Source organism: Meriones unguiculatus, chromosome 12, assembly GCF_030254825.1.
Source record: "Meriones unguiculatus strain TT.TT164.6M chromosome 12, Bangor_MerUng_6.1, whole genome shotgun sequence".
Lineage (NCBI taxonomy): Eukaryota > Metazoa > Chordata > Mammalia > Rodentia > Muridae > Meriones > Meriones unguiculatus.
This window is the reverse complement of record NC_083360.1, coordinates 83089161-83222459: the sequence shown is the minus strand read 5'-3', so window position 1 is coordinate 83222459 and position 133299 is coordinate 83089161. Positions and strand designations below refer to the sequence as shown.

Here is a 133299-nt window from a genome sequence, read left to right as displayed (position 1 = left end):
GTGGTTGATGGGGGAGGCCCTAGCCCACTTTGGGTGGTACCAACCCTAGGCTGGTGGTCCTGCAAACTGAGCAAGCCATGAGTGAGTTGGTAATCAACACTCCTCGGCAGCTCCTGCCTCCAGATTCTCTGAGTTTCTGTCCTGACTTCTTCAAATGATGGGCTATGATGTGGAAGTGTAAGCCAAATGAAACTTTCCTCTCCAAGTTGCGTTTGGTCATTGTGCTTCATCACAGTGCTAGGAACCCTAACTAAGACAGAACACAATGGGTTTTGTTCAAAAAGGACATACCATTGGGTGGGGAGGGTGGTAGCATCTTGGATGAGTTGTGGGAGAGACAATGACTATGATTAAAGTGCATTGTATGGAATTCTCAAAGACTCAATAAAACATTATTTTTCCTTTAGTTTGGAGAATTTCATACCATATAAATGAAATATGATTATATCTACTGCCCCATTTCTCTCTCCAATTCTTCTCATGCTCCTCCCAACATATTCCATGGAAATTTGTGCCCTTAAACAAGAGAGTAATGGATCCTTGGAAGCTGGAGTTATGGGTGGTGTGAGCTGACATGTGGGTGCTGAGAACTGAACCTAGGTTCTCTGAAAGAGCAGCGAGTGCTCTCAACAGTGATATCTCTCCAGCTCCACATTCCTTCTAATGATCCTGTAAGGAGAATTTCAGCAGCGGTTTTGTGCCAGCTGTCCTCCTTGGAGGTAGGGATGCAGTACCCCCTGGAGCTCTTGTACAGAAACTTCCTTCCGCTACTAATGCCAGTTACATTATGTATGCACCACTCAGATGAATTATTGAGATGTTTTCTGATATTCTTATTTTGTTGAGATCAAAGAAAGAGTATTCCCCCATGGCCAGGAGATGGGGGAAGACTTGACTTCTAGGCAAGTAGGAGATCATTACTGATATCAATCACTCCCACGTTTTATCACCCTGAAAAGTAGGTCCTTAAAAGTTAGAAAACCCAAGCAGGGAATTCCTATCTCTTTTTGGGTCTTATTTACTTGGATCAGGACTTCAAGTCATAGCCATAAGCACATGACTGCAATGCATGAAGGCCAGGAGTTCTTAGGATGTAGGCATGGTAGGTCTTTCCCCAAGTCCATAGGCCCACTGATCTCTCAGTCCACTTGTGCTGTTAAAATAAAATACTTAGCCTGGCTGATCAATGAATAGGTAACTTTAATGATCATAGTCATGGGGGCTGGGAGCTCCGAGATCAAGACAGTAGCAGGTGTCTGCTCAGAGCCCAATTCTTGATTTTAGGATGATATTTTCAGCACTGTATGCTCTGCACAGGATGCATGCCGCTGGCTCCTCATAAGATGGAAGACAAAAGGGCAAAAAGGCCTAGCCACACACACCTCCTACCAGATCTTTCATAACGCCCTATGAAAACTTCCACGTAGGATATTCAGCTTCAAGGTGAATTTTGGAAAGGACACAAACATTCAAACCATAACAATTTGGAGTGCTTCTCATGAATCATAGTGTTAAAAGCAAGCTGAGTGCACACGTGTGAGAAAATTCTGTTGAAGTCTGAGAGGTAGCACTGCTTTTCCCCTTGAGGAGATGGTGGAGATGTTTTTTTCTCCAGCACACACGTACATACCCCCTTTCCTCTGGTTATTCCACCTTGAAAGTCAGGCTTATGCTTTATGGGTATGTGCAGGTATGTTCAGGCATCTCTGGATAGCAGAAGCAAGATGGCCTCTGTGCTGCGAATGCGGAAAAGGAGTTTAAGAACATCTGCATTAAAGACCTATCAAATTTATTTTGAAAAACTGGAGCACTCTGTTTGTTCTTCATGCACCGCCAGCAACCATGTCATAAAACCCGTTATTGTTAGATATTTCACTTTAACCTCAACTCCACAATAGTGTTAACTAAAACTCTGCCTTTAGTCCACTGTTGGGATGAAGTGTTAAATAAAAGGTGAGTCATGCCCTTTGAGGTCAGCAGGACAGCAAAACTGATTGTTGAGTGAGTCGCCAGGGCTGAGGAGTCTGGAAGCAGGGGTTATGGAGATACGACCAGCCTTTCTCATAAATTGGAGCTATGGACGCCATTCCAGAAATATAGGTGAGGAGCGGGGACAAAACACTTTGTTCTTACCGTATCTTCCCTTTATCTCCTGGTCTTAGGCGTGTGAGAAGAGTGTATTGCTAAGCATCCTTGCAAGCAGATTGAAGAATGTGTCCAGGTTCTGGGAACAGTATGTGGTAAGAAGAAGTGAGTGTGACTTGTAGGACTGTTAAATTGCCCACCTCCCTTTCTTTCTAGAGCAGTCATGTGACACATCTGGTTACCATGGAAGAGTCCCAGAACCAGAGGTTTGTATTCCTGAGCATCGGCTTCTAAGAGAACTATGATATGCTGATGTTAACTAAGCACCAGCTTGTACTATAAATCCAATGGTTTTTTAAGTGTAAGAATCTGGGATAATTTGTTACTATGGCACAGTCTTTCTTATCCTGAATAATGCAGATATCTTTATTCATTATTGAGCCATGGTAACTTTGAAAACAAAGGCAATGGGAAGGGTTGGGACAGGAGATATGGAATACTGCTCTGACAATAGGTGGGGTTAGTCAACTCTGTGGGTCATGTATTGGAGATCAGATTGTAGGCTAACTGATATGATCTAGGCCTGGGTCTAAGAGAGGCTATTATTTTACACGTATCATGCTATTCTGTTCTTCAATAATCTTACTTAGTTAGAGTTGTTAATCTTAGTACATAGATGAAGACCCCGAGGTACCATGGCACCAGAGCCAGGTTTCAAACTCAGACGTGGTTGCTGAGGTACACCAAAGGCTGGTAGCCATTGCATAGCTAGCTGCTGCCCCTGCAGAAGCTCACAGGCATGCCAGCGTTGTGACATGATGGAGAAATGGTGTCAACCACTTAGAAAATTACTGGCAGCATCTTAGAGATGGATCCCAACACCCAGGGAGAGAGCCTGCTGTGCCCAGGAAAGGTATCAGCACATCAAAGAAGCAGACAAGCATTAAGGACCTTCAAAGAAGGCACATGACCATCAAGACTAGAAACAGATGCCCAGCTGGCAGAACGAGGAACATACAGTGGAGGCCAGGGAATAGACAAGACATTGTAACACTCTAGTGACAAAAGACCAAGTTCAATGTGTACCACACTAGAGGAAGGTCTTTCCGCAAGTGGGATGCCCCTACCATTCCATCTATCTGGTTAATAACTTCTGGACCTGAAAAGATCTTGCCTGTGATAAGGGCTCTAGACCTGCTCAGTGTGTCTGGGCAAGAAGGTAGGATAGACAAGATCCTTGCCCTAGACACGATGAATCAGAACTATACAATCTGTGCTCCAAGGGTATCATGGACAAAGTATAGCTACCATGGATTTGATTTTTGGCCAATCCCGATTCAACTACTTGGCAGCTGTCTTTGGCCAAGAGATTTCATCTGCTCCTCAGCTTTCTGTTCTGCAAAATGGAGTCATATTCTGCTCCCACATGGCTGTAACTGTGAAATTATACAAGGCACAGAAAGAAGCATGCACAGTAGGTGACTCCTAACTGGAACACATCATTTCTTCAGCCTCTCTCTTTATAGAGAGAGACGTGATGTCTCTGCCCAGAGAGAGAAGGCAGGCTTGACAGAGCCAACAAGGTTTGACTCTTAGTCCATACAGGACTGAGGATGGCACAGTCTGTAGAGAGAAGAGATCGGGCAAAGACCTGTGTTTGACAAGCAGGTCTCCTGAGTAGACCTCAAGGGTGCAAGGAAGGCGTCTGCTTTCAGTTGTGGTCTGGCCACTTATCACAGGCATCTTTCCAGTGTTTGTGTCCATTTCCTCCACTCACTATACCAGCATGGTCATCAGCTCAGACCCAAGCTGAGCTGGCAAGAGTCAATGCAACAGCTCATGGGAAGGAGGAGGTATGACCAGGCCTGTGTGAGACATCTCAGTCTGAGTGGAGAGGCCGGAGGAGACAGATTGGCTGGCAATTGAGATGTGTCTTAAAGGGATCTCTGGGAAGGGAGGTATGCTTCTGTCAACGAGATGTGTTTCCCACTGTTTCAGGAGCAGGCAATCCTGCTTCAAATCACAGTGGCCCAATCTGTGTGGACATTAGCCAGGTGGAACTCGGTGCGTAGGTCAGCAATTTATTCAAAGGCATTTTATCACCTACACAAACATTTGTTGACTTGAATAACCTCATTTAATGTAGGCAGGATATGTTCTAAATCCCCATTTTTTAGATGAAAGAACAGCAGGATTTGATTAGGGTGTGATGATTTGGAGGTGTGGCATGTGGGGGAGAAGCAGGAAGCTGGGAGGCCTAGAGGAGTGTGACAAACTTTGGACTTGAACATTCCGTGAGGAACTTGATCACCCAGCTTGCTGAATACCTCACTGCTCTTGGCTCCCATTCACATCCTGTACACGCCCACATCAGAGGTCCCTTGGCCCTCATTTATTCAGCAAGTATTTACTTAATTTTCTCTGTGGGCTAGAGTAGGCCAAGACACACAGAAGGGAACGAAAGAACAATGTCTGTACTCCAAGGAGCCAACATTAGGTCACAGGTGAATCTTTACCTGGGTGCTCGCATCTTCAAGTACTACAAAGGACAACTGGGGACAGAAGATCTCTGCCATACAGGAGGTGGTCAAGAAGGCCAGGCCATTCCTGAATTCCAAACCCATTCATTTATTCAACACATATTTGAGTTAGGTAGGCATCGCTCTATGTACTGGGGACACAGTGACCCATGTCCAGCATCCCATGAGAGTCCTCATTTGGGTCCTTCACAGATGTTTCCAACCCAACAAGGCCATCCTCTAACCCCAAATCTGGCTCCTTGACCCTGCTCCAGGCAGCCCAAAGCTCTTACGCCTTCCTTGTAGGTACTGTGGACCTTCCGGAACCCCATTCTCTGTGCACCATTTGGTAGCGATCAGCCAAGGCACTTTTGCCATGCCCGCTCCTGTATTTGGCACTTACCCACCTAGAGTCAGGACAGACCTTGCCATCGAGGGACTTATAGTTTCAGTTTCACGTCAGAAGATGATTAGGCTTCTAGAACACCTCACTAGCCCAGTGGTTCCCAACATGTGGGCTGCGACCCCTTTGGGGACGGAATGATGTTTTCCCAGAGGCTGCATATCGGATATCCTGCTTATCAGATATTTACATTATGATTCATAACAGTGGCAAAATCACAGATATGAAGTAGCAACAAAAATAATTTTTTGGTTGGCGCCACTACAACATGAGGATATAAAAGGGTCCCAGCACTAGGAAGGTTGAGAACACTAGCCAATCTCTTTAGTGAATCTCCTCGATCGGAAGATGTGTGTTTAGACCCAAGATGGCCCTGCTTCTGCTCTCTCACTCCACACCAAGCAAGCCCTCTGGGGCTGTCCAGATTGATCTTTCCATAGGAAAATCAATTGACACTGTGCACTGAAAAACACTCCCAACCCCACATACAAGGAATGGAGCACAAAGTTTACCCCCATACAAAAGGCTCTTCAGAGTTGGACCCTGGGGCTGGTCCAGCCTTGGCTCCTGATGCCTCTGCAGCTGATTTCTTCGTTCCTGGGCTCACAATGGCTTATCATGTCCCCAGATACCCGCTTGCTTTCCTTTTCTATAACAAAAATGCTGTTCCTGGTGTGCCCACCGCCCACCTGTGCCCTCTCTATTACCTGTAGAGCTTGTCGGCCGCTGTTGCTGCATTGACTGACCACAGGTCCCTCCTCATCACCTCATCATACAGCTGCCCTACAGAAGGGGGTCTGTTTGTGGCCTTGAGACAGCCATCCACCTTTGCTAGTACACCTGAGGTCTGTAAAGCTTGCTTCCTCCACATCCAGGCTATCACTCATCACTGCACGCCATCTGCCACCATCTTCCTTGTCCAGCATGGCTCCTCTTTGCCATGACCAGAGCCTACAGGGCTGTGGGACGAGCTTCCCTGCTACCGCAGGGGGATTGTGGTGACCACACCCATGCTCTTGTACAACGTCTGAAGAACTTTTCACACACAAACTCACGGCGTGCTCGGACGATGGGATGCAGATACTAGCACCGCCTACAGATGAGAAGGAATGTGAAAGTTATGCTGAGGGTTTGCGTGCTTGGGATTATTTCAGGAGCTTTACACAGAGCGCCTGTTCTTAACTGTTGGATTAGGCCACATAGGAACATCGGGATGCCACTCTGCCCACCAACCTGCCTTTGTCCCTTTGTCCCTGTCTACCCCCTTCCTCACAGGCAATGGAGCCTTCAAGAACAAGACCTTCTTGTGTACCCCCTTCCTCTCGGGTGAGACTTTGAGATGCCATCAAACTTTTCTCTTGTTAGGGTGATGTGTCTTCTCAATACCAGTCAGCATCCTTGCCAGCCAAGTCCAGGAGAGGCAATATGGGTTGAGGGCTGCAGAAAGGTGGGTTGCGCCATCCCTTTCAAGTAGCTGGAATGCAACCCCTGAGCTATTCCCGGATCCTTTCCAAATGCTTGGCTTCTAGTCAAGGCAGACCATGGAAATATAATAATGTTTCGGGCAGCTTCAAGGCAGCCATTCGGCTGTGTGCCTGCCTCAAGCACAGGGGGACATTTTAGCATCCAGTCCAATGTCCAAATCTGCCTATTTGGCCACAAATGTGCATCTTTCCTTCATGTGCAAATTGCACTGGGCTCTGGGAATAGCAGTAAATTGGCCTCATTCTGGCTAAAGTCACATATCAGACCTGGAGAGTGGAAGGGTACACCGCCCTTCATACTGTGCTGCAGGCCCAGCCAGCAGCCTGGGCTCTGTGGGTCTGAAGCGTTTCTGATCTGATGATCTCACTCTGTACTCAGTGTCTTGACCATCTGTTAGGGATGCAGATGCCATGCGATGCTGGTTAGCTTGAACAAGGGGTTTGGGAATAGGGCACTGAGCTACGAAAAGTTGAGCTTTTTCTAAAAGTGAGTTAGAAAAGCTATTTCTGGAGGAGCCAGAAAGGTCTCAGAGTGTGGAAATATAAAGTTCATCTGTTATAGGTAAACAGGACGGTGATTTATCCTTTCATTGGTTCTGTGATTAAGCCAGCCTTCTTCTGGTACTGCTGGACAGAGTGGGAGAATGGCTATATCTATCTGTCAGTATGCAAGTACGAGAACAGAAATTTCTTTCAATATTGGACAGAGGAAATTTCATACGCAGAGCTGGTCCTACCCCCAGAGCTACAAGAAAACCAGAGGTCAGTGCAAGCTGAAAGCCCACTTGCCTGGAGATGTCAACACAGGATGGGATGTCATCTGTCTGAGATCTCAGAACACCCAGGGGAAGCCAGAATCACATGGCTCTTAGCACGTGGAACTCCTGAGGCTCCATGGTGAAGAGATACCCTGTTCTCCCTTGTCTCCTCCTTCAGTCTCCTGGCTGTGCCTCCTACTCATCAAGCAGGGACAGGGCTTACCTGATGAAGGGGCCTGGGACCAGCAGCCAGGAGTGACCAGGGGTTCTGCTGGACTGAAGGGAGCAGGGTAGGAATGAAGAACTCTTCTCAGGCTGATTGATTGGAGCACACGTGCAAGTGGCGAAAGCATTGTGATAGAAAATGGCTCTGCACAAGATTAAGGCAAACAAACAAAGCTATACAGTCAGGAAGAAAGAAAGAGCAGCGAGGTCTTTTTGTGAATTGGGAGGGATCAGGACAGAGAGTTTGAGGGGAATCCACATGAACCCAAGGGAGGCCAGGTAGTTTGAATGAAGCCAAAGAAAGCCAAAGGAAGACTGGACCACAGCTTTCTTGGCCTCCCCAGGGGGAGAGAGAACTTCAGTCTGGAAGGAGTTCTCTCTCTGTCTGTCTCTGTCTCTGTCTCTGTCTCTCTTTGTGTGTGTATGAGTGTAGGGGTTTGAATGGTACTCAGAGTTCAGGCATGGAGGAGTTCTGTTACAAGGGGTGAAAGGGGTCTTCAGAGCATGCTGGCTATCGTAGAGGAGTGTGGGGCACCATGATACCATCCTGCCTCTTTTATTAAATGACAACATCAAAATATACATATATATTTTAAATATATATAATATAAAATATTAATATTTTATATATATTAAAATATAAATACTTCTTCCTGAGTATTTACACTTTTACCATTGAATGCAAATACCAGGATCCAAAATAGCCTTCTCCCCCTCCACAGACAGTTGTATTCCCATTCTAAGTTACATTCTATAAGAGAACAAACCTTTGTTTGGAGTTAGACTGTCTTTGGAAACCCTTACAGGAGTCAGGAATCCAGCCAGGTGTATAGTGTGGTCTCTTAAGAGACCGTACTTTGGGGTTGAAACTAAGGTAATAAAATCTGGGCTGTGGCTCAAAGACTCTTGGGTGCACATGAAGACCACCTCTCTAGGTGACAGTCACAAGGGCAGTTCTTGGGAGTTTCTAAATGATCTGCTTAAAAGCTGATCTGCTGACCTAACAATTGAGCACCACGTGATCGACCCTTGCTGGGAAGAACACACCGGCCCTTCATGTCTACACAGCATCTTGCACTTTCCAAAACACCAAAAATCAAAGGACACACAAATTGAGAGGGAAGGAAAGCAGAATAGAAGAGTAATTTATTCTTTTTTTCCCCCTCCAAAAGCCCAGCACTGTCAAGGGAGACAGGGAGTCAATATCTGAGCATATTTCAAGAAGTCAGTATCTGAGGGTATTTTAGAAAACTCACTGTCAGAGGTTAGGAGTTCTAAACCATGCCGTCCAGCAAACTAAAAGATTTCTGAAAGATTATCTGGAGTGATTGCAAAGTAACATTCACCTTTCACCCCTTCAAGTGCTTTCCTATTGTAAGAAAATTAAACATTCCACATTCCATCTGCAACTGACATTTTTGGTAGCCTAATTAGCATCTTCTTTCTCCTACTTACCTGTGGTGGTTTGAATAAAAATGGTCCCGTGGGCTCATTAGTTACCAGGGAGTGGCAGTACCTGGAAGGATTAGAAGGATTAAGAGGTGTGGCCTTGTTGGAGAAAGTGTGCCACTGGGGCTGGGATTTCAGGTTTCAAGTGTCCATTTCAGGCCCACTCTTTCTCTGCTTATGGATCAGGGTGAGGAACTCTCTGCTACTTCTTTAGCACCATGTTTGCCTGCATACGGCCATGATCCCCACCATGATGATAATGGACTAGTCTCTGAAACTCTCAGGCCCCAATAGAATGCTTTTTTTGTAGGAGTTGCATTAGTCATCAATAGAACAATGACTAAGACATTATGCTTTCTTCTATTAAAAAAAGCATCATTGAGAAAAATTTCCTTCTTTCTAAAATGTGTGATTTCACTCTTCTTGGTCTGTGTTTAAGTGAACCTGATCCTCCACCCTCCAACCCATATGGCTTCAGGTTTAAGTCTTGATTGGTTCAGGGTTAAGCAAGTCATCTAAGCCAATCTAGTTGGGGGAATCATGGGATTCAAGGCACCTGGGATGGTTTCTTCTGCTCTCAAAGCAGGTTAGGACTATGTAACATATACTATCGATAGCTTCTGGGGAGTCAAAGTAGGAAGATGCTTACCCTGTGAAAGAAATGGCGGTCCTTGAGTTTTTGAGTGGAAAAACTGCCCCAAGGCTTAATCTCCACCAGGACTTCCCGCCTCTGAGAAACAGGCTTTGTTTACTCGTTGAAGCAAAGCATTCCTCTTCTTGCAAATAAATCCCTTGGTGAAAACAAAAACAGGATTTCAGAATTCATTATTGCTAACACGAGAGAGACACAGTAGAACTTACACTTGCATTTCCTGAGCTTGGCTACATCATAAATGTCTCTCACACGTTGTTTCATTGAGCTTCCTACAGCAATGCAAGGTTTAGTGAGAAAGCCGGGGCTCAGATGGCTTGACTCTTTACGATGCTGGGGAGAGCTGACCCTTCCCACTATCTTTTAGAGCTCTCGTCCTCCTTGGAGCTTCAGCATTTTTGAGTGTGCTACTCTCTTTTAGGTCAGCGCCTGAGAATCAGGTGGTCCTCCCAGGTGAATGTTCTTGAAGAGATGAGCTCACTATCCTGGAGTAACTGTCGAAACCAGTAAAGTAAAAAGGGACCGTTGCCAAGGTCGGGGAGCAAAACAAGGAATATCAGGGGATAAGTGATCTGAAGGGGGAAAATAACAGTAAGGATGTCTGAAAATGTCATAAGGAGTTATACTATTACCTATCAACCTAAAGATACCTACTGAACACCAAGTCTGTGTATAAATATACACATATATAGTTTAAAGAGAATTTTCTCAGCTCTGCTGATAATTCTTCTTCCCAGAGCCAAGATTATCTAACAATATGCCAAGCCCAGACACAAGAAGCCCTCTCATGAGTTGTTGGTCAGGGTTGTGCAAGAGGCTCCCCAAACGCCACAGGCCATTGCTCATGCCCTTGGTTGTGCCTCCAGAGGTGGGAGGTAAGTTTCTATTGATAAAAACGCCATGCACTTCAGACCTAGTGCTGAGAGAGTTCTGAGCCGAAACTGACCTGAAAAGTGTTCTCCCTGAGGACCAGCTTTCATGGCGCCAGAAGCTGCCTTGAAAGCTTCTGCCTTCCAGCTATGTCACCTATGAACCACAAAACCCACCACCAAGGCATGACGACCCTAAGGGTGTAGTAGCGGTACCTAGATGGTAACCAACAGCTCTCTAATTGAACTTAAGACCCACTCAGTAAGACAGAAGTCATACCTGGTACTGGAAACCTAGGGATGGTAAAATCATGGATCTGGAAGGAGAAACCACAACTGCCACTTTACCAAACCAGCATAATTCCTAACCACATTTATAAATATTGGTCCTTATATCCATAGTAAGTGTAGTTTTTATCCTTCACCAAGGAAACGTCTCTTTGCAAATGGAGAATAATTTAAAAAGCACAACCAATCAAAAGGCAGTATGGAACCCAGTCCCCTCCCAAATATATCTACATTATAACACCCATGCCCAAGGCCTCAGAAGTCACTGAGGGCGTCCTCTGCGATACCAGAGGAAGGCCATCCCAGGATCCTGCCTCCAACAGGATCTGAGTGGACCCAGGATTCCAAGCTCAGCATCCTGCTTCATTCACATTGAGTCATCCCTCCTTGTCTTGTCACCCTGCTTCCCTGACAGCCAATTTTTCTTTTCTCTCCTCTGTACCCTTCTAAAGCAAGGAAGAAACGCCCAGCTTTCCTGACATTTGATAGAACCAGGGAAGCTGTTACTACCTCAGAGAAATGTTCACTGCCTGATAATGCATACGAGGAACAGATCATTTACTTACGCTCAAAGCAGATGGACTTTATAAGGAGAAGTACTCTGTAAGGCAGACATGGCTGGGAAGAATAAATCAAATCTTTCTGTGTACTTAGGGGAAAAGGAATTATTCAAATGTAGCCTGCAGCTTTCAGGTCCATTTACGGAGCCTGCAATCCTACAGGCTGACCACCAGGGGGCGTGCTAGGCCCATCTCTACACCAGTTCTATTTTTAGCCACCGATACTTGCCTCAAGGAAGAAACCAAAGGAATAAGACTATAATACTTTTTTTTTAAATCGGACTAACTTATAAATTATTTGTGAGTCCAATAAAAGGCAATTATCAACATTTCCTACTATTTCAAGAGTAATATATTCTATGTTAGAAAAAGATTCAATTTATTCCTTGGCTATGATTTGGATGACAGAGAACTGGAGGCAACTGCAACCAAAAGACTGTCCTCCTGTGTAAATCTGTCTTTAAAACCCAAATCGGATGCTTGGGAGAGTGCTCTCTATAATATGAAAAAAGCATTGTCTTCAGAGGTTCCCTCTCTTCTTCCCGGCCACTTGGACGTGCTGGGTAGAGGTGAGGTGTAACAGGATGCGAGTGGACAAAACCCAGTCTGTGGCATTCTCTAGCCACAGCAGTGCTAGCCTCTGAGGAACACAGAGCTGTGAAGCATGGAGCCTGGGGGAAGACACGTCACAAACGTCCGGGATGCCAGGCGTCAGGTTAGAGGTCCAGAATCAAGGGCAAGATACATAGTTCTACAAGGAAAGCCACACTGTAAGGGCAGCACTGGAAAAACCATTTGAACCTTGCCTTTCTGAGGCGGCAAAACAGAGACTTTGGGCAAATGACCCTGCTGGATCTTCAGGCTCTGGATAGCACCTTTCTCTCAGACTGAGCATAAATACGAAATATGAGATGATCTGTCCTCTCTCCCTCCCTCTCTCCTTCTCTCCTTCCCTCCCTCCCTCCCTCCCTCCCTCCCTCCCTCCCTCTCTCTCTCTCTCTCTCTCTCTCTCTCTCTCTCTCTCTCTCTCTCTCTCTCTCTGTGTAGCCATCATAGGTTACCAACTAATACCAACTTTCTTCCTGGGAAAGATCTTGCCTTTTCCTAAATACAGTTCCAAATATATTAGACCTCTGCATTTTCACAAAAAGGCACAAAGCTAAAATAACAAGTAAATATACAGAAAGGCACAAAGGAAGTAAAGGTAAAACTCAGGCAGTTTCCTGGCTTCATAACCTCTCCGACTGCTCATCAGCCAGACATAAACAGATCCCCTTGTTTTCACAATGTCTAGATAAAGCATAGCATCAATTCGGTTTTAGAGCCTGTAAAATATAACTAACCCAATTCCCATGGATGCATGTGTCTGTACGGAACCCGGAGCTTTGGCCCAGTTCTCTTTGTTATAATGAAGGGTCTCATGGAGATAGCACCAGGAAGGAGAGGCGCACTGGAGGGGGTGGCTGTGCAGATGCTTGGCGAAAGGGCAGGCGGTGATCCTGGGAATGCTAGAATCGTTTCGCACGTAGCTCGACTTCCCATCAAGGAAGCCGCCTTCAGGGATTCCAGTGGTATCGGCTGCAGTGCTTGCTGGACCCGCACCCAGAACCCATGATCAGCACAACCCACCTGCAGCTAATTGTTGGCATCTCTCTGCTTCTGTTTCTGTCAACAATTAGCTTCCTTCGGTGTCTTCAGTCCTCCTCAGAGCTCTGGTTACTCGGCTTCCCACTTTGTCATGGTTTTGTTTGCATTCAGCACCAGGTTATTGAGGGTCTCCACTCTTCTACCCAAGAGTCATTTTTGGAACAGCCAACCCCCCCTTCTGCAACTAATAGCTGGGTTCTCCTTGCGTCCTCCGAGTGCAGGTATGACTAGCTGCCCATCTTTGGGCAGAGCTGACATGCTAATAGCCTTTGGTAAGGTTATCTAGCCTCCACCAGGACGGAAGTGCTACCTGCTACACACGGTGGCTCAGAGGCTGTGGTATGGCGCAGAGGTGAGGGAAGGATCCATGTGGACCATGTGCTTGGACTCCACAGTGGACAAGGAAACACAGTGATACTCTTTTCATAAAGATGGTGGCCTGGCTGAAAGCGTAGGCTGATTCTGTTTGACTGGTGTTGCCTAGACAACTCTCCCTGGCTCATTCCTCTGTAAGAGCTGGTCTGCTCCCGTCATGATAGCAGGACCCAGACAACAGGGGATATACAGCAAGGGCCAAGGAGTGGGAGCTCAAGTTTAGCAAAACTATTCATCCCGAAACACAGCAGAATTGGCACAGAGGTCTGCAAAGCAAACGCTGGGAAAGAGAAGAGTTACCCCCGTGATGCAGCACGGCACAGTACCTGGTTATAAGCCTAACTCAGGACGGCATGAAGTGAGCTGTGGATGGAGTCCTGAAAGGATACGAGCTGAATCCAGCTAGTCTAGAGAGTGAACACCTCTGGGGAGGACTGCGGAGGACTGGGGAGGACATCCCTAGAGAGTTCAGCAAAAGTTCATGATGGCTGAACTAAAGTTCTAATTCTGCCACGTATCCATGTGTGCCCTGGGGCAAATCTCCTGATGACTGAACTTGTTTCTGCAGGTAGGAAACGTGGACGGTAAGATCCACCTTCAGGAGCTGTGGTTGAAATCATGGTTGTGGTTGGCATGACACAGGGTAATGAAGACTATTGTTGGAGATTTTGCTTTCTAATCTTTGTACTAGGATTTGGGCTCCAGCAACTTGAGAGAAGGGCGATCTTTCAAAGCAATCCTGGGAACCCAAGCCGCCCATGACGAGGCAGCCAGGGTGTCTCAGAAAAGACAGGGCTGTATTAGCCAAGCAGAGGCCAGGGCTATGGGCTTCCTGCAGCTCAGTTGGCTATGGGTTGAATAATCTATTGGGAGGCCCAGATTTGAAAATAAATTTTTTAAATAGGCAGCCGTACAAGAACAGATAACGGTTCTCCCCAGGGGCACAGCAGGCTGGAAAGTGTTTTCTTGCGTGAAGGCAGGAGGATGGCTCAGTCCATCATAGCATAAACCTGCCTCTGAAACCCTGGAGGGTGAGGGGAAGTCCAGGCAACCTTGACCTCCAAGTCCAGTCAGGTGGCTCTTACAGCACCCCTCCCGTGCTTGTCGGAAGAGCCTTTGTTCAGGCGATGCTCCTACCTGCGCTGTCCACCAGAAGGCTGCAGAGGCTTTTTTTTTTTTTCCTTCTGGGGGAAGACACTGTTCCCTTTCAGCCTAAGGGGGCATGTCTCTGGCAGGAGGGAGGGAGTCCCTGCTCGGTTTTGCTGCCAGACAGAGGCTGAGGCTGAATTATCTCGCAAGAGCAATTGAAGCCTACCTTGGCTGGAGTCAGTGAGGTTGTAAAATCACTTCCCCGAGGCACTCCAGCACCCAATTTGGAGATGAGTGGGGATTTACATGATTCAACGGAATGTTTCTTTCCTGTGTCAGGGTTCAGTCAGTCGTGAAGGGGGAATGTGTGAGCAAAGCTTAGCAGCTGTGCTGGGAGCCTCATTCTAATCTGGAGGGGCTGTGGCAGGGGAAGCCAAAGGGCTGAATCTTTTGGGGGAGATGGCGCTCCAGGGAGGGATGCAGCTGCTCTGTTAAAATCCTGGGAACTCTCTATGTTGGGGTCAGGAGGATGTGTGAAGAAAACTCCTTAGTCTAAACCCACCATGAGAAAAAAACCTACCCAGTTTACTGAAGACTTGTTAATAGGTTGTGTGCTATGCTGTCACTCTCCTAACAGTTCCTTCCTGGATCTCTACAACGCCTCTAGGAGGTATTGTTTATCTTCCTGTACAGGATGGAGGCTCAGAGAAGAGGTGAATCCAAGGAGGCAGAGTTAGCCAGCTGGCTCAGCCAGTGCCATTCCACTCCCTAGAACGTCTGGGATTTATAGCAGGTGTGTTTATTTCCAAACGTCTATCCCTTGAATCTGAGAAGCACACGAGCCAGTGCGTTTGCTTTGTAGTTAAAATCTCTACAGGACCTCACTGGACACAGGTTCATAGGGTGCTGGGGGCTGGGTAAAGACAGAGTCCATTGCCTACAGGGTCGAGGGCAGAGTAGGAGTTGGTGTTTGTTAACCAGAGTGAATTCAGATCTAGGCCGATCCCCTGGCTAGATGTAGAGTTGATCCTTTCTGAGCCTCAGTTTCTTCCTGTGTTCAAGAGATTGTTGTAAGGCATAGGAAGAGTTGTCAGTTATAAGGGTCTTGACACGTGTCTAGGGAGGGCTGTCACTATAATGACCTTGTCATGCAGTACAGGCTCCGGAAACTTTAAGATGGCCACTCCTTTCATTGTTAATTATGGCGTAGTCAACCGAGCCCCAGCGTTGTGGTTTAAGACAAAGCCCACCATTTATTTTGCTCATAAAGCTTCAGTTTGGTCAGCCTCGGCAGGGGAGCCTCACCCCTGCCTTAGGCAGCACTAGCTGGAGGCTCCTTTTGGGGATCCACTCACAGGGCCAGCAAAAGCTGCCTGTCCGTTCCTTTCCCTATGGGACTATCTGTGGCTCCCACACAATAACCATGGCTGAGGCGGAAGACCGAGTTTCCCCAAAGACAGAAGATAAAGGAAGTTAGTTCCTTAAGCCTTGAGAAGCCTAGATCTAGGGATGGGGCACATCAGGGAAAAATAGCATAAACCTGCTATGTTAGTGATCATGTTTTAAAAGTACCGTGGTGGTACGCCCTCTGACCACAACTCCTTTTCATTTGCTCCATGCGCCCACCACACTCACGGCTTCCCAGGAACCACAGAGCTTCAGCCTGGTGTGGTAGCAGGCTCAGGATCAAGGTGCAGGATCTTGCCACTCATCAGGCCAGGCTGTCAATAAGGCTCCTTGAGTGCAGCATCTGAGACAAAGCTCTTTCTGGATCAGCAGTCTCGTGAACTAGAAAGAGCATTTGCATTCACAGCCAGTGACAGGAGGAGCACGCAGAAGAGGACAGCGCTGGAGTCTGGCTTGTCTGTGAGAGGCTAGGACATATGGTGGGCACGACTTTCTTACAGGAGCCTAGTCCTGAGCATGGGCTGAGTAGGAGTATTGCCCTAGAAAACGGGTCTCGTTCAAACCTTAGCTCTGTCCCTGAGCGGAGGGGACAGTAGCTATGTCACTTAGGACCTCGTTCCCTTCTCCTTAAGACAAAAATAATACTTTTTGTTTTGTAGGACTTGTGATATTTAAATGAAACATTATATTTGAAGCAAAGTGCAGGCTCTGAATGACATCTCTAGCTTATGAATAAATTGAGCAATAATGAGGTTTGTTTTGTGGGGGCGAATACAAGACTCAAAACACGTGAAAGAGATTCGTAAACTGTAAAGTCTGGGGAAAGAATAATGCACGGGTTTGTGTCTTTTGTTACCACTGGCTGTTTCCTGATCATGTCCCAGTACCAGAAAGGCAGCAACCCTCTGCCCTCGGGCTGAGGATGGCTTGTGTCTGTGGCATAAGAGCCAACAGCAGGTTCTAAGTAGGAGTTCATCAGGATGCACCTGTCATTTCATTTGCTTTTCTCTTAAGTGACCAGAGTTCACCCACGGGAGAGCACACTCAAATGATGGCGTGTGTGTGAATGCAGGCTTACATGTACCATAGCACACGTATGAGGGTCAGACTTCAGGTCTCCCCATGTTGTTTGACGCAGGTTCCCTTGTCATTATTTTCTGCTGAATATACCAAGCTAGTTGGCCCAGAGGTCTCAGGGGTTCTCCTGTCTCTTCCTTCCATCTCCCCGAAGGAAACCTGAGGTTACTCATGTTCCTGATAATATGTCCAGCTGTTCTGTGGGTTCTGGTGATTCCAGCTCATATCATGGTTGCAAGAGAGGCATTTTAACCTCCCAGGCCTTTTCCCACCTAGGTAAGATTTCTGAGACGACTGTCAAAGTAGATGAAAGGTCAGAGAAGCCGGGTGGAGCATCACCTGGGGAGGATGAACAGAGCAGAATGAACATATTCAGTAGCGGATAGAGCAGAGTTCAAATCCAGATGCCGGTTCTCCTCACATTCAGCTTTCCCATCTGAGAAATGGGTTAAATAACCATTCCGTGAGGCAGAGCTCCCTCTTCAGAGAGCACAGAGAGGCAGGTACAGACAAATGTTGCCTTGCTATAGGGAGCATGGGGGCACAATCCCGCTCCTTGTTGTCAGCTTGTTGTGGGGCCTTAATGTTTTAAATTCCGGCAAGACTACTGCTGAATCTGCTTGATGAACAATCTTTGACCGTTTCTGTAAGCTCAGAGACTCATGGGCTTAGCTTATATATACGGACACTGCTTGTCTTTTCTGCTGCAGAGACCAGGCACACACACAACGTACTGGCACAAGGCAAGGGGTAGAATCTAGACATGGTGGGAGCCACGCGGAGGCCTGTCCTGCTGATTGTAGTTCTTGTCCGGTGGTCCGGGTGGGAACGCCTGGCGAAGTCTCTACACTGAAGATAGCAGCGGCAGTTTTAGGTGACGAGAAATACGATGTGCTGCAGGTTTATTTCACACCTCAAACTGGAGCTGCAAACCCGGAGCAGCTTCATCTCTCCCCCGGACACTGCTTTCACTTAAGCTCTGCCATTAAATCGGTTTCCCCATGTCTGATTAGTAACACCATGGTTCTTTGGTCACGTGGAATAGTGAGGATTGACCCAGTCTTATGTTTTTCACTTATTGTCTTAGCCCTGTGAGTCCGTGATCCCCACCTAATCTTGCTTGCATGGCTACTTCAGCAAGACTCCTGTCTTTAGAAACCAGGAGGGAAGTAGGACCCAGCCTTTGTGTTTTCAGAAGTTTCTAAACTCCAAATTACTTCTTTCAAGAAGTTTCTCACTGTTTTTCTCTTCATATGTGGGTGGCATCAGGCGGCCATCTCCAGTTCTGAAGCTTATCATTTGACAGTGGCCGAGGACGCCAGATGATGTTCTGGCTGGCTATTGTCAGCTGCTCTGACTACCCCGGATTCGGAACCACATTCTTTCCCACTGACTGCTATCCGCCAGGCAGCTCAGATTCAAGCCAAGGCAGCGGAAGGCCTGGCTGGTGAGATCCAGATTTACATGAGCAACTCTATTTCAAGCTGAACACAGGAAGGCTTGCTGGGCGATGCTGTTCTGTCTCTCCTTTTCTGGGATTAGAGAACTATCCAGGTGAGAGAGATTGAGAGAGAGAGAGAGAGAGAATGCAAATGAAGGCACTTTCTGGTCACGCTTTCACCCAACTGTGTCCAGATGCATGAAAGGTAGGGCAGATTCCCCTTTGTCTCTTTCTTCAAAGTGATTTTCCTAAGAACTTACCAGCAAAATTCCCTTCAGTTCTCATCGGCTGGAGCTGGGGCTTGGTGTCCTCTTCCAAATGAGTCCCTGGAAAAGGGAAAAGAAGATGACAGTGGGATTGGAAAAATGCTTGCTCCGCACAATATTTCTTATAAAAATGAGTACTCCTTCTCTAGGTTTGAGCTCGTCTGGGAACGAGCAATGACTATATTCAGGTCAACAAAAAGGAATGATGGGGGGTGGGGGAGAGGAAAGGACTCATCTTTGCATTTGTTTTCTCGCTAACTCGGCTCCTCAAACACAATTGCACGTTTTCCATAATGTAACGTGCGCAGGGCTTAAGGGCTGCGTCAGAACCGCAGTCAGTAAATTGAAAGCATTTGCAGCAAGGAATTTCACAATGCCGATAACAGCATGCTATAATTACTATTGGTAATTGGCTATTACTAATACCCAGGTGGCACCTTTCTAAGTGTCTCAAACACATCAAGTCATTATCATCTGCTGCCCGTGAAAGTGGAGGCAAGGATTTACTCATTCTCGTTTTACACGTGTGGGTGTTTTGTCTGCATGTATGTCTCTGTACCACATGCGCACAATGCCCTCGGAAGCCTGATTATCCTGGAACTGAAGTTACAGATAGCTGTGAGCCACCGCACGGGTTCTGGGACTCGAACCCCAGTCCTCTGGAAGAGCAGCCAGTACTCTTAACTGCTGAGCCATCTCTGCAGCACCAAAATATTCAGCTTTGTGTTGTCCCTTCCCACACTGATCCTGGACTTGGCCACTGGGATGACAACAGAAAGAATTCTCTTTTGGGGTAAGCTGTTATGCCGTACAGAACTCTGGCTAGAGGCCTGAGCAAAGAGATCCACATAGAGAAAGAAAGACCAGGGAAAGCAGGGGTGGAGCATATTGGATGTTTTAATCTCAGCTGAACTTTCGACTAAATAAGCCCGTCAACAACCTTTGCCAAATCTTTAGAAGCAGTAAACCAGCTCCCCTAGCCACTGGCTCCTACCACGGTTTGTTACCCCGAGGTGAAGCAGAAAAAATGTTGTTTCGACCAATGTGTGTGAGTTCCCTGGGCAGTGTTTGTGAGAGATTTTGTTATTTGTGATCAAGGAGAAAAGCTTGAGTGGCGAAGATGGACCTGTAGGTTCGGCCATTCGTATTGGCTGCCTGCTTTATCCTAGGCTGTGTGCTTGGTGTTGGGGCACTGCAAGAAGGAAGCGTGATGCTTTCTAATTGATGATCAAAGTTCATCCTCCCTAATGCTACACTAAGATTAGGAGGGGTCCTAAATCCTAAATGAACAAATCATTTATTGTTTCATAACTCACTATGTATTTTTTTCCTTCATCTAAATCCAAGATTACTGCTTTTGCAATGCCCCAAATAGGAGCCATAGGTAGACTTTGAAGTCAGACTAACATGGACTCAAATTCTCTATTTCTTTTTGGACTTCAGTTGCTTTGTACTTGGATTGGGCTTGAGAATTAAGATACCACAAAGGTTACAGGAAGACTTGAGAATGTCTGTGCCTTTCTTTCTGCCCTCATACACTGGGTATCTAGAGCCAACCCATGACAGTTTTCCTCAGAGAGCATTTCATGGATACTCTAGTATTATTCTGTTGCTGTGATAAAATTCTCTGACCAAAAGCAACTTTGGGAAGAACAGTGTTTATTTGGCTTATGCTTCCACATCCCAGTCCATCACTGATGAAAATCAGGACAGGGACTTGAAGCAGAATCCATGAAGAAATACTGCTTGCTGGCCCATGCAGGGTCATGCTCAGCTAGCTTTCTTTCACAGCCGTAGGCTATCTGCCCAGGGAATGGTGTTGCCCGCAGTAGTCAGGGACCCTCTGCATTATGTAATTAAGACAATGCCCCACAGAGATGTCCACAGACTGGTGTGATCTGGGCAATCCCTTCTCAGGCCATATAAAGTGGGCAGTTAAAGCTAACCACGGCAACGGCCATCTGATATGCACCCTTTCCCATTCTCCAGGACTCAGACACTGATCTGCCTAGCCTGACTCCTCTGCACCTGTCCTGACCTCCTGATCCTTTGATTTGGAAGGCTGAGTCAAGACCTTTACCCACAGAGCTTTGCCAAAAGTTGTCGAGTACATTGCTTCAGTTAGCCTTCCCAGCTGGTGTGTAAAGCAGTTGTCCTTATTCTCATTTTATGGTTGAGATATCCAAGACCCAAAGAGGGACTTACGAGAGGTTACAGAGAAAATCAGTAGCCTAGGACGCTTTGTTTTGCAACCTCAGAACTATATGCGCTGCCTTTAGCTCCCTTTAGGTTCTGCCCACTGCCTTCCTGCTGTGCCCACCCCCAGTCTCCCACCCCACCCCCAGTGCCCCCCGTACCACCATCTCACAGAGAAGCTGCTGGGAAGCCCAGAGCATTACCAAATTAGGGAGGTCAGTGAGTTATCGGTTTGTTTTTTTCTTGCAGTTGTGTAAGCGGATGGCTTTCACACTCACCCAGGAGCTGCTGACATCCGCTCAACCAGAACTGTGCCTGGTCAGAAGGGGACTGACCAAATTTGTTTATGGTGGCTAATCCGATGCTGTCTCTCACTCCTCACTCACAAGCCTGGCTTAGGAGGAGGGAGAAGGTCTAATTAGGGGGTGACAGCCCAGAGTGTCCCATGGGAGGACAAATGTTGAAGAAAAGTATTCAGGGAGACCTGGATGGCTTAGAAACGTGTGCGCACGTGCGTGCATGTGTGTGTGTGTGTGTGTGTGTGTGTGTACTGTGATATATATGTGTATACATACACATACGGGTATGTATATATTCCCTCTGCCAGTTTTACGGTTCTGAAAGGGATTTCTTAGATTGGGATTCTAGAACCCTGACAATTTAGACAAGGAAAGGGTAGAGATGAGCCAGCCTTTGAGTGTAGACATGGAAGTCCAGAGAAGTCAGGTCATTTAATGTGCTTCTGGCTCAGGCTGGCCTAAGAATGAGGCACCTGACTTCAGAGCATCGAATCCCTTCTACTCCTTCTCCCCAGAGGGACTTCTCACTGCCCTCAGTCTCAGCACCCCCGCCCCTGGTCCATCCTCTTACAGCATTTGGAAGGCAAAGTGCAAGTCTGATTCCAGAGCTCTACAGATTCAGTCTCCTAAAGCTGTCCTCATGTCCTCAGCAATGGCACTCACCTCAGTCTTACACCAAACCGCTGTTCCTTTGATGTAACTCTTGCCTGTCCTTATATGGCTGAGACAACCCCTCCTTGGCTTGGGTTCCCGGCTTCACCAATGTGGCTTCTGTTGTTCAGACTGTTCTACCTTCTTTCTTCGTCTGAAAAACCAAGCTGCACCAAATAATCCCTTGGTCCAGTTATACATGACTGTTCTACCTTCTTTCTTCGTCTGAAAAACCAAGCTGCACCAAATAATCCCTTGGTCCAGTTATACATAGTCCCGCAATTACAGAAAGCCTGAGCTTGGCCCTCACTCTCAGTCCCAGCCAAGGCACCTTTCGATAGGCAGGGTCTGCGCTCTCTCTCTCTCCAGTGCACACCAGTGTTTAACTCCAGTCCTGGATGGGATCAGTGTGGTAGTTGACTAATTTCTGTGTGCAGCCCGTCACTGAATGTGAAGGCAACTGGCTTAGTCAGGCCTCATATTCGGACTGATCGGTCCATTTGGCCTTATTGGCCCAGGACTTATATTTTTGCACATGCAAAACATGTGTGCTGTACATGCGTGTAAATACACATATTTGCACACATGCCCTGCGCCTTCCCATTCCATGTCACACAGGAACAGCAGGTAATGCATTGTGGGAGGGAGCAGGGGGCAGGGGACTCTGGGTATCGTTTAGAGCTTCCTGTACTTGGTGATGTCACACAGGCCATTCATTTCTTGGTGGTCTTTTACTGAGGAAGTGTGGCCAGGCTTTGGAGCGAACAAGAGAGGGAACACCCAGCATCAGCCTGGGTGAAGTTACTGTATAGGAAACAACTGACCAATGGCCTAAGAAGTTGCCCGGCTTCAAAATTGCCTTTGCTCTTTATCGCTGCCCATTTCTAATAAGGATTTCCCAAAGGACCACCCAGATTTGGCCAGAGCCACTTAGAATGCTAAACCTCTTCCTGGAGAACAGGCCTTTGGTTTCCTACTGTAATGAGCCAGTCCTTGACTCCTCATCTCACGTCCTTAAATGCAAATGCAAGGCTCGCTTGGAGGTAGATAGCAGTAGGCATGAATTAGCCCGTCCGCTGGACAGCCTTTGATTGAGACCAATTACTTAACTCGGCCCCACTTCATTTTCAGCGGAAAACTTAGCACTAATGTCTTTGCCTACAGCCGGGAACTGATGAGGCAATCAGGAGGAAAACAGATACCATAGACACGGGATCCCACAAAGGGTGGAGACAGGAAGTAGGGAAGGCAGTGGGGGAAATGTTTGTTACTTGCCTGCAGACTGTGTCCTGTGTTTGGCATTCTTTAGGCTCTTGCGCGGAGAAATTAGATTATTGTGGCACACACACACACCAAGCCCCCACATAAACAGTAAACCCCCACATAAAGCTCGGTGATCCACATTGATTCCAAGAAGTAAGCTTCTGAGAAGATGCATATTTGCTGTGGCCATTGCAAGATTGCCACATCCAAGTTGAAGGTGTCCTTCTGAGTTCTTCCTGTTTTAAATCCTTGAGGTGCTACTGGGACCTAGGCATAGATGGGATGGAACCCACTCTCCCTGGCCTCCTTGTATTTGGACCAATAATTTGGGCCAGTTATTACAGCTCTTTCTGGTGGTATCTGCCCTCCAAGGGGATTAAGACTCAGTTCACGGTGCCCAGGTGTGGACTTCCCACAGTCTGCCCTCCTCTGACAAGTTCTTCCACAGACCTGCGCTTTCCGCCCCTCTGTACTTGAAGGAAATCTCCCAGGCATATAAATGAAGAAAAATAGACTGAGAATTGGAGTCTGTTTCAACAAGGCAGAAGCAGCTGTTCAAAGTGCCCGCCTGTGAACAGATTTCCTCATTTGGTGTTTAATCTTGTCCTATTAGGAAAGCATTATTTTAGCTGATAAACGGATGGTGGAACCATGGCTAGGAGATAGTAACTGGTTAGCTGTACTCTCTGACCTAATGCTGTGCTCTACCCCAGGGGGTTGCTTCCTTTCACATTAGGTTTGCAGATTCAGATCTCCCATGGGATTGTGCGAACTGGAGGCCCAGCACCGGGATTGTAGAGAACTTCAAAAAGTTTACCGGAGAGAGCATGAGCCCGGATGTCATGGTAGTAGCTGTGTAAGACAGTGCTGGACAGGCTCTGTTCTGAGGCCGTAACTCACAGGCTGATTTCGATAGTGGAGAGTGTTTCTAAAAGACAGGCAATGCATTTTCAAAATGAATTACCGTCTTACGGTTGATTCTGCGTGGTAGTTTACAACTATCACTGACAGCAGCATGCTATAATTAAGGTGAAATTCAAATATGCAAACCTAACATATTTTTTTGGCATTTTCCATTCATCTTAGAAAATTTTGGCTGGAGCAGATGGGTTCCCCCACCCCAATGCTCTACACTTACTCTCTCATTACATCAGCCTCTCCCCATCCCTCTTCTTTGAGGTATGGTTTCTGTATATATCCAAGGCTTGCTTTGGACTTTTCATCCTCCTGCCTCAGCTTCTTGAGTGTTGGGGTTACAAGAATATGCCACCATAGCACTCCAGAATCTTTCTTTTCATTTCATCCATGATTTTTTTTTTTTTTTCGGCTCATTTGTTTCTGGAAGTGTTATCCATTTCTGATAATGCGTAATAGATGGGGCTACAGACTTAATGCTGGAAGATCTAGCCTTAGCCTGATGTGGCACTCTGTAGTTGCACACCAAGATCCAAACAATCTCTGGGTCAGGGATGGGAAAGATCACTGATTCAGATCACAAAGACCACTGATCCATGACTCAGACCATTCTGTGAGGGCTTGTAGCCAATCCATTAACCCAGTCTAAATCTTGGTGTTGCCATTTTTAATTGAATTGATACTAGTTGTATTGCCTCAGGATTCTTGGCATTGCAAGATTGCTGTGAGGATTGTGGTTCTGAGAGACGGCAGGAACAGGGCCTGTACTCCATAGTGATTCTGACTTCCAGAGAGCTTGCAAGATCATTTTGAGGGGGTTGGCGAGATGGCTCAGTGAGTAAAGGAGCTTGTGGTGAAAGGCCTGAATTTGACTCTCCAAGAACCATTATGGAAGGAGAAAACTTCTGAAAATTGTTCTGTTTTCCACACATGTGCTGCGGCATGTGCATCCATGTTCACACACACACACATAGTGAAATAATAAAAAGAATCATTTTGAAGACAAAATACAAGCATTGTGGGAGGCATCATTTGATTAGCCATGGATCAATAGTTACTGAGTGACCTGAGAGATTATAAGGAAGAATTATGTACAGAGCTCATGCTTAACATGAGGCTCACTCCCCAGAGTGCCTCCACACTCTAGGAAACAGTAAGAGAAGAGCTAAAAATGCTCTTGCCATGTTTATGAGATAAGAAGGCAACAACTTCTAACTGAAGCCATCTGACAGTTATCCATCATGGACCTGCCTTTGAGAAGGCACCTGGCAGAAAGATGGCGGCGATGGCTAAAGATGGCGGTTCTGGTAGAAGAGGCAAGATGAGAAAAGTTACCACAGTGACAGAGTGAGAGGAAGGCAAGGGGTTCCTAGGTCATACTGAAGGGAGAGTAAGATGCATGAGGTGAGTTAAGGGTGCAAAGTTGGGTGGGGTCCCATTTAGGGAGGAGTTTAGACTTTTGATTGACAGACAGTGGGGAGCCCCAGAAGGCACTGGAGCAGGAGAGTGATGGCAGATTCCATTTTCTTGAAGATGAGTTCAGCCATCATGTGGAGGGAGGAGAACTGAGGCCCGCTTGAAGTCAGTTTATAGTTTCAGAGTCTGGGGGTAGGGGACGGGAAGGCTGGAATGGTTTATGGTAGTGAAGATAAAGCAAGGAGGGACTGTTATGGAGGAAAGCAATATAACTTAAATGAGGGAGGACATGGAGGAGGTTGGAGGATGGAGTGGGAAGAGGTGACTAAAGGCCAACCAGGAGTCCGAATGTCACTGAGGTTTGGGGTAAGAAGAGTAGTCAGCAGTAAAACTTCTAGAGGGAGATGGTCTAAAAAGAACATGCTTTCATCATACCTGTGGAAAGAAGAGGGACCCAGGAGTCCAGGGAAGAAGGCGGCAGGCCAGACTCTTGTACCTCAATATAGCTACTATGGACGCTTGGGGTCAGGTATGTTTCTCTGTAGTGGGGACCTCTGCATTGTGGGATGTTTAGCTATACCCCATGCCTCTATCCACTGGATGCCAGTAACACACTCCAACCCCTTGACAATCACAAGCATTCTTGGGCATTGCTAAGTGGCCCCTGGAGGCCAGCGTCACCCCTACTCTAGAAGACAGTTCTAGGGGAGGTCTGTTCCCCATGAAGAAATCTATGAAAGCAATTGGGGACCCAGAGTTCCAGTCCCAGAGGACTCAGCATGTCTGAGACTGGAACTTTGTCATACATCAGACGTTAGGGGTTAGGACAAAGGTGGGGTCCAGGTACCCCACCCTGAGTTTCCCAAGGGTGTCCAGATATTAACACCCCCATCTCTATATCAGGGGTCACAGCACAGAAAATGCCAACTTGGTTTCTTTTTGGGGGGAAAAAGAGAAAGTTTTCAAATAATGTATATACGGGGGGGGGATCTGAGGCTAAGACAACCTAGGAATTAAAACTGAAGAGAGGCGGGAGGCAGAGAGACACAGTCTTAGGGCCCTTCCAGCCCTCAGAACTGGCACTCACATCTGCCAAGTTTTGCCTGCACCTCTGAGGAGAGGAAAGGGGCTGCTAGGGGCTGCCTTTCTGCCGTCTCCGCATATGAATCGGAGGTGCATTTCTCAGGCATATGAATCGGAGGTGCATTTCTCAGGCATATGAATCGGAGGTGCATTATTTCTCAGGCATTCAAGCTAGTCATTGTGTTTCCCCATTGAGATCATAATGATGCAACTGGCTAATCCTACCGAGGCAAAGCTACACCTCTCCAAGCACAGTGAGGAGGCAGCTGTACATCCTTGAGCTAGTTAGTTAACGGAGCTCCCACTTCGTCAGTGGCAATACGGACTTAATAATTTTCATGTGGCAGGCTTCTTGATTGAAGATTAAATAGAAAAAGACAAACGAAGCGCCTATCATATGGTAGTATTTAATAGCTTTTTGGCTAATTTGGGCATCTATCTTCTGCCCGTCTCCATTTACTTGATTTACTTTATGTCTGGAAGAGCGGGAGATATCCAGGTAGGGCATCTTCAGTGCAGTTGTCTTGGCTATGATGGGCATTATAATTCCAGAGAGAGAGCGGGAGAGTTTCTGAAGATGTGTATTTAAGACATCTGGTCTCCTTGAGACAAAAATAGGCTATCTACTAAGTGTTTGTATCCAAACTAGGAAGGCCAGGAATGAAGCACGCTCACTCCCAGGCTCCAGATGTTTGGTAATATATGCAACTCCTTGGGAGCTATGTAACTCTTAGCGTTCCCGCACCTTCTTGGATGCTTGCATCTGAGCTGCTGGACCAGATGAGCCTTGAGCCTTGCTGCTGTCTTCAACAGCAGACTCATCTGACTTCAGAAGCTCCGAGAGCCACCAGAAACCACCCCGAGTCCTGCAACTGCATCTTGGTTTTGTCTGTCTCTGGAAAGAATACTCCTCACTGAACCGATCGTAGTTAAACATCACCTTTCCTTAGCCACGTGCACATTTCTCTGAAAGGGCTAAAGGGCTTGGGGCCATTTTGAAAGTGTTTGGCTAATCAATATCTTGGTTACTAGTTAATTGCGTTGAATGGGGAACTGAGAGACTTCTGACCATTTTAAACCTCTGAGTGACGTTTTGAGTTCCAGCCTGATGATATCTGTGGTTTCTAAACAGGCTATTTTCTAGATGGTCACTTCTGGATGAGATGTTTGCAGTTGTTTTCTTCGGCTTGTCTTTGATGACATGGCACCCCGGGGTAACTGCAGAGGAGAAGGTGAACCAGTAAGTGGGCTTTAGGTCTTCCCCAAACTGGGGTCTAAGATATTGTGATGCTGGCAGTGAGCTGCGTTCACATGGAATATAACCTCTTTTCATACTGTTACTAATCCGGTAGAGGAATTTGGTGAGGGAAAAAGCCAGTTAGTAGTATTCTGCTCAGCCAGCTATGAATTACCACTTAGCGCTGGGGTAAGCCAGACAAAAAATCATTTAGTCTCTCTGATTCCCAGTTTTCATTTCTGTAGACTGAGACTCATAATATCTCTTCTACAGCAGTTAACGCAGATGTGATAAAATGCTGTATTTAAAATATTCTCTGCATACAGTAGGCATTTAATAAATAGTATTTTTCTCAAGCAATGTGAGACAGTTAATCTCACTTTGTTATCTATAAAAGAAAATCTCAGCTTACACCGGTCGGAGGATATATTTAGACAATATATGCAAATATTTACATATTTGCTGGGGAAAAGTAAGATGCTGTAGAGAGTCATTCTATGTCATTCTAAACCTTTGCTCTGGGCAGCAGCAGAGGTAATATTTTCCCATGTCTGTTGCAATTTGCCTGTTTTGTTTTTGTGAGATTTCCAACCTGGCTTCATATGTTTATATCTCACCATTGAGTATTTTGTTGTTCTAAAGCAGCACCTTAAATCAAACCATTGGGATAGATTTTAAACACTCTCTGCCTCTCAAACATTGGAGGTTTTAAATAGAGTTATTTTATTGAAATTCTTATTAGTGGATTCAATTTTGAGCCATTATAGCTTAAATCAATGGCTCTCAACCTATGCATGGTTTGGGGGTTGGTTGACTCTTTCACAGGGGTCACGTATCAGATATCCTGCCTATCAGAGATTTACATTATGATTCATAACAGTAGTAAGGGGGTCGCTACAACATGAGGAACTGTATTAAAAGGTCACAGCATTAAGAAAGTTGAGAATCACTGGCTTAAATGCAGGAGTAAGAGAGATTCCCTTTAAGTAACAATTCAGGAGGGAAACATGCTTTACAAGCAGATAATCCGCAATCCGTCATTTGTATTTAAAACAAATACACTTTTGAAACATCATAAAATTCATCGCTAGTAATTAAAAGACACAGGCAAGAGGTCGGTGGCGAAGAAAATCTCAGCTGAGATACTCTCAATTATAAAAGCTTATCATTGTAATCCTTTCTGAAAACGAGCAGACTCTTGATGTTTGATGAACTTATCAAACAAGACAGATCAGTGAAGAGGCAAACTTTAAGTCAAGGCAGAGGCGATCCAATTCAACGCTTTAGCAAGTGCTGAGGGAGACATCGTGGTCCCGTTGTGTTCACTGCCCGTGCATCTGACTTCAAAATAGAAAGTTACATGACAAAATCATCCTCCTGTGTTCAAACCCCGGGTGCTGGCATTTACTATTAATAGTTATTTGATCTTGAGCAAATTACATAACCGTTCCAGGGCTTCATTTTACTCACTTGTAAAATGGGAGAAAAATAAGAGCAAGAATTAAATACTTGAAATATCCTAGAACAATGGAACAATGCCTCCCACTTAGTGAGCATTCACCAGAGCTGCTCGTGGGGATGGTGAGAGAACTGATTGTTATTGTGGGTTTTTCTGTTTGTTTGGATGGTTGACAGCAATCAGAAAGAAGAAATTAATAATGTGCCAATTGGCATGGGTCTCTCAGATTTATCCAGATCAATTAGAGACTTCACTTTTTTTTTGTTTTATTTTTAGCAACAGCACTTTTTTTTTTCCAAATAAAATTCCATGAGAGCCCTAACATGGAAGATATGTGTGTGTGTGTTTAATGACACACATGTACTTTGCAAGCTTGTGAATAACATTTGCTTATTATATATCTTGATAGAAATAGGGTTGTATAAGTATAAAATCTTAAAGCCATGGAAAGTTATTATAATTAGTGGCATAATCACCGATTTTCTATTACATGTTTTATACAAGTAGTATTTTTTTGGTATGTGTTTTAAATGAGGCTTATTTAAAAATTAAAATTCTTTCAATTTATTGAGATTTCCTTTATGGCTAAGACTGTTGCATTAGTGGATATTCCATGTTGTTCAGTATAAATACTTCTAAAGCAAGTCAAGTTGGGCGACTTGTTGCTTAGCTTCATCTCTTTGTTCTGTCACTTTCTGAGAGAGGGGGACAGTTTAAACTATGGTTGCAGGCTTGCCTGTCTCTGCTTCAGTTCTATCAGAATGCACGGTATGTCTTTTGAAGCTCTGTTATTAAACACACACGACAGCAACAACAACAATAGAGAGAGAAAGAGATAGAAACAGAGACAGAGCCTAGATCAGTTACTTTTTAGCACCACTATGACGAGATGGCTGAAAAGACAACCTAAAGGAAGAATATTGTATTTGCTCGACAATTTCAGAGGGTTCAGTACATCACAGCAGGAGTGTGCGATGGAGGAGAGTAGAATGGTTTACTCCATGGCAGAAAGGAAGCAGAAGGACAGGGATGTCTGTTCTTGGCTGGCCTTTTTTTTCTTTTATACCTTTAATTTTGTCTCGGTCCTCAGCCTATAGGATGGTTTCACATACATTCTCAATAGGCCTTTTCCTCTCAGTTACATTTTCCTGGAAAGGCTTTCACAGATGCACCCGGAGGTAAGCTTCAGCAGTCTCTTTAGTAGTCCTAAACCCAGTAACATAGACAATTAAGAAGGGCCATCTTACAGGACTGTCTTCTTGATGATCAGTTCTTTTATCACTGAGAAATGCTCTCATTATCTTAGATGATTCTTTTTAATTTGCAGTTTATTTTGTTTAATAGTAATGTAGTCATTCTTGCTTGCTTATTGCTTGTATTTGCAATGGAAATGGTTCTTTAATATTTTAATTTAACTTATATTTTTAAATTGTATCATCATGTAGATATACAATGATGACTTGGCTTTAATTATTTAGTCTAATTATGATCACTGTCTTTTTAAAGAACTTAGTTAATTATCCATCATCATTATTCTTATTATATCTATTTTCTTTTTATTTTGGTAGTGCTGGGCATTGAACTTTGGGTATTGTACATACAAGACAGGTATTTTTTTCAAATGAGCTATCACTCCACTCCCAGTCTCTGCCTTTTAGTCATAATAATTAGACCATTTATATTGAATGTAATTATTCGTGGTGGATAGCTTTGAGTTCATCACCTTTCTATTTCCTATTTGTCTTCTATCTTGTTTTCACATTTCTCTCTTTTTGAGATAATCTTTTCAATTTAGTATCTTATAATTTTAAATGAACAGAGTAACTGTTCTTCTTTATTTTTGTTACCCTATGAGATTTATAACGTATTATATTAACTTACCAGAGTCTATGTTCAAATGATAATATATCACTTCTAAGACTGTTATTTCATCTGTAACACTTTCTTTGACATTTATTACAGTGCGTTTTTGCCAATGAATTCTTTTGTCCTTGCTCTGAAAATGGTAGAGTTACACAAGGCTTAATGTCTAGCTTAATCAGTTCAGGTTACAGAGAAAAGCTGCGTTCTAGGGAGAGAGGGAGAGATTTTGGTGACAAGATTTCTTGTTTGGCACTTTATGAGCACTGGTGGACTAAAAAGTCACCAAATCCCTTTAAAATTCCTTTTCTATTATTCTTTGAATTGAAGACCAGGGAAGAAGAGAGCAATGTGGTGCATTCCGCAGAGAGATGTGGTGGCACAGGCAGTCTTCCAGCCTCTGGACCAGCATTTTCACTGGAACCAGTGCTAGTCTTTCACACAAGCAAATAAAACAAATTGCCTCTTTGAAAACAGGTTCCTGCTTTGATAAGCAACTCATAGGTATAATCTGGAGTTAAAGATAGGATGTCCATCCTATCATTTCTGCTGATAAAAGCCAGAATTTGTTGGGGGGATGGGGATGAAGAAGCATAAATGAAGACCTCAGTCCTAGAGGAAACATAATCACTGCCTAGGCTTCCGCTTCTTTAATAGGTCACATATGTAGTAGATTCCAAGGAAGTGTCAATTGTGTTTCTTCTTTTTTGTTTTATTCCCTTTATGGGTATCAAAGTGTGTTTGCTCAAGTGTCTGGGCCAGAGACATGTGAATGTTCCCAGTAGTCATTGAGATGACTGGAATTAATATGCATGCAGGCAACATGGTCTTCTAATTAGCATACACAATTGGGTGGCTGCGACTCAAGAGTGAGTCATAGTAATAGAGAGACTGATATTCAGAGTAACTAACTTTATGCATCAAACGACACCAGCTATGAATTATGCAGAAAAGCCTGGAACATGCTTTGGAACTAAAAGTGTGTGTGGAATTCTATGTGACTCACAGATGCTTTTTTGTATTGCTCATTTGTTCTTTATTTAATAAGCAAGTATTCTAGATATAGTAGTTTTTCTAGGTAGCAAAATAAGCAAATGATATACTGTAACTTACAGGTTGTGGTGGTTTGAATGAGAATGGTTCCCATAGGTTTGTGTATTTGAATACTTGGTCCCCCATGGGTAGACCTGTTCAGAAAATATTAGGAGGTGCGGCTTGTTGGAAGAGATGTGTTGCTGAAGGCAGGCTTATAGATTTTGAAAGCATGTACCATTTCCATTTAGGTTTCTCTGTCTCTGCTTCATGCCTGTGGATCAGAATATAAGCACTAAGCTACTGCTCTAGTGCCATGCCTGCTTGTCTCATGTTAGGCTCTGTGCCTTTGCCATTATGGCCATGGCTTACCCCTGAAACTGTAATCCCAATAAACTCTTTCTTCTATAAGTCGCCTTGGTCACGGTGTCTTAGCACAGTAATAAAAATAAGTAACTAAATCACAGACCCAGAAAGTAAACATGTAAACACAAAATTTCATTTATGATTGTGAAGAATTCTTTGAAATAATCAGTAAATGTGTTGGGAGAGAAAAGAGATCCAAAGATGAATTGGTTGAGTGACATTCTCTGCAGAGGTAGCATCTGAACTGAGATGTGAAGTTTGAGGAGGCTGTGTGAAGAGGGCAATGTGGAGAGATCGGCAGGTGCTATGCTCCTGGCATGGGAAGTAGTTTGTGATGCATGTGGACTGGAGGGGGTTGGCAGGGATGCAAAGAACTGTGCCATGAGTGAATGTCAAAATGGTGGGATGAGGCTGTCTCATAGGGAGTCATGGGCATTATGGTGAGGGGCATTAAATTTTAGTTTATGTCTAGTAAAACAAATCTTAAGGTATTTATAAAACAGAAATATTGCATGATTCCTCATTAAAAAAAACAACCTTGTGTTTTTTTATATAAGAGAGAGAGAGAGAGAGAGAGAGAGAGAGAGAGAGAGAGAGAGAGAGAGAGAGAAATAGAAAACCTTTCCTGGAAAAGGAACTGGTGATGCAATGGGATCTTAAATTAGCATGGTGGGTATTGAAGTAGATGAAGAGAAGAATCATGAGATACATTTTCATGGCAAAATTGATATACATTTCCAAAGGATGGGCTAAGAGAAAGAAGGAAATTAAAGACCACTTCCAGGAATCCAGTACGAGAACCTGTGTGTGTTGGTGGTTCTACTAATCGTGGGCTAAACTGAGAAAGAAGCTGGTTGAGAGTCAAAACTAAGAGGTTCAACTTAGGACCATTATGTTTTCTATACCAGAGTAAGGCATGAGGATGTGGAGCAGGGGAGCCTGGTGACAGAGCAGTGGGGCAGAGGTGCAGTCCAGGATGAAGGTCTAAACTTAGAAAGCATTGACATGCAGAGTATATGATGCTGGTGGAACGAATCTCAGTTCCTTGAGAACAGGAAAACCAAGACAAGGTTGTGTACTGAAGAATTCTAGTTCTGGGAGAAGCCGAAAGCCCTGGTGGTTGAGTAAAAGAGCAAGTAGAGGTTGTATTGAGGAGGGCAGGAGAAGGAAGCTTCTAGAGGAAGTTGTGGCTAAAACAGAGTGAGTCAGATGAAGTTGGAAAACTCTCCACTGGGCTTAGCGACAAGGAGGGTGCTGAAGATGGAACACTTTCAAAGCCGAGTTTAAAATACCTTCATCTCATGATATAATTCCTATGTAACTAAATGGGATTAGCTCCAGATTATATCATTAGTGACAACTGGCTTTGACTTTACGCTGAGCCTGTGTTTTTGGGGTGGCCCCCTTATACTAATCAGATAGGCTTTCTGACCTCCTAACCTAGAATCACTAAGTAGCTGTTTTCTAAGTTGCTGAGGTGGCCACATTCTGGAGTCAAGCGTTTGACTCTCAGGTTTCATATTCAACTGAATTTTAAACCGTTTGTTTAGCATGTCAATCTGACTTAAAGGGTAGGTGGGGGCTGGGGAGATTGTTCTGTCAGAGAAGCACATGCCACACTACAGGAGGATCTGAGTTTGGATCCCTAGCACCCAGGTGGAAAAAAAAATAACACGGCAGAATGTGGCTGTAATCCCAGTGCCCAGAAGGTAGAAACAGGTGCATCTCTGGGGCTTGCTGGGCAGCTAGTCTAGCCAATCAGTGAGCTCCAAGGTCAGCAAGAGACCTTGAATTAATAAGTGAGGTGCAGAGCAATTGAGAAAGACATCTAATACCATCTCTGGCCTGGGTGTGTGCATATGCACAACCAGACCCCCTCCACCCCAAAAGTACCTCAGTGGTCCACAGCCCTGTATAGGATAGTTTTCTGATGAAGATGGAGAGGTTTGTATATGGCTGTGTTGAGAAAACACTGGCACGTGTCCTAAACTTCTGCTCAGGGTTTCACACATGATCTCTCTCCATATTCAGAAGGGTTTACCAAGCCGTTATTTCTGTTCTCAGTTGTATCTGGCAGAACCTGGGTTCAGATGCACACTTGACTGACTCTACAATTCTGCTCTCTCGATGTTTCTTCAGTTGTGTCCAACAATCTTACAGATGTTGTATGAAAAAAAAAATGGTGTACATTCAAAACAATTGGGGGAAATAATGGGATGGGCAAAGTCAGATTCAGAGTCTCTAACAATATTACGTATTTTAAATGTGCATGGATGGCACATTGTGGGCAGTTTATTCAAATGAGTTTGACCAGGGAACTTTTCTTTTCCCTGCCCTCTACCTGGCTACACAGCTTAAATCTGGCTCAGCAAAGAATAAGCTTTGAAGAAATGCGCTGCAACACTACATGACTTGTGCTGTTTCAACAGAGGAAGAAAATGAAGTCATTCATAGTAACTTGCTAAGAATAGCAAGTGAGTTAGAAGCAAATGCAGGATGGATTCACCTCCTCCTGGAATTGAAGCTGTTCAGTTATTCCAGTTTCTTACTGATTGCGTAGGTCCTAGCAAGTTGGGAGATACTGTAATATTATTTCCCAAGGTTTTGTAGGCCGCAGAATTCTTGGGGCCTCCCCTACCTGTCACTGATTCACTTTGCTCTGCTGTAGACAAATGCACGTGGCTGGTCACTTCGTGAAGAAGTTTATTTAGCTTGCAGTGCTGGAGGTTTGAGAGTTACTGTTGGCACTCCTTGGCCCCGGTGATGGTCTCCGGCTCAGCCACAACATGGCATATGGCACCATGGTTAGAACCATATTGTAGAAGAGAACACGTGGTGAAGTGGAGAGCAAGAGGGTGGAGAATGAGTGGCTAGGCTGCTCCTCGTGTAACACTTTCAAAGGAACAACCACCGAGAGGCCAACAGGAACCCCCTCATGAGGATGGTGTTCCGTGATGTGATACTTTCCGGTAGATCCTACCTCACTCAGATTCCACCATCTCAACAGTGCATTGATGGAGACTCAGGCTCCACCATAGGAAAACTTTGAGGCATGAACCACACCAAACCACAGGCATTGCATCATTGTAAAATGGATGCAACTCTCGGGGAAAGCTGTTCAGCAATGTGTGTCACAAGCCTTAAAATCATCCACTCCACTCTACAGGGTGTGCTGCCAGTAAATAACCTAGAATTCAGAAAAACTTGAGGCTCAAATATCTGTTATTATAGGATAGTGAAGCAATACACAGTCATCATAAATAGTTTATATCTCTTCTGTATTAAGTGGAAAAATCAAGATATACAACACGATATTCAGTCCGCTCTCAACTATATTAGGAAAACAGAATGGAAAGAAATATAATAAAATATTAATGGTGGTAAGATTTGAGATAATATTTTTATAATCATTGTTATAGTTTCTTTAATGTGAATGCATTACTTGTATAATCATCAAAAATGAGCTACACTTAAAAATTCATTGAAATGATGAGAGAATATTGGTCATGTTGGCTGGAGGTGATTTAATGGCGGTCCTGGTTCCTTCAGTGTCTGGCCTCTGTAATAGCATTACTGTGTGCCTCTGTCTAGACATCATGTCATGAGCTTTGGATACAGCAGCAGTGTGTCCCTGCTCTCTGGGCTTCTGCTTTCAGCTCTGCCTGGCTTTACTGTTTCCATCTATTGTGACATCACAGATCAGACTGTAGACTTACAGGAACATTATCCTGACAATTCTACAGGGAGGTGCAGGGCTAATGCAAGCCCTTGTCAACCTCCAAATCTTTGGCTTATAGATTCTTTCCATGTTTTTCCAAAGTATTTTTTTTTTAATTTAAGAATAGTATATCAGAAAAAAAAATCTCGTGGCTCAAACTTTGAGCTCTCAGCATTTCTAGATGTCAAGATTATTTAATTTAGTTCTAACTAGGAATTGAGTTCAAACAAATCTCTTTAAAATGTCACTATCTATTTCCCTGAATTTGGCTTTATTTTTTCTTTTCTTCTTGTCTCTTTTTCCTCCATCCATCTGTCCGTCCCTCCATCCATCACTCTGTCCCTCCCTCCATCCTTTTTTCTCCCTTTTTCCATTTTCCCATATTTTTCTGACTACCATGGGTCTACCAGGACAGATGGTGGGATTCAGTAGCAGTGGAGACTGAACCTAAATGCCAAGGGTATAGAGTCTGGTGGAGACAGGAAGTTTACCAATACTGTAAGCAAACATGCAATAATTAAACCTTGAGAAGCTTTGTTAAAAAAATCATCAACGTTGTGTGGTTGTTAGGAAATTTCTTTCAGAACTGAGAACTGTGCTGATACTTCAAGATAGCTATGGGTTGAACAGGTGGACAGCAACTGGGTTCTCTGGTTAGGTATGATGGGGGGAACATACCTAGGTAAGAGTCCAGAGTGACCTCCATGGGACAAAAACTGGATATAAAGAAAAATGAAGATAAGAGGCATCTTACTGAAAGAGAGGAAGCTTTGCTATCGAGATAATGGAAGTCCCAATGAGGTTTAAAAATAAACACCATGGGTATCATCAAACTACACACTGTGGCTGGGCAGTGGCAAGGGCAGTGGGGCTCAGAGTAGGTACGAACAGATTTGTGGGAAAATGGGAAAAAGCTCAAAGAACTTGCAGTGTGCCAGCATGATGGTTGACTGGGAGAAAGAGCAGTTACTTGAGTTGTAAATCAAAGTAACTGCTTATTTGCGTCCAGGGGCCTATCACAGATTCCTGTGGCTGGTGACTTTCTAAGTACAAGAGATTGGCCATGATAGGCAAATGCTCTACCACCAGATCACATCCTCAGCGAGGCCTGGTGGCTGAAATTCCAAATGTTATTGTTTCTATAGCTTGGGAGGCTGAGCAGTTAAAGATTAAGGTATAACCATCTCTACTGACATAAAATAGAGACGTGATGGTTACCTCTTGGAATGATTACAAAGATTAAATGTCTAGGTAATGTCCCAGCACATAGCACTTAATGACAACTCTCAGTAAACATTTTATCAGTAGTTTTATGTACTTTCGGTAACTAACGGGGGGTAGTGCTATTTTAAATGTAGTTTTGTCAATGAGAAAACAACTTAGGATGTTAAATAACTTATTCAAGCTTTTGAAGCCAGAAACTGTCCTCAACTGTGTCCACCCTCTGAAGTTTCTGCTTCTTTCACTCATGAAAAAAAAAATTTGAGTCACCCTGGGGACTCCTACCTTTAAAATGATAGTCATTTGAGCTGTCTGACATTGATAAAGATGTAAAAGAATCATATTGATGGTGCTTGCTCTGCAGACTGGCTCTACCTCAGGCTTTTGGCATCCTTGTTCAAAGAATTGTAGTGCACAGAACTAGCATGTAGCAAGAGATTTGATGCATATGCAGGGTACCCTGTGTGGGAGCAGCAGGCTTGGCATGATGGCTCAAGAGCTCCATGTTACTTCTCATGGCTTCTTTTATGAGGCCGAGAAGGCAGTCTGCTAGAGGCAGGGTTCAGTGGTTTCTGCTCTCATAGCTGTTGATTGACAGGTAGAAATTTGGGTATTCTATGCAGGCATGGCTCTTGCACCCCACAGTTTTAATCATGCCTAACCCAGTCATGCATAATCCTCTAAAAATTTATTCTGAGAACATGGTTTGCCTGCCTGTGCCTGCAACTATAACCAGTTTGGCTCATTTCTAGTTGCAGGATGTGTCTGAACACAAACTAACCACAAGAGGGGGAATTGCTAGGACAGAGAGACCAACTGCTTTGCTGGGAGAGGAGTGTGTTCCTCTCCAGCCATGCCAGGCTAATCTATCCTTGCAAACTGCCTTCCTTGTTAGTTTATTTAGATCCTCCGGTACCATATCAGCCTTTAATGGGAGTATAATAGATATTCTTTATTCATTTCTTACAATGCTCATTTTAACCAGCAGGAAGGTGCGCACAGGGTTCTCTTTTGCTTTAGTTTTGAATCTTAAGATTGATGCAGGGTCTTTTCTCTTCTCAGGCGTGACATTCGAGCTGTGACCCCAGAAGCAGTTGACTGCCAGTTGAGCAACTGGTCAGAATGGACAGATTGTTTTCCATGTCAGAACAAAAAGGTATGCCACTTAGGAATACCTCGGGCTATCAGCCATCTGATATGTGTGTTAGGCACCAATGGAAAATAATCAGCAGGAATTATAAATCTAGGACTCTCGAGAGAAACTGGATCTAAACATAGGCATTTGGAAACCGCAGGTACCTGGACGGTGAGGCTTGTGTCTGCCTCTCTTGATTTTGTTTATAAGATGTCATGAGGCAAGGCTAGCGAAAGGGTCATGTTGTACCACAGGAAAATAGCTACCAGGACACAGACACACTGAAGCTCCATGGATTCTCTGGGTCCTGGTCCACATTGCCCTCTATTGAGGGTCGTCTGGAAGGACAGCTAGATGGCTTAGCAATAAAGAGCCAAGGTGCCTCTTCCTGAGCCAACAATAATATATTTCTACAAACACAGTGGCTTTACAACCAGATATTTGTCTTCTTGGGGTCCTGGAGGCCAGAGAAAAGCAGTAGAGGTGAGCCATATCAGCCTCCTTTTGGAGACTCCAAGAAATAAGGTGTTGCCTCTTCCACTGCTGATGGCCTCCAACAGTTCTTGGCTGATGGCTACATCTCTCCCCTGTCTCTCTAGACACATTGCTTCCTTTTCTTTTGTATCGCCCACCCCATGTGTCCGCTTGAAGTCTCTCTGTACCTCCTTCTTTAAGAAAGTATGATAACATTTTGGGATACTCAGAGAAACCAAAATAATCACATCTCAAAACCTTTCATATTTTTATCAAAATGTTTGGCAAATAAGGGAAAATTAAAATTTTTTTACAAAGTTAGAGTTATACCCTTTGATAGCTATTATTTAACCTATTAAATGTCCTAAACCTACCTTTTTTCTCTTTTTCTTTTTTTTTTTTTGGTACCAGATTGCACAGGAGCCCTCTTACAGTTTGTGTCAAAATTGAATCACTACCTTAAATACTTGGAAAGATATATGTGTCTATGAAGTAGTCCTTAAGAAATTAGATCTTGTTAATTATTTAACTAAAGGGCCACTTTTGTTTCATTCATTAATACGTCTCTTCCTCCCAGAGTCACCCGAACAAAGATGTACATTTCTGAAAATAAACATTAGCTGCCACATAGAAAAGGAAATTGTGCCTTAATGGCACAATCCACAAGCAACAGCACAGAGGAGTCCCTCAGGGAGTGTTGACACTTTCCTACAATACGCTGTCTCTGTTATTTGATAGCAACCTAACAAACAGGGGGCTGAGGGAAATGAACCTGAGAGGCTGCACTATTGTTCCAAGTGCAGACACTATAGGAAGCATGGTGACGGCAGTAATAGTCACCATTTATCAAGCGCTTTCCATGTCCAGGTACTGCAGTAATGTTTCACATAAGCATATTGTCTGGTTTGGCTTTCACAGACAAGTGGAGGGCAGGCGCATTGTTCACTCTCAGGAGGTTGCACGCTAAGAAAGGCAGAGCTGTGGCTTAAACCTGCTCAAACTCATAGATTCAAGGAGCATCTCATAGATGCTCATGTCGCTGCTTGCTGACATTCTTGGAGGAAGGACTTTTGGTTGAGCCAAGGTCAAAAACAGAAGATACAGGGCTAAGCATGTCATTGCCAATAGCTCCATGGAGGTTTCCCAGGCACTGTGTTTTGTATTATTACATATTTTATCACAACTGGACTCTAAACTTCTAGAAGGCAGCAACATTTCTCCCAGTGTTCTAGTTTTTGACCTCCCGCTTCTACTCTATACTTCTACAAGTGTCTATCTGACCCTTGTCCATTTTTCCAGAAAGCCTTGATCATGAAACTCTAGACCTCCAAGACTGGCATGTATTTTTTTTCTTTCTGTCTTTATATCACCAAGTATTTACTTATCTGTCAGCAAGGCTGGATTAGGGATTGAAGTGATATCCCCTCTTTAATCTCCCCTTTCTCTACATAGTAGGTATGTAGTTACTTGATGCCTATAATTTCCAGAAACATCATTTCCCCCAAAACAGAGTCAGCAGAGATAACTATTATTGGCTCAGGTTGGGTCCCTGAAGCAGTCACTGCAAATAGGCAGATATGATGCTCTGGCCATGAGTGCCTGCCTTGCATCTGTCTTCTTCTGTAACTGGGGGGAAGAAGGAGACCATCCCTCTTTGGAGAATAAGAGATGTATACCAAGTAAAGAGAAGATGGCATGGTCAGAAAAAAACAAAACAAAACAAAAAAACCCCTGCAAAGGCAAAGCAGCAATGGCCTCTAAAAGCATACCTGACTAGAGATCAAATCAGAACACAGGAAGCCACCTGAGGCTGTTTTTCTTTCATTTCTCTCCAATTCTCCATGTCAAGCTGTGAACTTCTCACAGAAATAGTAGGCCAGGTAGATAAATAGGTGCTTTGTCATCATCTTATTTGACAAGTAGTAAGAAAAAAAGGAAGGTTTAAAGAGTACACGATCAAGGCTTTCTAGAAGAAGGAAACCATGAACATTGAAGGTTAAACATGTGTAACTGGTTGAATATGGGAAGGGAGCTCTTTCCTAACAGGTAAGAAAACCTTCTGAATGTTCTCATCCCAGCCTTTCATCCCAGACTTCACATCTGTATTCAGAACTCCAGCTGATGACTGCATCACCCCTGTCTGAACACCACGGGGGCATGCTCATGTGTCCCCTTGGAAGACAGCCCCGAAGGCAGCTTTCAATCATGAAAGTTATTCCTTATGTTGAGCTGAGACCTGCCGACATGGATCTTGGTTGATTGATTGACAGAACTATGTCTGGTTCACAATCTGATTTTAGTACCGACACCGGAGCCTTTTGCAGCCGAGCAAGTTTGGGGGAGCCATCTGCAGTGGTGACATCTGGGATGAGGCCAGCTGTGACAGCCCTACACCCTGTCTAAGGCAAGAACAGTGTGGACGGGATTTCCAGTGTAGAGAGACAGGTGAGTAGCACGCCAATACAACAACAGCTGCGCTTGTCAAGCACAGCGTACAGAACACAGCGTGCAAAGCAAGTGCTTGGGAGTTGGTTAAAGTGCAGATTCCTAACTGCTGGAGGTTTGTGACGGGGACCAGGAAAATGCATGTTAAGTCAAGCTAGCAACCCATGTAATTAAAATAAAAATACTTGTTTTATTTTTTAAAAACATTATGTGTATGTGTAGGAGGGTGGAGTGTGCAAGTGTGAGTTGTAGGTGCCCAGACAGAGCAGATGAGAGCATCAGATTCTCTGCGATTGGAGCTATAGCCCATCTGATAGGAGCTGCCACCTGATCGGGTGCTCAGAACTGAATTCAAGTCCCATGCAAGAGCAGCAAACAGTCTTAACTGCTCAGACAGCCCATGTAATATGGATTCATCAGTAGATTAACTTTGGTTAATTTAGGAAAAGTGCTACTCATAGTTCATAGATGACACTTATTAAACAAACACTAGGTGCACATTAAGTTCCAGGCAGGGTTCTGCCTCTGGTTAATATGCAAATTAAAAACAAGGTACCTGACCTTGAGGTAGTCCTAATGTATTTGGAATAGAGATCTTTAAGAGGTCAATTATAGTATCATGGGATAGTCATTGGGTTGTGTACAATTCTCTAGCATGAGAATGCCCAAATATGTTTTGGGAAGTCAGGACAGCCCTTAAAATAACATTTGATTTGAGATTTGGGAAGTGCATGTGCAAAAACATGAGGATTCAGGGACACACAATCTTCCCAGAATCTTTGTAGCATGAGGGCTTTAGAAAGAGACAGGTTGGGTGATGATAACCCAAGATAATCTGGAACAAGGTGGGCTGCAGGGTTCAGACTGTGATGTTTGGAAGGGTGGGAAGCCTTGGCAGATACAGAGCTAGAGTGTGACATGAACAGACTGGCATTTTCGAAGATGGCTGGTGGATCTGATGTGGAGGCTGGATATGGGAGGGTGAAATGGGCAGGCTTGAGCTAAGGGATCCATCACAGAGCTACAGAGCTAGCAAGAATGGAAGAGGCAGTGTGAACAGAGAGAATCGCCAGATAGGAGGGCAACGGTGGAGAGGCCCCACGACTACAGATGTTGGGGAATATGGTCTAGGAAGCCCCCTCAGCCTGGTCTCCCTTAGGTCGATGCCTGAAACGCCACTTGGTGTGTAATGGAGACATGGACTGCCTCGATGGCTCTGATGAGGACAACTGTGAGGATTCCAGGGTCATTGAGGATGACTGTCATCAATATGAACCAATCCCAGGATCAGAAAGGGCAGCCTTGGGGTAAGCGGTCACCTTGTAGCTGTTCAAAAGTAGCAGATGATTCCTTGCTCATTGTGGACATCAGTTTCGAGGCAGAAAAGACCCGTTCTCTCTGTAGGTAGCTCCTGTCTCCTAGTGTAGCTTGCACAGTCCTAGGAATGTGACATCACCCCGCTTTCCTACCCAAGCGTCCTTCCCCCTCTTTACTGTCCCTCTCCCCTCAGCTCAGTTTTCTTCATTTCTAAGGCTATTATCTCCCAGGAAGCCTTCCTAGATGTCCATAAGGACAGCTTTCCCCAGATGCATCTGACATTTCCAACTGCTTTGTTCATGTAACACATGGACAACATGAACAAGCTAACAGTGTGATACAGTGAAAAGAAAATGGGCTTTGGGGTGAGGCAGAACCTTGAACCTCCACATTGTCATTGTTTGATTCACTTCTCAGACTTTCTATTGAGCTAAAATAAGCCTCAGTTCTAATTTCTCTTCACCTTATGTCTAGGTTCAATTCCCAGTGCCTCACACTTGATCCTTCTGAGCATTAATCAATTTTATTTCTTCTTTCTGGAGCATCTTTATCCAAACCCTGAGCTGGTTGACTCATGTCTAGTGTTATGGACTGAACTGTGCCTCCTTCCAATTATATCAGAATCCTGGCACCTAAAGTGATTGCAATTGCAGACAGGGATTTGAGGGAGTAATTCAGGTTGAATGCGGTCATGAGGATGAAGCCTTAATCCAAAAGGGCTGGGATCCATAGAAAAGGAGAAAAAGATACTGTATTCTATTTCCACGACTGTACAGACAAGAACCTGTATGAGGACATGAAAAGGGCATATGTCTTCATGATAGAAAGAAAGAAAGAAAGAAAGAAAGAAAGAAAGAAAGAAAGAAAGAAAGAGAAAAAGAAAAAGAAAAAAGAAAAGGAGGATAAAACCTCTCATTGGAAACTAACCTTCCTATAGTTCACAAAGCATCTTCTGTTGCTATCCTAATATACAACTGTCTTATTAGGGTTTTATTGCTGTGAAGAGACATCATGACCACGGCAACTCCTATAAAGGAAAACATTTAATTGGGGCTGGCTTACAATTCAGAGGTTTGGTCTGTTATAATCATGGCAGAAAGCACGGCAGAGTGTAGGCAGATATAATACAGGAAATGGATGGAGAGTTCTATGTCTGGATCCATAGGCAACAGGAAGAGACAATGAGCACTAGGCCTGGTTTAAGCTTCTAAAACCTCAAAGACCACCCTCCAGTGACACACTTCCTCCAACAAGGCCATACCTACTCCAACATTGCTGCTCCATATGAGTCTATGGGGCCATTTTCATTTAGACCACTATAGTAACCATCACAACTGGAGACAACTATTCATTTGTCCATCTGTTGAGGTGCAGAACTTTTAGTCATATCAGCTTCAGCATGTCCCAGTCCAAGGGCTAGCTCATAGCAATAGGCTGGTGTTGCTACTTTTCTGCTACTCTGTCTTTGCCTTTGGCCTTGTCTTCTAAGTGGAGGGCAGAGATTGCTCATGACTAATGCTCTACATATCTTCTGCTCTCTGGCAGAGTATGCTCTCTACTTGCTTCTCACCAACTTGAGGCTGCATGGAAATCCATTGAGACCACAGGCAAATTCTTTCTTTCCATTTTTTTGAACTTCAATTTCTGCATTTGCCAAGTTGTCATGAAGTCTAAACTTACTGTGTGTTAAGTGTCTAGTTCAGTATGTATTTAATTTTTCATAGCCATTATAACATCACTCCTATTTGTGTTAAGAAAGAGGTGGAGGAAGGAAATGGAGATGGACATTCGCATACATTGAATTTATAAGGTATGTTAGGTGCTCTGTAATTACCCACTTATTCTCTGAGGTAGGTTATAGCCACAGCTTATCTTTTGTTCCTTTTCTGCCTTTGTGCCTGTCACAGAGTGCGTAAACAGTCATGGGAGTGCCATGCCCAAGGTAAGTACTGTCTGCCAGGAACCCAGGGGCTGGTTGAAGTGTTGGCTATCTAGAACATTCAAAGGAGGAGGAGGAGACAAATTTCGCATTGAGTCTCAAAGGCTACATAAGAGCTTGGGAGGCAAAAAGAAGCAACACTCTTATTATTTATTTCATAGGAGGATTTTATGTCCAGTCTTAGAACTCGGAATCATTCCTAGTGGCTGTGTGGTTATGGTGACAAAGTCACATTTACAGGAAGTGGCAGAGCTGGAAATTACCTGGGCGTCTTCCTGATAGTCACATTGTGCATATTTGTCATCCCAGGCTGCCTCGAGGAAAATGGATTTTTCTGAGGAGGAGAGCCTTATACATGGTTACCCAAATTTACTTCTTAGTGGCAGACATTTTTTCTGCAATAATACTAACAGTAGCAGTAGAGGGTATCCATCATAGCTACTTTTTCTATTGCTGTGATTAGAACACCACAACCAAGGCAACAAAGTGTTTCATTTGGGTCTCATGCTTCCAGAGGGGTAGTCATGGCCACTCATGGCAGAGAGCGTGGCAGCAGGCAGGCAGGCAGGCATGGTGCTGGAGTGCTGGAGTGGTAGCTGAGAGCTTACATCTGATCCTCAAGCAGGAGGAAGAGCAAGCCAGCTAGGAATGGGGTGGGCTTCTGAAACCCAAAATTCCATCCCCAGTGATATGCCCCCTCTAACAAGGCCACACCTCCTAATACTTCCCCAACAAACTGGGAGCCTAGCATTCAAATATATGACCCTATGGGGCCATTTGCATTCAAACCATGACAGGATCTGTTCAGTATGATATATGCCAAGCCTGTCTCTGATACTTTTACATGTATTAGCGTATGTCTAACTCTAGGGAGGGTGGTACTAACTGCTTTTAACAAACGACTAAAGTGAGTCAGAGACACAAGATGATTTGCCTGTGCTCACACAGAGATCTGGGGCACTAATTTAACAGGCTTCTGTGCTTGGATTTTTAATAATCCATGCACATTCCCCCTAACGTAACAGCGAGCCAGGGCTGCCTCCAAAGGACACTGGCCCACACGTTCTGGCTAAAGGCTATGTGGGATCCCAGGCCTGGTCTACCCAGTTTCACAGTATTGCCTGCTTTCCCTCTGTGCTCTCAAGGTGCTTGAAGGAACCTGGGGGCTCCACCAAACATACTTGGTGAAACCACCTCTCAACCTACTATGTGGTCTGTACCAATGGTTCTCAGACCCAGAGTTTGTGGCATATCAGGTATTTTAATGACAATTTATAACAGCAGCAAAATTACAGTTATAAAGTAGCAAAGAGATAATTTTATGGCTGGGGTCACCACAACATGAGCAACTGTATTACAGGGTCACAGCATTAGGGAAGTTGAGAACTACTCTTCTAGAGGATGATGTGTTGCGTTTTCTTTGCCTTTTTAAAGATTGTTGTTCCCAAGATACAGTTTTTACAACTTAGGTACAATATCCTGACTCAAGAAGAAGCCCAGAGTGTGTATGATGCCAAGTATTATGGGGGCCAGTGTGAGACTGTGTACAATGGGGACTGGAGGAGGCTCCGGTACGACCCCACCTGTGAGCGCTTCTACTATGGAGACGATGAGAAATACTTCCGGAAACCCTACAACTTCCTTAAGTACCACTTTGAAGTAAGTCTGGTGGACATGGTATAGGGTATAGGGCGGGATGGAGTGAGCAGCCTGTCAGGGGAGATCGCTTGCTCTGAAGGCTTTGAGTTTTCATAGGGCTTGCTGACTGAAGCCTCCTTCACCCCTGATGCACACACAAGCTCAGTGTTGAGGGCGATGAGATGTGAGTGTAGGAGAGAGCCGCGGCGTGAACACAGCAACCCACCTGCTCAGTCTTGGCTCTATTCTCAAACCAGTGAAACAGATCTGAGCCTTCGCCTCCAGCCCCATCCCAAGATGTAGCTCAGTTAAACTCTTACCTACAAAGGGGCGTGAATAACTAACCTGCCATTTCTCCCTGGGCCCTCTCCCAATCTGCAAGGTGGGAGCAGAATGTGTGGTTCTGACACATCCCCTCCACGTGCTTCAGCAAGAGTGGCTTATATCTCTCATTTTATGATTTTTTTTAATATGATTTTGCTTTTTAGGAGGTGTTCTTGCATCTGGGTGTTTGGTGATACACACCTTTCACCCAGCACTTGGGAGGCAGGGTTCAAGGCCAGCTTGGTCTACAGAGCTAGTTCCAGGTCAGCCAGGGCTACACAGAGAAAAAAAAAAAGTGCTTGCAAACTGCCAATGGTCCCACTCTCCATTTCTGAACACCTGTGGTTTTCTGGTCACTCAGAGCACTGCGTGGCTTACGGTAAGACTCAGAGCCAGCTGAAGGCCAGTCATGTTCTTGCCTTCAACCTGTGTTTACACTGCAATCTCGCTGAAAGTGTGCGGTGTGTGGATAGATCCTTCGGGTAAGTTCTCCCACTCAGTCTTCATAGCAGCAACATGAGCTACACATGTCAGTGTCCCTTTCTGATATTAGGAAGAAAACACACAGGAATATAGTATCAGTCTCAAAGCTGAACTGTAATAGCAGACAGAAGCAAGATGCTCACCGGATCTGCCCAAACTAAGACCAGGTTAGGCATCAGTTAAGAGAGTGGACATACACACCACATACATGGGCTTGTGTACATTAGCACTGCACGCATCTACAAGGGCGGATGAAATGAGCAATTATTTAGACACACCCTCCCCCTTCCCAAGATAATCTAAAAGTACCGACGGGAGGTATTGGCAACTACATGGGGCCCATTTTTAAGAGGGTGGCTTTTCTGGTTTTGTGGCAACCTCTATTGAATTATCAGGCCTCTGAAGAGCTAAGCTGAAAGACACTGATAATTTCAAGGAAGATCTGTGTGCCAGGCAAGATGGGACTGTCCAGCTGTAGTCACAGGGTTCTGAAGTCTTTATGGCTGATGTATGGTGTCCATCTGTCTGAGCACCACATACCCTTGGGGACTCACTCCAACGAAGTCTACTTCAGCACAGGCTCTCAGGGTCACAAGCTCTGAAGACATACTTCTATGGCCCAAATAGAGGATTTGACTTAAGCCACTGGGAAATGGGAAATGGGAAATGCAACCATGCTGAGCACAGGGAGAGAAATAGCTGAATGTTTGTGGGTAGCACTGAATCCCACTTAACTAGGATTGTTTTCCACTTGGCCTTCTTGACCCCTTTTTTACCCAGGTCAATGCCCAGTCATGGCTTTCAGCATTTCTCTGTAGTACAAACAAGCGGCCTTCCTTCATAACCCCTTACCTCTCAAGAAAACCTATGCTTTGGACATAATTAATGTTTTAACGTAACTGTCTACATGCAGGAACAAGCAGGAGTGTGGGAGCAATCAGCTGAGGAGTCCCACTTGACATCAAGTAATGCTGGGTTTTTTCTGTTTTGGGGAGCATCATTCTGAGGCGTGGATCAGCTTTTGAAAGGAATCCTCAGATATCTTCCAATGCAAAGATTCTGATGGCACCTATGAGAAGCAGGCACAAAGCTAATGTCTAGTTTTTTTCTTTTCAGGCCCTGGCAGATACCTTAATCTCCTCAGAGTTTTATGATGATGCAAATGACCTATTTTCTAAAATAAAAAATGACAAGTCAAAGTCAGATGGCATCACCTTTGGCATAGGTATAGCAAAAATTCCTGTAACACTGGAGGGGAATGCAGCCTGGTCCAGTGAATCTTCATTCTTGAAGGAGTTAAGCAAGTATAATGAGAAGGTATAAAAACATAAAGTCTGTGTCTCACAGTGTTCCATAATCTATACTGAGCACGTATTACCTTAATTGCATTAAAAAGTACAGTAGTAATTGAACCTTAATTTGCCTGTGTAATTGGAAATGTCTGATCAGTGGTGATCGTGTTTGTTTTTTATTATGGCTTTGCACACAGTCTCATCATCACAAATGGAATAGAGCTGCACTCTAAGACTAGAATGCCTATCATTTTGCCCCTCCCCCAGGCTTTGCATGGTTACCTAGAACATATAGGAAAGCACATAGAGTGGTTGGATTAAAGAAAACCAGCCAGACCCTCTCAATTTGACTTATAAGGTTTCTCAAAAAAAAAAAAAAAAAAAAAGACTTCTTTTTCTCCCAATGTATAAGAAGGTTTGTATGCTCATTTGTCTACCAGACATTGGACACTCAGTACCTAACCCATATGGGAGTTACTGTGAACATGACCTGGGTGGGGCAAAGAACAGAGAGGTATGCATGAAGTCTTTTGAACATTGATATCTAATATGTGCTCATCCAATCTAACAATAGATCATTACCTGTGTTAATGAACTTGTGTTTTCTTCAGCTACTAAATGCTGACTTTTTGCATTCACCTCACATGCTTTCATTGTTCTTTTGCCGCATTTGGATGCGGCTGGAAGAGATTCAGCTTCATGAGAGTGTCTACAACGGTACAGACCGCCCATTTTAAGATGAGGAGGCACAATATCGTTCTGGACGAAGGGATGCAGCAATCACTAATGGAGCTCCCAGAGGAGTTCAACTATGGCATGTATGCCAAGTTCATCAATGACTACGGCACCCACTACATCACCTCTGGAACCATGGGTGGCATTTATGAGTATGTTCTGGTGCTGGACAAAGAGAAAATGAAAGCTCATGGTAAGTGGCTCCAGGGCTACACGCGCAGCGGGCAGCACACACTGAGGGACACGGAGCTTCGTTTCATGTATTGTTGCTGGGATACAATGCCCAGCTGAAAGCAACTTAGGTGAGAAAGGTTTTATCTCACATTCCAGGTTCCAGCCTATGGTGGAGAATGACAGTGGCTGGACCTTGAGACAGCCGGTCAAGTTGCATCCATAGTCAAAAAGCAGAGAGAAGAGGGTGCGTGCACGCTTGTGCTTATAGGCACTGAGATGCACTCCCAGTTCCTGCCCAGGGAATAGTCCACTCACAGTAGGCAGGCCTTCTCTCCTCGATTCAAATAGTCAAGGCAATTCTTCAAAGACACACCCACACGCTGACTTTATCTAGACAAGTTCTTACTGAAATCTCGCCGGTACTCCTAGACTGTGTCAACTTGGCAGTTAAAACTAACCACCACAGCATGCTTTCCAGTGTCTACACTGATTCTAACTCTGAGGTAGTGTGTTATCATTTTCAGGGAAGCAAGAGTCATTAGAATGACTTGCTAAGAAATACCAGAGGGAGAGTTGGAACTTAGACTGGCTTGGTCCCTTAAACTATGCTCTTCCTATAACCTCACAGAATTTGGGAAGTCTTGTTATTTAAAATGTAAAAACCCATTTTGACTATAGAGTTTTTGATACAGTAACTTCATTGCAGTTAGTGAGTGAAAACCTAAATTCTTTCTTTCTTTTCTTTTCTTTTTTTTTTTTTTTACTTTTGACACCAACTTCTAGATGGTCTCCAGGGGAAAGCTGACCCTTCCAAGCTCTGCTCTCAGCAGTTGCCAGCCAACAGCTAAATACTTCATAGCTAAATGATTTTCATTCCTTATTTAACATCCTGAAAATGGAAGAAACTCTGGAGTGTACTCATTACTCATACCAATAACTCATTAAGGAGGCGGGTTCTCAAGCCTTCACCCCAATCCTAACTGAAGGAAACTCTACTGAAGTGTACACTTGCAAGTCTGTTTTCACTTGCTCCCCCACGTGATGCTGGTACCCCCTATAGCGAGCCACTGACCTCACCTATGGGTGATCACAGGTTGTAAGATCTATCTCTATTGCCAACCAAGTTCTAGGGCCCAGTTTTAAGATGCCAGGCTGTCCGCTCCTCTTCATCAGCCCACTCATATAAATGACACAGGCTTTAGTGTTGAAATAACTTCTCAGCTACTGGTATTTCTTTCCCAACTAGATAGCAACATCATTGAAAGCAAGAACCATGTCTCGTGCTTTTCTGTCTTTTTAATACTCATACAAGCCCAAGACAAAGTGACTGTTCAAAGAGAGACAGGAAGGTATTGACTCCGACTCTTGGCTAGCTCAGTTTGAAATTTGTTCATCTATGCAGCAAGTATTCTCTCTCTCTCTCTCTCCCTCTCTCTTTTTAATAATGCAAAGAACTGTTCTGAACATTTACCATGCTTGTGCCAGGATATAATTATGTTCACTGCCCATTATTTTGTAAGCTATGGGCTACAGTGTAATAACAGGCCTCAAAATCAATGCATGGATTACGAGTACATTTTTGAATACCATCAATAACCAAGTGTAGAACATAAAACAAAATAGTAGACTTTAAGAACAAAAGGCACGTCATTGCTTTGGGAAACCTTTTTCAGTGAAGTAAAGACGAATATATGTGCACTGTCATATTAAGATACAAAATAAGCAACATAAGATCCTTGTAAAAAGAGCTTCAAAATGTATTCAAGTGAGTTTTTCTTCAACTCATTCAAAAAAGCAAGGGAGGAAGGAGAAAGAATCAACGTTATTGAGCACTTATTACATTCCAGCATAACTGCTTATATTCTCATTTAATTTTGTAACAACACTTAGAGAATGGTGTTGTGCAAATGATAGTTGCACGAACATTGAGGCTCATCCAGGAGGTGAATTACTTTGCCCAAGGCTGCAAGGATATGACCTCAGGGCCTTGGACCTGTGGTGTTTCTCTTGTGGTTTGGTCTCCTATCTTTAGTGTTGGGTTACTAATGAGTTGCCTGGGGTCTCTGGTGCCCCCTCCTCTTTAAAATAATGTAGGGCAGAAATGAGCTTCCAAAGTGGTTAATATTCAAAAGCAGCCCACCAACAAATTGTCCCGGGATAATTACCTCAGCTCTGTTTATAGAAAACCATATGTCGATAATAGCACAATTTGCTTTTTGTGAAGGGCTGATTTTCTATAAATCCAAAAAGTTAGTGTTGCTTTTCTATAAATATGGAAATGTGCTAATCATCACCTCATCTGCTGGAGACCGCTAATAAATCAGAATGTCATTTACATATTAACCTACAAAGAACAAAAACATCTCTACCTTCTTTCCCTTTGACAAACAGCAGCAAGCACACACGCTTTCCCTATCTGATGTCTGGCTGATTTGCTCTGTCAGCCCCTCCCTCTCCCTGCATTCCCTTTCCTTCTAGATATATGTCTTTTTCTCTCTACTTCTTCTTTGTCCCTGCCCCTTTCACCTTCTTGATCTCTATGACTTTAGTTTACATTCTAGTCAGTGCAGTTTTAGACATCCTAGGTGGTGCATTCTTGTACCTCACATGGCTGACTTTGGTATGGGAAGATTTCAGTAAACATACTGGCCTGTACTGGGGACTCCTTTGTCCTTGGGCTTGCCTCAGATCCTCTCTGGGTTTGTCCCAGAGGAGGCACAAGTCTGTTTTCTTCTAGTATGTCCTTTAGATCAAATGCTTTTCCCCCCAAAGACAGCAAGACACCATGAATAAAAAAAAAAAAAATAAGAGAAGACTGTATTTGGGAGAGGCAATGTAAGACTCCGGTGTGATCCTAAACCTTCTGTAAGGGCTGCACTTGGCATCTTTCTACCCTTTATGATTGTGGCTTAAAATGTATGGACCTGGATATGTTTTATTGTTTTTTCTTTCATTTCTTCTTTGACACTCACGCCATTTGTCCTTGGGCTGGGTTTTGACAGAGAGTGAGGAGCATGCTCTCCATTCTGTCTTGTCTGGCATGTGGTCGAGTTCCAGACCGTTTCTCTGAGATGGATCCCGTACTCAGTGATCCCGTTCTGGTGGCTATTATATCCCTCTGTTTCCTCTGCATTCCTGTTCTCTCATTCTGTGAGGCTAAGCCTGCTGATGCTTCCCTCCCGGGTGAACAGCAGCTTACCTTTTTAGGCCTTGTGTAGATGCCTCCCTGTCTGGCCCACCTCTGCCCTTTCCTCACAGTTTTGTTTGTTCATATATTCACTCACATAGCATATTCACTGTGTTTTTACTGTATGCCAAGTGGTCCTCATTTGTGTAAATCCTAAATCCTTTTCCTTCCTAGTGAGACCTGTTGGCTGGCATCCTGGCTCTGCTGCCACCCATCTTGTTTGAACTACTGATATCTCTCACCTTCCTCCTGCAGGAGTACAATAGGCTTTTCCCCCCTTTTCTTTATTCTCTTTCTTTCTGGTCATCATCACTGTTCCGTGGAATTCTATGTAGAAGGCTAATTTTAACCCAGAGTCTTATTATTGGTTGTCTCCTCTATCTCACTGTCCTTCCCTCTGAGGTTTTTCAGAGCATTCGTTTCATTCAGACCTCAATTTCAAAGCTAATATTTCTGAGAGACCTATTTTGAATAGGGAGGCAAGTCCCTCTTGATTATCTGGCCCTATCTTAAATTTAGGAAATCACCATTTACTCCCTAGTTGACTTGAGCTAGTCAGCTTCTATGTTGCTGTGATAAATACCATGATCAAAAGTGCCTGGGGAAGAAAGGACTTACATGACTTATAGTCCCAGTCCATCACTGAGGGTAGCTGAGGCAGGAACTGAAGCAGAGACAATGTGGAACACTTACTTATTGGTTTGCTCCTACTGGCTTTTTCAACCACCCTTCTTATATAGCCCAGACTCACCCGCTCAGGGATGGCAATGACAGTGAGCTGAGCTGTCCTTCATCATTAGCAACTAAGAAAGTGTCCCACAGATATGCCAAGTTTAGGTAGGCAAATCTCATGGGAGGAGACTCTGGTTTGTGTCAAGTTAACACACACTGCCATCTGGATATGCTTGTTTCTTCATGGAATGCTTCTTTCTGAAATGTGAGTACAGGTAAGTACTTATGTTTTGGCCTTTTCTGCAGATTTATTTCCCAGCACGGTGTCTGAACCATATCAGGGATTTAATAACTGGTTTTGAATCCATTATCTATTTGTCAATCTATCATCTCTCTCTCTCTGTATCTCTCTCTCTCTCTCTCTCTCTCTCTCTCTCTCTCTAATCTTTCACAGTACAGACTGATATATTTGATGAAATCTTCCCATGTCAAGGTCATCCATGTGAGACATTAATGTGCCCTATCCAGGAAGTCTAATAGTAGAGGGACTTAATAGAATAGAAGTTCAAGTCATAGAGCTCAAAGATAATATACTGACAAGATTGCAAATTATGATATGTGCCATGTGTAAAATAACATGAAAAACAGAGAAAAGACAGAGAATGATGGTACACATTGGAGAGGAACACTCACTTAGCTTTGGGAGTCCTGAGATGGTCTCTCTATAGAAGTAAAATCCAAGCGATGCTAAGAAGTAAAGGATAACGAGGAACCATCAAAGCAAAAAAAAAAAAAAAAAAAAAGGTATTCTGGGCAGAGTGAGCTGATTTGAGAACAACCTTACAGGTGGAAGGAGTATAAGTGGCTTGAGGCATGCATTCCTGAAGCCTTTTGGCAAAGGGAAGATTAACCGGAAAGGGCTAAGGTTTTAAGAGGTGGGGCCTGGAGAGATAGCTAAGCCACAGAGTGTATACTGCTCTTGCAGAAGACCTGAGTTCATTTCCACGTTGGGCAGCTCAAAACTTCCTGTAACCTCTGCCCCACAGGAATCTGGTATGTCTGGCTTCTGTGGGTACCTGTACTCACAAACAGGCAGACACATACACATAATTAAAAACAAACAACTCTTAAAAAGTATAGAAAGGCCTTCAAAGGCCCAACAGACCATAGTAAGAAGGATGGAGCATCTCTGCAGTGGCATGGGTGCGATGTGGTCTAACCCATATGGCTACAGATTGTTTGGCTGCGATGTAGATCATGCCAAAAAAGGAGTTAGAGAAGACTCAGGGAGAACTCTTAGAGGCTCTTGCTGATGTCAAGGTAAGAGGTAAAGAACAGATTGGGGCATGTGTTGGCAAATCTTGACTGGATAAGATATGCTTGGGGCATTAGTTTTGGATGGTATGGTCAGAGGCAACCCCAGCTTGTCCACTCACCTTGTACAATCTACTTCTGAACTCAGAGACATCAAGTCCCCAGCATCCCAGAACAGAAAGGTAGGGAGTAACCGACATTTATTATGTCACCATCCCAAGGCAACTTCATATGAGTTTTCTCATTCACCAGTGATTCTGGGAAAGGGGCGTTTCCTTAGTTCTAGTTGGTAAAAAGTAGTCAAGGTATTCTGAGTTAAATTCTACATTTACCTTTCATGCCAGTTGCCTTTATTAGGACTCCCAGACTGTGAATACCTTCTTTCTCTGTCTCCCCCAAAATCATTGGTGACCTCTCCTTTACTCACAATCTAACTCTACCTCCCATGGATGCTCACTCCTGCCATTGATTAGTCCACTTCCTGCTCTCTCTTTCAGTCTCTTCAGTGACTCTTAGATGAGAAAAGGGTCAATGGTGGGTGGCTACCCCAGAAATGACTTTGGGAGCTGCCTTAGACCCTTCTTTTTAGCTAATAGGACTTGTGACATTTGTTTCAGCTTTGGTGACATTGGTCCCTCAAATACAGCTTAAAGTAGAGTGTTTTTCTCCAATTAAACAGTTTATGGAGGTCTGTAAGGAAAATTCTGTAAGTAGTAGAAGGTTAAACTAGCACACCAAAGGCCTCCCTAACTGATGTTTTTTGAGGCCTTTGGGAATATTAAGAAGGCTCTGCAACGATCTTGCAGAAAATGATTGTTATTGATGCTTTGCAGAAAGGAAGGCAGAAGCCTCCTGTGGCCCCATTAAAGCCAGCACATCCCATGGTGATGCGGAATTCTTGTCCGTGGGCCCCGTTGCTTCTTGCCTAGCGTCTGCTCCTTAGAAGCAGCAATGTCAGTCCTCTGAACTTGGTTTGCCAAAATATTAATGTCATCCTAATTTTAAAAGCCTACTGTGCAGATGAGTGTGGTGGTGCAGGCATTCAGGAGACCAAGGCAAAGGTTCGCCAGGTTTGGGCTACATGGAGAGAATCTACCCCAAGAATAAGGGAGAGAGGGTGTCCAGTGTGAGAATTAACCAAAACAACGGTTACAGATGACGATGATAAGGATGCCATTCAAACAGCAGTTAATGTGGTGGATTATGATTCCAAGTGGGCTCATTCAGGTACTAAAGACATCTGAATTTAGAAACAGGTCTGCTGTGGTAGCAGAGAGTCTAAACATTAAAGTCAAACACCCGTGTGGGGAATCTCCATTCTAGATGATTCTGACCAGAGTACTGGCTTTGAAGCACCTCGGCTTCAAGGCCTAAAGGATGATGATGGCAAAGTTTGATTCAAGAATGGTTTAACGTACATGGTGACATGGTAAACAGTTAACAGATGTGTCCACCTTTACGGCAAGATATTAATATGACTATTTAATTGAGCAGTTAAAATGACAGGACTGGCTATTTATTAATTGTGCCACTCTGGGTAGGTTACTTCATTATTTGAAATCAAATTTCACCCGAAAGCTGGATATAGTATCTTTCTCCTTGCGGTTGAGAGGAGCGAGCAGACTTATTTGCAGAGAACATTTCTTGTAGTACTCAGACTCTAGTAAGCACTCAGGACACTTTAGTCGTTGACGTCAGTTCTGAAAGGCAGCTATGCTAACGGCTAGACCCCCAACTCCTCAACTAGAGTCAGCCCTGAATTGGATTGCGGAGTCACGTGCGCCTACACCATTTATCAGCCGTGTGCCCCACGGGCAAATTTGTTAATGTCTTCGTACACCAGTTTCCTTTTCTTCCAAATAAGACAATGACAGAATGCACTTCATAGATTTGTTTTAAATATGAAACAAAATGATCTATGTGAGAACCTGGCCCAGAGCCCAACATAGGGAAATTCAGAAGTGTTACCCATTTTTGTGCTCTAAAATAGCTGCGTGCCTTGGTCCATCTTCCGGTTCTATAGCAGAACACCTGACGGGGTAACTTATATAAAAGATTGGCTTGAGCCCCGTGGTTCTGAAGGTCAGGTTGTCTAGAAACACCTGGCACAGGTGAAACCTCACATTGCATCGCCGTTTGGCAGAGCAACAAAAAGGCAAGTGGCTAGGCAGAAGACGCAGAAGGCCACTCTAAGCGAGAGTGAACCCACTTGCTGGAGAGAGGCATTAATTACTTCTGTTGGCACAGTCATTGTCATGAAAGTCTGTCCCCTCTCCCAACACTGTGACATGGCGAATGGAATTTCAGTGTGAGCCTTTTCAGGGGATAAACTACATCCAGAGCCTAGCAGTGCCATTGTTACTAGGTGCTAGTATTCCCAGCTTCCCAGTTTCTGTGCTCTCATCTGTAAAGTGGGGATGAGGAGAAGACTTATATCACAGGGTCCTGCAACTGGCCAGTACTGAAACATTGCTCAAACAGAAGGGAAATCATTTTCATTATGTCCCGCCTGCAGTGGCTGATGTTTCTGCCCTGATTGTAGCCTCAGCCACCATGGCTCTTCCCCCACCTGCCTGTTTTTTTGATCAAGGTCATTCATTTCTGTCTGCAGAACTTCATCCAGTTTGGGAGGGTCTGTTTTTTCCCATTTGTCAAGGTCACTTTGGATTCTCATCACTATCTTTCAAAGTGTTAACAACTGTGTCTTAGTCAGTACGTGCTCTTCATCATCCTTGCCCCTGATAGATGCCAGATAACAGTGACCCTGGAAAGGCCCTTCCAGCAAGAGTGTAGTTCATCTAACCCTTCATTGATCATCCTCTTCCATCAGGGTCCTTGGGCCAGCTGGCTACCGCTAACACACAACTTAGAACAAGCCACAAGGACAGAATTAATTATTGCTTCACTTGCTCTTCCTCCTGCTTTCCTGCCTTCCTTATTCATTCATTCCTTTAGCTCTCCATTAAATAAACATTTGTTAAACACACTTAACATGGAAGGGACTGTCCAGATACCAACATGATTAATAAGTGTCCCTGCTCATCAGGGGGCTTATAGAAGGTAGTGGTTTCTCTTTGTTATAATCACCTGATTATAATCACGGATGATTTACTTTGTGGGCAGTCGAATGAGTTACCACCCAAAGTGACTAATGATTTAGATTTTCATTCATGGTACTTAGAATCAACCAAAGTATTTGATTTTAATAAAACATATTTACATATAGTAGCACCTAATATTTGTGCTGTAATTTATAAAGCAAATATACAGTCGCATCTGGTATTCAAATTAATCTCTGTAATAGTTTCATGAGGGATTGTGTTATTATTTCCTCTAATTTCATAGAGAGAAAGCTGAGGCCCAAAGAGATTAGGTAAACACTGTTACGTGACTCAGTGTTGATCTGAGGTCTTTCGAATTAGAGTTTGTGTATCTTCCAAATATGTGTTCCTTTTCCCATCCATTGATACATTCTGGCATGCATTCTGCCATACACCACCATAGAGATGGTGGTAAGACCAACCAAAGTTACTGGATATTTGCTGAGGGCTTAAATTGGGCTAATAACTTAAAATTCACTATTTCACTTAACAAGGAGACATTTGTGAAAAACATAGTAAAATATATAGTTTATAAAGGACTGGTGTTCAGAAATGTCAAATAATTTCCTCACTGTCTTGCATCTGTCTCAAAGGTGTACATTGGGTGTCAGTCTTAGGAACTGTAATCTTAATGAGCCGTCCTCTAATGGCTCAAGGATGCTGTAACCTCATGTTTTTCAGCCTGAAGAATATAACCTACTAGTGGATTGTCAAAGAAATTTAGTAGATCATGGCCAGCATTAAATTATGCACAACACACTAAAATATGTTTGGATACAGACTACGTGTGTGTCACTCAAAATAAAATTCAGTACTGGACTTCACATAACTGAAGGCTAGATCCCAATGTTATATGTATTTCTTACTTTTAGGGATGGTCAAAATACTATTAGAAATTCTGCCTTAATATGTTATGCTCCATTGATCATGAACATATACCAAACCACACTGAATAAGGGGGAAATCACCAACAGCTGCAAGAGAGGCACCAGGAAGTATATTTGTTGGAGTTCTCCGAAGAATAGAATCAGTAGTATATTCATTTAGAACTTTGTGCACATATGTATTATTAATGACATTTACTAAAAGGAAGAAACCCACAATTGGAATATGAGCAATCCCCTAGTAATCTGGAGGCCCAGGGCAGCCAAAATAGACTATAAACCTGCACTGAGCATTCATGATTTCTGGTACCTAGAGGCGGGGCCTACAGATCCGTGTTCTAGAGCAATGTGCAGTTAGCTGGAGGTCCCTATCACTCTATTTTTGAGTAGAAACAGACACAGGCAAAGCACAAAGGAGAGACCAGCCCATTTTTTTTTTCTGCCTTTTCCAATTTTCAGCCTTTGAAGACATTCAAGCCTGCAGGAGGTTTCAGGGGAGTGGCTGAAGCCACAAATAGGGGAGGGTGAATGTTGAGAAGTCAGTGTCCAGGTTCCCTCCAACGCTAGATTCTGTTGAGGAGGCCTTGTCTCAGTGTCTGTATTACATTAGGAAGGGTTATGAGAACAGTAGCCAAGAATTGAAGTGAGTGTTGGCCTCAAAAGCCAGAGAGAAGAGCCAGCTGCAAAAGCCATGAAAATATAGGCCCTAACTGGAGGGTCCCTGACGCTGGGAAAGATGGCCTCAATCTGTGTAAGTGTGGATTGCCTATGTCCAAACTCCATTTAACCTCCATCCGGTTACCGTGCTTACCAATTCACACATTCATCCCTGAAAATTCTCACACTCTTTGGGATTCTCTCCCTCCTCTCATCCCTTCCTTGCCTGTCTGGTGCTTGCTCATCCTTAGGTATCTGCCTCTTACGTAGGACTTCTAAGCGATCATTTTGTGTCTCCATTTCTGGGCTGGATGCTTGTCTTTTAAGCATCTTCAGTGGCCTTTGGACTTAGGTATATGTGCTACTCCATGGCCGGCACCTCTTTCCATATGCATCCCATTACTGGTAAATTTGCAGAGTCCTGCCCAAGGATGGAGGCTGAACCCCACTGCAGGGAGGGTCAGAATTCTATACTTGGCACACATTCTTTGAAGCTTTCCTTATACTCTGCAGACTCAAGTATTTCTCTAAAGGGTGGCCTCAGATCCTTCGGATAGTGAGGAGGGGGAGGTGGACAGAAACTTGATTGTGAAGAGTTCTATATTCACGGCTAAGCAGTCTGGAATGGCCCAGCAGGTCTTTCGCTGTGCCTGCAACTAACCAGTCACCCTGAACAGACAGTTGCTGGATTCTAACAAGCTCCAGGCTTTATCCCCAGTTACCATGACAACCAGGCTTCACGGTGATGGATGGTATTGATTGACTGACAGACTCCTGGTGTCTTGGCTCCGGGTCCCCATTCCCCTTAAGTCATTTGCATACACATGGAACTGAGAGGCACTCAGTGCCATCCTCCTGACTTTGTCCTGATTTTTAAATTTCCACTTCTAATATTATTGAAAATAGCTTCACACTTAAAGAAAAGAAAATCTGAGACGATATCATAATTCTTCCCACCATGAGCTTTACAGGCAATATAACATGGCATAGAGAGCACAGGCATCGGGTCCCTTGGTTTATCCTCCGTGGATATTTACTTATCTATAATCTGGGTTCTGTTTCTACTCTCTTTACTTACTCGTGTCCTAGCAAGTTACACTACCTCATTGTTGGTGCAGAAACCCTGCTTTCACAAATCCACCTGCCTCCTCCGGTCTCAGAACTTCCATATTGAGACTCAGGAGCTCAGGGCCTCAGTGTAGCCAGCAGCATTTCCCAAACCAGCAATAAGTGGTAGTAAGCGGCCTTTAACAATATCTCTGTAAACAGTTAACATAAACTTGGATTAATACATTGAACCCTCATGACAGCCTCATGAGGGGACTCTACTAAAGTCACCTTCTAGGTGGACAAACTGAAGCACAGTGAGGTCAAACAACTGTCCAGACAAGACCTCGACAGAGATGGGGTTTCAGCTCATGTAGTCTCCACGTTGGAGCCCGTCCTCACACACATTCCTGGTCATGGCCAATAGCATTGTGCAAAATCAGAGAATCTGAAGAGCAAGCAGCTCGCATCAGCTAGGCCGAAGGCTGGGCTGTGGCCCCAGCACTGCCACTGTGAATTCATGACACGGCTGCCGTTCTCTGAGTTTCCTTGTGTAATGAGGACATCACTAGTGGGCAGCTGTTGCAAGGCTCTTCTGGGGACCACCATTGATCCTAGTGACACGTGATAAGCTCTTCTCCGCACAGCATGACTGGCATAATGATGTAGGCTCTTGCGGGTTTGGGTGAACATGTGTAGCTTTCAAACGCCTGATTCTTGAGTTTGCTAGTCATGGAACCTGGGGCGAGTGGGCCAAAAATAATAACCAAGGCAAGCCAAGCGCTTCACTGTGCTGGACACTCTTTTCAGGGATTCACTAATAGAAACTATTATTATCCTCTTAAAGATAGGGGAACTTAAGCTTAAATAAATTAGAGCCACAGTCTACCAGCTAATGGCTTCAGACTCTTTACATTCTCAGCCACGGGCCTCACCCTTTTCTGGTAAGCTCATAATATGGTCAAATCTTCCATGCCCAGAAGATAGTTGGAAAGAGATGATGAAATAAAACAGATGAAAACTTTATAAAATACCAAGATTTAACCATGATTATTACAAAGCTCTGGTTTGTATCTTGTATCTTTGAATAAACATAACTCCCCCAGGAAACACATGGCTCCCCAAACGTTTTAGTGGTGTTGTTTAGGAATGGTAGGACTAACTGGTCCCTGAGTATTCCCAAGGGCTCAGAACATGCCATGCTTTGTTCTGGGTCTTGCCTAACCAAAAAGAAGCTTCCAGTGTAATAGAAAAAGAGGTTAAGAAAAAAAAAAATCCTAGGGTATGCTAAATTCAGTGCTGGAAGGAAGCACAGAAGTACCGTGAAGGTCCCTAGGGAAGGGGGAAAAGCAAGCCAGAGAAAAGGCAGAAGAGGATCAATAAAAGGGACAAGGAGGCTTTCTGGCCACAAGGAACAAAACACTCAAAGTCACACGGCACTCACCTCCAGAAGGTGGTTGGCAGAAAACATGATGAAGTTTAAACAGATGAATGGAAACATGAAGAGGGCAGGTGAGTTAGGTGACACATTTCAGCCAGTCCAGCCACAAACCAACCATGATCTTCCTCACGGTGGTGGCGGAACAGACGCCAGGATTCTTTTTTCCCCTTGGCGAGACTGTTTTGCAGGCAACCAGTGTTGCAAAGCAGTGCGGCAGATAGATCACAGTCGCCCAAGTGGTATTTGTTTGCTGTGAAGCGATAAATAATGCATCACACCTATCTGTTTTCCGCTTGATGCCTTTAATCTGAGGGACGACACAGCCTCTCCGTGTTCTCGCACCTCAGAAGTCAGGCTGCCTGTTTCTCCCCCAGGGCCTTGCAGATTCTGCAGTCTCCAAGCTGAGGCACGAGGCCTGCTCTCAGTCCCGTACAGCAGTCAAATAGAAAGGCAGACAGTAGGCACGGTGGCCAAAGACATGGTCTTTGAGATCCTGGGCTGCCATGCAGACCTTAGAGCAGCCCTTCTCGGCACCAGGCTAGAGTGAGATAGAACCCCGGGGTGGTTCCCTCTGGAGTTTGTATCAGCCTTTTTGAGCACTGTCCTGTCACGGGGAACACGAGCCCTCAACATGGTCTCTCTCTGCTCTCTACAGACTACAATTTTTGTTTGTTTGTTTTTGTTATTGCTCTGACTGCTGCTTGCCCCCCTTGCATCCACTATTCTCCTTTTGACACTTGAAGCAGAGTCTGGTGGATCTCTGTGAGTCTGAGGACAGCCTGGTCTGCATAGGGACTTCCAGGACACCCAGAGCCACATAGTGAGACCTATCACAAAAACTACTCACTCACTCAATTAATTACCTTAAAATAAAAAAAAAACAAAAACAAAAACAAAAACAAACAAACAAACAAACAAAAAAAAACAGGTTCCCTCTTCCTAGGTGACCTTAACGTCTGTCAAGTTGACAAAACAAAACAAAACAAAACAAAGCAAACCAAAGAACCCCTAATACTAATTAGCACACCATATTAGTGACCTCTGGGTTTGATTGAGAGACCTATCCTCAAAGAGAGACTCAAGAAGACTCCCTAAATATCTTGGCTTCAACCTTGGACCTCCATATACTTGAGCACACACGTGACCATGCACTTATACATGCACAAACACAGAGGACGCCCACCCCCTAGCAGTTAGCATATAACAAAACGTTAGTAACTCTAGGAGCCGTGTTTTACAGAGATCTCATGTCTATTGATTAGCAGCTCTCCCTCTCCCCATCCTCCTGGACATGGCGACCATTAAAATCCTCTTTAATTCTATGGGTTGTGCTGCTTCCGACACCTCCTGTAAGGGGAGCGTGCAGTCTTTGTCCTTCTGAGCCTGGCCTCCTTCCGGACATACCGTGTCGGAGGGCCAGCCTATGCCATAAATTGCAGGATTTCCTTTCTCGCTAGGGAATTTTAGTGGATAGGTAGTGTCTACAGACGAAACATGTCACTCCCGGGGTTTCCATCAGATTCTTGATTTCTCTAAACTGAGAAGGGGGCACAGGGTTACCCCACCTTTCCTTTCCTAGTTGTTTTCCCCTGGCTTCATCACCCTGATAAACTGGGAGTAATCCAGGACTTTAGGCCTTGTCTTGCTCAGCTCTCCACATTCCTCACGGTACTTGTGTGGTTAGTGTTTTGTTGTAGGGTAGAATGTTACAATGTCCCCAAGTGAGTCTTGGACAGCGAATCCATTCAATCTCCTGAGGGATTTCTGAATCCTGATTATTAACAAGAACCCTGCTCCCATATCCCCACCCCCTTCCCAGTTCTTATTCTGAGGGAATGTGATGAGGCTGACTGCTGTTTCCATATCCAAGGCATTATTAATAGGGACGCTGACTGAGACAGTGTGTGCCACGGAGCGCTGGAGTGAGTACCAGAGGTCCTCTGTGGAACCATAGTGTCCCACTTTTCCAGACTCCCCCAACTGAGAATCACCGGCGGTAATGCTAAAATACAGATTTCGGATTTCTCACACATATAAACTCCGAATGAAGGGAAATGGGGCCCAGGAGTCTGCAATTTAATCCTCAGTAGGGGATGGTGACATGAGCTCAAGAATTCAGAATTCAGGAGCGTCAGCAAATTCTAGTTTGATCTGCTCAAAGCCAAGGCCTACCATGGAGCAGGGGCTAATGGGAAGGGTGCGGAACATCGGCAGAGGGTTGACAGATCAGGCCTCTTGCCTAGGCCACACTGGTTTTCCGTGCCTGCTCTAGATCTGCTCTGTTCTCTCCGCCACGCCTCTTTACCCATTTACATCTGTCTCTCTGGATCTGTGCGTCCTCCCTTCTGGTAGCAGTTTCAGCTCCTGCATCTGGATGCAGCTTTGAGCTCCTCTGCTGCACCCAGCTCACTCTCCTTGGTGTCCCGGTGGGCTCTGCGTGGCTACTTCTGCTTGTAGCCTCTCCCACAGCTTCGGCTGAGACCCTTCTCTTCAGCTCTGCTGCATTCCAACAAGCAGCTCTCTGATACAGATTTGCTTCGGCCGGTACTTGCTTCGCACCTGCTAGCCTTAGACAGTTGGGACTTTAGTTAATCAGAGTCACATCCGACCCACAGCCGTTTTAACTCAAGATGGCTACATTCCCAGCACAGGATGTGACAGGATGGTACACAGCAGGTGCCTACTAAAGTTTTTTCTCGGAGAACAGGATTTGTAGGTCTGACACAGTAACGGAGGATAGTGAAAAGGCTGCAGGCTTCACAGATGTTCACGTGAATCTCAGGTTCCTTGCCGTCAGCTGCGTGGCCTTAGGTGAGACAATTAACCTTTTTGAACCATAAGCATCTTGACTATAAATTAGAAGTGCGGTCTGGGTGTCGGGAGGCTCTTTAGCTCTTGGATTCTGTGATTCTCTGAGGTACAGTCCTCCACTTACTGGCTGCTACCCTTCTTTAGGGCCCTAAGAAGGCAAAGCCACTGCAGACAAGTCTCACAGCTCAAACCGAGCTAGAATTGCCTCCTCCCAGCACTTCACGGCACTGTGTCTGCAGATCCGGCAGGAGCAGAGCCATTCCACAGCAGCCTCCAGCCCCGATTCATCAGGCAAGGCTCTCAAATAATTCGGCAGCACCCCACCATTCACTGAAGTAATCGCTCTGGCCTCTGCCTGTGTACTCTTTTCATCCGCTTCTGTTTATCATTGTTGAAGCATTTTTAAGAATCAAAACAATTAAATATGCTAAATCTCCCTCAGTTAGCTTAGCTCTGTGTTAAAAATTTCAAGTGCTTCGATGGAAATAGCAGAGGGAGCCCTTTACCTCACACTAAGTGCGCTGCTGACAGCACCTCTCCTTGCAGGCCCTGCCTCCCAGCCCCAGAGCAGGTGTGCAGAAACTGATATTTCTGGCGTCACAGGAGGCATCAGGTGATACATGCCCAGGGGAGAGCAACCTGTTCTTTCCACAAATGGGAAACTGAGGCCAGTGGGGGCTGTGGCCCTTTGCAGAGTTCACAAATGGCTGGGATTTGAAGATGTAAGCTTTCTTCCATTCCCTTCTCATGGGATCATTTACCAGCCATTTCTTCTGGGGAGGAAAAAAAAATGACTGAACTACTGAATTAGAAGAATAGTGACAAAGATGACCAGTAAAACACACATAAAAGAGAGCGGGGAGTAGTCTGGTCCAAAAACACTTCCTGAAGTAGATTCTATTTGAACAGGAGCTTGGGTAGACTTCAGAAAGGGTGAAGTGGGAGGGGGGATGGCATAGAGGAAGCTCCTATGCCAAATGGGGTGGAGCTCAGGGCTGAGTGGAGATGAATGCATGGAACCACTGCTTCAAGGAGACCGAGAGGAGAGCGGCAAAGAAAATGGAGGCAAAATCTAGAGCAACTGGCACACGCCGTGCCCACCCCTCCCTGTCCTTACAGGTGTTTGAATGGCCATCCCACAGGAGGGAAAAGTGACGATGTCTCCAAAGCCAGAGGAAGCTTTTCTTAGCCTGAGCTGATGGCACCATGCCCTTTAAATCTTAGTACTTGCTTTCTGTTTCCCCACTGCAGATCTTACCCTGGAAGATATCAAAAAATGCGCTGGAGGTTCCGGGGGCCTGACGTTTGAGAAAACTGTCACCCTTGAAGGAATTCTATCAGGACAGTCTTGTAAAAAGTTTGGAGGCGGCACAAGTGGCAAGTGCTTCTCAGCGGGTCTTCCCAGGAACGAGGCCAGACTTTCCCAGACACACCACTTCTCCAAATGATTCTCTTTTCCCAGCTGACTACACTTCTCTCAGTAGCCAGATGCAAAGAACCCCAAGCCATGCCTCGTGTCTCTCTTTTGGGTTCACCTGCTTGCACCAAAAGTCACCTCAAAAACAACAGTCTAAAGTCCTTTCTCGATTTCAAGGGCTAGACAAAGATCCCAGCAAGAAATGGGGTAAAAGGGGACATGAAAATAGGATCTGTTGTCACTCCACTAGATAATGGTGCAGAGGGAGTAGGCAGTGTCCCTAAGAGAAGAAATTATGACCCCCATGTCCAAGCTCAAGGAAAGAATGTACATGGGGAGTCAACATTTCTTGACCATCAGTGTGGGCGTTTATAGATTCATTCATTCATTCACTCACTCACTCACCTGAAATCAAGTTTTCTTTTTCTGGGGAGGGACAGAGAACTAAAGCATTATGAATACAGTTTATAATTGAGTAAATGACAAGCATACTAAATAGACTTAAGTTATACATATTGCTCAGGTTATTTATGTCTTGGTTATTTAGCCAAATCACGCATTTCTAATGACCTCTCAGTCTCTTTTCTTGACCTGGCAAATGTTCACTTGGTAAACAACCCATTTTTTCCTCCTGACTAGCCCATCCGTCTACTTTCTTCTCAGTGTCTGCACTGAGTACTACAGTGACATCTGCCATAGCGTCTGTGGTATTTGGCAGGGAGAGAGAGCAAGAGTGAGGGAGAGAAGGAGTTAGAGAGAAAAGGGGAGAGAGAGAGAGAGATGGAGGGAGAGACTATGAGAACAAGCAGCACTGGGTAAAACCGGAACCCATGAATGAAGGAGTGGACAAATAACCATTGGCCTTCCCAGCTCTTTATGTCCATGTTGGGCTGGGCTGGCCTCTCCATGTTAGCTCCACTCAGAGGATGTGAGGTTTCTGTCTGTCCCATCCTGCTGGTTGTTGAGTACAGTAGAAGAATAGGCCTTCTAAGGAGAGGAGATGAACACTATTGTACATCTCAGCAGAACTTACCATCCAGCCCCTTGGTTTTGGAGGAAGAAGCCTAACACCATCATTCTCTTGATAGACAAAGCAAAGGCAGATTTGGCGGTGGAGAACATCATTTCTCGGGTGAAAGGTGGAAGTTCTGGCTTGAGTGGTAGCTTGACACAAAACAGCAGCGCCATCACATATCGGTCCTGGGGGAGATCGTTAAAGTATAACCCTGTTGTTATCGATTTTGAGGTAAGTCTTTTCGCAGCTGAAGAAACCCTACCGTCTATAAGGAATGAAAGTGAAGCCGACCAGATCATTTCATATTTCTTATTATGAGCCCATCAGAGAACAAGATTAAATGTAACGGCACACTGAACTGGTGCCCTTGCCCAAACCTGCCTACGGGGAAGATGTGACTTTAGTCCAGACCCGCAGGACAGCTGGGGCCAGTAAGTTTCTGACAAGTAAGTAGTAACTTGCTGTTGGCCCAGGCCCAGGTGACCAGGGCTAGTCCAGACACTTTGCAGGGTTAGACATGAAACACCAACTTGCATTTCTTCGTGCAAATTTTAAAATCATATCTGGTATATTAAGAGGTTAGAAACTTTTCAAATAACTGCAGTTAATGAATAACAATACAATTGACATGTTAAATAACGTTATAATAGAATGATTTGATATAGTTTTAAACAAAAGAAGTGAGAGAAAAACTACAAGTGGTAGCACTCCTCCACCAGAACAAACTGAAAAAAAAAAAAAGAAACCCACTTTTTCTAAGTGTGTCATATAATCTGTGACTAGTCATGTTTAATTCTTATATGACCATGGTCAATGGCATGCAAAAAGAACATTCGACTCTCACAATTGCTCCCTCAAAGACGAGCACATAGTGGAGTCTATTGCAATACAAGAATATTTCTTACTATCTCAATAAATGGAGCATTGCATCCGTACATCTAATATGGAAAGTAGATGAAAGTTAGCTTTACATGCTTTTTTTTTTATTATCCAGGTGTCCTTTCTCATCACCTGCTACTACCTTCTCTTGATCCCCTGTATAAGTATTTGAACCTTACCCATACTCACTGCTATTTATACACACACACACACACACACACACACACACACATCTACCTTAATGGCTAGGATCTGCACATGTAAAGGAGAACATGCTTTTTGGAAGGGATCGCCTCTCTTAATATTATGATTTTCCTATGTATCTGTCTTCCTGCAAGTTTAACTTTTTAACAGCTGGGCAATATTCCATCCTGTAGGTGCCACATTTCCACTAAAGGGGCGGGTAATAAATATTGAACAGATTAGGAATTGGTATCCGTGTGACAGTGCCTGGATTTCAGGCCCCCTGGACTGAGTGTTCAGCTCTCATTTGCCTCTGCCCTAGAACCTTCCTTAAAACACCAATTCTTAGCCATGGGGTAGGGTAGTTTCATTGCTCGTGGGAAATATAGCAATGTGCCAGGTCAGTGTTATGGAGATTTAGAGGAAAGAAGCCAGGGATCCTGTTAAGTAATCCCCACAGCACACACCAACCCCAGCTAAGTATCCTCTGACATGACATGTCAACAAAGTTGAAAAAAAAATCTGGCTTTGTTCCTAACTTCACAAGCTGGATTATTCTAGCTGTCAAACTGCTTTTGTTAATGTACAAGATAGACTTTTTAAAACAGTTGCTATTTCAAACTTTAAAGAAAAATATTATTGCTGTCCCAACTATTATCTCTATATCTGTGCCTATTTCACACGTATTTAGACATACAGATATTAAGTATTTAAACCAATAGATATTTCTAAGACATCACAACAGTTAAACCTAAAACTCTATTTTAACACCCCGCTTTCTATGAAGAAAAAGGTCAGATGGATTAACCTTGATTTCATTTCTTCTCCCATAAGTAAGGGACCACTTTCACGCACCTGTAATTCACATAGGGTCTGAAAATTGCTATCATCAAGCTATTAGTGATTTGGGCAAAAACTGTAAAATTGATATCAGGAGAACACACACACACACACACACAAGCTTTCACAGCCAAATATGAACTTGTGTTTATGTTGAGCAAAAGTTCCAAGGGGATGGTGGGAGGCAAAATTTGAAGACTGAAACTCTGTGGAGAAAAGAGCCTGGGGTTTGGGCAGGAGGGAAGGAGAGACGTTTGGATCCTGGCTCATCCACCCTTTCTGGGTATAACCTTGGTCAGTTCCTTCACTTTCAGCCCACCATACATAAAATAACAAAGAAAGACAGCTTATAAAGTCAGAGAGGCGATACCCAGGGAATCTTACATGAGGAAACAGAACTACAGAACTAATGGACCAGCATAAAAGCCTGCAAAAAGCAAGTGAGAGCCATGTCTCATTAACTCTTTAGCACCTGCCATCTCTTCACAACCTTCAGACCTCAACCTCCAAAATTTACCATCCCCTGAGACATGAAGACTCATATGCTAAATAATAGCCAGGTTTTAGAGTAGTGAAATAAGGCTAGTTTTATGCTTTAATAAGAGAACAGGGAGGGAGGAAGGGAGGAAGAGAAAGAGGGAGAGAGAGAGAGAGAGAGAGAGAGAGAGAGAGAGAGAGAGAGAGAGACTGAACGCAGATAAGCATACTAGGTAGGAAATACGTAAAAGTATTCCTAAAAGACCCAAAGTAGAAATGGTGTCAGCAGTAACTGTTTATAGCAAGAATTCAGATCGAGGGACTCCAAGGGCCATATCATTTTATTCTACATTAATATACGTGGTGCTAAGTATGCATTAGCTTGTGTTATGCCACCTCGTTGCTTGCCTCTCTGGCTCTGTTTACTTATCTCTAAAATGGGATACAATCATTGCCAGTAAATTTTAAGCTCTAAATTTTAAGATCCTTTCTTCTGTATCCTTCTGTCTTCCTAAAAGCAACCAGCCCTTTGTAGGAACACTTCCTGAGTGTCGTGAGAGGAGGGAAGGGACTTGAGTTGAACCTCCATCATAGTTAGGGGAAGCTGCCCTGTGGGGCTGGCCTTACCTGGAACTGAAAGTTTCCTATAATCAAGACCCTGGCAGCCCATTTCATGCTCATGTCTAATCATGGGCCCAATTCCCTGACCTTCCAGTAAGTGACCGTCTCTTGGCTGGGGTTCTAGCCAATCCTTGCTTCCCCGGTCTGAAGGCTTCCCCACTGGCCTCTGACCGCTCACAAAAGGTCTGTTTGCCCTGAGTCTTTCTGTCCACATTTCCAGGAACCCATCAAAGTTCTGTGAAGTGCCTGCCCTTGGCTTCTGACTGACCTAGGGTGGCTCTATCTGACCTAGGCAAATTCCTTCTCCTGCTGTGCCCTCAGGTTCCTCCCCTGGAAAATGAGAGCCCTGCAGAAAACTTTCACTTTATGATTTTTCTCCAAATACAGAGCATTGCAAGGGTGCTAAAGATAACCAGAAGGAATGTGACTAGAAGAGCAAGGCTCTCTTTCTCACTCTGTCTCTCTCACTCTGTGTGTGTGTGAGAGAGTGTGTGTTGCATTCATCTCTGAAAATGTGTTTGGAGGCCAAAGGTCAATGCCAAGCACTTTCCTCGTTGCCCTCACCTTATTTTTTGAGGTGGGTTCTCTCACAGAACTCCAACTTGGTGATGATTGGCCAGCAAGTCCCCAGGATAATCCTGGCTCTGCCTCCAAGTGCTGAGCTTCCAGGAGCTGGCTGATGTGGCCTGGATTTTTACATGGGTGCTTGGGAGTCCAGCTCAGGTCTTCAAGATTACACAGTGTGCACTTCACCCCCTCAGACACCTACCTTCCCAGCACTCTCCCTATTTCGCCAACACCATTTCTAACGAGAATGGCGTTCTGCTCTATATTATTCTTTCTCTTACAACCATTCCCTTACATTCACTTTGGGTCATGAGGATTCTAGAAAGCAGGCTCCACTCCCAGGCTTAGAGGGGGAAACTGAGTCTCTCGGCCGCACAGCTATACAGCAAGCAGCATTCATGTCACCTTTTCTAAGTGGTGAGGCCTTTTGCCACATGTGAAGGTAAGGTGATGGTTCTCATTTTCAGATGAAGAAGTGAGGTACAGTGGGTCACGTGACAAAGGTCTCCCAGCTGGGAGCAGGAGAACTGTGGTCTTTTTTTCTACCATTCCTACCACTTCTCAGCCCAAGGCAGCTATGCCCTCAGGACATTTAGGAATGGCCTGGGACAAGTTTGGTTTTCAGGACAAGGGTGTTGCTGGCACATTTAGCAGGCAGCATCCAGCGATGGACGCTACCCAGTCCGTTACAAACAGTACAACATTCTCCTGCCAGCACATGCTTCATTCCAGTCCACAGTACAGAGGCAGGGAAACCCTGGCTACCTCACATGGGAATGACTCTCTCCACCCACATCGCACTGCACTTAACAGCATTTAGGGAATTCCTTCCAAAGGCAACAAAAGTCCTATTAGAAATGTCTGTGTTAAAGGGTGACAGACAAAACCTGAAAACATACCTGAATACACAGAATCCAACCCACTACATGGCTCTGGCTTCTTAAAGTTCTGGAAGCAACAACCGAGTTGGGCAGGTTAGCAGCTTCTAGGTGCTCTTCTCTCCTGAGTCTGGAGAGCACCAGTTTAAGAGGCCTTTGAAACCATGTTTGGAATGGTTCTTGCATTTAACACTCACGTGACTCCTACCTAGTCACACGGACACTCTGCGCGCCCCGCCCCCCAACAGTTCCTCATCTATGAGTGGGATGCTTAGTGTCCGTCCATTCGCGGAATGGCTGTGAGGGTCCTGAAGGGGGAAACGGGGCATCTGCTGTCTGCGGCAGACCTCCCAGCAGCCTCTTGAGCTATGAGAAGGCGGGCAGAGCTAAAGGAGGGCTCCTGTGCTCTTCTCACACCTGCAGATGCAGCCCATCCACCAGCTGCTGCAGCACACAAACCTGGGACCCCTGGAGACCAAACGTCAGAACCTGCACCGGGCTTTGGACCAGTACCTGATGGAATTCAATGCCTGCCGCTGCGGGCCCTGCTTCAACAATGGGGAGCCCATACTCCAGGGCACTAGCTGCCGGTGTCAGTGCAGCATGGGTCGGCATGGCCCTGCCTGTGAGCAGATGGGAGTCATAGGTAAGCCTCGGGCACTTTCTTCTGCCCTCGCCTAGCCTGTGCCTGAGAAGACAGTGCAGAAGGAACCTTTGGGATTGCCAGCCTCTTTTTTTTTTTTTTTTTTTTTTTTTCTGGGTTCTCTTACTGACTACCTGAGCAATCCACAGCCAAGGGTTTTGTAGTTCATGGCCCATGTTTGATAGTTTTTCCATTTTCTTCTTTTTACGAAGACTTCACTGTGCAAGTCTGCAGGTAGGCTGAAATACACTGGAGGGGCACAGAGAAGACTGCATCTGGAGCATCTAGGCAGGAGATGCCCAGGCCTTTCCTGGTTTCTAGTGGTTGTCAGCAGATCTTGGAGTTGCTTAGTCTGTAGACAGATCACTCTAATCTCTGCCTTCATAGTCCTAAGACTTCCTTCCCCATTTCTCTCTGCTTTTCTCTCTTTGTAAGAATACAGGGCATTAACTTAGGCCCCAGCCTAATGCAGGTGGCTTTATCTAAATGTGATTTCATAGTAAAGACCAAACTTTCAAATAAAGTTCTTAGAGAAGGGGGCCTGGGAGTTGAAAATGTCTTTTGGGGGGATGTGATGAATGAATATCAGAAGTTTCTACTAGAAACAAAGTTGGGGCAAATAAGGTCCAAGAGTGTATAGTTTTGACATAAACTCATTAACCAGCACTGTGGAAAAAATTTATCCACAGGAGTAAAATCTGTCTTCCTTTAGGATGAAGTCAGGGGACCTGGATGTGAATTCCAGATATTTCATGAACTCTCTCTCTCTCTCTCTCTCTCTCTCTCTCTCTCTCTCTCTCTCTCGGAGAGGAGTTCAGGACTTTATACTAGGCAAGTGCTCTATGACAGATTTACACTTCAACTTTCTCTCTCTTTCTTTTTTAATCTTGAGACAGGATTTCACTAAGATGCCTATGCAGGCCTTGAACCTGGGATCCCTCAGCTTCTCAAATAGCTGGGATTACAGCCCCATGCTGCCAGGCCTGGCAAGAACCAATAGTATCAATACCTAAGTTTTAGCTTAGCAGATATACAAACCTACTTTCTTATGATGCACAGAATGAAGGCAGAGTATGCAGGTTGTAAAGTCAATGTACAAAGCAGTTTTGTTTGGCTATTGTACGGAAGAACATGTACACAGAACAAGGGAAGCCTGGATGGACAGATCAAAGCACTGTGTCTGTACCAACCCATGGAAACACAGAGTGGGTGGGCAAGAGCCACTGGCTCAACAGCCATATGTAGAAAATAAACAAAGCATGTAGTCTTCTAGCTCAGTGTCAGTCCAAAGTCTGACACAGCCGTCTCCATAATAAAAGACTAGGTTAATGGAAGAAAAGAGCTAGAACGCCATCCTTCCGACAGCTTCGTTCCCATGTGCTGCATCAGATGTGGCTGAAGCAAGGTTGGGATGCTATAGTGTAAAAGGCAGAGTGGGGAGGACTGGAAATTGCTCACATTGAGAACACTCAGGGCTGGGAGTGGTGGTGCATGCCTTTAATCCCAATACAGAGACAGGCAGACCTCTGTGAGTTTGAGGCCAGCCTCTGTGAGTCCAGACCAGTCAAGGCTACACAGAGAAACCCTGTCTCGAAAAACAAAACAAACAGAACAAGCAAACAAACAAAAAGCAGGATGGACAAGACTCCTGGGAACTGTCACACAAGGAGGGATGAGACTTGCTTTGCATGGCCATTGAGATCAACGTTTAAGACTACTAGAACAGAGGGATGTTGGCTTAATGAGGAAGGGCTTGCTTTCTGGTCCATTATGGGATGTAGGCAATGAAGTGGACGAGGCTGTAGGAAGGGCCAGGTGGAATGGTAAGATTGCCTCAAAGTAGGCTTCCATCTAGGACTCTCTGCGCCTCTGATTTAGACTAGAGAAGGACAACATAATGAAGAGTTGCTACTGTGAAGCTGAAAATAATCCAACTTGCCTTGGCTGGGAAGAACCCCAGACAGCAATTTCCTTAGTATTCAGAGGTGATCTCCTAGCTGATCTGGTTTTAAGATGAGATAATAGTGGGTTATCATGCCCTCTCTGAGAGAGTATCTCTAAGTGGGAGGCAGGGTAGCACAGCTCTGAGGTCAAACATGCCTCCAAATCCTGGTGTCACCAATTCTCATCGAAGCACATGCTATAAAATGAAATTACAGCGGTTAAACCAGCCAAGACACATGGCAGCTTCCTTGTCACCAAGCAGAAGGGAGAAGCTATTGCATGTTGGATGCTCTACTGACAGAGTGTACCGTGGATGGCTGCTTCTCTGAATTTTTCTTTTGCTCAAGGACAAACAGTTTAAAGTCCCAAACTGCTGCTATCCAGAGGAGAAAATCTGAGAGGACAGATACAGGAAGGTGAGGGAGAGCCCAAGTTTGAGAAATGCAGGTCCAGAGAACACAAACTCCATCACCAACTACTAGGTCCAACACTGTTGCACTGTCTCCTCCTGGGAGCTGGAGAAGCCATTATCTAACTCTTTGGGAATGGGTGGGCTGGGGTGGGGTTGGGAAGGGAAAGATGATAGAGTCTAGCACCAGAGCTCAGGCATCATCCTGATTTCACCGGCAGGGTATATACTAGATTGTAGACCCCTCATCCAGGCAACCTTCCCAAAGGGCCCAAAGGCCACATGACAGAAATAATGGCTCTTCATTCCAAGCCAGCATCATAGCCATGTACACTTGTGTGGGTGCTTAATCATTCCCATAAGAGCCTTATGAGATGAATATTCTTCTTAACATCATTCTATATATGAAGAGCCTGGGGCAGGAGGAATGTTAGATATCTTGCTGAGAGTCATGTGAGTGGAGAATAGAGGATCAGGGAGCTGGATCCGGGAAGTCTGAGGCTAGGACCCACGAGCTTGACCTAATGGTCACGACTGGGCCTGCCCCGTGTTATGCTGTTCCCAAGGGTTTCAGTGCGAGTACCAACCTTGAACAATCTCAGTAGCAACCGCTTACAGGAGTTGGGAGTGGGCATGGGCTAACCAGTTTGTGGATTTCAGTCAGGCCTGACTTCAAGACACAGGTGTGATACTTGGTTTGGTCATTCTAACTATTCCATTTCTAGGGGTTGGTCCACACAGCAAAGAGATAGAGAGAAAAGGGACACTCCTCTCCCAGCGTAGAGGCTGGACGCTGTGACAGTCATGCTGAGCTGTATGCATATACGATGGGCTGTGGAGGAGAAGCAAGATGCCAGGGATCTGGCTGTAGGTTGGGTACTAGAAGCTGCATCCCAACTCTCAATCCTTCTGCACATTCCTCTTACACTGAGCTAACTGCCAGCATCTCAAGGAGCTCCAGTAATGTTCCAAGCAGAGTGTGGATATCAGGTGGCCTCAGGGCCACCTCACTGAACTTTCAGCCTGACAGAGGCTAAACTGGCAAGGAAATCTATGACAGAGAAATGTGCCAGCTGCCACAGAAACCCATTAGGGCCCCTGGGAGTTGTCCCAGCAAACCTTTGCTAACGGGGACAGAGTCACAGAGATGGGAGAATCCTGCTGTGGCTGACCCATCAGGGAGGATAATTACAGTGTTGGAAGGTACTTGGAGATAACCTAATCTAATGATGCTCACAGTGAGATCTGAGGAGCCCCAGGGTGCTTGGACTTGCCCCAGGGGAGGAGGGTGAGCCCCACAGTCACCTTAGCTTCAATAGACTTGCTCCTCTTTCATCTGAATTACATGCAGCATCATGGAAGATTTAATTTAGGAAAAAGAAATAGTGATATAAAATGATGAGCAGTCCCCATTGGGTTAGTTTATACTTTTCATATAGTCAAAGCCTTAGTCTTCCTGAGGGAGACAGCCTTGCAGAGGAGCAGCCAGGGGGCCCCGCTGCCCTGGGTGGGGTTCTCTGTGCTGCGTTTCTAGACTCCACACTCAGTGCAAGCATTTGGAAGTTTCTTACTGACACTCTGTCATACCCCAGGACCCATTGCCAGACTCTGAAGAGTTTGGCTTAGAAATTCACATACCGAATAGACCTCTAGCTGTACCTCTTCCTGGATATACATGTGGCCATGGTTCTACTTCTTAGACCCTCGAATGGCTTGGACTGATACTCCCAGAGGAGTATGCTTCCTGCCTTGTTCTGCTATTTATCTTCCATGCAACCATGGGTTCCAGTTTCATGAGATGGGCTCCCAAGTGGCTCATTCTCACTCTGTCCAGAGTTTCAAATTAACTGTGAGGCTGCAAGCACAGAGGTCTTGGTTGGCTACCCAGGGCTTTTCCCCAAGGAAGGACTGTACACCATTCTGGAGCAACAAGGTAGCCTCCTGTCTTACGGCCCCAGTCAGCTGCTTCTCCCACACTCACCTCCTCCTCTTCTTACATATCCTGCAGGAGTCATAGCAGATGGCCGCTGGAGCTGCTGGAGTTCCTGGTCAGAGTGCAGAGCAGGTTCGCAGGAGAGGAGGAGACAGTGCAACAACCCCGCACCCCAGAATGGAGGTGCTCCGTGCCCAGGAAAGAGCATTCAGACACGGGCCTGCTGAGTGCCTCCGGATGCAGCCTGGGAAGGAGGCCAAAGATGCTGCTACCTGTCCTGGCTGCTGTGCGGGACTGACTCCTGCTCTGAGTGAATGCCAACCAACAAAGACCATTTTCTTCAGAAACCCGTAAACTTTTTGTTGTACAAACCTTATAATTCTTAGTCTCTACTAATTATATAGCTTCAAAGCTGCCCCCCCCCGTTTCAGGGGGTTGTCACCCCTTACTTCTCAGAACCACCTTTCTATCGTATTCCATTCAGGATGCTTAACAATAACTTGAGTGGTTTAGATACACCAGAAATTATTCCTCACAATTCAGGAGGCATCAACGGGAAAATCAAGGTTCCAGCAGGTCTAGGAGCTGGAGAGGGGGTGTTCCATTTTATATATGTCCTTTTGTTGTGTTCTCACATTGTGGAGGGCTAGGGAGTCTTTCAGCCTCTTTAATAAGGACACTAGTCCTTCTCACGAGAGCATTGCCTTCATGTCTTAGTCATAAAGCCCAGCCTACTCATTCCACACTGGGTGCATGACTTCCATTTATGGACTTACAGAAACCCCAACATTTAGATCCCTCAGCACATTCCTGAGGCTCTCTAATCTGCTTCTCCCAGGAATCAATCATATTCAAAGGCAGAAACTGGGCAAGTTTTATCAGCACAGTGTCTTCAGAGGCCAAGGGTGCGCATTGCAGACCTCAAGAGTCTTGTCAGCAACTGTCGCTGGACAAGCAGATAGATAGTCCAAGTGTCAGTTCATGGTTGACACCTGCATTGGTCAGCCTCAAAGAGCTGCAGGTGGACCTGGGAGGGTCAATCAGTGAAGATCAAAACCCATTTCCCCTGATCTTCCTGAGAAAAACCAATCACAGCAGCCAGGCTAGTGTTCGCACACACCCTAAACCTTGCACATGTTCAACACGTTTGCCAGCTGCCTTAATTAGGGTTTCTATTGCTGTGATAAAATACCGTGAGCAAAAGCAACTTTGGAGGAAAGGGATTATTTCAGCTTACATGTCCCATCCACAGTCATCATGAAGAGAAGTCATGGCAGGAACTCAAGGCAGGAACCCGAAGGCAAGAACCCAAAGGCAGGAACTGAAGCAGACCATGGAGGGGTGCTGCTAATTGACTTTCTCCTCATGGTTTGCTCATCGCGCTTTCCACGACCACCTTCGTAGGGATGGCAACACCCACACTGAGCTGGGCCCGCCCCCATCAATCACTAATTAAGAAAACACATTACACACTTGCTCACAGGCCAGTCCAGTGGGCACATTCTCTCAATTGAAGTTGCCTCTTCCAAAATGTGTCAAGCTGACAGAAAACCAGCTAAACCAATATCCCAGGCTTACCCGTGCCTTCTCTTCAAAGTTGGTTGAATTCATAGCTTTGAAGCCTTTGGAAACAGTTCCAACTGTGTACATAAAAAAGAGGAGACTCTTGGGCTATTGGAAATGAATTGTTAACATCAGCTAATGTAGTACCCAAACAAATGCTGAAGGAGAAAAACAGGAAGAGTGTCTGTTCACACATTATGTAATAGAGGCTCGTATGCATGGGGTCTCCCTGGACCTGGGTGGAGTTTTTGATAGATGAACAGGGAAGATATTTTTGAAAAAGAAATTCAGCCTGATACAAAGCTTGAGATACAAAGGGTGAGAAAGAACACTGGGAAGGGGGACTTGCAGGTGTACATGTGCTGGAGAAGGTGACTGGGAAAGACAGCAAAAACAAAGAAAATTGGGTCTATAATCCCATCACAGTGCCTGTCACATCACAAATTATTAGCATCAATTGTTATTCCCATTGATAAAACATGTGTTCAGAGGTTTATCTAAATAACCTTGGCTCTTCTGTCTGAAAGAATAGAAAGAAAGACTTTGTCCTTGCTTTCCGTCATGTTGTTAATGTACTTTTCCCTTTAAAATTAGTTTACATTAATAATTAGCTTACATTCATGATTTGGTGATTACTAGCAGCTACTTGCTAGCAAGTGACTGGAGGCCAGGTAGAAGAGGCCAAGTGGGCTCTTGAGGGCTTTCAATTTTGCTCTAAACAGGAGTTCTCTAGCTCCCAACCCTGGCTGCACAGAAGAATCACCTGGGGAATTTCACAAATCCTGGTGTCCAGAAGCTTCATCCCAGACCAATTAAATCTGAATCACCGGGGGCTGGAGTCAGCCATCAGCAGTCTGCAATGCTCCCTTGGCAATTACAAGCACAAGCAAGGCTGAACACCACTGAGGGCGGAAGAGTCATTATATGCCCACGAGGCATGGGGGTGTATGGCACCCAGAGGGCTGGGGGGGGCAGAAAGCTTGATCTTTGCTATTTTATGTAGGCTTATCAAGGACCTCTCAAGGTTTGTTTTGTGAGGTCTACTCCACAGTTAAGGAAAACAAGTCTCACGGGTCAGAGCTGTGGAGCAGATATTTCCAGCACTTGCTTCCCCACCCCTCACACTGCTCTCCCCCTCACAGCCCCAAGCTCTTTGCTATCTGCCACTGGAGGGTTCTGCACAGTAGTTTGTGGTGTTCGAGTCAGGGGAGGAGATGATTCTGGGGGCCTTGTCAGGGTTTGGTGTAGTGAAGTTGGGGGCAAGAGGGGAAATTTGGAGGAAGAAACTAAAGCAGGGATTCTTAACCTGTGGGTGGTGACCCCCTTAGGGATAACATTTCAGTTATTTAGCGTATCAGATAGTCACATTATGGTTCATAACAGTAGAAAAATCACAGTTATGAGTTAGCAATGAAATAAGTTTATCGTTGGGGGTCACCACAACGTGAGGAACTGTATTGAAGGGTCGTAGCATTAGGAAGGTTGAGAACCACGGGACTATATGGGACCATACATGAGCCAGACCACCAGAAAAACACAGTCTTTCCACAGTTGTGTTAGAAATTAAAGGCAGCTGCAGCAACCTTTTACTACATCAGACTCTCCTTTATCAGCTGCGATTCACTTCCACAAAACACATACCTCTTCTAGCACATCTCTCCCTAGGTCCTTGAAGGAAAGCTATAATCTCAGGTTTTATAGGGAGTGGGGTGTAAACACATGGTTTAAAGATATACTTTTCAGCTTGACAATGTGTCTTTTGAAAAGTAATTTAACGACAGAGAGAAAAGCAGTGTGGAGAGAGGCTTTCTTCTTTTCCTTCTCTTCGAGGAAGATCTAAAGAGTTCTGCACTCAATGAATCTCTCCTGAGTGGTATGCCTTTAGGGGGAGAAAATGGACACAGAGAAAGGGCAGGCTTCAAAAGCCACACTACAGAAATGAGAGATGCCTCAGTGAAGCCTCTGTGGCTTACAGAAAAGGGAAGATGATACTAACAGAATGGCATTTCACTGCCAGGAAGGCAGGCTCCACTGCCACCCCTCCATTCCAGGAGTGGGCAGGCTAGGGCTGGCACAGTTAATAGAATGCTTGCCTAGCACACATGAAGTGCTAAGTTCAAGCTTTAACACTACATGTCTTAGTCAGTGTTCTATTGCTATGAAGAGATGCCATGACCCAGCAACTCTTACAAAAAGAAAACATGTAACTGGGAATTACAGTTTCAGAGGTTTAGTTCATTATTGTCATGGTGGGGAGCATGGTAGCTGAGAGTTCTACATCCAGATCTGCAGAAAGCAAGAATAAAGAGCCACTGGTTCTGCCTTGGGCTTCTGAAACACTAAAGCCCACCCACAGTGACACATTTCCTCCACCAAGGCCACACCCACTCCAACAAGGCCACACCCACTCCAACAAGGCCACACCTCCTAGTCTTTCAAATAGTGCCACTTCCTAAGTATTCAAATATATGAGCTTATGGGGTCATTCTTTTTTTTTTTTAATTTTATTTTTTTCTTATCAGTTACATTTTATTAACTCTGTTTCCCAGCTGTATCCTGTTCCCTCATTCCCTCCCAATCCCACCCTTCCTCCCTCATCTCCACCCTGCCTCTTTCCAAGTCCACTGCTTGAGGAGGAATTCCTCCCCTTTCATCTAACCCTGTTTTATCAGATATCTTCAGGACTGGCTGCAAAGTCCTCCTCTGTGGCCTAACAGGACTGCTCCTCCCTTGGGGGGTGGGAAGGTCAAAGAGCCAGCCATTGAGTTCCTGTCAGATATAGTCCCTGTTCCCCTTACTATGGGAAACCAATTGGTTACTTAGCTATCACGGGCTACATCCGAGCAGAGGTTCTAGGTTATTTCCATACATGGTCCTTGGTTGAATGTCAGTCTCAGAAAAGTCCCTGTGCCCAGATATATTTGGTCCTTGTGGAGCTCCTATCCTTTCTCCATCATACTAACTCCCCTTCTTTCATATGATTCCCTGTACTCTGACGAAGGTTTGGTTATGAGTCTTAGTATCTGCTTTGAAAACACTGCTAGGTAGAGTCTTTCAGATGCCTTCTGCAGTAGACTCCTGTCATACATTCAATGCACACCCCATCTGTCTTTCTAAATGAGGATTGATCATCTTACCCCGTGTCTGCTCTCTTGATTATCTTTTTTAGGTGTATAGATTTCATTATGTTTATCATATCTTATAGGTCTATATAAGCGAGTATATACCGTGTTTGTCTTTCTCCTTCTGGGATATTTCACTCAGAATGATCTTTTCTAGATCCCACCATTTGCCTGCAAATTTCATGATTTCTTCCTTTTTGATTGCTGAGTAGTATTCCTATGGGGTCATTCTTATTCACACCACCACATTATAATATAAACTGGGCATGAAGGCTCACAAGAAGGTAGGGGCAGGAAATCTATGTATCTCTCTCTCTACCTATCTATTTGTACATCTATCTATCTATCTATCTATCTATCTATCTATCTATCTATAGTAATAAATATATATTGTCTGGGTCATTGTGAGGATCTGAAGTTTGAAAGATATAAATAAAGAATAAATATAAATAAATAAAGATATAAAGTGAATTGGTTATTATAGCTGTAACGACAACAGCTAAGTTGCAGAACCCATCTATGTGTCTAAAAACAAGGGAATGCATAAAGAAAATGATTTTTCCAGCCCTGACGAATGAAATTACGTCATTTGAAGAAAATGGATGCAGCAGCAGATAATCATATCAAGTAAAACCAGCCAGTCTCAAAAAAATTTTTTTTCAAAAAAAAAAAAAAAAAAACAAAAAAAAATTTTTTTTCATTTTTGTTCATTGGGGGTTCCTGAATTTTACATAGATACCTAAAATCATGTTCGTATATATGACAGGAAAGTAGAAGTGAGGGGCTGGGGTGTTAGGAGAGATATTGCTCTTCCAGAGGACCCAAGTTTGGTTCCCAGCATCCACAACAGGTGGCTCACAGTTGCTTCTAACTCCAGCTACATGTGACCTGACGCCCTCTTCGGGTGTCTGTGGGAACTGCATGCATGTGGTGCTCACACAGATTATTATTATTATTATTATTATTGTAGAAGTTCTCCAGAGGAACAAAGGGAACTGACAAGAGAGAAGAGGGTGAGAAATGGCAAGGGAGTATGTAGGAGGAATCGTCTTCATCTACTATATATCATATATACTGTATGAAAACATTCTATAACACAGTACCCCACACAGCGAATGTTTTAAGAAAAAATTAATCAACACAGTCATTCATGAATATATAAGTAAAGCCTCCAGGGCTATGTTTCTCCTATGAGACTCAGGGGACGATCTGTTCTGGGCATTCTCAAGCTTCTGGAGGTGACTGCATTCCTTGGCTGGCGGTCCTTTCCTCCAGAAAACCTAACAACAACATAGTAAAAAACATAAAATTTAAAAGAGAAAAGAAGTAGAAGAACAAAAAAAGTCAGGTTAACTTCCGGTGATATCTGGTACACAGGCCATTGCTGGGTGCTGGAGGTGCGGAGCCACGGACCTATGAGTACAAGGACTTAGAGTCTGACTTAGAGTCTGACTTAGGTGACTCACGGACAACGGCAATGGGTCCCCAATGAGGAAGAATCCCAGGGGTGGGGGTGGGCAGAGTATAGTCTCGAAGTCAGGGAAGCCAGACAGACAGCCATGCCTTGGAAAAGAGTGAGAGGTAGAAAAGCAACACATAGCACAGGACCTTACGACACAGAAGCACAATGACTGCGAAGTCACAGAAGCCCATGGATGTCCCACCAGCCCTGGGGTGGTGTGTGTCCTTCTCAAGTTGCAGATAGTGAGTGTGAACCTCAGCTGTGGTCATGGGCCTTTCTGGAAGTAGCAGGTGTTGCGTCTTTTTCTTTTCTGGCTACCTTTCTGGCGTTTCTGTGCTAATTATAAAGCTGTTCTCATAGCTTGCTCTCAGGTCTAAAGCCTGTCTACCAAGTGTACCTTCGTTGTGTTTTTCGGATACCCTCTAAACCCATTGTTCCAGAAACCTGCTATACCTGACATGGTGGACAAGGCCCTCTGTGATAGTCTCCAGTCTGCTTCCGATCCCAGCTCATCTCTCCTCCCAGCTTCTCCCAGCATTCTTTGGGCATGGCTTAGATTCCTTTCCCAGAAAGCCAACCCAGCTCCTCCTATGGCTCCACAGCTCATCAGCTGTATGCCCCTGCATGGCTGTCTTCCTACACATTCCATGCCCTATAACTGTAGCCTACCTGTCTGACCCGTCCACTGACTTCTATGACAGGCAGGGACTTCTTATGGCCTCTTGGTTTTTAGAACTACAACAAATAGGTTATACCCCTTTCATTTTCCCCTGTCCTTTGTACCAAAGGCCAAAAGTAACGTGGTCTTTGTGTTTGGTTGTTGAAACTTGTAAGAAAGAGCCTCAAAGCAAGATGCTGAGCAGGATTCCTGGATCCCATGACCTTCACAGAGCACTAGAGGACAACCAAGCCTATGGCATCCCAGAGTCACAAACTACAGAGCAAGCTCACCCCTTTCCACCGTACTGAAAGAAAGTCTATCAAATCAAATTAAAAGTCCTTTATTCGTGGCCTTGGGATTTCCCCCTTCCCCTGCAGAGATAAAGAAAAATATGTCTGCTTCCTGTATTAACAGCTTAAAATGTGAGATAAATCCTCCCATCCTAACCTGTTTTTAACAAATAGACTTGGCTGTCAGGTGGCATGATACATGTCTGACAGATCTATTTATCCATTCTATTTCTTTAGAGATAATGCTGAGAAGTTTTATCTGTTATTTGTTCCCCTCCCCCACTCTCATTTTCCTAACCAAGCATGTGGAGGCAGCAGTTGATGGATGGATGGTGTCTGGGATGAAAGGGGCCAGCATCAGATCGCTTTCAGGCTGTGAACAAACTGGATTATTAACAAGGAGTCACTGGGCAGGAGCTGGTGGGGGAAGCTGAGTGGGTCCCAGACAATGGCCAGTGATGGATGGAGGGACACCTGGTGCTTCAAGGTGTGGACTGGAGATAACTGGTGGCGTTGCCGGGGCGATAATGGGAGCGCCCGGGCTCTGTGCCTAGTCCTGCTTCGAGGCCAGCGTCAGGCCATCCACTTGACTCCTGCAGAAAATCCTGCAGGAATTCCCCTCTGCACACACAACCCTAGGTCCCTCTCTCTTTTCTCTCTGTAAGACGTATCTCCATGTTCAAGGAAGCAGTTGGCAGGAGAGTAAAGAGGCAGAAAATGGGCAGGGCACTTCTTTACGGCAACCCAAGCACAGGACGTCATTTTCGTATTTGCCTTTTGCTAGGCACTGGTGGGTGATGCCTTTCCTTTGTATGCACGGTGTCATAAGACTATCGCCATCTATGACACATGCATGGAGGATACCAGGGGAGAAAGGATATGGAACTAGTTAAAGAAGAGGATGGTTTTCGGTCTCCCTGCTCTGTAAGCCACATAGACCCCCTAACCCTTTTGATTTGTGCACGGTAGGGATGGCAGGCCTCTCTCTGTGTGAGTGGGTGTTGGCAACTGCCCTGAGACTAACCTGGGTTGGCTTTGCCTGGAAGGGAAGGGCATACAGGACAACTGCACCAGCCTTGGATTACACAGGCTTCTTTGGAGCTGCGTGGTGTCAGGGAAGTCACTCAGTCTCTCCAAGGCGTTCCTGTCACCTGTCACTGGCAGACAATAAATCCACCCCTTGCAGGCACTGAGAGGATTAGGCCTGGATTAGGTGTGTGAAGTTCTTTGTCACTGGAATGGTCTCTGCAAATATTAGTTATTATGCTGTTACATTTCCCTTAATAGCCCAGAGCTTGGGAGAGAAAAGCCCTCCATGTCCTTTATTAAGATATCCCTGAAAGCTAAGCAATTTTATGTCCTTTTATTCTCATACATTGTAGTGGGTTTTACATTGAGATGTCTCTAAAGCAGTTTTAAAGAAAACCAACAACCTGGTTCTCTTAGTGATGTTTGGAGAATCCCTGAAAATGATCACGGCAGTGATGTATCTAAGTAAAGAGCGCTTCCTGGACCAGGGATCCACACAATGCCTGCATTGCCCCAGAAGGAGACAGGTGTCGTGCCCTCCTTACCAGTGAGGAGATAGAGGCACCTACTATCCAGAGCTTGCTCAAAGCTGTAGAGCAGTCACTGAGCCCAGCCTCGGATATTAGCACTGTTTGTGGAGTGCTCTGCTACACAGCCTCTCCTCAGCATCTCTAGTTCTCCCTGAGAGGTATAACATCACGCCTCTCTGTCTCTATCAACAGACACTCAAGCATTTGAATGCCCCAGGGTAAGGATCTGGCTATCATTGAGGCTGGTTCATTCAAAGAGGAAAGGATTACACTCACTGATCAGGGTGTCTCAGAGGCCTGAGCAGGGCTGTTCCAACATGCTGCTGTCGGGTTGTCTGTGGGCAGTCCAGCTTTGAGAGACAACTAGGGGCTGTGGATATGGCTAAGTGAATAATGTGAATTTGGACTACACGCACCCACATAAAAGCTGGGCATGGTGGGATACAGCTGTAATCCAGTTGGGGTCAGGAGGAGGCAGAGACAGGAGAATTCTGGGGACTTGATGGCCAAAACTAGAGTTCCAGATCAAATGGCAAAGCCTATCTAATATATATATGAGTGATAGAGTTCAGAAAGCACCTGACACCCACATGCTGTGTACAGGGGCAGGCAAACCCTCATACACAGTACCACCAGCACCACAAATTAAAAAAACAAAACAAAAGGGTAACCTAGAGCAGAATCCGATAGAGCATACTAATAACCCCAGGTGGAGGCAAGAAAAGGAATTCAAGGAGTCATGTTCAGTCACACAGTAAGTCTAAAGGCAGCCTGGGTTACATGAGATCTGGCCTGTCCCAAAAAAGAAGGGAAGAAGGAAAGAAGGAAAGAAAGAAAGAAAGAAAGAAAGAAAGAAAGAAAGAAAGAAAGAAAGAAAGAAAGAAAGAAAGAAAGAAGGGAGGGAGGGAGGAAAAGGAGGAAGGAAGAAAGGAAGGAAGGAAGGAAGGAAGGAAGGAAAGAAGGAAGGAAGGAAGGAAGGAAAGAGAAAAGGAAAGGAAAAGAAAGGAATGATGGACAGAAAGAAGGGAAAAAGAAAATAAAGAAAAATTACTTAGAACAGGGCTCACACCAGAAGGGGTCATTGCTAAAGGTGGTGGAGGAAGCAGGACCTAGAAGGTGTCCATCCAGGTGGATGGCATCCTTTCAGGTTGTCTTTGGACATGAAATTTGAGCCCAAATATTGGAAGACAATTTACTCTAAATGTTAATCTCCTGCCTCCCCACCAATAGGGAGGTGGGAGTACTACCTATGCCCCTTGCTGTCCTTCCTTATCAGGCTTTCAGATTTAGCCAGCACTGGGGTAAACTTGCCTTATCAACCCTCTCGACATCACTGCATCTTCTCCTCCCGTGTTTCACCGTAAAGCTGCTTAACAGTGTGGTCCCTCCATTGATTCTTCACTGTCTCTCTTTGGGGTTTCTGAGCCTGATTTATCGTCTTGTACCACCAAATCACCAAGGTTACTTACCAGTGTGGGGCAGCCCTTCCCTTGGCCCTACTGATCCCTTTTCACTAGTCCATTAATCCATGTGATCTTTATTATAGTGCTAGACACTACAATAACCAACTTCTTTGATCTACAAAAGAAAGTACTGTGCTGAATGCTACTGTGGGGAAAGTGTAGGGTGACGTGGTAACAGAGAAAAACATCTACTCTCCATTGGTCAGCTTTCCATTACTGTAACCAAACACCTGAGACTGTAAGCTTAAAAAAATGAAAGGATTCTTTTGGATCCTTGTCATGGTTGATTAGAATAGGGTTCTACAACCCATTGGAGGGCTTATCCCCAGCGACCTAAAAACTCCCATCGTGTTCTACCACTTAAGATTTCCAATGCCTTCCAGTGTTTCTAAGTAGAGGACTAGCTTTATTACAGGCCTCCATAATGGTCCTATGATGCATCTTATCTTCACAGGAACAAAAACGAAGGAAGGAAGAAACAGCTGACACCCGGGGGATGGGTTGAATAGGATAAGCTCATGCTGCTGTGTGTAAGATCCTACAGGCAGGGGCAGCGTATTAACTCCATTGATGAAGTCATGTGGGTTCCCGAGGGTGTTGCTAACGGCTTTCTGCACCAGGCACATTTTCTCCCAAAAGATTTCTATAAATGCTTGAGAGGCACAGTGGTGTTGTTGATGTCATTCTCCTCCACCTCTTCCTCCTCCTCTTCTTTCTTCTATGCTTTTTTGAGACAGAGTGTCTCTGTTGTAGCCCTGCCTGTCTTGGAACTCCTTCTGAAGACCACTCGGACTCAAACTTGGAGATATGCTTGCCTCTGCCTTCTGAGTGCTGGGATTAAAGGGCTGCACCATCACTGCCCAGCTTCAGTATCTTCTCAAACAAACAAACAAACAAACAAACAAACGAAAAACCAACACAGATGGCCCTTCTCTGCCTGTAGTCTGGCCAGCAGCAGCTCCCTCGTGGCCCCATACCCCATCCTGCTTGCTGCAGTTGGCCCATTTTTGGTAAGGAGCTGGATTCCACCTGAAACTTCCTCTGTCATCTGCTGGCATAAATTCTACCCCATCAAACTTAGGTAAAAATTAAACAAGATGATTCAGGTTAAAGACTTCATAAACTGGGAGACACTCTGTAATTAGCAGCTATTATTATTATTATTACTTTTGTTAAAGTAATTACAACAGTTATTATCCCCATAGAAGTTATGCTATTAGCCCAAGGTCACTCGGGAAAGCCTGCTACCCTGGCATTCAGTGTGCAGGGGAGCTTACAGCATTCTAAAGATCCTCCTCTTGGATACAGACATCCCTCACGCACAGGTACCTCGGGCTGTACTCGTATCACAGTTCAGGGCCACTGCTAAACCTCACTGCCCGTAGAATACGTTGGCTCAGCGGAGGTGCACGGGGTCTGCCCCAGTTGCCAAGACTCCAAGAGCACCGTTTGCATTCATTTTGTTTAATTCTTACATTGCGTTTCAATCTCCTCCTAAGCGCATTTGTTTGCAGAAAGAGCCACGTGGGGAAAGTTCAGCCCACAAATAAGAATATAATTATTACACAGTTTAGCAGTGCCTGGGCGTCACCCGGGTACTCAGTGGTGCTTCACAATTCAATTGTCTCTCCTTGAAGACCGCATTTAATAGGATAAACAATTTCTGCTAAATGCAATAAATGTGAACCTGGGCTGTCATCTCCATAATCAACTCAAGTTTCCCATTAGAAGTGCTGGCTGTGATTGAGATTCAGAATTTAATTTGGCGGTGCTTGCTTCCATGCGCTACTGTCAGCTTCCTGGTTGCCTCCCGTCAACCAAAGACAGAGCGGCTCTCCCCTGTCTCGGGGGAATCTTAAAAGAAGATAGATTATAACTCAAGAAAATTATACGGCCTCCGTATAATGAAAGAGATAAAACATTATTGCATTATCCTGTTGAAATAACAGCAGACAGCAAAGCAATAATATTAAGCTAAACAAGGGCCCAGACCCGTCAGTTCAATTGCAGGGGACGGGGGATGTAGACAGACCTGCTATGATGCCTGTCACTGCCCCAGGCAGTGAATCCTCAGCTTCTTTGCAGTTTCCTATTGACTCCACTGGAGAGAGCTGGCCAGGCCAGGCTGGGGGAAAGTTTGGGTACCGTGGATCTGTTTAACCCTCAGGGTCCGGTACCAAATCCAGCTGCTGCAGATGCAGAGCAGGTGACTTGGCTGAAAACAACTGATGGTGAATGAATCTGATGAACCAACATTTACCTTTAGCAAACTGCTTTTCCAGATCCATTTTATTTCAAGAAGCAACTTTCCTGGAGTTCCTCAATCAGGGAGACATGCCCACGGGCAAACAGAGCAATGAAAAGAGGGAATGTATAAGAAATATGGAACTTACCCACTTAGCACTAAAGGAAAATGATGTTGAGAGCCTGGACATCAGTAGCTGTCCCATTGACCTCTTCAAGCTCTCATCCCCTTAAATAGGATTTGCACAAAAGCCCAGTGTACAAAGTGGAATGTGCAGACAGTATCTCAGAGGAGGGATGGAGGGATGGCAGAGCATACCCCACAGCCAACAGCCCCTTGACCTATATTCTAGCCACAGCGACCTTCTCTTTCCATTCCATCCTCCAATCTCCTGGAGTGATCAGTTTTCCTTGGCTCCCAGGCATGCTCTGTCATTGATCACCATCCAGGGCTGATCTGTGATTTCTGTTGCCACACACTTCGATGCCTATCACTCAGCATCAAAGAAACTAAGGGAGCCAAAGCCACTCTCCTGGCAAGGCAGCAGGCACAGACCAGTCAGTAACATAAAATGCACAAGAGCACACTCATACTCGTACACACACACACACACATACACACACACACCCCCCTGCACAGTGCACACCCCCCCCATAAGCACACACAGCTTCCTGCTGCGTTTTATTTCATGAACAGTTCTTTGCTAACAACATGCTTGCTCAGAAAAGAAGACAAGCCTCATAGTTGAGAATTTAAAATTCTGGAGCCTTGTTTGCAGCACGATTCTGCCATTTCCTAATTGTATGACCTGGAAAAAGTCGTTACAGCCTCCCAAGCCTGCTTTCCTTATATTTGTCTTGCGAGGTTGTCATGGGAATGGGTGGGTGGTACATAGAAATCATTTCATGGAGACTGGCTGTCATTATTACTGAACAAGACTGTGTGCTTACCAAGGGTTGAACATCTTCTTATCAATTTACTGTTGTATTATTAAACACCTACTATCTGCCTTTGTCACTATGTAGTGACCAAGATGGTTTCTCGCTCCTAGACCATGAGGGTAATAAGAGTGCAGAGTGAGCAAAGGAAGTTTGTCATGCAAGGACTTGGGGTTTTGTTCAAACTACTGCCTATTCAAATAAACAGCCACTGAACAAAGTAAAATCTTTAACAGGCAGAGTGGCATTGCCTTTTTTTGTGTATGTGGCAGCTCTGTGTGGGAGATGGTTGTGGGAAGCCTGGCTGCGTTTGTGAGGTCCAGAGCTCATGCTGGGTCAGGTCACCCGCTGGGTGTGTTCCCTCCTCTAACAGCTGAGCGTTTCCGAAGCAGGGCCTGAACAGAGGCTGCCTCCTTTCTGAGGCGATGGATTGTTACACTGCCTTTGTCTTCTTTTGTGCCCTCCAGAGCATGAAGACCAGTTGGACCAGCAACTCCACTTTCCGTCAATGGGGATGTCTATAAGAAAAAAGGACAATGAATGCGAATCGGCCCTTACGATGCTCTCTGGTCCTAGGAGGTGGGGTAGGAATGAGACAACTGGGTTTTGGAATTTGAATCTCTGAAATCTCCCTTTGAAATGAGGCCATTGTTCTCTTGGCTCTATCCCATCATGGGTATGGGCATATTCTGCAATTATTCCTTGCCCAGGGTACTTTTCCTTTTTCTATTGACATTATCAATCCTATTAGCCCTTCAGATCTCAATAAACATGTATTTCTTCAGAGAAGCCCAGGATCCTTAACTCTTCATCCCTTCCCTGTGTTTTAAGCTCTCAGAGCATTTGAGGCAGCTGTTGTATAGAAATCTTTAAATGGGTTTGCAGAATAATGGCAACTAGCATTAGTCTTTCTTGCTACACCACAATCTTTGTGATGACAGGGGCTATACCTGGTTAGGTCATAATGGATCACAACATCTAGGCTGCCATACCGAAGGCCTTCTGCAAATTAGTAATAGATAGTAAGAGGATGAATAGGTGGGTGGGTGGGTAGGTGAGTAGGTACAGAGATGCACTTATGAGTGGTGGGAGAAAGGGTGGGTGGGTGGATGAATGAATGCATGAGTATGTGGATAGATAGGTGAGTGGGTGGATGGATGGGTGGATGGATGGATGGATAAACATGTTGGTGGATAGATGAGTTAGTAGATGGTGAATGGGTGGGTAGATGGACAGAGGCGCGGACAGATTGATGGGATGGGTAGATGAGAAGATGAGTGGGTAGGAGGGGGGATGGATGGAGGGATGTTTTGCAGATTTAAGTACTTTAACATACTGGATGGTTTCTCGTGTATGATAGCTATGTTATCTGCTGTGAGTGTGGTATACTTTAAATGAGGCAAATATCAGTGCTACAACCTTGATGCTTGGTATCTACATAAGGAGTGGCTTTGGGCATAGATGAGACTGGTAAGCAACCAGTTGCTTCCCTGTGATAAATATGTGCAAAATAAAAACGCTAAAGTAGATGGTTTTGTAGGTCTCTTCCAAAAAGAAACACCATGGTCATGTGATTCTACATTCTGAGATCACTCCGTAAGACCTGGGTGAGTTGCTAGAGAAGAGAGCAAAGCCAACCATGAGGTAGAAGGCCATGCTCAAATGCTGTTTAGACAGTCACATCACCTAACCTGGACCAGATTCCTGCTCTCACTGTGAATGGCAACCTGCTGATCTTCAGCTTCTTCATCTCTATAATGGAGTTGTCATCAGTATTGACTTCATGGGGGGATTGCAAAGAATTAAATATTTTCTATGTCTAAAATACAAATTACAAATCCAAAATAAAGCAATTAGTGCTTATTTTTCTTTTCCAGTATAGCAACCATCATTATAAATGATTTATATGCCTCAGTATAAACTCAAGCCATCTCTGTACAGTAGTAAATAGGGTCATATCCAGATGCTGGGGATCAAATGTCTTGTTCCAGTCAAAGTTATTAAATGATGGTGATGAAATCTCAACTCAAACTTGGGTCAAGAACCTAGCTAAGTTGCCTAGAACACATTGAAATACACATAGAATGTCCAATTCTTTATCAGATCCATTAGGTCCATTTTTAAGGACATAAGAAAGTTATGGGGAAGGATAATTCTCAGATGACAGAATGGACAAAGGATTTGAAAGTGGGAAGGGAAGTTTATTAGTCTTTCATTTGTGAGATATCCATCATCTGTCATTCATCTAACTATCATCTATCTATCTATCTATCTATCTATCTATCTATCTATCTATCTATCATCTATCTATAGATGAGGGACAACTGTGCCTGTGTCATGGAGGTATGGAAGGCAATGGGATACGACATTACTTACAGAAGGAGGGAGAGGATATACAGTGTGAAAAGTGATATGTGTACACATCTTCAAAATCCTGTGGGCATCTACAGCAGGAACAGACTAATTCCACTGAGGGGTGGGGCAGCCTCCTTGTCCATATCTCACCTTGCTATTGTTCACTTCGGACATTTTCCCATAGTCTATTTACCCAAGCAATGCTGGAAGACTCATTACCTTCCCGATTGTTGACCTCACAGGCTATGCCTTGGAAGCCAGCAGGGCAGATGCAGTCACAACGTGACCCTGAGGAAAACAGGCAGAGAGTGTGATCACACCCTGTAAAACCAGGACCCGGCAGCTCAATCCCAAGCAACTACATTTCCGTCAGGTAGACATGTGAACCAGACAGTGGGTGGGATGTTATGTTACATGTAGGTGCAATGCTAAAGACCTGCTCTTTTCCTAGGGAGGAGGGGTCCTCATGAAGGGGTGTACATTGCCATCATGAGGTGCTATCGAGAAAATTGCTCCATAGTTGACCTTTGACTCACATTTATATGCTTTCAGGGTCAGATGCTGCATTAGCAGCTTCTGAGAGACAAGTCATCATTCACCACAAGAGTCTAGTCTCTCCTTAAGTGCCTCTAGGAAGGTTCCCCACTCTTTGAGTGTTTCCCTACCTTTCTTTGTCAAGTTCTGGACCTTTGGAAGTGCTTCTCTATGTTGATCTGGAATATGCCCCTCGGGGTGCCTCTCATCTGATTGTGAAAACAGACTCTCTGAATGTCCTCACCTGACTTCGTATTATTCCGTGCCTCTATTCTACAAGCTTCTAGACATCAGCTGCTAGTTCTAAGCTTTTTGCAAAGCAAGAAAAACTATAGCAATCCTAGACCTAAACCCTGAGCTGCTGTGAAATGACCGTCATAAAGTGGGCCTTATGCTGATGGAGGGAGCTGTAGGCCATACCCTGGACTCTGCCAGTTTGCTCCTAGCCATTCTGTCTGAGAAACCAGACACATATCTCTCAGTGCCACTCTTGGGCTGGAACCTGCATCCCCTCAAATACGTTTTCTCTTGCAAAACTCCTTCTGGTCTTGCTCTGTCTATGAGGATCCTGCCTGACAGCAGCTGGATCCCTGAGCTGAGGAGTAATCAGAGGCTCCTGCTATCCTGTTTAGGGTGCTGGAAAGTCAGTCTTGACAGCCCATCATAACAAGGCTGAGACTGTAACCTTACCACTCCCAGTTGGCCCCACTCACTGTAAGGATGCTAGGCACGATCTTGTCAGTTACTCACCAAGTTCTGTTAGTCTGCCCATGATGCCACCCTCAAACCTTCTCACATCATATTGGCAAGGACACTCACAAAGGATTTCTTTGGCTCAGCCCAGGCCATCTTCTTTGTCTAGAGTTTGGCCAAATTCATCCTTGACCTAAAGGTAGACTCCATGCTCACAGCTCCAAGCTTCAGCTAACGCTGCCCTGTGAGGCTGGAGTACAGGTGCTCTGACAGCCAAAGCACAATCCCCCTGCTGCCACCATTCTGACTTCTTGGGAAGTAAAAGTGGGCAAATTGTTGTCCTAGAGTCAGCCTCCTTGGATATGCCTTCCACAAAGGACCCCAGTGCTCTGAAAAATGGTACCTTTCAAGACAGGGATTCCATTGGCTTGGCAAGGAGCACAGTGGCAGGAGCTGACCTCCATCTGGAATTCTTCTAGCGCCTTCTTTATGTTCTGTTTCACGGTGCTGGAGTAGGCAAAGTCTGTGGCTGTCACAAGCTCATACAGGGGCTCGGCCTGGGAGGAAGAGACAACACACACAGCAGCTAGAGGCCAAAGCAGAGCCACAGGGGAAGAACAGGGAGAGCAGTAGTGCATGGAGAGCTCAGGAGTATCCCCACAGAACAGGACAAAAGCTACAGCATGTAGCTAGACACCTGTCCTCTCTGCCTCCCCAACTTGAGAGATACAAGTTCATTTGTTCAAGTTCAAATCAATTAGCAAGAAGTACCTAGTAAATGCTAGGCATAATCTGAAAGAACTGTAATGTGAGAATCTATTCCCAGAGGATTCCAAAGACAGAGACAGACAATAGTGAACACTAGAGGCTTACAGTCTCTGACTTAAATGGGTTCAACTTGAGATCTCTCAACCTTAGGAAGGCAGGAAAGTCACTCCCTTTTAGTTAAAATGTCCTGTGAACTTCCCTGGCTAGTGACAGGCTCTGTCAGAGTACTGCACAGCAGCCAGTGTCAGGGGATCCAGCCCAGTTGGTGGTGAAAAGCCTAAAGCTTCTAGGCTACAGTGCTGCTAAGCTGTGCTCTGTAGTTTGGGTGTGCTGAATGCATTTCTGCCTTGATATTTCCAGTTCGTGATAGGTTTACCCAGACACTACCCCGCAGTGGGTCAAGGTGAATGGTTTCTGCACCAAGTGGTTTCACAGCATAACAGCCAAACCAGCAGAGAGGAGCAGGGGAGGGAAGGAAAGGGGAGGAGAGGTGCTCCTCTGTCTTGGAGCTTAGAAGGTGATGATTTGACAGCTCTTTGGAATACTTTAGGATTGCTGTTTCCTGCATCATTCCCTTCTGGTTTTATGGGAACCACTAATGTTATCCAAAAGGTCACTCCAGGAAGGCCTCACTCTGTGGCTCACAGACCCTTCCATCAGAAGCCTCTGCACTACTCATTTGATAATATTCTGCTTTTCAAATGTTCCTTTATGATCCTTAGACTTTTTAATGAGAAGTCTCTTCTCTGATTTGACAGTAAGCTGTCTGGCAGGGAGAGAGAACCTTGGAGCTGCTCACTCTGTCTTTGGGCACAGCCTCCCATTAAGGGTAAAGAAGATGGCTAGCCAAAGAGCGTCAGAGTGAGTCAGTGGCAGTGGGCAGTGGAGAGGAGGCAGAGGTTAGAAAACACAAGCAGAAAATTTGGTATAGTGCTACCTCAAGACATAGCTATACTCCTTCTGGGCATAAGCCAAAAGATGGACAACAACAAGGACATTTACTCAACCACGTTCATTGCAGCTTTATTCATAATAGCCAGAATCTGGAAACAAGCTAGGTGTCCCTCAACTGAAGAATGGATACAGAAATTGTGGTACATTTACATAATGGAATACTACCCAGCTATTAGAAACAAGGAAATCATGAAATTTGCAGGCAAATGAATGGAACTAGAAAAGATCACCCTGAGTGAGGTAACCCAGAATGAGAAAGACATGCATGGTATATACTCACTTCTAAGTGGATATTAGCCATATAATACAGGATAACCATACTAAAATCCATAGACTTAAAGAAGGTAACTAACAAGGAGGACCCTAGGGAGGATGCTTAATTCTCATTCAGAAGGGCAAATAGAATAGACACGAGAAGAGGTTGAAGAGAGGAGACAGGATAGGAGCCTGCTATAGATGTCCTCTGAAAGACTCCATTCAGCAGGGGATGGAAGCAGATGCTAAGACTCATAGCCAAAATTTGGGCAGAGTGCAGGGAGTCTTATAAAAGAAGGGGGAGATAGAAGGACCTGTGGAGGGGACAGGAACTACTCCAAAAGGAGACTAACAGAGCCAACAAATCTCTGCCCAAGGGGTGCTGTAGAGACTGATGCACTAATCAAGGTCCATGCATTAAGAGGACCTAGACCTCCTGCTCAGATGTAGCCCACAGCATCTCAGCCTCCATGTGGGTTCCCTAGTAAGGGGAGCAGGGGGTATCTCTGATAGGGACTTGGTTGCCCACTCTTTGATCACTTCCCCCTGGTGGGGCAGCCTTGCCAGACCACAGAGAAAGAGGATCCAGGCAGTGCTGATGAGACTTGATAAGCTAGGGTCAGATGGCAGGGGAGAAGAACTCCCCCTTTCTGTGCTCTAGGGGCTGGGGGATAGGGGGGAAGAGGGAGGAAAGGAGGGACTGGGAGGAGGCGAGGGAAGGGCTACAACCGGGGTATAAATTGAATAAAGTATAAAAAAATAAATTAAAAAAATAAAAAGCAACATTTAAAAAAGAAAAGAAAAGAGAAGCATAAGTAGAAACCGCAGGGGCTGGTCACTCTGCACATGCGCATCCGTGGATATGACATAGTGGGCAAGAAGAACCAGAGTCAAACTGCCATTTTGCCGCGTTCTGTTCCTCTTGGTTAGGGATGCAGCTCCAGGGCCTGGTTCCTCTCCAGATTTTGTGTGTGATCCTGTCCTAATTCAGCCTGGAGAGTTTAGGGTCTGTCTAAATGCAGGCAATCATGCCTAATAGAAGCCTCCAGTGGGAAGAAAATTGCTTCCATTTCTTAATGCATCTGATGCTGACCTTCGCTCCAGTGGGCAAAGCAAGACCCCTTGGAGGTCCCATTGTCTCACCGGTCTGTGGTCAATGAATTGATCGAGAGGCTGTTTTCAGAGAGACCAGCCTGTTGGTCCCACGTGGGGGAGGGTAGAGGGAGGAGAGCTTGCCTCACACCGCTGACAAGGTTCTCAACAGTAGCTTTTGGCTTTTGCTCTAAGCTCCTTGAAAGGCCTACTTTAACCACTGTGGTGTTTTCCTACAAAGACACGGTGCCAGCCGGCAGCCAAACCTGGATAAACTTCCCGTATACATGCACCTCTGGAGCTGATGAGATTCTGAGAAGGGCCTGTCTTCACAAGGTGGTGATGATCAGTGCACTTGTCAGGTGAGGGGAAGCTCCAGGTAGTCACATGACTCATTTAACAACAAACAAACTAGTAAGAATACCGAGATGATAATCCTGGTACTACCAAGGCTTGGAGGACAAAGCCTGGTTTCCCTACTAGCTTAGGATGGTTACTGATATGAGTGGCTCTGGAGTTTCCATCACTAGCCTCACCCATGTGTTCTCCAAAGTTTGTGGGGTTTTGGTAAAGCAGAAACCCCGCAAGGCCTCAGGGCAGACCTTTACATTTAGGTAAATATTGCTGTGCCCATCATTAGGCACAATGCTTAAATGATCCAACCATTGAGCTCACTGCAGGACATACATATGTAAAACCAGAACTCACTACAGTCTGCAATTAGGTTGACAGTCTGTGTGCGATGAGCAATTAGGTAATTTATAACAAATACCCAATAGAAAGAGATGGCACTATGTAGTATAATTAATTTCTGTGTTTTGTTTTTTCTTTATATCCTTATTTTCTAGAATTAACAGCAATGTTTTGCAATTTTAAGATAGATTCCCCCAAGGCCATTATCTTTTACCATTTTCTATTATTAGCTTCACGTTCTTTCGTGAAGGTAGACAACATACTTACAAAATGAAGCTGAAGACTGACAACTTCTCCATTTTCAGTGTGTAATGGTTGGCAATAACTGTGTAGCGTGTGTGTGTATACATTACACGCATAGACATGTATATGTATGTGTATAGTAAGACAACAGATGTGAAAGTATCCTATAAGCCGAGAGGACTGAATAAATCTTAAAATATAATTAATACAATAATTTTGCTCACTGTCTGTGTTTCTGCCTCCCTTCTCCTTCCTCCCTTCCTCCTCTTTCCCTTCATTTCCTCTCTGACCTCTCCCTTAGACACTCAGTCTTAAAGACAATGGTCAGTCGGCTCTTTAACATACTTGTCCTCGGGAAAATTTTATGTATCATACCATTGTGAGGCGGTGCTGGAGAATGTTAAGTTCCAGGCAAATTTGTGCGGTGCACCCTGTTGTTCTTAATGGTGTCAAAGAGTTGCCACCACAGCTAGCCACCACAAGGAGATGAACTCCATACCCGATACACAGCCTCTAATCTTCACAGTACTTTGAGAATTGGGTAGTCCTTCTTGCTACAGCTGAAAAAGCTGGGGCACAGGAAGGTAGAATGAGAAAGGCATCACCTCCAGCAAGGGTGGGCTTTGATCTTAAATATTGTGCTTTTTTGTCTGTCAATCAGTATATATTTTTAGACCTGTGTATAGTTATATAATCATACCAAATTGGCACAAAAATGTGATTTTACATCTCATCTTTTCACTCATCATGTGAGGCTCTCCCTGTATGACTCAGCCTGTGCTGACAAAATGGCTTCAGGGTACATGGATCAACTGCTTCTTTAGTCAGCTGCTCTGTTTTTCAGTCTCCGGTTGATACGTTTATCCTTTTAGCTTTTGCTACTACAAGTATCCAAGCCAGTTAGTCTTTATACAAATTTCTTTTCAAAAAATTAAAACCAGATTAGTAACTATCAACTATCAGCATTTTTAATACTATAGAGCCAAATTATATTTACCTCACCAAAGGCCACTTTCAGCACTCCCAATGATTTGAGTATTACAGACTTTAAATCACTGTCAATTTGATAGGTAAAAATAATAGTATATAATCATAATAAAAAAATACTATATTATAATGCTGTAATAACGATGCTATTTTTATTGGTAGAAAGGTTGAATGTTTGGCTATTTATTAGCCAATTTTTGGGTATCTGTTTCCTTAGCAATTATATTTTTGTTATGAATTGTGTCATTCTTCACATGATAAGAGTCTTATTTGTGGCAAATCATTATCATCATCATCATCATCATCATCATCATCATCATTGGTGAACCATCTGCCTATCTGCTATGTTGACATCTATCTACTGACTAAAATTTGTTTTTCTGGTGTGTGTGTGTGTGTGTGTGTGTGTGTGTGTGTGTGCATGTGTGTACATGTGTGTTCATGTTGGTGTACATAGAGGCCAGGGGTCAACCTTGGGTGATGTTCAGGAGCCATGCACCTTATGTTGTTTTAAGACAGTCTCTCATTCTCCTGGAGTTTTCTGATTAGGCTAGGCTGGCTGTCCAGTGGGCCCAGTGCTCTGCCTGTCTGCCTTCTCAGCACTGGGATTACAAATGCAGCCCATCACACATGATGGTTCCCTCTCTCTCTCTCTTTTAAATATAAGGGTTCTAGGGACTGAACTCAGGTCTCATGATTGTACAGTGAGAAAATTTACGACCGAGCCATCTTCTGAGTTCCTCGCTGACATGGTTTTACTGGAATAGCGCCAACACGCCACATTTTATAGCTTCTTTTACTTTGAGAAAATGTGAACACTTCAGCTCTCCTTCTGGACATGGCCTCTCAAAGGTAGGCTTACATGTGACAGGGCAGCAGATCTTCCAAAGCAGGGTTGCACATGGTATGCAGCTCTGTAGATGAACACGTGGTAGAACTGGAGCTTCTCCATAATCAAGCTGGCACAGGGTAGGGAGCCATCTCTTTAGAGGAAAGTTTGCAAATAGTAGGGGCTAGGGGTCCTCAGAGGCAGGATTTTGTATGTTAGGGCTACAGTCTTCAGATGTATGCTTGTGCATAGTAGGGCTGCAGGTCCTCAGAAGAGGCTTTCAGTATACTCTGACCACTGACAGGCGAGCAGGAGCATGGAGTGAAGTAACTGAAGACTTCTGGCACTCTTCAGAGCCATTATCAGCCTCCGTCTGAACATTTGAGTGAGTATAATGGGCAGCGCTCTCTTCCCAATGTCTTGGACATGTGTGATTGGGAAATTGGCTCATATTGAACTAAGACGATGAGGTTTCAGTTGATTCTCTGCAGTATAACCTGGGCTATTCTGACCTCTTGGTGAGTGAGTATCATTCATATTTTCTTCTTCTACCTTAGGTGATGCAATGTCTTCTTCATCTTCATCCTCTGTGGTCCAAGCCTACCACCTAGCTATACTAACACATACAGAAGCCTATGCAGGCGACAGAACAATGACTACGATTACCAGTTAAATACAGGACACCCAGTTACAGCCAAATGTCAAATAAGGAGCAATTAAAGAATCAGTATGTTCTGTGCAATACACAGGAGGGAGATGTTTTATAACAAGAGAATAATCCTTTCCTAATCTGAAGTTCCATGCTGGATACTCTGTATTCTCATCTGCTAAATATGAAAATGCTTTCTGCTTTGTCTCAAAATGCCTTTGGAGTTCACCCACTGAGGAGCATTTTGCCAGGTCTCAAGCTTTTTCCTTTAAAGACCTGGGGTTGCTGGTACACTGCATATTGGAATGACTTTGGCGTTTGATTTTCACTCCTGGGAGATACATTTGTTCCTAAAAGGAAAACATGTCAGCAGGGTGTGTTGTAGTATTGTTTTGTTTTGTTTTCAGTCCTCCTGCTTAGGTTTCAAGGCCGCATTTCACCCTGGGTTGTCCGTGCGGGGCAGATTCTCCACTGTGCGCCTGATGAATGTATGCGCACATTTAATCTCGCTGCTCGCCCAGGAAGGAGTCTTTGTATCTTAGATTTCTACTTCTGTGCTCTATCCATCATATTTCTTTTCCATCGCTGTTTTAATCTCTTTGTCTTTTGTTTCTGTATTATAAGAGCATTTTTTTATAGTACCTTCCACATCACTGACTCAATTTTCTGCAGTGTCAATTCTGTTCTTTATAGTTTCCAATGTGGGTTTTAATTCTGCCATTGAGCTCTTGGTTCCCCACATCCAGCTACTTCCCTTTCATATGATTAGTGTCTAAACAGCTCAGCTTCTATTTTTATTTCATAAATTCCTCATTTTCTCGAATTTTATTGTTGTCACAAAGCAAACGCATTCTCAAATTTACTTCCATTTTTCCATTTTATAGACATGTGCTCATTTTCTGCAGCTTGAGCATAATTTCCATCTTCTGTGTTAAAAAAAATCTCTTTATTTATCCACTTCCATCTCTAACTCTTCTTTTAACAAGGTGCCACTTCTCCCTGTCTGTGTTTACCAGAAAATAACATGAGCGGGTTCTTGCTTCTATACCTCACACCTGCAGAAATCTTATCTCGGGTCTTCTCAAAGGAGACATTATTATACGTAGGCAGTGGCACAGGAATTGTTTATCCAGTGGGCTTCTGCTGTCCTGAAAATCAGCCATCACTCCAGCCTCCTGGGAAGCTGCCTCTGTAGAGAGGCCTTACTCTGAGACAATGAGATGCAGCCTGCAGTTTCTGAGACCAGAGAGCGCGCATGGAGCGGGAGGTGGATGAACATGTGTTCGCAGTGCCGGTGACAGATGCATGGAGGGGCACAGAAGTCTTCTGCACTTCCACCTCCCTCCTGTTGTGTTCCTCAAAACACTCTCCTCTCTCGTGCACCCCTTGATATCACCCGTTTGACCCCTACAGTCCCCAGACAAACAGACACATTTGTCCCTACCTGTGGAACCACGTCATCCTCCCTAGGTCTCAGTGTTTCCAACTATGAGGAAACATGAGCTATCATAGTCCATATGATATTATCTATCATATATAGTATCATATATTTAGTCCAGTGCTAATATTCAGATACCTATTTTCCTGTTCTCTCTCAACCCTGACTTGGCTGATGCCATTCAGTGTCGCCATGGCATCAGCCAAGCTTGGATTTCTCTGGAGCTGCCTGTAACCCATGGCTGGCTGAATCCCTCCTTTGACTGTCAGTGATTGTGCTCAGAGTGTCACCAGTGACTAAATATAGAGGCAAGAATGGAATGGCAGCTCTCTCCTCCAGCCCAGAAGATGCCCAAAGGAAAGAAGGCCCAGGGGAAGAAGGTGGCCTCAGCCCCCACCGTCATGAAGAAACAGGAAGCCAAAAAGGTGGTCAATCCTTTGTTTGAGGAAAGGCCCAAGAACTTCAGCATTGGGCAGGATATCCAGCCTGGAAGAGATCTCAAAAACTTGGTCAAATGACCCCGCTACATCAGGCTGCAGCGGCAAAGGGCCATCCTCTATAAGCGGCTCCAAGTACCTCCTGCCATTAACCAGTTCACCCAGGCCCTGTACCCGCAAACAGCTACCCAGCTGCTTAAGCTTGCCCGAAAATACAGGCCAGAGACAAAGCAGGAGCGATAAAAGAGGCTACTGGCCCTTGCTGAGAAGAAAGCTGCTGGGAAAGGGGATGTCCCAACTAAGAGACCACTTGCCCTTCAAGCAGGGGTCAATATGGTCACCACCATGGTGGAGAACAAGAAAGTGCAGCTGGTGGTGATTGCCCATGATGTAGATCCCATTGAGCTGGTGGTTTTCCCACCTGCCCTGGGTTGAAAGAAGGGGGTCCCCCTACTTCATCATCAAGGGAAAGCTCAGGCTGGGGCGGCTGGTCCTCAGGAAGACTGGCACCACTGTTGCCGTCACACGGGTTAACTTGGAAGACAAGGGTGCTCTGGCCAAGCTGGTGGAGGCTATTAGGGCCAATTACAATGACAGATACCATGAGCTCTGCCGCCCCTGAGGAGGCATCCTAACATCCTGGGTCCTAAATCTGTGGCTAGCATTGCCAAGTTGGAAAAGGCAAAGGCTAAAGAACTCTCACTAAACTGGGCTAAATGTACACTGCTAAGTTTTCTCTACATAAATATAATTACAAAAAGGAATGGTCTCCTCATTGTTCTGGCACACAAATACAGGTCTTGCTGGGAAATCATGCAGAATCTCTCATTAAGGTCCAGTCTCCCTTTTTTTTTTTTCCTCCTTAACTGCAAAGAGAACTCTCAGGGGGTGGACAATGGTCCATCAATGACAAAGAAGAGGATGATGTAAGACATGCTACGGGTACAGTGCAGATGTCCCCACAGGCAAGGACCTACCACTGCTGATGTGTATGACAGGTCTGTTCTGACAAGCATCTGTTTAGTTTATTTGCAGTTTCAAGATCCTTCTTGCTGGGGAGTCAAGTGGTTAGAATCATTATTTCTCTATTCACCAAGCCCGCATGGGGCAGAAAGAGGTCCAACTCTCTTGTCTGGACCTAAGAGATTCTCGAACAGCCACAGATGGCTATGAGCCTCCTGGCCCTTGACTTGTCACAGAAGAAGGCAAACGCATTTAACTTGCAGATTGCTGAAAGCACCAGCCTGGGCGACACTCTCAATGCCCCAGCAGAGTATTGTGAATCCAGTAGGAGCTCCAAAAACCTTCCGTATTATCATCACACCTTGCACAATCTTAAGAGACGAGTGTGCATGCTGCCAACTTACTGTCCTTCCTAGGTGCTTCTTTCATCTAGGCATGTCATTATTTCCCTCTGGTATCTTCTTATAGCATGGAAGATGGTCCCCTTAGGAACACAGGGACCAAATGAGGAACTTGGGATCTTTAGATGGCAGGGAGTACTGTGTTCCAACCTATTCATCTCACATCTATTTTTCTATGATAATGCAAGCACCTCACTCTTGGGGCCTGTGCCCCGATGATTTCCACATTCCATACACAGTTGACTGCAGACCCTCAGATTCCACGTTCTACACAGAAGTAGAGAGGGTACGATGGCTGCATATACCTTGATCTTGATGATTGCTGGGTTGTACTGTACAGCGTCTCCCCATTCCTGCATCAGTTCAGCTGTTGGCAGTTCCCTGTACGCCAAGGAGGTGATGTATTCACTCGCCCCTCCTCGCACAAGAACTACCAAGTCTTCCACCATGGTGTTCCTCTTATTTCTGTCTGGAATGGGTAGAAAGAGCGGCATGGAATCAAGGAATCTAGTTCTATGCCTTGGAATGTAGCGGCAGCTAAACAAACAGTTGAGAAGCCATGATTCTTAGTGAGCTAGTCTGGGAGACATGCGAGATGAAGACATGTTCCCGGTCGTAGGGAAGTGATGGTACCTGGGGCAACTGGGTATCCATTCATGCATAGCACAAATGAGGAGAACAAGGAAGGAAGATTCATCTTGAACATATACAAATGCCAGTTATTGAGTTATTATATGTGAGGTAGACAGAGAGAAGTAGATGGACAATGAGAATTGTACGAACATGGTAGACACACGAAAAGATGCTAGGGAAATAGACATCCAGATGATAAATAGATGACAGATAGATATAGGTTGGTAAATAGGTGGGCAGAAAGGGAGAGAGACATTGTAATTAGTGGGGTTTTGTGGGTGCTGGCAATGTCCTGTTCAGAGACCTAGATAGGGATTAAGGTACAAAGTTTCTTAAAAAGTACCTGTGCTCTATATCTCCAGCTTCACCACAATGAACAAACAATCAACAACATCAGCAACTCCGTCTCAAGTACAGATCTCTGCTCTAGGCTATGAGCTATTTCCTGTGTTTGTGCTTGACTGTATACTATTTCACTATGGGATTCTTCCCACGGCAGGTAGAGCAGGACACAGACAACTGGGAGGAAGCAGAGCGCTGCCATCCAGAATCATTCCTACTCTCCATATACCAGACTTCCAATTCATACTGCACATAGGCATCTGCTCCCAGACCCTGACTCTACACGGAGGCTGGCTTTAACCCCCAACTCAAGTTTGGCTTTTCCTGCCATGAGGCCTGTGTCATGTGACTGGTGCTGTGCCAGATGTCCCAATCTCTTTGGATGCCTCATCTCAGGTAAGGCCCTAGTCTCTGCCACCTTGCCTTGGCCCCCCAGCATTCTCTCTCCAGCCAGGCCAACTCTCAGCCCCTAGAGGAAAGTGATACTATTAACACCTACATGCTGCAGCATTCCAGTTGTAATTCACAGCTCTGGAAACTCTGTCTTGAGGTGTTTAGCCTGGAGATTGGCCTTTTTGCCTTTTATCTACTACACACTCTCATTATGAAAACAGGAGTTCAACCTCATTCATTTCTGTGCATTCGTGATACTAATAGGGAGTAGCCAGATTTTATTAGATAGATCATTATATTCATTGAAATGCCTTGGAACATCCCATGCTTAAAGAAAGCCCGAGACCAATGGTGCTAGGGAGAGAAAGGCTGTCAGGGCAGGAGTCATGTGACTCTGGCTCACCTTTGATTTCATTCAGAATGTCATTGCAGTTCTTTTGCGACACATCCAACTTGAAGTTTACTACAGAGATGGTAGCACCAACTTTGAATCGGTGTCCAGCACAGGCAGAAACATGGTCAAGAGTATAATCTGAAGGAAGAAGGAAAGATGCCCATGACCTACTAGGTAATTTGCTCTGTCCCCTTTCCCACGATTGACTCTAACACTAACCCTTCTTGGCATCCTATGGTCCTGGGTTCAAATAAGCATGTCATCAATCTGAAGATAAGAAGTATAGGGTACAGAGCACAGACCCCCACACACACCCATGGAGATCAGTCCCAAGTTTCTGTTCCAGCCTCCTTCTTGAAGTCTCTGAGGATACTTGCAGCTTTCAAAGTGGTCACATGCTCAGATCAGCTATCCTCTAAAAAACCAGACTCCCAATCGGGCACTCTGTTATTATGGCTACTACTGATGTGATGGTCTTGGTCTATCATGACAAAAACAAACAGACAAACAAACAAACAAACAAACAAAATTTGGAGAGAAAAGGGTTTATTCACCTTATGCTTCCACATCACACTTCATCATCAAAGGAAGTCAGGACTGAAACACAAGCAGGTCAGGAACCTGGAAGCCGGAACTGATGCAGAGGCCATGGAGGGGTGCTGCTTACTGGCTTGCTCCCATGGCTTGCTCAGCCTGCTTTTTCATACAACCCAGGATCCATAGCTGAGGACTGGCTCCACCCACAATGGGCTGGGCCTTCCCTCATCAATCACTAATTAAGAAAATGCCTCACAGCTGGATCTTATGGAGGCATTTTTGTTAAGGGAAGTTCCCTCCTTTCAAGTAACTCAAGCTTGTGTGAAGTTGATCTAAGACTGGCCAGCACAGTGGGTAGTTAGCACCACTCCCTGCCTTTCCTGGTCCACATTTCTCTGATCTTTGATAAAGGAAAAGGCCTGCATGAATTGGGTGAAGTAATGCATGGTCTGAAAGTATCTGGTGGTACATGTACAAGTTTCCCCTACTTATTTGAGGACTCCTTCTCGCCACCTTCTGCCTTGATTCTCCTCAAGGTATCTTCTTCCCTGGGGCTTGCTGCAATCTCATATAAGACCTTTCTGAATTGTTTTACATCTGGCTTAGGAAAAAGAGGCTTGTTGACTAGTAGGCTTCCTAGCATTATCAGTGTGGACCATACCTTCCGCCAAGAGTATTCCAAACCCTTGAAACATAAAGCTCATTGAGATAATAGGTGTTACAAGAAAAAGACTCTCCAGGGCCATGCAAATTCATTAGCTGTGCACGAAATGTGGCAGGTTTTTCACCCTCTCCGACCCTCGGCAGTGCTCTGGAGAAACTCTGAAGGTGGCATCAATTTTATATTTCCCTGAATTGTGTGATTCTCTAGGCCAGTTATGGGGGGGCAGTTTTGGAAACTACGGAAAGAACCTTTGGGACAACTCTTTTGGAGGAAGGCACCTTTGATCTTGGTAGACTCAAGTCTTGAACACATGCATTTACCTTGTATGCATGCCTACAAGTACACTGGAATTACAACTAAGCCCTGGATCCGCTGAGGGGCCATGTGTTCTAGAACAGTTCACATAACCAGACCAGGGCCCATCCCTGAGACAGAATACTGGATTGGAAAGTGATGTTCATACCCTAGACTGGGTGTTAAAGACAGCTGGAAAGATCAGGAATGCCTGTAGGCAAGACGGGAGGAGAAGGACAGGAGTGTTAGGACTGGTCGTTAGTCTGGGGACTACAGTAATATGAACCCTCAGTAGTGAAACTGTCACCTGTGGACCAGCACCTTTAGCATCATCTCCAAGTTGTTGGAAAGATGGAATTTTAGACTTCACCTTGATCCTACTGGATCAGCTCAATCACTTCAAAGATTTGTCTCTAATTCACATTCACAGGAGTGAATGAAGCATTGGTCATAGGATGAGCCCGTGGTACTGTCAAAATCAATGTAAGGACTAGGGAGATGGCTCAGAGGCAAATTTACAAAATGAGGAGCAGAGTTCAAATACCCAGAAACAATGGCCAGGTAAGCATGGTGGCCTGTCTGTAATTGCAGCCCATGAAGGTAGAGAGACAGAGGATCTTGAACAGCAAGCTGGTTAAAATATCAAAAAGCTCTGGATTGACCGATTAATATGGTGGAAGAACATAGAAGATGATCCCTGGCATCAACCTCAGGCCTCCACATACATGTGCAGTTATGTACACATGAACCCACACATGCATGCACCCACACACATGAAAAATAAAGCAAACATACCGTAATACATACACACACACACACAAATGAACAAGAAAAATGGAAAATAAAATTTGGAGGTAGGTATGAGGAAACTTGCTGGTGAATAGAAAGGAAAGAAAAGTAATTGAGGTCGATGCCTAAGCTTTTGGCTTAGCCTCTGGCTGGGAACCATTTCTGAGATGTGGAAATGATAGGGGAGAGCAGATGCAGTGACCCAGCGGTCCAGGATGCAAATGTGACTCAGTGCACAAGCTTGGCTCTAATCAGATACAGTTAGTTGTGGAAAGGAGGACCACTCAAAGAGGGAGCTGGGCTGGGAGGACCAACCCAGCTAAGCCAGGGAGAGGAAGATAAAGACTCGGCAAAGGCCTCTGTGGAGGGGCAGCCATGTCAGTGGGAGGGAAATGGGAGCATGATTCAAGTCTCTTCCCCAAGCATTAACATAAGACTCTCCCATCACTCATCCCTCCTGTGTTGGCCAGGAAAGGCGTGTCCCTCTGCCAACGCACCTGCTCGCTCCATGGCATCTTTGTTCATGATAAGCGTGTACTCATAGATGCCCCCAAGCACGGCCTCAGTGATGAAGTGGGTCCCAAAATCACGAAGGAGATCTCGGTATTCCCCATAGCTGTACTCCAGGGGCAGGCTCTTGACCCTCTGGAGGAATTCGTAGTGGAGCATGAGGTTTCTGGACTTCAGCTTGTAATGTGCCACTTCAAGGACAGAGTGCACATGCAGAAACTTGCTTTTCTAGAGGAAATGCCAACAAGGAGAAAACAGACCTTCACAACTGGGAATAGCAAAGGGGAAGATGAACTTTACAAATACCGCCCCAGGTAATCATGCTTATGATCCCTTTAGGACATCTGAGGGAAGGTGGTCTCTTTGGGAAGATTTCAATCCTCCTGAATATTCTAGCATCCTTTTCAGCTTGGATGATCACTGAGCTCCTTACAGGAGGAAACAAGGACAGTGAAGGAGAATCAGAAACCTGCACAGCGAGTGAATGTGGCCACTTGAGGTCGCTCAGACAGGGGCAGAATTTGCTAACTTGCAAGCCTCAACCATTTCCCTTTGTCTTTTGAAAATGAAACCCCAAACCGTTCAAGTCCAAAAGTGCTTTGGGAAGGTGACAGTGGCGGGAGTCAGAAAACCATGGTCCACAGAATTTATCTGCTGACTGTTTCACAAATACTACCATTCCTGTTCATTGATATCTTGTCTATAGTCTCTGTCACACTGCGGTGGCAGAGTTGTGTATTAGCAATAGAGACCCTTCCCTCAGTATTGTGGTAAGCATCAATTATTGGCTCTGGTTCTTTTTAGGCAAAGTCTGGTGTCCCCCGGAGCTATGGCATAGAGTGAATGCTGGTGTTGCAGTGAATAGGAAAACACCTTTACAAACGCTACCCAGGGTCACCAAGCTTACGGTTCCTTTAGGATAGCTGAGGGAAGATGGTCTCTTTGAGAGCTATGTATCACAACATGTGAGATGAGGGATCCTTGTAGGGGAGGAAGCAGAAATGGTAGAAATGAGGGGTACAGCCTATTCCAACTGAGCCCTTCAGCTGAAGAGCTATGCCGTCTCAATTGCGCTGTCACTAAAAACCCCCACTTTCCACCCTGGCTTGCTGTCATCCCATTCTAGTCCTGCAAGTAGTCACTGGGCACTTGGCTCACACCTTTTCCAAGTCTCCTAGGTTCTGTCTCCTCCCTGCAGCTTTACGAAAGTTGTCAGAATCAAAATGGAGTTGAATATGTCAGCCCTAACAAAAGGTAAGTACGTAAAAGTACATCAGGCCTAGAAGTTACGGAGGAAGAGTATTTCATTCCTGATCATCTAATAATAGGAGCTGTCATGGAAGACAGCCACAGCAACAGTACAAAAACCTCACCACTTTAGGGGTTTTTATCCAGAAATTGCCTGGCTTCAGAGTGGTGTCATCCATGTTGTTAGTACCTTGTGGCCAAGGATTTTTGTTTGCAATCCCCCCCCCCCCTATTTTAGAAACTTTCCTCAATTCAGTCCTCTTGAGAACATTTATAGCATTGCTCACTCCCATTGCAATGTTCTGCAGTTTCCAAATACACAAAAGCATTCACCGAGTCTTTCTCCGATTGTTACTTAAGTTGACATATTATAAAACTTCCCGTGTGCTCTCCCTTCCCCTGCTAACTTGTTTTCAGGGCCCTAGTCAGAGGAAAAGTCCTAAACCTCTGATAATATTATGATAATACTCCTTCAGGCAAAAGCAAAGTAAACAAACATGAGTGCATGAGCTTGGTGTTGTGTTCAATTGTAATCTACTCTCCTGCTTTGGAGACAGACCCACACATTGCATCCACCAGCACTCTGATCGGTGTCAGCTGCCCCGACATTGAAGCATTTCTCTCCACGCCTGTCCATTTCCCATCAGCTACACTGTGCATTGACCCTAATCCAACTCCGTACTGATCCCCAAACCTGCATGATGGGACTGTGTACAGACTAATCTTTCTGCTTCTAAGTTCTTCCCTTTCTTTTGGACATGAGTTTATTTATTTTTCAAATCCCCGTTTAGCTCTTGCTTATTTAACGCGATCCCTGAAAGTCCCAGACCTGCGCTTCCTTTTAAAGCTTGTGTAGCACATTACTCATATTTCCTTTATAGCATACATTACTACGCTATATTGCAGCCAATATAAATGATTAACAGTGATTTATTGCTTACAGGCATACCTCTCCCTCTGGACTGAGAATATTAAGGCAAGAACGATTTGTTATGTATTTTATGAAGAGCTTCAAGAGACAAGTTTGAAGGTGCCCACTACAAAAAAAGTTACAGATGTTCAAGGAGACAGAAATGCTAATTACTCTGATATGGACATTATATATTGCATGCGTGAAACAAATAATTACACAGTAACCCATAAAGACACCCGGTTTTTCAGAAAATACATTTAACTGAACAAAAAGAACCTTGTAGAGTTTGTCTTAGGACCCAAGGCTCATGTCTGGCAACACACATGCTAGCTTTGTGGGACTGGCTATCTGAACTGGGGAGGCTACAGAAGGATGGAGCAGGAGGAGAAGGGGGCCAGTACATGATGGTACCCACTGTTTTCCCTTCTAATAAAGCACATCCCAGTGGCTGGGCCTGTCCTTCATTCCTACAGCTCAGTGCTGAGTGCCTACTATGCACCACCCTGTCTAGAGAAGAAGGAAACAGATCAGTCCCCAGAGGATCCCAGCCCGTAAGATGAGTCAACAGATGGGAAACAGTCTAGACTACTCAATGCTGGCTGCCTGTTTCCTGATGGTAAATATATCTGTAGCAGGGGCCTGTTAGCTCCCCTCCCCCCACAATTTAGTTTTCACATAAATCACTGCAAACTGAAGGTCTTGGTCTCTTTTATTTTGTATCTCCTTAGATTAATTTCTTATCCCATCATTCCTGAGTTGAAAATTCTCAGTGACCAGTCAAAAATATGCACCTTCTCTACCACAGAACTCAGAGTCTCAAAGCTACCTATCACCTGTTTCCTTAACACATCAGCCCAGTCACTTTCCATCCCCTTGCTTTGTGCTTACCGTGTGGTCATCAAGAAATATACAATATTGGATTAGTATCGGGGAACATCTTTAGGGCAGCACATGCATATGAAAGGCAAGGTAGGAGTCATACTGTATGTCAGGGCGGCACAAGGCAAAGTGGCCTGGGCTAGTAACCCTGAGGGAAACCGACAAAAGGTAGAAAGAAAGCAGTAGAAAGGGGGATGGGGGCGATGGTAAACAAAACCCCACCAGATGGCTAAGAGGTCCCAGAAGAATTGGGTCACATTCCTGACGTTGATCTCAAACAAAAGTCATGTTGCAGTGAGTTGAACTCCACCCCCACCCCCCATAGGTTTCATTCAGGCAAGTCTGCACATTAGGCTTATTGAAAACCAAAGGAAAGGGCTTATCAGAACTGGAAAATAACGCTACCCGAGTAAGTCAGCGTGAGACTAAGACATGATCTATGAGAGGATTTTCAGGACCATGGAGACTTTTTTGTTTACTTGGACCAGGAATAATGTGGAATACAGACACAACCATGAGCATAAAAGAATAACACCCATTTTAAAACAATAAACTGAGTTTTTTTTTTAAGAGCAAGAGAGAACTTTTAGTTGGGTGGGTAGGGGTTTGTAATGAAGGATCTGGGAAGAGTAAAGGAAAGGGAATGAATATAATCAAAATATGTTTATGAAACTCTCAAAAAGTACATGGAAACATTATTTTAAAATAAATAAATAAAAGGACTAGCTAGGTACTTACAGTGTGGGAAAATCTTTTGATTCTGCTAATGTACTGTTTGTCTTCATTGCTGTCTTCCTTAAATCCAAACTCAATGATAGAATCTATTTTGAAACCAGTCTTGGAACTAGACTTGCTGGTTGCTTTCTCTGTCACATTGCGTTCAAAATCTGAATATGATTCATATTCTCTAAATGAAAATTCATATTTGCCTTGGGTCTATGGAAAGAAAAAAAGGTATGTTTAATATGCTTTGGTTCAAACCATCATCATCATCATCATCATCATCAGATATTCACTGTGCTCTTACTATATAGTAGAACTGAGCCAGAGACTATGGAAATGCAAAAATACCAGGGACAGCTTGCAGACCAAGGACCCCTGCTCTAGCAACAGAGACAGATGTATTCAATGCAGTGTTTCATGCACAGAGGTGGGAATTTGGCTTGGGTTTTAGTTGGCAGGAATGCAGGAGGTGGGGGTATCCAGGGCTGGGGATTGATCTGGAGCAGAGTTACGAAGCAAAATGGGAGGCTCCTACCAAGGGCCTGGATGATGGTGTATGGGAATCAGAAGATGCAAGAGTGAGGGAAACAGGCAGATGTTGTAAGAGAACATTCTGGCATCGGCATACGGAGGCTTTTGGGTCTCTTGTTCTTCTCTGTGGTATATTGCAAACATAAGCCAAGGGAGGAAGGAGTGGGGTGGGCATTCTGGGATGGCATGGCGGTAGGAATGGAAGGAACAAATCAGAATGTGGAGTCACAAGCCCAGAAGGTGGTGCTGTGTGGAGTGTGGTGCATTGAGGATGTGGGCTGAGGCGGCAGGGTAGGAGAGAAGCTGGAAGGAGACTGCTTGGTTAGCTTGTCTTGGAGAACTTAGCTGAGCAATCTGCTAAGTCATTAGTGCTCACCGTCCTTGATGGGCTTGGGGTGAGCAGTCATCACCATGTCCACTTCCATGGGCATCTGGATACTTTAATTTCTCTAAAATCCTCTAGCACAGGATAGGAGCAGCAGTGATGTAGGCATGGCCTAAAGTGAGGCTTCTGGGACAGTGGCCCTGCTTCCTTCTGGGTGGATGACTTGGGACAGTTGATTGCTCTAGGCCTCAGTTTCCCCATGTATAAAATGACAGTTGTTCTTCTCACTAGACCTTTCCTGAGGACCAGGTTCACCCAAGAGCCTGTCAGAGCCTTCAGTGAATGCTAGCTAAGGAGACTAGAAACCGGAAGCTGCACGAGACATCTGGGCTGGGATTCGGCTGCTGGAAGGGTTCCTTGGAAAGCAGAGGTTGACAGCTTGGACTGGACACCTTGATGGAAGGTGTGCTTAGTCCTAGGCTGTTTTTCCCCTTGATGGCCAGTGAGTGTTGTGGAAAGGACCAGAAAAGGGGGCTGAGGAGAAAGACATCACTGCTATTACAGCTGCCCTGGCTGCACACAGCATACTTGTCAGCACAAGGTCTTGTGTTAGGGGCCACCCGCTCGATGCCAGAAGACACTGGGATTCCGAGAGAAAGAGCTCCGTGGAAGCTGCACAGCTAGCAGGCTGCAGCGTGCTCACCCGGTGATCCCTCTCTGCCAGCAGTAGTCCCTTACCTGTGGGGTGTAGCTTTCCACGTTGTATGGCTTCCTAAACTTGGTGTTCAGGATGTAGTGGGGGGAGCACCCACCAGCATAATACCGGTGATCGAGGACGGGGCCCTCGAAAGTGTTTGTGAACAGATTTATCCTGAAAGGAAGGCACAGACAGGGTGGGCAGCTCAGGATTTGGGGTTGTGTCACCTCCGTTGGAAGTTAGCACATCCCACAAAGTGAAACTCAGAACTCTTGGGTCTACATTCAAGGCCATGGGAAACTGGTTCATACCAAGTCTATACTCTCCTTTTAAACTTTGTGTTATTATTTTATGTGTATGGGTGTTTTGCTTTCATGTATGCCTTGTATCCCATGTCCATGCCTGGTACAGAGCATAGAGGCCAGACGAGGGTATCTAATTCCATCACATGGTTTTGAACTACCTTATGAGTGCTGAAAATTAATCCCAGGTCCTTTAGAAGAGCAGCCCGAGCTCTTAACCACTGATCCATTTCTCCAGCCCCACCAACTCAGCGCTTTCATCTGAGACCACTCCCAACACACCCGCACATGCCCCGTCTCCAGCCCTGTGTTCTTCTGTCAGTGTGCTCTGCTCCTTCAAGGGCAAGTACCTCTCCTCCAGGCTTAGTGGATCTCCATTACTGACTTTGAATGCCTTCGCTCCTTTCTAGCTGTGTAGCCCCTGAAGCTCACTTAACTGTTGAGGGCCTCATTTTTTTTTCTATCCTGGAAGTAGGTACAAGTGGCTACTAATGAGGCCTTGAGAAGAGCTCCCAACCAAGGGAAGAGTCTCTCTCTGATGACTGCCTTTAAGAGTCAAGACTGGAAATCATATAGGGAGGAGGCAGATTCTATTCATACTCCCTGCCTTCCTTTCCAGGGGCTTCCATTACAGTGATTCTTGTTATGTAGAAAGAGGTAGTCTCACTCGTCCATCCGCAGGCTGAGATGCTGCAGGATGTGGCATAGATGGATGGATGCTGGGCCTGCTTGGCCCTTTCTGGCCTTGCTCCTTTGGCCTTATGGAAGAGTGGACCAGTGTGTGTTTCCGGAAGCTCAGACACACAGACGAAAGACCTATGTTGGAAAGCCATTGCTTTCCAAAGTGCTTAGAAGTCCCTTCTTCTCAGCGTGGTGGATTCTGAGGACTAGGGACATAGAACCAGACAGAACATAAGTTGCCTATAGGATTCAAGAGCCATGCTTAGAATGCCCCTGACACAGCAGACTGTGAGAGTTAAGCAGCCCTTGAACAGACTTAATATTCATAGGTCAACTTTCCCTTGGCCCATGTCTGTTCGTGGTATGTGCTTCTGGAACAACACGGAATACCCAACTTACACTACAGCTTTTCTATTCCAGAAAGGAGAGCTAGCAACGGTCCCTTTCCACCCCTCGTCCATCCTTCAGAATTCCATTTAACATTGTGGCTTCCCATCATCCCAGCAAGGCCTCAGCAACTCACCCACTGGCTAGCTTGCCAATTGCCCAGTACTGCTCCATTTCCTGTTGACATTTTTTATAAATCCTCCTACAGTTTGCTTCATCAGATTGGTCTCCACAGTCATTGTCCCCATTGCAGAGGAGTCTGCGATTCACACACCTTCCTGGGGTGGAGAGAGGGGACCACACTCACACAGTTGTGACGAGAGGATACACATTGCTGGTGCCAGGCGTGTGGCCTTTAGTGCCTGTTCTGATCAGTCTTCATGGATCAGGCCTGACTGAGAATGATACTAACAGCTCACCCCCATTTTGCCACCCTCCCCACCCCCGACAGAGTTCAGCGCCACAGTTTTGAAAGCACTGAGGAGAGATTATCCGGAACCATCTGTGAGGGCAAAGGCAGGGGGAGGCAATGTGTCTAAGAAGCAGGGAAAGGTGGCCCACCAGGATGGTAGTCTGGAACAACCCCTCCTCCCATCACTAAGGGTAGGGAGAGGTGGTGGCTGGCTTCTCTGAGTAACACCAGTGAAGCCATCTTGCATATGTGACCCAACCTCCTGGCCTCAGCTTCCTCATCTGTAAAGTGCAGAGGTCATCACAGCTCTCCTGCCATGACAGAGGTGTTTTGAGTGAGTGACTAAAAAGTAGAGTGCATTCATGGAAAGTACTGCAAAAGCCTACCGTGGCTGGGTTTAGTGTCTTGGAGAGCTGGGCACATGTTGCAAGTATTTGCGGCACAGCTGGAAGCTCTACCTGCCTCATCGTGACTCCTTTCCCTAACCCACATCGCCTTCCGTGCCATCATCCGTATCACTTCTGTTTCCTCTACAATTTATTTCTCACTGGCTTCGCTTTCTTCCTTATTTGTACTTTCTTGGGGACATAAAGCCCACAAGACAGCTGGTTCTGCTTCCTTAGACCTATTGGGTCATTTTTAACCAATGTCCTTTGGTTATAAAAGGCAGAAAAATAACAACCTGGTCTTCAAATGTTTCTTACAAGGCATTTAAACTAAAGCCTGCATGAATAGCCGTTATGGCTCTGGGTGAAACCATGGAACATGGGCTATAATGAGTCTTTAGGTATATTGTAAAAGAGTCTCTCAGATTTATTGGTTGGAATTTTACAGTCATAGTAAGCCCTAGAAATCACTGTGATAATCCCTGTCTGTCTTTTGGAAGCTCTGAACCACAATCCACATGGGTTCAGTGAATGGAACACCCCTCCAGCTACTTTAGGGCAAAGTATTCCTGTTTTTTGTCAGAGGCTTGAAGAAATGGAGACACACAGATTTACCAGGATGATCTGAGTAAGCCGGGAAAACACATTTTTACTGGGTTCTGCAGTAAATCATCATTCATTTGTGCACTGTAGCCTTCCTTCTACCCATCCTCCCATCTGTCTTCCATATTCACTTTCCTTCTTTGTGAAAAGTCAACACTTTTACTGACTGTATCACACATTTGGACTTATGGTTAACTCATGGATACAGAAATGCAAATGACCGGACCCATGCCTCCAAAGCCTTGTGTTGGTAAGTGACGGCTGTTACACTTCTCAACTGCTGCAGGTTTGGGCACATGTTCCTTTACCCCAGGGCTCTGAGAGTAGCAGCAGAGTCTATACAAGACAGAGAGCTTTTACCTCCATTTGCTGCATGATGTTTAGGACAACCTCATAAGGTGTTTATACCACCCTTGTGGTTTGAATGGGGAATGTCCCCTTAATCTCATATGCTTCAAGAATTAGGCTCCAGTTGGTGGATGAGTTTGGGAAAGATTAGGAGGTGGGGCCTTGTTGGAGGAGGTATGTCCCTGGGGGTGGGCTTTGAGGTTTCCTGACATCTTCAGTTAGCTCTGTCCATCTCTCGCTTTCAGATCAAGATGTGAGCTCTCAGTTGTTTCTGCTGTCACGCTTTTGCTCTGCCATCCTAGACTCCAACCCTTTGAAATCGTAAGAAGGATACCTAATACAACACTCAAGTTCTAATGATGTAATTCAAATCCAAAAAGGATAAACGAGATACTCTAGATGACACAGCCAGAGTTAGACCTGACCCAGGGCTTCTGACTCCAGCACACCTAATTTACCTCACTGAATGGAGCTGAGCTTCCAGATTCTCACTGCAGTTTCTCCCCTGACTTGCTGGATAATTTGTAGCAAGAAACCTCTTCAAGCATCAGTTTGTTAGGACGCAAGATAAGGAAAACAATGATCCTGCCTTGCCATAGGCATTCTTTCATGGCATGGTACACAGGGTTGTAGAAAGGAGCCCCCTGACCTGTCCTGCAACCCTGGTCTTCATGAGCCCTGTATGTCTGTCCTTCCATGTCTGTCCCTCCATCATCGCATGGTACTCTGTGTTTCAAGCTTCTCTTCCCATTGCCACACTCATTCATACCTGTCTGTGCACACACAAAGCCTTCACATCTCACTTGGCTTCTGCAGGGTCGGCTGGTGACACAGTCTTCAACTTCCTTGTCAGAGAAGTCACATAATTCCCCATTGAACTGAGAGGACCGGAGCAAGTAAGCATGTCTGTACTGAAGCAGACAGAGACAAAGGGAGGCAGTGATGGGACCTCAGGGACCACAGGAGCTAAGGATACTGTATACCAACTAAGCTGGGGGTGCTGGGAAAAGGTACAGTTGGCTGATTGCTACTTGCCCAAATCTTGTGCTTCCTTCACCACATACGCTGAGGTTCTGTGCAAGGCTGGCAATTTTCTGTTTTTCTAATTGTGCTGCATGCTCCCTGAGGTTGGGGGATTTGTCTTGAATCTTTGTCTCTGCTGTGGTCTGCCAAGATTTGTTGAGTGTGAAAAAGGCATGGCTATTGGTATCAAATACTAATAAAGGGCTCATATTGTTAATTTAACAATAAACTCATTCTTGGCAATATTATTCGAATGTGTGATTCATATACTGACCCATATTGCTTATGGCATCACTGTGAAAAAGTATGTGCTCTGAAGTTCCAACTGATGCTGATTTCCTAGTCGTATGATGTTGGGCAGGTAGCTTAGTCTTTGGAATCCAAATTTACTCATCTACAAATCAGAGGCAATGAATTACCTAAATCTGCAGTCTGGAATATGTTACAGGTTTATCAACATTATATATATCATAAATTATGTATTATTTTATATCATATATAATTATATGTTACCTCAAGCTCACATTTTTCTGGCACAAAGTAGGTACCCAATTTCTTGTCATTGTTTTCTTCTTCATTATTCACTATTTTAGGAATCAATATTGCTGTCTCTCTCCTTGTTCATTTATTCTGAAAATATTGATTAATCTATCTCATATTTTAAAGGGTATTTTTTGCTTGCTTGCCTGCTAGTTGTTTTTTTTTTAAATATTTATTTATTTATACACATGAGCACATGCCTGTGTGACAGAAGAGGGCATCAGATCACATGATAGATGGTTGTGAGCCACCCATGTGGGTACTGGGAATTGAACTCAGGACCCCTGGAAGAGTAGACAGTCCTATTTTGTTTTTTTTTTTTTTTTATCGTCACTAAGTGTCCCGGCCTACCTTCAAAAGGAAAGGGTCACTGTTGATGGCAGGAGGCACCAGACAGTGACAACACCATGTAGTGGGTGCATGACAGGCCATGTACAAAGAACTCTTTAAGCTCATGATGAGATTCCCACTGCAAAAGGAAGAGATGGCAACTGGCTTCTAACAAGGACATCAGGGCTGAGACCTGACTGTTGAGGACGAGTATCAGGCAGATGCAGAGAGCAGGAAAAGGGTAGCCAAGAACATCCTGGGTAGAGGAAGGTTTTGGGTCAAACAGAGAGACTAAAGGATGTATCATCTTCCTCCAGAAACCAGAGATGAATTCATCATGGATGGAGAGGAGTAGAAGAAGGAGAATGAAGAAAGCTGGAGGGAGACAGAGTGGGGCAGGCAGCCAGGGATCCCAGGATGGGATAACAGAAGGAACTGATCATATTTGGGTGGTTTTCTGATGTTAGCAGTCAAGGTTTGGATACACAAAGTGTGGCAAATAAGTACAGTAGCCCCCGTCAGAGAGACTCTTTATCTGTTCTGTGGCTCTGACAACACAGAAAGAAATAGAGGCAGCCATCACCTGTGCCCCCATGTCCTTGGAGACTCGTTCTTCCCGGAAAGTAGACATAGGCCTGTTAATAAGACTTCAAGGAACAAAAAACAAAACGAAACAAAACAAAAACAAACAAACAAAAAATAAAACACAGGAAACCATCAACAAATTAAGTACAGAAGAAACATATCTCTACATAATACAAGAGCAATCCACAGCAAATGTTATGTTAAATGGGGAAAAGTTGAAGGTATATCTGAAAATCTGGGACAAAATAGCATGCCTATTCAACATAGGACTGGAAGCATTAGGGAGAGCAATCAGAAGGAAGAAACAAAAGGCAGAAAAATTGGAAGGGAGGGAGGTAAAAAGATTCTGTTTGTCAATAGCATGATCTGATCGTGTATGTAAAATCTCTGAAGACTCCATCAAAATACTGCTGCAGTTGATGAATACAGTAAAGTTATAGGATAGAAAGTTAACATACAAAACCCAACAGCATTTTGTATACTTTGAACAAACAGGCTGAAAAAGAGCTGTGTAACCATTGTGGTGATTTGAATAGGAATGGTCCCCATAGACTCAGGTGTTTGAATGCTTAGTCTATAAGAAATGGTACTATTAGGAGGTGTGGCCTTGTTGGAGAAGTGTGCCACTGTGGAGATGGGTTTTGGAGTCATATATGCTCAAGCTATGCCCAGTGTAGTACATAGTCTCTGTCTGCTGCCTGTGGATCAAGATGTAGAACTCTTGGCATCTCCTCCACCACCATGTCTGCCTGTAGGCTTCTCTGCTTTTTCTACCATGATGATAATGGACTAAACTGCTGAAGCTTTAAGCCAGCCCCAATTAAATGTTTTCCTTTGTAAGAGTTGCTGTGGTTATGATGTCTCTTCATAGCAATGAAACCCCAACTAAGACAATCATTTTATTCACAACATCCTTAAATGGGACAGGTAAAAATAAATTTAATGTAGCAGGTAATAGACCATGATAATGAAAAATTTAGAAGGCAGGAAATAATTTGTTTCCATAGGTCAGAGGAAGTAATGATAAAATGCCCACACTACCCAAGATAATTAGAGGTTTGAGGCAATCCCTATCAAAGCCCAGTTAAGTGTTTACAGAGGTAGTGGGGGAAAAAAACCCACAAAATTCATATAGAATTACAAAACAAAAAGAATAGTGAAAATAATCCTGAACAACAACAACAAAAAATAAATCAAGGGGCATCACAACCCAAGACTCAAGACAAACTACAAATCTAGAGTGATCTCCAATGCATGGGTCAGAAATGGGAACATGCCTGCAGACCAGTGGGACAGAGAAAGCCCAGGAGTGAATCCACATACTTAAGGCTAGCAGAGTTTTCTAAGACACCAAGAACTTCTCTAGAAAAGACCATCCCTTAGAACGAAGTGGTGCTGGGGACTGGGTATACAAGGAGGATCACCCAGTAGATAACATGTTTACCTTGCAAACATGAGGACCTGAGCTCAATGAAACCCACTTTCAAAAAGCCAGGTGTGATGGTGTGAGAGTGTAGTGCCAAGGGCAGGGAGGTAGAGACAGCATAATGCTGGCACTCCCTGGCCAGGAAGTCTAGCCCCCTTGATGATTTTAGCTAAGTGGGAGACCCTATCTTAAAAGGTAGACGGAGTCTGATGAATGGCCTCATGTGTGTACGCACACACAAGTACATATGAGTATGCAAGAGAGCACACACACGTACAGAAAGGGGGAGGGAGAAAGGGAAAAAGAGAGAAACACAAATGAATGAATATTGTACATACATCTGTAGAAGGCTGAAACTAGGTAGGCCCTTATATAAAAAAAAAAAAACAACTCACCAGGTGGAGTGGCTTATGCCTTTAATCCCAACACTTGGGAGGCAGAGGCAAGTAGATCTCTGAGTTGGAGGCCAGCCTGGTCTACAGAGTGAGTTTCGGGATAGCCAGGGCTATACAGAGAAACCTTGTCTTGAGAAAACAGAAAACAAAAAAGAAACAATGGAAACCAATCAACCAACCAAAGAAACCAAAACTAAAACCAATCCCCCCAATAAACAAACAAACAAAACAATAAAAAAAAACCTATTCAATCAAGCAAACAAACAAAACTAAAACCAAAGCCAAAGCCAAAGAAACAGAAAACTTAAAATGGGCCAAAGACCTAATATAAGATCCTAAATTATGTAACTATTGGAAGAAACCATAGGGGAAACACTTCAAGGCTTAAGTAAAGAAAAAAAAAAATGATAGTATAGGCAACAAAAGCAAAGCTAGACAAATGGGATTAGATCATACTAGGAAGTTTCTGTATATCCAAGGAAATGATCAACAATATTAAGAGACAAAATGAAGAATAAAGGGAGTATCTGTAAGAAGGGTATATAAGGAATTCAAGAAGCAGAAAATTTTCTAATAATCTGAGTTTAAAATGGGCAAATATTCTCTACAAATACGTTTAAATGATAATATACAAATGGTAGAAATGCTGAGAAGGGTTTTATACTCTGTTGATAGGTGTGTAAGTTAATATAACCATTACAGATTATGGAAAGCAGTATTGGAGCTCTACAAAAGGAGGAGAAGAAGGAGGAAGAAGAAGATGAAAAAAAGGAGGAAGTGGGGGAGAAAATTTTTAAAAATTTAAAATGCTGAAAATAGATTTATCACATAAGTCAACAGTATAAATAATGTAAATACTGAGTATACACACACACACACGCACACATATATATATATATTCAAAGGAAGTCATGACATTTTATCAAAGATAGACCTGAACTACCATATTCATTACAAGATTCACAGTAGCCAAAAAAAAAAAAAAAAAAAAAGAAATCGACAAAGATGTTCATCAAAAAATAAATGGATTAAAATGGTATAATTAACAATGGAGTACTAGTCATCTATAAAAATATGATCCAGTCATTTGTGGCAACATGAACAGAGTCTGAGGATATCATGTTAAGGGAAATAAGCTAGGCAGAGAAAGCCAATCACAGGTTCTCACTCATCTGTAGAAGCAAAAAGTAGTATACCATAGAAGCAGAGAAGAGTCTAGTGGTTGCCAGTGTCTTGGGAGGATGAAGGAGAGAAAGAGAGAGACAGAGACAGACAGAGACAGAGAGAGACATAGAGAGAAAGAGAGAGAAAGAGAGAGAGAGAGAGGGAAACAGAGAGAGAATTGCTTATCAAAACACTATGTGTGGGGCGTTCTTATACTCTATAATACAGAAGTCCACAATAAATGTACAGTTCAAATTAACCAGGAGGCTGATGTTGATATTTCTCTACATGCCAGCATAAGATAACAGTTATGTTTGAGTGACAGAAAGGCTAATGACCCTGGCTAGATCATTACACAGCACACATAGGTATGAAGTTATAAAACTATATTCTACAAATAAGCACAAAAATAAAGCCACACATTTACAGGGACACTCCCAGAAGACTGACCCCAGGCTCTCAAGGCAAAGTGGGTTTGAGGAAGCTGGAAAGATTAGAAGAAATATACCTGGTTGTGGCTGAGGTGTTTCACTGAGCCCCAGGCATGGAACCTGCAGACAGGGCTGATACTAGCTGAGTAAGTACACAGCAAGTTACAGGGAGCATCTCTGACTGGCTGGCTCATGCTCAGTCCTTCTGGTTTATGGTGCAGATGAGGCAATTATCCAGATAATTGGATCAATGTTGACAAGTTCAGCAAGAAAGCCTACTCTGGGAAGAGAATGATAGTGCCTGGCTCTCCCCATTGATCCAATTAACTGTGTAATTGTCCTGGGCTAACTTCCTCAGCCTCTTCAGAGTCTTTGCCATGATAGGTCTGGGTTCCCAAGGAGCCAAAGGAATGGCAACCATTCCCTCTCTCTTTCTTTTATCTGGCATGTCTGTTTTATTCAGAGCTGGGGTCCTGGGTCAGCTCTCCATTACAAGGGAGCTGAAGCGAAGGGAGCTGGAGACTAGTTTTACAGGCAGAAAAGTCAGTAAGGACCCATGGCCTGAGCTAAGGCTTGTATCTGCTGCTAGAGGCTCCAAGAAGCCGCTTTACCCGTTCTAAGTCTCCATTCACCTGTCTACACAGAATGTGACAGCCACCTTCTTTCCCTTGCAAAGACATCAGAAAGCAGAATGAGCTCAAATAGAAGAGAATTATGAAGCCCCTGTTACATGAGCGCACACTTAAGACAGAACTAAAGTGTTTTACAAGTTTTCTGTTTAGGGTAGTCAATGACAAAAATCACAGTGTGACATATGCTAGGCTACAGGGGAGGAGGGTCCTAGAGAAGCATGTAAAAGTTGCTTTTTCTACATGGAGCTGGGGATGATGTGCAGTCAGGGAAGGCTTCACAGAAGAGGTTGCCTTGAGCAGAGTTTCCAGTTCTGAGACATGTCAGTAAGTGAAGGTAGTGAGGAAGGTCATTGCTGGCCGAGAAAACAACATGAAGAGACAGAGAGGGAGTGACACTGCCGGAAAAACGTGAGAGCTGATAGGTTATAGAGACAAGGCCAGGTTAGGTGACACAGAAGTCTGGCCTTGATCCTCAGGGTTCTTTCGGGGAAAGAGTGGGCAGAGGTAGCTTTGTGGTCATGTCCCTGGCTACCCTGTGAATGATGGCTAGAAAGAGTAGGTTAGAGGCAGGAAGCTGTTAAGACAGCTGTATGGAAAACATTGGCATACGAAAGGGAGCACCTGTTGGCTGTTGAAAGCACACGGAAAGGAGAATCTCCTCAACAGCTACCATCTTAAAGGTAAACCACAGCCATGGACCACCATCAGTGCCTCTGCCTGCCCTGTTCACAACTAGCCTCTTCTCTACCTTACACACCTGCCCAGAAATTTAGTTCTCACCCAAGGCCTGGGATCTTACCCTTTTCTTCTGACAGGGGTCACACGCAGTCCAGGAGGACCAGCTGGATAGCTCACAGTCCACAGGTGCTGGGGTGACCTCCACGCTCCGCACTGGTCTGCTCTTGACAAGGCTCTCGTTGACTGCATTTGTCTCCAAGAAATCGGGCTTCTCACCCCTAAAAATCATCATAAGAGAAGAGCTGAGCATCGTAAGGAAATGGCATTTCCCATCACCCATCAGTTATTCACCCAATAAATGTAGGTCGGATCACGAGCGCAAGGTAGGTAGTTTATCATTTCAGTACTAGTTAAGCCATCTAACAAACATGGATTGAGCCCCCTAATGTCAGACGAGTCCTGACATTAGGACTAGTCTGATAAAGAGTACTGAACTCTGCTTAGAAGACGGTGTCTCAGCAGCTTGTGGACTCTGATTTTCGATCTGAGTGAGCTTCCCTTTTCTCCTCCAAACAGTGGCTGAGATGTATTCTCTAATGTGGCTGTTTCTGGATTATAAATGATGGTCAATAGGTGAGCTCTTAACAAAGCCTACGGGCTGTGGATACATGGGAAATCCCATCATAGCAACTCACTGCCTATCTCTGAGCCTCTTTTTTATCCTCTGGAGATGGAAAGGTTTGTCCTAGATGATACCTTTCCATATTAAAAGTCCGTGAAACATCTGCTAAGAACAATTGATACTGAAGATCTTAGGTTTCAAGGGATATAGCACGAGGACAGCTTTGAAAAGAAATGTGTCTTGCATCTTAGCTCTAGGGAATTTTGCCCGGGAGGCAATACTTTAATGTATGCAGGCCCCATGGCCAGAGCTGGGTTTGGGGAGGTTAGTTGTGCGTTAACTGAGTCTGAGGCTGAGGAGATAGTGAGAGGCTGGTCCAGGGATCCCAGTACATGATGTGAACCTGAACTACAGCAGGGCCAGGGTAGAGGAATCGGCAAGTTCTCAGGTGGAAATGTTAGAGTGGTCAGGAAGCGCATGGGCGGGAGGGGTGAGAAAGGAAGGAAAGCTTTCAGGCTGATGCTCCTATCCTTGGATGCCTAGGCGGTGGGGACTCAGGAGGACACAGGTGTTGGGGAAGATGGTGGGCTAAGCTCTTGGTGCCTGTGGGATATCCACATAAAATCACGCAGGACACAGTTCTGTCTGGGTCTGAAATCAGGAAGGGAAGGGATGCCTGTGCTAGAGATACAGAGCTGATCATGGGAAACTGAAGAGGGAAATGGCTGGACTCTTTTGAGAGAAGCAGGCCAAGCGTTATTAGTTAGTTTCCTACTTTTCCATTGTGATAAAATACCATGGCTAAGGCAACTTACAGAATGGTTCATTTGACTCACATTTCCAAGGGAGTAAGACACCATTATGATGGGGAAGTATGGCAGCAAGGAGCAGACACAGCAGCTAGAGTAGAAGCTGAGGGCTTGAAGCGTAGTGAGAAGCAAAAGGCGGCAAACTGAAAATGGCACAAGGCTTTAAAACCTCAATCCTGGGCCCCAGTGATGTACATATTCCATCAATACCACACCTCCCGAGACTACCCAAACATCACCACCAACGGGGGCCAAGTAGTCAAACATCTGAGCCTATAGGGCATTTTTCTCATTCCAACCACCACACCGAGGACAAGTGCTTTAGGGAGCATCAGTGATTCAGAAGAGGAGGAGAGCCGGTGTCAAGTTGAGCAAGACGGGACATGAAGCATCTGTGGAGATGAGTTGAAGCATAAAATGGGTAGAAGGCAGAGGAGTCACACCTTCAGCACAGACAAGAAACACGGGAACTGAAATATGTCTGCAATGTAAGCGAGGCTGTCTGTTGAGTCCCTGGCCCACAGCTGAGCCCAGTGAATGAATGAACTCATCCCATCTGCATGAGCCTCAGTTTTCCTACTTAGAACATGGTAGTTGTACTATGATTCTTTTTCTCTCTCTTCCCATGAATGTATATAAGATCCCTTGTAACTTGTACTTTTTTTTTTTTAAAGCTAAACAGGAGCTGAGAGGAAGAAAGGGATGGAGATTTATTGAGGGCCTAGGATGTCAGATCTAAGCAAGGTGTGAGGTGTTTTCTTATGCTCTCCTCCCATCCCACAGATGCGCTAGAAGGTAACCATGGAACGCCATCACCTGGACAGATGCTGAAGTGGCTCAGAGAGACACAACATGCCTGCTGCAGTGAAACTGGTATATGGTTGTGCCAGGATCGAAGCGTTACGTCTGTCTGATCCTGAGCGTGTGTGCACTCTGTCCCTCACCCCACGGTGTCCGGAAGCCGATCCAATCTGCAGCCACTCCAGCCACCTCCCACCACCATCTCTACAAATGTCCGCAAGACTTGGTTCATCCCTGTCTCTGAGATTAAGTCATTAGGGGAAACATCACAAAGCCTCCACTGTCAAGCACACAGGATGTCACCCCAAACAAGGTCATTAACAACACATTCTCACTTGGCAGAAGTCCTAAAAGGAGGATAATATTAACTACTGTGAGCTCCATTTCTATGACTGCCCCAGAGACTGGCAAAAATCAATTGCCTAGTCAAGTTGGATCTTTAACAAAAGGTCAAAGACTCTACTGGAAACCACAGGTGGGTACTTGAAAGTGGTTACTGAGACAGGATGCCGCACCCCAGCAGGGACCCTCCGATGGACTCCTCTCTACTAATTTGCTCCGGTTTGACAAAACAATACTGTCTGTGATTTGGCTTCTCTTAAGTATGTATTTGACAGCTCTGCGGGGTACCCTCTTCCTATTCCAACTACAAAGCATTTACACTGTTTTATTCCAAGTATCAATCCAATCTGGGGCCACAGTGGAGACCGAGTGGAGAAGTAATGGGCACAGTCACTATTAAGAGTCACAGTTATTTTCCTCTCTGAGATTTCAGAGCCTATTAATGGGCAAGATGATGGCCTACAGAGGAACCTGCGAGAAGGAGTTGTAAGTATCCGATCTCTCATTTTTACACCCAGTTTCCATTACAGAGGTGGCAATATAATGGGCTAATCAGCCGAATAAATAGTCTGTTTGTAAATTACATTGGATAAGGGTGGTATGTTAGCACTACGCTATAAAATGCAAATCTAAAAGGATGGCTAGTGTTGAGACACATACTGAATCGGAGAACGGCCACGGAGCTGCACAGACGACAGGTCCAATGGAGACCTCGACATGCCTCTGTGTGCACCTTCCACCCCGAGGATCCCTAGAGAAACAAACACGCTGGCTCAGCTCTGCCGAGATGCCGCCGTATGGGGAGAGCAGATAAGAAAGAGTAATAGAGGCAGTGCATCCGGTCATGGTATATTACGAACATGTATGGAACTGCCATAATGAAAGCCTGACACGCAATCAACAGACACAAAAGCAAAGCCCAACCCCTCTGTAACACGAACTGCCCCAAGAGTGGAAATGAATAATCACTCAGTCCCCCCCGCCCCCAATACCCACGTTGAACCCTCTGTCAATCCTTTGGCACACTTGCATGGTCTTTAACTAAAAGGTATTTCCAGGAGGCAGGCATCTGAGTTTTATATCAGCCGTTTGTTTACCATCCCCTTCAGAGGCAACAACTGTCACAGACATGCTGTGTGCCATTCCAGCCTCTTGTAAATGCTCTCGCATACGTGCGCAGCGTGCAGCTTCACCTCCCCGTGCTTCCGTGCTTTGCCGAGCCTTTGGGCATGGCTCCGCACCTGGCTCCCGACCGCCCGCGTCGACCAGATCCACATTGATTCCCAAAGGGACCTCGTTCCCTTCTCTCCTCTGGATGGTCCATCCTAGAACATCTCCTGCATTTCACTGATTCTTCTGAGATATATTCGTGTTCTAACAACATTTTGCAATTTAAAAAAAAAAAAAGTGTTAGTATAAGCAGCCTTTTACCCTGCCCTGGAAATATGCCCCTTCTGAGAAAATGCTGGCACAGACAATCCTTTCTTCGGGGTGCACAGAACATTGTTGCCAGCCTTAGGACACATCATTCTGGGTCCAGGTCTCCTACCCTCTTTTCTCTGATCAAAATAAAGATAGATCCTTCAAGCACAGCAGGATTAGGTCAGCAGTAAATTTCCAGGCCTCAGCTTATACGGATGGAATGCCCTGACACAACAACTTTCTTGTCACACACAATTTGTTCAGCAGCTGCATCCCTGTGCAAACAGCATCTTCCGTTTTGCTGGGGGGAGGAGGTTGCTGGGGGAAAAGGTTTCCCATTTCTCTCTGTCACTTGCTGTTGCAATTTAAAGCAACATCTCAAAGTAGCAAATGTTTCCAGTGAAACATCCTAGGTATCCAGCAAGTCAGGTGGAGGGGACAGTGTTCTAATAAGAGGCAAAAAGCAGAGAGGATGTTTGAGTTCTGACACCCCGCACCTCCACAAATGGACTGAGTAGCCTGGAGAGTCACATAGTCTTCAAGCCTCAGTTTCCTTCTCTCTACAACCGTAAGAAATAGAAAGACTGTGAGGATGAGAGTAAATGCCTGCAACAAAGTGACAATCAATAATGATCAATAGGCCATATGACAATGTGACCTGAGCAAATGAAATGACACACTTTACGTTATGAAGGAGGTTGCAGCCCTTTCTGCCCCTGCACAGAATATTTTTCTTTTGCTTTTCACATCTGATATCCAAAAGGCATGTTGCGTTCAGCACTGGCGTGTAGAAGTCATGGGTGAAGAGCAGAATATTCAACCAGGATTCAGGGAAGGGCTGAAGGCTCACTGAGTGTAAGCCATTCTCTTCTCCCCTCTGGGGATCAGTTAGTCCTTCCACAGAGTGAGAACAAGGGGCCACCTCCTTCCTCACATGACACAGCCATGAGTTTTCCAGCCTGCACTTTTGTCACCTGGTGAAACTCCAGCTTCCACTTCAAAGGGAACATGCCGATACAGACACCCCATTACACTACTCCTTCTCTTCAAACCTTGTGCCTGAAGGATACGGTTTGATTCCCCAACTATTTATTCCTACTCCTCTCCACATTTCCCAACTTGGTGTCTACCCAGTAAGATCAAAATATACCCAGAACCTTGGGAACAAAACAGGATCCCTCACAACTCCATGCCTTTGCAAATGCTGTTATCTCTGCCTGGCACACCCTTTGCCCCTTGCAAGAGCTCCTGCTCAGGAGGACTGGTCACTCTCCTCAATTGCTGTTTGTCCCGATACCAATTCTCACAAATCTTGGGACTTGCTCTCACATTGCCAGGTTCCCTGAGAACATGAGTTTGGGTCTTATTCAGCTCCATATCATCCAGGGCAATCAAGGGTCTATGTACAGGGACAGGCTGCTTCTGGAAGGGTTGTATGAGCCCTCTCCTCCAGGCACATTTCAGTGGGTACCGCTGAGCTCTCTGTGCCCAGAAGTAAATGTATGGAAAGTCTCATCTGCAGAGTTGGTCTCTTCACCAAGCTGCAGGTCACGCTAATTCTAAATGTTGAGTACTGAAGTATAGTAGTAGGATGCCATTATGTTGCTGGTGGTTTTTCTTCCTGTCCCTTAGCTCCTGGAATAACAGCTCATGAAACTCATTAAATATATAAAAATACCTAAACCATGTAGCTAGGATCTTGTCTGACTAGCTCATAACTTAAATTAACCCACTATACTAATCTAAGTTATGCCATGTGGCTGGTTACCTGAGCTCAGGCACCAGGCATTCACCTTCCTTACATCTAGGCAGCTGAATATCACCACCTGGCTCTATCCCAGAATCCCTTCTGCCTGCCAGAAGTCCCACCTATTTCCTTTGCCAGCCATAGGCCATAGGTTTTTCTTAATTGACAGGTTGTTGCATCCATACAATATAGAAAAGATCCCTTCTACACTGGAGTGTCTGGTGGGTGAAGACTCAAACTCCTGGTCCCTGGGAAGACGCTTAGTAGAGGCTGAATAGCCAATGCAGATGTCAGAACAGAGAGCACAGGGAACAGGTAGCGCTAATGTAATGAGAGGTTACTACCAGTGAGCAGTTTGAGGGTAAAAAAGGTCTTTACCTCTCTCTTCCCGTAGTAGTGCTCATGAGCACTCAGGTACCTGGGCACTTCCACATCTTGTGGTGGGAACTGCTCAGGCACAACTGCTCATGAGGGTCTTCAGCCAGCTCTGGCACACCTTTCTCTGGAGCTCGAGTTTGAACCCTGACTAAGATGATTTCCTTTACCTGTTTCACATCCTATGAATGGAAACTTTGGTAAAATAAATCACAGTTCTTTTGCTCCTGGGAACAAACATCTGTGAGAGAGGAAGAGGGAAAGCGAGAGTTTGAGAAACCCACACACCCTAGGTATACTGGGCTGTTGAGGAGATAGAGTGAGACACTGCCATTTATGAAGATCATTCCATGTGTAATGAACTGGCTCATTTTTCATTATATAATAAACCCTCCCTTGCATAAAGAGCCAGACCAAAGCTTCATTCAGGATATAGAACTTGTATCCTATTCTCAGCGTGACAGAATGCATTTAAACATGTCAGCTCTTTAACAGGTGCTTTTGTTGAGGCCAGCCACTTCAGTCTATAATAATTCAGAAGGAATTGTTGATCTTATTTTATCAGGCCCATGAAAATTGCTTTAAGAGCTGTTCTCTGCCCACAGGAATGTGGCAGAATTGGTCAGCATTATTTGGCTTTCTGCCACATGATTGATCAGAGACTCATTTGTACCGATCACTTACCTGGAACCAAGGAAATGGAGACATACCAGGGCAGCCCAGAGAAGCCATGATTCTGCTGCTGTCCTCCAAGCCTGAGCCCTTGTTTTCATGTTGTCTGTGCCACAAGAGCTCCAGGGAGGCTCCTGGATGCATGAAAAACCTATTCACGATTGCTACTTTCAGTTCTGTTCCCACAGAGCAAACAACTCAGCAAAGCAAACAGGAGCCAGTGCCTGGAACCCCAGTCGACTTTGCACAAGAGGAGTGTACTCAGTCACTGTGCTATAAACCAGCGGCAGTAGGAAAACCGTGATGCCATGCTAGTTACCTTACCTGTACCTACCTCAGGTAGCCACAACCATTACCTCCCCAACACGGGGAGGGTTAGATAAGTTAATACAGGGAAAGTAGTGAGCACAGGCACATGCTGGCTGCTCAGACACATCTTCTGTTCTCAGTAAACGGACTGCAGGGTCTGAAGCTAAATGGCACTGGGTCTGAGCCCCAGGTTTGTAGTGACCATAGCAGGGCTCCAGAGCCCGGATACCTGACTTTGAATTTCCTCTATCTGATTTCCACCTGAGTTCAAATTCTTTCTATATGATTCTCAGCTGTGTTACCCAGAACACATACTGCCCTGTCCATAAAACAGATAACCACAGTGCTAACCATCTCCCAGGGCTGTGTGATGGGGTCAGTGGGAAGGTGATAGGAGATACATTAAAATATGCATGAAAATGTCACAGTGAGGCCCACAGCTATGATGATAAGTATGTACTAATAGAATATTTAAAAAAAAAACCCATAAGTACATTTAAATAAATCTTCAGGACATGTTGAGACCTGCCGGGCAGGTACCGTGTACTCTCCATACACAGCTGACATTCTCTATTTCCTCTTGATCAAATGCTGGAAGAATTTGATGAGAGCTGGAAGAATTAGATGAGACATTAAATGTAAAGAGGTATTGCAAAAATTATAATTTTAAGAAAATACCCAAATATGCATTGGGGCATTGACACAGCTTCTGTAGTGCCTTGTTTATGAGGAATCTGGCCCTGACCTTGCTGGGGAGTAAAGTTCAGTGGGCATTGGTTGAGGAAAATTCAACATTTGTCTCTAATATGTGCTGGAGACCGTTAAGAGCCACGGGCAATATACCTGGGTGGGTACCAGACTCTTCACCTACCACTTTCCTCACTTTCCACATTATAGAAACCCTGATTCCTTCTCTAGGGCTGAACACAGTCAAGGCAGGTATCACTCACAACCCCAAGTCTATTATTTGTGACCAGGAGGCTGGCCATCCCCATTCTGTTGCTCAGGGTGACTCCCAGGGACACCTGCCACCCCTCCATGGTCAGTCAACTTAAAGGAAAGACCAGACATAAGCACTCTATGGTCACAAGCACCCATAGTGAGTACAGTCTCCAGAACCCAGGAGACCCTGTCCTGAAAGAAGATAGAGAATGGTAAAGGAGGACACCCAGTGCCCTCCTCCAACTTCTGCACACATATGGTTGTACACACAACACACATAGGGGAAAAAGGAAGAAGGGAGGAAGGAAGGAAGGAAGGAAGGAAGGAAGGAAGGAAGGAAGGAAGGAAGGAAGGAAGGAAGGGAAAAAAACTCCAGCCAGATAGTCTATGACCATACAGAAATGGGTATTTACACATTTCAGTCCTTCTTAGACTCTGGTCCTGATTCCAACCTGGAGACAGCGGCAAGTTGGGAACTTGGTGAGGAAACTTGGGAGCGGTGGTCATGTAACACATGAGTGTGGGATAGAAAAGGCATTTGGTATTATTTGCTGCTACGTATTGTTGCCAAACTGTCTTCTCTGTAAAACAGAGACCATTCATTGGCATCCATCCCACAGGTTGTCTAAAATATGAGACCCTTAACGTACTTCCGAATACGAGTTGGGGTGTTTTCCCAGCCCACCACCTCTCTGTGTCTGTGGCAGTAGCTGGGCTTGGGTTGGGCGTGCAGAGAAGGGGTGGAGGGGCATTTTGGGAACATAGCGGTCCCCTCATATTCACTGTGCCCACAGAACAGAGCAGAGGCACCAAGCTGTTCACATTATAGTTACCATTAACTCAAACACAAGCCACTGTCCCACCAACATCCCCAAAGGATGCCTCTGACCTGAACTTTGACACAATTGATTGCTGCAGTTAATCATTGGTAAACAGGCAGAAAATTGAGTTTCAAGAACTACCCCTGTTCCCATCTATGTGTGTATTAGCTTTCTCTCTATTGCCATGATAAAGAAACCACTAGCAAAAGCAACCGGCGGGGGGGGGGGGGTGTTGGCGGGACAGATTTATTTGGCTTAATCAACCTGATCACAGTGCATCAGGAAGGGAAGTCAAAGAAGGAACTCAACACAGGCACCTGGAGGCAGGACAGAAACAGAGACGGTGGAGGCATGCTGCTTCCTGGCTCATCTCCAAATGTTCATCTTGTTTTTCCACACAACCCAAGGCCTCCTGCACAGTATTGGCACCACACACCATGGGCTGAGCCCTCCAACATCTATCATTAATTGAGAAAATGTCCCACAGATTTGCCCACAGGCCAGTCTGATGGAGACATTTTTCTTGACAAACAAACTAATGACTGTGCCTGAAAGAGGAATCAAGTCCTTAGATAGAAAGGGTCTCCTTTGGACCTCCTCACTGCCAGTCAGAAGGAACCTAGAAGTCAAAGTCACATGAACGAATAATGGGTTCTCACTTCTATGCTTGCTCACAATAGGTGCCGCAGGGGGTTAAATGCTGCTCTTTTTTTTAATACCAATGTCATTTGGATAAGTAGACCTTCCCAGCAGACCTATCTCTACCTCTCAAAGTCCTTTGGGCCCTAACAGATCTCCTGAAATTTTAACCTCATAGCACACTCTGGGGTTCTCCACACTGCTCACCTGAGGTCATTTGTGTTGGTAGCCTGCAGTTGCAGAGATAATAACAAACATTTCCATGACTAGGTTTCCGGCAGTGTCAGTCTGCCCATTCATCATCCTGTTTGCAATCAACAGTAAACCAACAAACCAGAGATTGCTCCCATACCTGTAGGTTGGGGCTCCACAGCTGCTTCCACAGCTGGGTAGTGGCAAAGCCATTGATAGATAGAAGGTTATTTTCTGACCCCCAGACTCTGTCTTTTCAGGCTCGGAGGCTCTCCCCTGCTTTTAGAGAATGCCAACATTACTTCAGGTCTAGTGAAAATAAAATAACACATCAGTCCTCGGGTCTAGCTGCTGTACCTCTTATTGCCGATCATGAGGGAGCTTTGAAATGGGTATGTATTCCTAAGTGTTTAAACTGTATGTAGAAATCCATCACTGTCTGAACCCATTTGCCAACCCCTGCTGATAATTTTTTGCAGCCTATACCCAGATCCAGATCCACAGCCAACTCCAAGTTTCATGGGTTTGCCACAAAAGCACTGCACTCCCCAAACATATTTCATATGTGTTACCTTTTAATGCACAGGAATGGATGCTGTAGCTTAAAACAGAACCATCTGTCAGCTCTTGA

At 44.9% G+C, this 133299-nt stretch overlaps 2 protein-coding genes and 1 pseudogene across 4 annotated transcripts; 2 read left to right on the top strand and 1 right to left on the bottom strand.

Moving 5' to 3' along the window:
- The first annotated feature begins 27477 nt into the window (after nt 1–27477).
- Nucleotides 27478–78302, top strand: C8a (complement C8 alpha chain). 2 transcript variants are annotated; one of them, XM_060366063.1, is made up of 11 exons: nt 27478–27657; nt 38373–38466; nt 41220–41364; nt 42524–42671; nt 46090–46279; nt 48182–48382; nt 49045–49285; nt 65632–65757; nt 66886–67043; nt 71681–71903; nt 74979–75067. In XM_060366063.1, the coding sequence occupies exons 1-11, from the start codon at nt 27581–27583 to the stop codon at nt 75050–75052; spliced, it is 1677 nt and encodes a 558-aa protein (XP_060222046.1). In that variant the 5' UTR covers nt 27478–27580; the 3' UTR covers nt 75053–75067. The 2 variants fall into 2 exon arrangements, with proteins under 2 accessions (XP_060222046.1, XP_021505784.1); XM_021650109.2 differs by lacking the exon at nt 74979–75067 and adding an exon at nt 76262–78302 and having other exon boundaries at nt 27479–27657.
- A 10259-nt stretch (nt 78303–88561) lies between these two features.
- C8b (complement C8 beta chain) lies at nt 88562–129959 on the bottom strand. 2 transcript variants are annotated; one of them, XM_021650106.2, is made up of 13 exons: nt 126791–126892; nt 126210–126300; nt 123097–123253; nt 116541–116682; nt 114159–114300; nt 112694–112826; nt 111115–111312; nt 107324–107564; nt 104552–104680; nt 103086–103249; nt 93475–93628; nt 92064–92132; nt 88562–90007 (listed from the first exon to the last, which is right to left on the bottom strand). In XM_021650106.2, the coding sequence occupies exons 2-13, from the start codon at nt 126266–126268 to the stop codon at nt 89856–89858; spliced, it is 1740 nt and encodes a 579-aa protein (XP_021505781.2). In that variant the 5' UTR covers nt 126269–126300; nt 126791–126892; the 3' UTR covers nt 88562–89855. The 2 variants fall into 2 exon arrangements, with proteins under 2 accessions (XP_021505781.2, XP_021505778.2); XM_021650103.2 differs by lacking the exons at nt 126210–126300; nt 126791–126892 and adding an exon at nt 129778–129959.
- LOC132646843 (large ribosomal subunit protein eL8-like) lies at nt 101327–101871 on the top strand (annotated as a pseudogene).
- Nucleotides 129960–133299: the final 3340 nt, after the last annotated feature.

Coding starts and splice junctions, on each gene's coding strand:
- C8a (XM_021650109.2), top strand. CDS start 27,581: ATGTTTGCAGTTGTTTTCTTCGGCTTGTCTTTGATGACATGGCACCCC. Junction 38,467..41,219: donor TTCCATGTCAGAACAAAAAG/GTATGCCACTTA, acceptor ATCTGATTTTAG/TACCGACACCGGAGCCTTTT. Junction 49,286..65,631: donor AGAGAAAATGAAAGCTCATG/GTAAGTGGCTCC, acceptor TCCCCACTGCAG/ATCTTACCCTGGAAGATATC.
- C8b (XM_021650103.2), bottom strand. CDS start 129,866: ATGAAAACAAGGGCTCAGGCTTGGAGGACAGCAGCAGAATCATGGCTT. Junction 123,254..129,777: donor CTCCATTTCCTTGGTTCCAG/GTAAGTGATCGG, acceptor GATGATTTTTAG/GGGTGAGAAGCCCGATTTCT. Junction 103,250..104,551: donor CATTCTGAATGAAATCAAAG/GTGAGCCAGAGT, acceptor TACCCATTCCAG/ACAGAAATAAGAGGAACACC.